General features: G+C 50.4%; 1 protein-coding gene and 1 pseudogene across 1 annotated transcript; both read left to right on the top strand.

Moving 5' to 3' along the window:
• The first annotated feature begins 29,346 nt into the window (after positions 1-29,346).
• On the top strand, positions 29,347-29,446 carry LOC123835025 (U6 spliceosomal RNA; annotated as a pseudogene).
• A 10,334-nt stretch (positions 29,447-39,780) lies between these two features.
• On the top strand, positions 39,781-103,062 carry WNT7A (Wnt family member 7A). Its single transcript, XM_045863769.3, has 4 exons — positions 39,781-40,017; positions 44,915-45,141; positions 64,058-64,329; positions 101,728-103,062. Exons 1-4 carry the CDS (start codon positions 39,947-39,949, stop codon positions 102,205-102,207), a joined length of 1,050 nt encoding a protein of 349 aa, XP_045719725.1. The 5' UTR covers positions 39,781-39,946; the 3' UTR covers positions 102,208-103,062.
• Positions 103,063-143,635: the final 40,573 nt, after the last annotated feature.

Genomic DNA, 143,635 nt, shown 5'->3' with positions numbered 1-143,635 from the left:
GTCAAGCAAAATGAGGAAACAGAGAAATTTGTTCCAAATGAAAGAATAAGAAAAAAACTCAGAAAAAGATCTTAATGATATGAAGATAGGAGGTCTACCTGATAAATTTAAAGTAATGGTCATAAAGATGCTCACCTAACTTGGGAGAAGAATGGATGAACACAGTGAAAACTTCAACAAAGAGATAGAAAATATAAGAAAGTATCAAACAGAAGATACAATAACTGAAATGAAAAATATATTATAGGGGTTCAACAGAAAACTGGTTTAAGCATAAGAATGGATTAGTGAGCTGGAAAGCAAAGCAATGGAACTCACCACAAAAGAGCAGCAAACAAACAAACAAATAAAAAGAAATTTAAAAATTGACGATAACTTGAGGGACCTCTGGAACAATATCAAGCAGAATAACATTCACATTGTAAAAGTACTGAAAAGAAAAAAGAGATAGGAAGAGGCAGAAAACTTATTTGAAGAAATAATGGTTGAAAACTTCCCTAACCTAGAGAAGGAAATAGATATCCAGGTCCAAGAAGCCCAGAGAGTTCCAAGTAAGATGAACCCCCCAAAAGCCACACCAAGACATTAATTTAATTTAATTTAATTATAATTAAAATGTCAGAAGTTAAAGAGAGAATTTTAAAAGCAGAAAGAAAACATCAAATTGTTACACACAAGGGAAAACCCATAAGGCAGTCAGCTGATTTTCAGCAGAAACTTTGTAGGCCAGCAGACAGTGGAATAGCCTATGCTGAAAGGAAAAAAAATCTTCCTACCAAGAATATTCTACCTGGCAAGGTTATCATTCAGGATATAAAGAGAGAGAAAGGGTTTTCCAGACAAGCAAAAGCTAAAAGAGCTTATCACTACTAAACCAGCCTTACAAGAAATGTATTGGAATGTGTTCAAATTTAAGTTGTTATCAACTTACAGTCATACAGGATGATATCTGTGAACCTCACAGTAACCACAAACAAAAACTTATAGTAAATACACAAACGAAAATGAGAAAGGAATCTAAATGTAACATTAAAGAAAGTCATCAAACCACAACGGAAGAGAAAGAGGAGGAGAATAGAGAGGAACTACAAAAACAGCCAGAAAACAACAAAATGGCAATAAATAAATACCTATCAATAATTTCTTTACATGTAAATGGATTAAATTCTGCAATCAAAAGACATAGAGTGGTTAAAAGGATAAGAAAACAAGACATTGTATATACTGCCTACAAGAGACTCACTTCAGAAGTAAGGACACACACCAACTGAAAGTGAAGGAATGAAAGAAGATATTCCATGCAAATAGAAATGAAAAGAAAGCTGGTGTAGCTATACTCATATGAGGCAAAACGACTTTAAAACAAAGACTGTAATTTTAAAAAAAGGGGATTTTGACGGATTCCTCTCTCACATTGAGGTCTTTCATCCATTTTGAGTTTATCTTTGTGTATGGTGTTAGAGAATGGTCGAGTTTCATTCTTCTGCATGTGGCTGTCCAATTTTCCCAGCACCATTTATTGAAGAGACTGTCTTTTCCATTGGATATTCTTTCCTGCTTTGTCAAAGATTAGTTGACCATAGAGTTGAGGGTCCATTTCTGGACTCTCTATTCTGTTCCACTGATCTATGTGTCTGTTTTTGTGCCAGTACCATGCTGTCTTGGTGATCACAGCTTTGTAATATAGCTTGAAATCGGGCAACGTGATGCCCCCAGCTTTGTTTTTCTTTTTCAACATCTCCTTGGCGATTCGGGGTCTTTTCTGGTTCCATACAAATTTTAGGATTGTTTGTTCCAGCACTTTGAAAAATGCTATTGGTATTTTGATTGGGATGGCATTGAAGGTATAGATTGCTCTGGGTAGCATAGACATTTTAACAATGTTTATTCTTCTGATCCATGAGCATGGAATATTTTTCCATCTTTTTGTGTCTTCTTCAATTTCTTTCATAAGTGTTCTGCAGTTTCTAGAGTATAGTTCCTTCACCTCTTTGGTTAGGTTTATTCCAAGGTATCTTATGGTTTTTGGTGCTATTGTAAATGGAATCGATTCCCTAATTTCTCTTTCTACAGTTACATAGTTAGTGTTTAGGAAAGCAACTGATTTCTGTGCATTGATTTTGTATCCTGCCACATTATTGAATTTCTGTATGAGTTCTAGTAATTTAGGGGTGGAGTCTTGGCAGTAACCTCTTCTACACTGGCCACAGCAACTTCTTTCAAGACTCATCTCCAAAGCAAGGGAAACAAAAGCGAAAATGAACTTTTGGGACTTCTTCAAGATAAAAAGCTTCTGCACAGCAAAGCAAACAGTCAACAAAACAAAGAGGTAACCCACAGAATGGGAGAAGATATTTGCAAATGACACTACAGATAAAGGGCTGATATCCAAGATCTATAAAGAACTTCTCAAAATCAACATCCCAAAACCAAATAATCAAGTCAAAAAATGGACAGAAGACACGAACAGACACTTCTTCAAAGAAGACATACAAACGACTAACAGACACATGAAAAAATGTTCATCATCATTAGCCATCAGGGAAATTCAAATCAAAACCACACTGAGATACCACTTTACACCAGTGAGATTGGCAAAAATTGACAAGGCAAGAAACAACAAATGTTGGAGAGGTTGTGGAGAAAGGGGAACGCTCTTACACTATTGGTAGGGATGCAAGTTGATACAGCCACTTTGGAAAACAGTGTGGAGGTTCCTCAAAAAGTTAAAAATAGAGCTACCCTATGACCCAGCAATTGCACTACTGGGCATTTACCCCAACACAGATGTAGTGAAAAGAAAGGGCACATGCACCCCAATGTTCATAGCAGCAATGTCCACAATAGCCAAACTGTGGAAAGAGCTGAGATTCCCTTCAACAGATGAATGGATAAAGAAGATGTGGTCCATATATACAATGGAATATTACTCAGCCATCAGAAAGGATGAATACTCAGCTTTTGCATCAACATGGATGGAACTGGAGGAGATTATGTTAAGTGATATAAGTTAAGCAGAGAAAGTCAATTATCATATGGTTTCACTTATGGAATAGCATGGAGGACATTAGGAGAAGGAAGGGAAAAATGAACGGGGGGAATCAGAGGGGGAGATGAACCATGAGAGACTATGGACTCCTGGAAACAAACTAAGGGTTTTGGTGGGGGGGGGGGGATGGGTTAGCCTGGTGATGGGTATTAAGGAGGGCATGTATTGCATGGAGCACTGGGTGTTATACACAAACAGTGAATCATGGAACACTACATCAGGAACTAATGATGTACTGTATGGTGACTAATATAACATAATAAAAAAAACAAAGAAGAGCACTACATAATGATAAAGGGGTCAATCCATCAAAAAAACAGAAGATTTATAAATATATATACACCCAACATAGGAGCACCAAAATATATAAAGCAAATATTAACAGACCTAAAGGGGAAAATGGACAACAACACAATAATAGCAGAGGACCTTAATATTCCACATACAATGGACAGATCATCCAGACAGAAAATCAGTACGGAAACACTGGCTTTAAATGACACACTAGACCAGAAGGACTTAACATATATATATAGAACATTCCATCCAAAAACAGCAGAATATTTCTCAAGTGCACACGGAATATTCTCCAGGATGTTATGTTAGGCTATAAAACAAGTCTCAATAAATTCAGGTTATGTTATGTTAGGCTATAAAACAAGTCTCAATAAATTCAGGAAGATTGAAATCCTATCAAGCATCTTTTCTGATCACAATGGTATGAAAGTAGAAATCAATTACAAGAAGAAAACTGGAAAACTATAAATATGTGAAGTTTAGACAGCATGTTACTAAACAACTATTAGGTCATAAAAGAAATCAAATGAAAAATAAAAAAATAGAGACAAATGAAAACAGAAATACAACATACCAAAATCTATGAGATACAGCAAAAGCAATTCTAAGAGGGAAGTTCATAGCAATCCAGGCTTATTTCAAGAAACAAAATAAATATCAAATAAACAACTTAACTTATACCTAAAGAAACTAGAAAAAGAAGAACAAACAAAAATTACAGGCCAATATTCCTGATGAACATAGATGCCAAAATCCTCAACAAAATATCAGTAAACAAAATTCAACAATACATTAAAAGGATCATACACAATGATCAACTGGGATTTATTCCAGGGAGGCAAGGATGGTACAACACCTGCAAATCAATCAATGTGATACGCTACATTAATAAAATGAAAGATAAAAATCATATGATCATCTCAGTAGATGCAGAAAAAGCATGACAAAATTCAATATCCATTTATGATAAAAACTCTCAGTGAAGTGGCCTCAACATAATAAAGGCCATAAAATACAAGCCCACAGCTAACATCATATTCAACAGTGAAAAATGGAAAGCTTTTCCTCTATGATCAAGGAATAAGAAAAGAATGCCAACACTAGCCACTTTTATTCAACATAATATTGGAAGTCTTGGACAACCAATTAGGCAAGGAAAAGAAATAAAGGGCATGAAAATTGGAAAGGAAGAAGCAAAACTGTCACTATTTGCAGATGACATACAGAAAACCCTAAAGACTACACCAAAAAGCCTGTTAGAACTAATAAGTGAATTCAGTGAAGTTGCAGGATACTAAATTAATATACAAAAATCAGTTGCATTTCTATACACTAATAATGAAGTATGAGAGAAATAAAGAAAACAATCCCATTTACAGTCATATCAAAAAGAATAAAGTGCCAATACCTGTTGTTTCTTGTAAAGGGGAACCCTCTTGCACTGTTGGTGAGAATGCAAACTGGTACATCCACTGTGGAAAACAGTATGGAGGCTCTTCAAAAAGTTAAAAAGCCAGTGATATGACCTTACCATTCTTCACTAATTGGTGACCCACTTGATGATATTATCATATGATTATCCATGATTTGGATAAATGCAGAATTTCTATAGTGATTGATTTTTTTGATCAGGGTGTTACAGAGTCTTAACTGCCATATATTTCTGATAGCTTCACTATCAGCTCTAAGAGCTCTTGGTGGTAACTTTTCAAAATGAATGCTCAGATTTCTTTTTCTTTTTTAAAGATTTTATTTAAAGATATGAATTAATTGTCATCATGTTGCCTGTGAAGACGTTGTTTTTATAGATTGTCCCTGTAAATTTCTGTTGTAGATCACTCTTGGGGTCTTTCTCCTTTTATAAAACCCCCTTAATATTTCTTGCAGGACCGGCTTAGTGGTCACATATTCTTTCAGTTTCTGCCGGTCGTGGAAGCTCTGCATCTCTCCATCCATTCTAAATGACAGCTTTGCCGGATAAAGTATTCTTGGCTGCATGTTCTTCTCATTTAGTACCCTGAAAATGTCTTGCCAGGCCTTTCTGGCTTGCCAGGTCTCTGTGGATAGGTCTCAACGTGAATGGCCTAAACGCTCCCATAAAACGGCACAGGGTTGCAGATTGGATAAAAAGACAGGACCCGTCCATATGCTGTCTACAAGAGACTCATTTTGAACCTAAATATACATCCAGACTGAAAGTGAAGGGATGGAGATCCATCTTCCATGCCAGCAGACCTCAAAAGAAAGCTGGGGTGGCAATTCTTAATTCAGACAAATTAGATTTAGATTTTAAACTAAAGTCTGTAATTAGAGACACAGAAGGACACTATATCATTCTTAAAGGGTCTATCCAACAAGAAGATCTAACAATTGTAAATATCTCTGCCCCCAACATGGGGGCAGCCAAATATATAAACCAGCCAACACTGGACCAGATGGACCTCATATATATATACAGAACATTCCACCCTAAAACAACAGAATACTCATTCTTCTTGAGCGCACATGGAACTTTCTCCAGAATAGACCACATACTGGGTCACAAATCAGGTCTCAACCGATACCAAAAGATTGAGTTTATTTCCTGCATATTCTCAGACCACAATGCTTTAAAACTGGAACTCAATCATAAGAAAAAATTTGGCAGAAATTCAAACACTTGGAAGCTAAAGACCACTCTGCTCAAGAATGTTTGGGTCAACCAGGAAATCAAAGAAGACTTTAAACAATTCATGGAAATGAATGTGAATGAAAACACATTGGTCCAAAACCTATGGGATACTGCAAAGGCGGTCCTAAGGGGGAAATACATAGCCATCCAAGCCTCACTCAAAAAAATAGAAAAATCCCGAATTCACCAACTAACTCTACACCTTAAATAACTAGAGAAAAAGCAAAAAACGATGCCTAAGCCATGCATTAGAAGAGAAATAATTAAAATTAGAGCAGAAATCAATGAATTAGAAACCAGAAACACAGTAGATCAGATCAACGAAACTAGAAGTTAGTGCTTTGAAAGAATTAATAAGATTGATAAACCACTGGCCAGACTTATCCAAAAGAAAAGAGAAAGGACCCAAATTAATAAAATTATGAATGAAAGGGGAGAGATCACGACTAACACCAAGGAAATAGAAACAATTATTAGAAATTATTATCAACAACTATATGCCAATAAACTGAGCAATCTGGAGGAAATGGAGGCCTTCCTGGAAACCTATAAGGCTGCCAAGACTGAAACAGGAAGAAATTGACAACATGAATAGGCCAATAACCAGTAACGAGATTGAAGCAGTGATCAAAAACCTCCCAAAAAACAAGAGTCCAGGGCCTGATGGATTCCCTGGGGAATTCTAGCAAACATTCAAAGAAGAAATAATACCTACTCTACTGAAGCTGTTTCAAAAAATAGAAACAGAAGGAAAACTTCCAAACTCATTCTATGAGGCCAGCATTACCTTAATCCCCAAACCAGGCAAAGACCCCATCAAAAAGGAGAATTTCAGACCGATATCCCTGATGAATATGGATTCCAAAATCCTCAACAAAATCCTAGCTAATAGGATCCAACAATACATTAAAAGGATCATCCACCACGACCAAGTGGGATTTATCCCCGGGATGCAAGGTGGTTCAACATTCGCAAATCAATCAATGTGATAGAACACACTAATAAGAGGAGGGAGAAGAACCATACGGTCCTCTCAATTGATGCAGAAAAAGCATTTGACAAAATACAACATCCTTTCCTGATTAAAACTCTCCAGAGTATAGGGATAGAGGGAACATTCCTCAAGTTCATAAAATCCATCTATGGAAAACCCCCATAGCGAATATCATCCTCAATGGGGAAAAGCTGAGAGCCTTTCGCTTAAGATCAGGAACACGTCAAGGGTGCCCACTCTCGCCACTATTGTTCAACACAGTACTAGAAGTCCTAGCAACAGCAATCAGACAACAAAAAGAAATAAAAGGTATTCAAACTGGCAAAGAAGAAGTCAAATTCTCACTCTTTGCAGACGACATAATACTTTATGTGGAAAACCCAAAAGACTCCACCCCCAAATTACTAGAACTCATACAGCAATTCAGTAATGTGGCAGGATACAAAATTAATGCACAGAAATCAGTTGCTTTCTTATACACTAACAACACAACTGTAGAAAGAGAAATTAAAGAAACGATTCCATTTACAATAGCACCAAAACCCATAAGATACCTCGGAATAAACCTAACCAAAGAGGTGAAGGATCTATACTCTAGGAACTAAAGAACACTCATGAAAGAAATTGAAGAAGACACAAAAAGATGGAAAAATATTCCATGCTCATGGATTGGAAAAATAAACATTGTTAAAATGTCTATGCTACCCAGAGCAATCTATACCTTCAATGCCATCCTGATCAAAATTCCAATGACAATTTTCAAAGTGCTGGAACAAACAATCCTAAAATTTGTATGGAATCAGAAAAGACCCCGAATCACCAAGGAGATGTTGAAAAAGAAAAACAAAGCTGGGGGCATCACGTTGCCCGATTTCAAGCTATATTACAAAGCTGTGATCACCAAGACAGCATGGTACTGGCACAAAAACAGACATATAGACCAATGGAACAGAATAGGGAACCCAGATCTGGACCCTCAACTCTATGGTCAACTAATCTTTGACAAAGCAGGAAAAAACATGCAATGGAAAAAAGACAGTCTCTTCAATAAATGGTGCTGGGAAAATTGGACAGCCACATGCAGAAGAATGAAACTCGACCATTCTCTAACACCATACACAAAGATAAACTCAAAATGGATGAAAGACCTCAATGTGAGAGAAGAATCCATCAAAATCCTAGAGGAGAACATAGGCAGTACCTCTTTGACATCGCTCACAGCAACTTCTTTCAAGATACATCTCCAAAAGCTAGTGAAACAAAAGCAAAAATGAACTTTTGGGACTTCATCAAGATAAAAAGCTTCTGCACAGCAAAGGAAACAGTCAACAAAACAAAGAGGCAACCCAGAGAATGGGAGAAGATATTTGCAAATGACACTACAGATAAAGGGCTGCTATCCAAGATCTATAAAGAACTTCTCAAACTCAACACCCAAAAAACAAATAATCAAGTCAAAAAATGGGCAGAAGATATGAAAAGACACTTCTCTGAAGAAGACATACAAATGGCTAACAGACACATGAAAAAATGTTCATCATCATTAGCCATCAGGGAAATTCAAATCAAACCCCATTGAGATACCACCTTACACCAGTTAGAATGGCAAAAATGGACAGGGAAAGAAACAACAAATGTTGGAGAGGTTGTGGAGAAAGGGGAACCTTCTTACACTGTTGGTGGGAATGCAAGTTGGTACAGCCACTTTGGAAAACAGTGTGGAGTTTCCTCAAAAAATTAAAAACAGAGCTACCCTGTGACCCAGCAATTGCACTACTGGGTATTTACCCCAAAGACACAGATGTAGTGAAAAGAAGGGCCCTATGCACCCCAATGTTCATAGCAGCAATGTCTGCAATAGCCAAACTGTGGAAAGAGCCAAGATGCCCTTCAACAGATGAATGGATAAAGAAGATGTGGTCCATATATACAATGGAATATTACTCAGCCATCAGAAAAGATGAATACTTAACTTTTACATCAACATGGATGGGACTGGAGGAGATTATGCTAAGTGAAGTAAGTCAAGCAGAGAAAGTCAATTATCATACAGTTTCACTTATTTGTGGAGCATAAGGAATAGCATGGAGGACATTAGGAGAAGGAAGGGAAAAATGAAGGGAGGGAAATCGGAGGGAGAGATTAACCATGAGAGACTATGGACTCTGAGAAACAAACAGGGTTTTAGAAGGGAGAGGGGTGGGGGAATAGGGTTAGCCCAGTGGTGGGTATTAAGGAGGGCACGTATTGCATGGAGCACTGGGTGTTATACGAAAACAATGGATCGTGGATCACTACATCAAAAACTAATGATGTATTGTATGATGACTAACATAACATAATAAAATTTAAAAAAATTGTTTAAGATAAATTAAAAAAAATAAAAATTTTATTGATTGATTGATTGATTTAAGAGAGCACAAGGGGGTGAGTAGAGGGAGAGAGAATCTGAAGCAGACTCCCTGCTGAGCACAGAACCTGATGCGGGGCTCGACCTCATGACCTGGGCCAAACCAAGAGTCAGACGCTTAACTGACTGAGCCACCCAAGCGCCCCTGAATGCTCAGATTTCTATTTGGCATTTCTTACTCAATTGTGTTTTGTTTTATTTTGTTTTCCCCTAATCTGCTAATAGCCTCTCCCTCATTTTTCACAAAATGACCTCTCCAGATGTAGCCTATTTCAGAATTTTCTTCCATTTTATATTCTCTGTGGTATTATGTCATTTCAAGTATCTCTGAGGGCAGCTAGTTTTCTCCACTAATGTAAAATGGGATTTTTTGGTGCCCGGTACATAAGTAAGTCAGGTGCCATCTCAACATCAGCTATTCCTAAGAGCCTTATTTGAGGAAGGTCTCCTAGATCATTCTGATAATGGGGAAAAGATTATTTTCTGGCACCCTGATCTCCTAAACAGTAGTGTGAATTCAGGTAATGAATCATGGCTACAAGAGGACACGCTAATGGAATTTCTTTTAGTTTGTTTTTATGAAATGTTCATACCTACTAGAATGCTTTATAATAAAAATAATAGAGTAGCACAGAAATAGCTATACATACTTAAAATATTTACAAACAAACACAAACTGTGTGTGTGGGATGTGTGCTTCATTGATATAGTTTTGTGTGATCCACCAAGTTTGGAGACAGCTGGATGATTAGAGTAATATTTTCTGTTGTCTCTCCTACACTTCATGGAGGAAATATAAGTGGATGCCCATGCATGCATCAAATTATGTCACTTAATCGATACTGAGCAAAAGGAGATTAACTTTTCTTGTGCTTCCTATGGGATTTCTCCTACAGAAAAACAAGAGTTTCTAGTGGTCTTTTTTTTCTTTTTTAAGCAATCATGTCCTTTACTCAGAGGAAAGGATCTCTTTCAATGTACCAAGCAGTAAAGGAAAAGAGATGGGTAAACTGGAGAGGTCAACAAGGATGGAGACAAATCTGGAAACCCTGTCTTATATGGAACAGTGGGGAAAACTGGGTTCTTTTGCCTGGAGAAAAAAGCTTTAGTAGGCACATGAAAGTCATCCTCTGCTAATTTAAGATGTTTTAAGAAGAGGGAATAGATTTGCTCTGTTTGGTTTCAATGAGCAGATACTAAGACCATAGGTTACTAGGATATCATTGTGTTTCAGAATAAGAAACTTCTAGTAGGAGCAATTGCCCACATATGGGATCAGGCTGATTCATGAGGAGGAATGAAAACTAGTTTATCTTTAGACCCCCTTATTACAGGTTGGCCTCCTGGGAGGCAGACTCAGAGAAAGAGATTAGCTGCAGGATCCAATAGTTCTAAAGCAATGACCATCTGAACCATGATTTCCTGAATATTAGTGCAAGTTCATGGCAACTACATGCTCCTGCCTTTCCTTAATCATTTCTATTTGTAAGACTGCAGTCCCCTTAGTAACACTGAAAATAACGGGAGTCCTATGCCCTAACAGAAATGATTGAAATATGCTACTTGACCACTTTTACAATGTTACATATTTATAAAACTTTTTAAACTATTTATAAATTTTCAAACTAAATTAAAGCAAAGCTTGTATTCACAGAAATTACACATGAGAATTTTATAATTTTCATTTTAATTTATTTTATACCATTCTTTTAAAATGTTATCCTTTAAATATTATTATATATCTAATTAGTTATCAGTTAGTTATATATTTAGTATATATCTAAAATGTTATCAGTATATATTTCAATACAGGAAACAATTTATAGGAAATATGTATATTTCACAAGTACATAAAAGACACTGAAGACCACTTAGGACTGTGTGCTTAATGATATCATCATCACCCGGAAAACCCAGAGACAGCTTATTATAATATTTTTCTGTTATTTCTTCTAGGCATATCATAGGAGTAAACTTTAATTTGCTGAATGTGTGATTGGAGAAAATTGTATCACTTTACTTGTTCAATACTTTGGAGAAAGACTGGTATATATATATGTGTGTGTATATATATATATATACACACACACACAATGGAATATTAGTCATCAAAAAAATGAAATCTTACCATTTGTTACGATGTGTATGGAACTAGAGGGTATTATGCTAAGCGAAATAAGTCAATCAGAGAAAGACAATTATCGTATGATTTCACTCACATGTGGAATTTAAGAAACAAAACAGAGGCTCATAGGAGAAGGAGGGGAAAAATAAAATAAGACAAAATCAGAGAGGGAGACAAACCATAAGAGACTCTAAACTATAGGAAACAAACTGAAGTTTGTGGGGGGGAGGTGGGTGGGGTGGTGGGGTAACTCGGTGATGGACATTAAGGAGGGCATGTGATGTAACGAGCAGTGGGTGTTATATGCACCTGATGAATCACTAAACTCTACTTCTGCAACTAATAATACACTCTGTTAATTAATTGAATTAAAAAATAAATAGACGGATGTGGAGGGGATAGAACAGAAAAAAGAGAGAAAGATTAACTTTTTTAAATGATATTAATTAATTTCTGTTTTAGAAAATCAAAAATTCCCAACGGCTTTAGAACAAGTGCCCACCTCGGATGTGACTTCTTAAATGCTATCTTATGTTGATAGCAACTAAACATAATAGAAGTACTTGTCAGGTACCTGTGAAAATATTTGAGCCTTACATTCTTGATTTATAGATGACAAATCTGTGAAAATATGTGTCTGGACCCATTTTACAATGTTACGTACCTCATATTTCTAAGGCTTGAATTAAAGTAAATACTTGCATTGTACAGGGAAAATATTCCTTGAGTAGGGCCATCACCTAGCTCTCTAGTGTAAATTTTACATTTGATCCTCATGAGATATCAGTAATTACTTGAAAGAGACTTGCATGCCTGAACTTCTATGGAGAAACAGCTTTCAGGGTGGGGTGGACCCCAGTCTTCTCGTTAAAACCTTTCAAGAAAATAACCCGGAATCTCTTTAAATTGCTGTTATGTTTACTACCCTAGTACCATGTGCCAAAGAATAGAGAGAAAAGAAATTTGTGGATGTGTTCCTGCAAATGATTGATAACTTGATTCTGTTCACTTAAAAGTGTTCCCCCCCACCTCTGGATAAGATGTGAAATTGTCTTGGGGGATTCTGAGAAAAGAGTAAAATTCCACCAGTGCCCTATGAACATAATTTATTAAAGTGATCTATTATTTTGGTAATTGTTTCTCCTCTCTCTAGGCAGGGACAGAGGTAGGGAATTATTAGAGAATTGCATCAATTCTCCTAAGTCATATGTATGAAGAACTAAATAATAATAAAAATAATAGCTAACATTTCTATGACAATTCGTATGCATCAGGTACTTGTCCATGTTTGGTATATTGACTTAATCTGTTTATTTTCATAATATCTTTAGGATATAGGTATTATAGTTATCCTTGTTTTACATGCAAGGTAACCAAAGCTCAGATGTGTGGAAGTGGCTGCTCAGGGTCACGTTTGTACCAAATGTCAGATCACATTCAATTCACTAAAGGGTAGGAAGCAGTACATTGAGATTACTCCACCTATTTTGAGGATGGCAATAGTGCTGGTTGAACTGATGGTGTTGTTCATATTTGTGATAGTTTTTCTTGAGCTTCTCCTCAGGCATTTACTACATGCTCATTTTCCACCATAAAGATGAATAAAAATAACAAACTTTCCAGTTTTATTGACATAAGGAATGCCTTTTTCTCTGAAGTTGGAATTGGGATCACAGTCAATACCATCCTTCTTGTCTTCCACTTCAACACCCTGTTTCTTGAGCACAGGCCTAAGCCAACCGACCTGATCATTGGTCACTTGGCCCTAATCCATGTAGTCGTGCTACTAAACATGGGGTTCATGGCTACAGACATCTTTGGGTCCCAAAAAAGTTGGGGATGACATAAAATGTAAATCAGTTATCTATTTGTACAGATTGATGAAGGGCCTATTTTTTTGTACCACCTGCCTGCTGAGTGTCACCCAGGCCGTCACCCTGAGTCCCAGAAGCTCCTATTTAGCAGAGTTCATACATAAATCATCACATCAAAACATATACTGCATTCTCTTCCTATGAGTCTTTAATATGGCCATTAGTGGTCATTTCTTAATGTCCACTATTGCCACCCCCCAATGTGACCTTGGCCCATCTTCTCTTTGTCACTGAATCCTCACTTTATCCCATGAGTTACTTCCTTAGGTACATATATTTTGCACTGGTGACATTCCAAGAAGTCTCCCTGATGGGGCTCATGGCCCTCTCAAGTGGGTACATGGTGATTCTTTTGTATCAGCTTAAGAGTCAGACCCAGCATCTTCACAGCACCAGTCTTTCTCCAAAAGCCTCCTCAGAAAAAAAAGCCATCAAGACCATTCTGTGACTCATGAGTTTCTTTGTGGTCATGTACTTTTTGGACTGCATTGTCTCCTCTTCTTCAGGAATGTTGTGGAACAATGACCCTGTGTGTTTGTGTGTCCAAATGCTTGTGGAGTATTACTCAGCTGTTAGAAAGGATGAATACCTACCATTTGCAAAGTGAAATAAGTCAATCAGAGAAAGACAATTATCATATGGTTTCACTCATATGTGGAATATAAGAAATAGCACAGAGGACCATAGGAGAAGGGACGGAAAACTGAAGGGGAAGAAATCAGAAAGGGAGACAAACCATGAGAGACTCTGGACTCCGGGAAACAAACAGGGTTACAGAGGGAGGGGGGTGGGGTTGTGGGGTAACTGGGTGATTGGTATTAAGGAGGGCATGTGATGTGATGAGCACTGGGTGTTATATGCAACCAAGGAATTGTTGAATACTACATCAAAAACTAATGTTGTACTATATGTTGACTAATTGAACATAATAAAATATATATATATAAAGTTGCAGAGCATTCCAAAACCTAATTCAATAGAAATTGAAGAGCAAAGAACTAGGTCTCCAATACTGAAGATATTGACAAACATTAAAGAAATTTAAAAAGGGACTTAACCAGATTTCCAGACCTGGGAAGACCTCCTGCACTCCCCCCACCCCTGCCAGAGTTCCCCTTCATCCCAGTCTGACCCTTTTCCTCTTTGCCTTAAAATATAAAAAAGTTTTCCTCTTATCCAAAAAAACCTTCTCTTGAGCAAACAGTTCATCTAGCTATCCTACATCTCCTTTCCATTTATCTGCCAAATTTCTTCAATATAAGGTTTTTTAAAAAGGGATTTAAAAACATGAGCAAAGATAAAAGGACAATAAAAGTAAAAACGAAGTAAAAGCAAGTCTCATAAAAGTAAATATACAAATTCTAGATATAAAATGAAAATATTTAAAATTGAAATTAAAACTCATGCATGTGTTCTACTTTTGCCATGGTGGAACCCTTCACTGACTATAGTTAATATATTTGGACAAAATATTTTTTAAAAAACCATCTGAGGACCCAAAAGTAAACAAAAACAAGTCAGTCGTGGAGGGAGCCAAAAGCTGGAGATAGAGCCTACAAAGAGGATAGTTTCCAATTTCTTTTTTATAATGCATTTTTTCTTTCTCATGAAATGGCATGAAGAAGGTAATAAAAGTCATGTCATTCTGGCCAAAAGAAACACAGAAAGGAGCCCTTGGGGGATAGAGGGTATGAGAGGGAAAGCTAGAGATGAGACAACCAGAGAAGGGGTTCTCCAGTTCTGTACCTGTCCCAGCAAGGGTCTCATCCGAACCCCTGAACATGTTTGGGGAAGACTCAAACCAAGAGAGCAGAGATTTAGCCATGGGGCACAGAAGATGAAACAGAATTTACAGATGGAAACTGACCAGGTTGTCTTCTAAAACAAAAACATCACCATTCTCCATAGTGGGTCTGAGAACACAGCAGAATATTCAGAAAATCCAAGACACAGTGCAAAATTACCCACCACACAAAGAATGAGGAATATGTGAGCAACTCTAAGGGATAGGTACATTCAACAGAGGCCAAACCCATTGATTACACGGATGTTGAAATTACTGGAGACTTTCAGGAAGCTTTTATGACCATGCTCTATAAAGTAAAGGAAAATAACTAAAAAGGAACAGAAGATAGGATTTCTCAGTAGAGAAAACAAAATTACAAAAATAAGCAAATGGAAATTTTAGAACTAGAAAATACTATATACCTGAAATAAGACCTCTCTCCCCACCTAATAGCAGAATGGAGATGATAGGAGACAGTCAGCGTCCTTGACAACACCCTGACTGAGGAATATGAGAAATGAGAGTGAGTAACATGGACAGAGCTTCAATGACCTGTCACACAATATCAAAAGGTCTAAAATATATGTAATTGGTTATCATGATAAGAGAGGGGAAAGGGATGGGGGAAATAATTTTTTAAAATAATGATCATAAAACTACCCAATTGTGATTTAAATACATGGAATTTTAGCAAACAGAAGCAGGAAAAATTCAAAGAAAACCATGCCTAGACAGATCATAATAAAACTGCTGAAACCTGAATATAAAAGCATCTTGAAAGAAGCTAGAGTTGAAAGGTACATTCCATATTCGGAACCTATGATTTGAATGACAATGGATTTCTCATCAGAAAGAACAGATGTCAAAAAACAGTGGAAAAAATATCTTTAAGTACTACAAGAGAAAAAAAAAGCGCCCCCCCCCCAAAAAACCCTCCCAAACCTATTCTATATCCAGAAAAAAATATCCTTCAGGAATAAGGGTAAAAGGAATTAATTCTTAATTAAAGTAAAACTCAAAGAATTATTTGCCAGCCAATGTGCTCAATGAGAAATGCTGAAGTAGTTCATCCTGAAGGGAAGTGATCCAGAGGGAAAGTTGGTACGTCAGAAATTAAAGGAGAGCCCAGAAATGGCAAATAGCTGGGTAAGTAAGAAATATTACTTTTTATTTCTTCTGAGATTTTCATTAAAATGCATAGTTTAAAGCAAAATTTATAACACGAATTAGTGGCAGTTTCACTATGTGTATGTGTAACACATAAGGCAGCAATGGTGTCATGATGAAGTTATACAGTGTTAAAATTTTGAGGATTTACATAAAATGGTACTTTATTAATTCTAAGTATATTGTGAGAAGTTAGATATGTATATTATAATCCTCAGGGCAACAACACATAAAAATGTTCAAAGACATATTGCCAAAATGCCACATGATAAATTAAATTAGAATATTAACATTATTAAGATAATTCAAAAGAAAGCAGCAGGAGAGGAGAAGCATAAAAATCAGAAGAGACAAATAGAAAATACAGAAGGAAATGACAGATCTTAATCCAACTGTGTGTTGGATTAAAAATGTTAATAATCTCAACAATCCAAATAAAGGCAAAGATTGAGAGTGATTTAAGAAAAACAAGTCCCTACTGTATGTTTTCTAAAATAGGAATACTTTAAATAGGTAGAGAGAGATACACCACATAAAAAGTAAGCAGAGGATGTCTCAGGTGGCTGTTCTAATGTCAGATAAAATACATATGAAGACAAAGCAAGTTTTTACCTTTTTAAAAATCGGTATAAAATACGTAACACATAAAATGTAACACCTTAACCATGGTTAAGTACATAGCTCAGTGGCATTAGCTCATTCACACTGCTGTGTAACCATCCCCACCGTCCATCTCCAGAACTCTTTTCATCTTGTGTAGGTGACACCCTGTCCCCATGAAACATAACTCCCCACTGTCCCTCCCCCCAGCCCCTGGCGACCACCAGCTTACTTTCCATCTCTCAATCTGACAACTCCAGGGACCTCAGATAAGTGGAATCATTCAGTATTTGTCCTTTTGTGACTGGCTTATTTCACTGAGCACCATGTCCTCAAGGTTCATCCAAGTTGTAGCCTGTATCACAGTTTCCTTCTGACCCTCAAAGTCCCCTTCCCATGTTTCCTCTGGCTAGAACGACGTGGTTTCTATTAGTACTTCATGAGAGAAAAGAAATGGGGAGCTCACCCTCAAGCAGAATGCATCTCCCAAGTTTTGGCTCACTCCATAATTGGCCTGCTTTCGTTCACTTTTGAGAGTTCCCGGATAGATTTTAGCTGTAATTAGCAAGAGCAACAGGTTTCACCAGAGCAGAACTGGAACTTTTCCACCAAATTTCAATTTAAAATGTTTTCACTTTATTTTTGTAGTTTTCATATAGATCTGATGGTAATAGAAGTTTTCCTTCATATTAGTTTGGACTTCAAATTTTACAAATGTGTGTGATTCAGAATATACATTCTCTAGTTATTCCTCAAGAACAAGAAGGAAGCAAATAATAATTCATTCATAAAAGAGTTCCAAGAGTAAGATCAGCTATGTATGAGTGAAAAAAATCTAAATTTTCAGAACATTCATAAACCTAATTTCTGTTGAAATTAAGACTCCCGGTGTTGTAATAACCAACAGTGCAGATATTATAATAACCACGTATGTCATATAAGCATGAAAATATTAAAGACATGAATATAAGACTTATACCATGAGCAAAGATCAAAAATACTTGAAAAAGAAACCAGATATATATGCATGGGGGTGAGTTTCCCATTTCTTGGCTCTCATGGATTTTTTTCTCCTGAGTTGGCCTGGCAGTAGCAATAGAAACCATATCCCTCTGGCTAGTGGACACAGGAAAAGAGCCTTTGAGGGCCAGAGAGTGTGGGAGGGAATTCCAGAGGAGAGAAAAGGGGTCCTAATTCTGTGTGGATCTCTGCAGGTGTCCCAGCCTAATTCCTGAGCACGTATGGCACACATATAAAACAATAGAGCTACTTGATCTAATACACAGAATCTCAACTAGTCGTATAGGCTGACTGACCCAAACCAGGTCGATTGCCTCCTACAGCACAGCAACATCTCAAGAGGCATATACCAGGACTGAGAACACAACATAACATTCACAATGTCTAAATATAATACAAAATGACTCAATATACAAAGTATCAGGAAAATGTGACCAATTCTAAGGGATGAACACAAGCAACAGATGCCAAACTTATATTCTACAGATGTTGAAAATATATTGCTAGGTAGTCACTCGGTTTGTGGTCATTTGTTATGGCAACCCTAGAAATCTACTAGGGTTTTCTTCTGATGTGTAATAAAGTGTGACTCACTGAAGAAAGCTTTACCACATTCATTGCATTTATAAGGATTATCATCTCTGCAGAATTTTGGTGGCAAAGGAGTTTTAACTCCTGGCACTCTAGCTTCTCGCTTTCATTAAAATCAGAGGAATTCTTTACAGTATGACTTGTCTGCTCTCTTCCCTAGTGACGGCCTTCCTACATTTATTACACTTATGGGAATCTCTCCACTATTAATCCCTTGAGATCTTATGAGGTTTGTTATGACTGAAGGTTTTCCCATACTGATTACATTTTAAAAGTTTTATCCTGCCTGGGTTGTGCTATTACAGAATAATTTCCCACATTCGTTACGTTCATAAGAATTCATGCTAGCAGCTTCTCTTGTTTTTGTCTACACTACATTTGAAATGCCCTCAAATAATGATGGGATATTTTTCTTAGAGGAATAAGCTCTGAGTTCAGATGAAATTGGTTTTTCACTTTTACCATATTCGTGTCCTTCCTCCACAGTCAATGCTTTCTTGTAAATGACCACAACTGGCTTGAAATCTCCTTTTCCATAAATTGTATAAATAACTATTCTTTGTGAATATTTTTATAATCTACTTAGGCATATTCTTTCTTGGTCAGAAGTGTCCTGTTGTGTGTCTGATACTCTGGTTTCAGGTCTACTCTTCAAGAACTAAAAAGAGCTCAAGTGCAAATAATCCCCTCCCTATCTGAAAAAGTCCCTGTCATAAGCCAGTTGGTACAAAAATGGACAATGTGAGGAAGAGGACATGGGAATTATTTCAGATATGATCTTATATAATGCAGAAAACCCATAAGGCACACACAAGGAGTAAGCAGAGGAGAGGAGAATGAAAGATAAAGTACACAGACTGGAGAGTTACTAGAAACTAAGGAGCTTAGAGAGATGTCAGGGAGAGTAACAGAATAAGGACTTCCAATACCCTGCTTCACAAAAGCAATGAGGACACTGGCAAAAATAGTCAAAACCAACCCTTTCAGACTTTTGAAATTAACCAAAGGTTTGTAGTAAAAGAGCATTTATTCAAGAAATGTGGCTGAATGTGGGTAAGCCCAGCAAGTTCTGTGGCATTGAAATTGCTCTATCCGTACCCTCTTTTCCTTTTCTGTGGGTATCTTCGAAAATCAAGAGCCAGCAGTCATGGTGAAAATCTACAGCCCAGCAGCCAATGGAGGAGAAAGAACTGGGTTGGAACCCTCCAAGAGAACTGTCACTATTTTACCTGTCTGGAAGTTCTGGAGATAACCCCACTCAAAGGCCTTCTCTTCATTTTCCCTTACTCAGAATTTACCCACTGTGAAAAGCCTTGTCAACAGGCCATCCATCAAAACCTATCAGTAGCAGTTGAGCAACCTGAGGTGGTGATAATAGGTGGGGTAAAAATCAAGTTAACCAAAAGCTTTTAGAAAGTAAAATCTGGAGAACAAGCTTGTCAATGGGGGGGTGGGGTGGAAGAGCTCTGAATTCCAGGGAGTCTAAAAACCATAAGCACACAAAGGTATTGTGCACAGTCAGGGCTTCAGGTGTGCTAGGAAAGATGTGACAAGGCCCTGAGCCTTGTCACCTGGGGCTGATCATGATGCTTTGTGCAAGCAGGGAGCCAAGGCTAAGACAGGGTTATTTAGTGCCTTACAGTGTCAAAGTCATGCCCTAACACACCCAATGCCCCTCAGTTCCAAGATGAGCAATGTTAACACCCTGGGCAGGTATCCTTTTATCTCATTTTCATCAGTCAGAGAAATACTACCTATGGTTGTGACCTCTACTGCCTCCACTCCCATTCTCCCATCAACTCACCCAACTGGCTTCTGTTTGTACCACCTGACAGACACCAAGAGCATCAGTAACCCCCATGTGCCAAATCTAATCATCCCCTCTGGGTCTCTCTGTTCACTGTCTCAGTGGGTTTTCAGCACAGGGTGGCTTCGCCTTTCTTGAAGTCATCTCTTCTCTGAAATCCATGTCACTGCATTTATCTGCTTTGCCATCTGCCTGATTGTATACCCTTTCCTCTGTCTCCTTCAGTTGTTTCTCTTCTCTCTAAATGTTAGTGGGCCCAAGACTCAGGGTGAGGTCTCTATGCTTCTGTCTGCACCCTCAGTGCCATGGTATTAAATATGATCCATTTCCCATGACTTCCTGTCTCCCTCCTACCTAGAGTGCTCTCCACATGGATATCTAATAGTATCTCACACTTAACAATGCAAACACAGAAGTCCCCCCTGCCCCCTGTCCCGCCCTGGGAAAAAAAACTGTCCCTATTTTTCCTGCCCCAAGTCTCCTTTCCTCTCTGTCCAGTATCAGGCAACATGAACCCTCTGTGTTGCTGTCATGAGCGTGTTATGAAGGCGCACACATGAGGTGTATCTTTCTACAATGTCAGCTTTATTCAGTCACAAAGCAAGGTTAACATCATTATAAAGCAGGTTCAGGATTCCAAACTCAATGACATTTCACCCCGTGATTAACTTGGCTTCTTACATGGCACACAAAGCAGAACATAAGACAAGCCACGCGACGAACAAGATAACACGGAGGGCAGGAAGCGAACGAACCGAACGCCAGGTCAGTCTGTGGACACGCAGGGGAGATAAGGCCTCGGTCTGGTCCGGGTCAGCCTTGGCACTTGCTGCTTCTGATGTTCAGTGAAGGAGCTCAGTTCTGTGTGGAGATCAGTCAGGCAGAGAGCCTTCAGCCGCAGCTACCTTTTTGAAGTGGTCAGACGGAGGGGTCCATGTCTGAGGAGTCTGACAGTTGGCTGCAAAAATCCCCTCGTTCTAAAGGGATTTAATCAGTCTCGGGCCCCTGCAGACCTCCTCCACTTCTGCTTGCTGTCAGTCCTGGGGTGTCGTCAGCTGGTGCTGGTCTCAGCAATAATCTGGTAGCTGCAGTCCACTTAGCTGCTCGTGTCATTGCTTGACGCAGGCCCCTGCGTGACATGAGTGACTCCATCTTGCTTTCTATGGCTGCCCAAGCCAAAAGCTCAGGAATCAGCTTTAGTTTTCTTTTCTCCCGTATCCATCACACCTATCCCATCAGCAAGCCCTGCCTTCTCTAGAGCCAAAATAATATATACCCCAAATCCAACCGCTTTTATTCTATCACCTAGTCACATGACGTGATATAATACAATATATGTTCTACTGATACCCATCTCTGTGGTGGCAAGATCTGCTAGGTGCTCACAAATCCTCTTCACACAAGACTCATTTCCCAGTCTCCCTGCAGTTACTTCAGACCAGATGACTGAGTTCGTGCTGCTGGAATATGGAAACAAGTAGCATATGCCGCCTCAAGCCTAAAATGTCCCCCTCAATCGGCCTCTCAGAGGCTAGAAGCAGGGGTCGAGGAGTTGGCAGTCACAAGTCCTTCCAGCCCAAACCCCAAAACACCTTCTGGGGTTGCCGCCCAGAGGTGCCTCTCAACCACATCACACTATGCAGTATGAGAAAGAAACTTTTCTATGGTAAAGCACCTGAGATTTGGGAGCTGTTTTTGGCACCGCAGCCAGCACATGCCCTAAAGGACACATACGAAAAGCACACGTAGAGATGGACCCACTTGGACCAGCAGGTATCTCTGTGACAGTGCTTGAACTGGGTGCGTCAGACAAGGAGAACCTCTGCCTAAGTTACAATGTTTTTATTTTCATAAGGATAACGAATATATAGATTTTAGGTGTGGGTAACAAGTTTAAAAGACAATCCCCGCATTCCCCTCCTTTTGCTTCTAGAAAACTCTATCCCCCAACTGTCCTTGCCTAGCTCACCTCCATGGTTCCCTGGGCTCCATGGCCCTGGCTCAGGGCTAGGGAAGAAAAGGAACTGTGAGACACAGTCGGTGAATCAGTCAACAGACACTTACTGGCACCAATTCCCCTGGGCCGCTGCTGCAAACCGGGCACTAGGAGATAAATGAGTCACGTTCCTCAATCCCGGGAAGCTCCCACAGTCTGGCAATTTCTCCTCAGAGTGACCACTCCGTGTCAAGTTAACCAGCTCACATTCTGAAGATGGGACTTCTCCAGGATACAAGGGAGCCCACTCTCTGGGTCTGTCTCTTCATCATTGTCCAAAGCTAGGAGAGAGGCGGAACAGAAGAGATCACTGCATCAGGGCTAGGATAGTGGTGTGTGCTCAGATCAAGGGGAAAGGCCACAAAGGTAGAAGTGATCAAATCAGGAGCACCTAAAGAAGACCTGTCTAAGGTGGGTCTTCATGGCTGAGCAGGAGCTCAATGAGACAGCAAGAGTAAGGGAAGGAGCATGCCAGGCTGCAGGAACCACATGTACAAGGCAGAGAGGGGTGGAATGATCCTTTACTCTCAAGGCACTGATGGCCTCAGTTTGGTAGAAACACAGGGGGCACTCTGGGCAGAATTTGGACTTCACCCACAGGGCTGCCACAACCATTGAATAGACTGTGTCCTTGGGTGCCTGGCTACAAGGGCAAATAGGGCTGAATTCCAATCAAGCTCAACCCACCAAGCCGTGCACCCTGGCACAGGTTTGGGTCTACCAGGAGAAAGCAAAGCGATGCCTTTTTCTCACCTTCCCAAATGTGCTGTGTAGTCTAACAGCAGCCTTGTTTATCCTGCCCCCAACACCACAGCTCTCAAAGCCTTTGAAAAGGTTTGTAGGATCTTACTGAATTTTCACAGCTCTGTGGAATAGGGATTATAGGCACAATTTCATAGATGAAAAAATGAGGCTGAGAGGTGGAGAAAGACAAAACTCTCCAAGAGGCGGTTCTCAAGTTCCAGGGATCCCACCCGGGGCCAAAAGATCTTGAGACAAACCAATGAGACTCTTGGCCATTTGCCCTCTGCAAAACACAGGCTTGATGAATACAACTAAGATTTCTTATACACATTATATAACATGACCAGAAATAGAAATATGAACAAGGCAAGATAAAATCATAGCTCTTAAAATCATCCTAATATTTCCTTCCACTTTATCGGACTGTCTTTGGTAAAAATTCATCTATAAAAGGATGGCATATCCCCTCATGACCTGGCAACAGAGACCAGGTCACGACCGCTTTTTGATAAAAACCCATTTTGTGGCCCCTCCTAAGATGGGGGTGTCTACAATTTCACACATTTGAAATGTTAGAGAGTTCACTGAGAAACCAGTGCAAGTAATACTATCTGATTTTTACCTAATACTACTTGGGTGGAAAATAAATGAGATTTTGGGGGGAAAGTCCTGCTGATTGAATTCTGTTTCCTGGCTTGTGAAAAACAGAACCTGACAAAGAGAAGAGGATGTCCCCCTAACCCTGGCCCAGGTCCCTGAAGCATCCAGGCAACAAAGATTGCAGGAAGAAGCTGTGTGTGAATTCAGACCCTGAACTAGCTTCTGAGTGCAACTATGTGGCTTGCTATCCAAGAATGGATGATGGTATTGAAACACTGGATAGATAAGTTTCATTACTCCCATTCCTGTGTATATCTGGAACATTAATTAGATACATAAAATTCATCAAGAGTTGTACTAAAAATACGTAAGCTGTTTCTAAAACGAGTTGTTAGGGGGCTTTCTGAAAGTTCCAATAACCAAGCCAGTTTACAGGTAGCCAGTACTCAGTGGCTACTAGGGAAAGCTTTGAGTACAGTTTCGGCGCCATCTCGTGTCTAGTATTGAGATCAGCACGTCCAAACAAGGAAACAAATACAGAGAGCAGAGGTATGAAGGAGTTGATCTACTCTGGGAGGGGTGAGTAGCCAGGTGTTCCTGAAAATTTAGAGAGGGAAGGGAGATGCAACTGGAGGAGTAGGCTGGGGTCAGCTCCTGAAGGAAGGCTTTATCTCATGGGCACTGAAGGGGGGTGAACACCTCAGTGATGTCATCAGATGTGTGTTTTAGAACAATTCAGCTGTAGGCATATAGGCGTGGGCTTCAGGTGCTTATGGGGTCAGCACGTGCAAGACTATGCTTACTGTCTCAACTCTTGGGCCAGATCATAGGAAGAACTGCCTTCTACCAGAATATAAGCAGGGATTATTGGCTGATTTGTTCACATCTCTATCCACACTGCCTGGTACATGATAGTTTTTATCAAAAAATAAAAGGGGCATATTTTACAATATAAAGATGACATGATAATACTGTCAAAATGCAGATCCCCTAGCCCATCCATCCCTAAAGCGCCTTTTTAGAGAATAAGGGATACACTCTGACTCCTCACCAGCCCGATGGGCAGACATCACTCTCCTAACCGTACAGATGAAAACAAGGAGGCTCAGTGAGGTGGCCCTGCTAAGGGCCAAGGACCTCTCCCCATCTGTGACTCTTTCACTACTCAGACCCTAGAAAGCTCCTTCCTGCCTGGTTCGTGTACTTTGGGACCAGGCGAGGCTTAGCGGTGTGTCAGCGGTGTCAGACACGTACCCGCTGGACTGCACGTTGCAGCATCCACCGCACGCCAGGGAAGTGTTCTCTGAACAGCGTGAGGGACATTTACGGCTCCAGAAAAAGTCTTTCAAGTGACCTTCCCAGGACGAACCCCAACGACAAGGCAACATTCAGTCCCACCAGGAAATACGGAAAATCTGTATCATCCCCTGAAGGGGAGGGCTCAAGAAAGGCTGCACACACCAGCGTCTTCTGCCTCCTTCCATTGCCCTAATTTTACAAATGGGGAAAGAGGCCACCAAAGGAAGAGAGTCTCTCTGAAAGTCACTTCGCAGGCTCAGGAGACCGGAGCGCGCGGCCTTCCGCTGGTCCTAGAAAGGAGGGGTCCAGAGGCGATGCGCCACAGGACTTCCGGAGCAGCCTCACCTCTGCACAGCCTCACCGCCTCCACTAGCCGCGACCCACTGCGCCTCGGTCCTGTCACCCACCCGCTCGGCTCCTGGGCATCCGCTCTGCTCCGCCCGGCCCCGCTCGGCGCCACCTGACCGGCTCGGTCCACCAGCTCGGCTCCGCTCAGCCCCGCTCGGGCCAGTTCGGCTCACTCGGCTCTGTTCGACTGGCTCCGTCCACAAGCTCGGCTCCGCTCGGCCCTGCTCGGTCCAGTTCGGCTCACTCGGCCCCACTCGGCCCCACTCGGCCCCACTCGGCCCCACTCGGCCCCACTCGGCCCCACTCGGCCCCACTCGGCCCCACTCGGCCCCACTCGGCCCACGTGCTTGGCCTCTTTCAGCCAGGAGAACACAGTATCTTCTCACTTCTGCCCCCTCCGGCCCCAGGGCCACGTGCTGGGCACAGCTGGGCTCCACCGCGCGCACCTCGTCCCCTTTTGCAGTCACATGCAAAGCCCCCCGTACACCTGCCAACTCCTCTCCTACCAGGCATTCTGGGGGAGCTAGTGCAACATGACCCCGCAGGGGTGTCCCAGGGTTTGCGTCATTGCGGAGGCCGGGCGGACTGAGGGACGGTCCTAGGTTCTGGCATTTGGTGGACTTGGCGTGGCGTCCAGGTCCTCCACCTCGCAACTGGAGGACCTTGGGGGCCCTTCTCCCCTCGGAGTCTCAGTTTCTATTTGCAAAATGAAGCTGTCGATAATTCCGCTTTCCTGGGGCTACTGGGAGGACCAGGGAGCCCGTGAGCACGTGTTGAGCGCCACTTGTGTGCTGAGCGAGTGTGGACGCAGAGAAGATCCTGGCCCAGCATCCTCCAGGGGCACACAAGACTAAACAGGGTGTGTTTTAGAAGACCAGGCCCTCTGCTTTGCTCTAGCTGTGTGACTTTGAGCACGTCACTTAGACGCACTGAACCCTACGTTTCCGCTCCCTAAGGCGGTCATAGCTCCTTTCGCAAGCAGCAACCATCTGCGCTTGCCCTCCCCCGCCAGCCCAAGACATCTCAGAATGAGGCTGCCCGGGTGTCAGTCCCATTCTCCGTCGTTCAGAAGGTTGGGCTGGGTCGGGTCAAGGATAGCCTCTCGTCACAACCCTCCGTGTAACTAAGATTCATTCCAGAAACATTTAATAGCTTTGAACTCAGCAATACTCGTGTCTGGTATTGAGATCAGCACGTCCAAACAAGGAAACAAATACATAGAGCAGAGGTATGAAGGAGTTGATCTACTCTGGGAGGGGTGAGTAGCCAGGTGTTCCTGAAAATTTAGAGAGGGAAGGGGAGAGAGGGCAATGGTTGGGTACTTGAGTTGCAGGCTGCAGAAACGGAATTTACTAATTTAAATAAAAAAAATTGTTGGAAGGATACTGGGCAGATAGTGGAATAAGGGAAGCCTGAAGACAAGGGTCAGTAAAGCAGGAAGGAGCTGGGCTGTCCCAGGTGGTTTTGCACCCAAAACTTCTGAACAGTCAGTCTTGGATACTACTGCTATATGAAGGCACCCCAACCCTTTCTGCTGTCTGACTGGGCTCTCACTGCTAATGGGGCATAGGTGTCCAGGCATTCTTCACATTGACCTGAGCAGGTTTTGAAGGATGAATAGAAAGCTGCCAAAGGAAAAGGGAAGGGGACCTTCCGGGTAGGAGCTGCATGTCCAGGGCATGTCCAGCATAGGGCAGGAATCTTGGGGCAACTCAGAATTCTGCTTGCCACACTGTGCCAGGTGCTTTCCTGGTCATCTTACTCAATGTTCACAAAAACCCTACAAAAATAGGTATTACTAATTTTTTGGAAAATTTTCGTATAAAAATATTAAATGCTTTTATAAAGAATTCAAGCTATAGAGCAAAATGGTGCAAAAATGAGGGGGTAGGGTTCACACATATTCTAGTAACCCAGGTATCCAGGGTTAATATTAGGCCACATCATTCCAGATATCTTTCTAGGCATGTATATTGCAGGAGGCAAGAAGGAGAGAAGGAAGGAGGAAGTTTGGGTGGAAGGAAGGTGGGGAGGGTAGAAGGAAGGAAGGAAAAGAAAGAACTATAAATTTGGATAACACTCGGCATGCTAATTTTTGTTTATTTCCATTCGGAATGTTTATTTTAATAATTATTAAATATAATTATTTAAGTTTAAGTCCTGAATTTTCATTTAACACTGTATCATGAAAAATTTCCAAGACTTTAAATATGCTTTGGAAGCAGCATTATAATGGCTGTATAATATTCTATCAAATTCATGAATTATAAATCATAATTTATTTTACTATTTATCTCTAGTGGGACATTTTAATTATTGCTAATTTTCCCTATTATAAATAACACTGCAGTAAACATCTTTGTATATATGTCTGTGAACCTATCTCTGATTATTTCTTTAGAAGTAGCATTACTGATTTAAAGACTATGAATATTTTTGAAATAATTCTCAGTTTGCTTTCCTAAAGTTAGTATTAATTTATAACCTCACAAATAGTGCATGAGTACCTGTTTTAGTGAGTATTGAGAATTAACATTTAAAGTATATTTTGTCAGTTGTACAGATTATAAATAGCATTTTATTGTGGCTCTATTGCATATTTCTCTAGCAATGAGTTTGGTAATTTTTTATATATTTTTGTAATTAATGTTTTTTCAATCCATAATTGTCTATTCATATTCTTCTTTACTAGAGTAATAGTGATTTTTAGAGCCTCTTATTATGTCTTAAGGATAGCTACCTCTTGTCAAAATTATTTTTACCCAACTAAATATTTATTTTTATATTGGTGTATAGCTTTGTGCTTGTTTTTTATGATGTACAGAAATTTTAACTTTATTACATCATTTTTTCCTTTGTGATCTCTTTCATTGCCTTTGTCTTAGAAAATTCCTTTTTACCTTCATACCAGTTAAAAAGACACATCTGTTTTCATCTGGTATTTTAGAGTTTCATTACTTACACTAAAATCTTTAATAAACCCTTTAGTATGTTGTAAGTTAATTGCTTAGTTATGCTTCGATAGGTACATTTCCAAAAGTCTTTGCTGAATAAATCATCCATCTTGTTTGCATTTGTTTATGATGTTTCTTCACAATACACCTGTTTCTTAGTGTGCTAAATTTTAAAAATAAAATATGGAGCTGATTTATACTCAAATTTAATGAAAGAAAAAGAATTTAATTGAAATAAAAACAGTTGCTAACTTTACTCATTGTTTTATTACTGTATCAGATATTATTCCCTACAAGACCCCCTAAGATTATAAAGAACATTAAGAAGTTGGGGGTCATGTGTTTGTTTAAATTACATGTTTCACTCTCAGCTCTATTTTTCCCTACCTTGAAGGATGAGAAACGTTAAGTCCCTCACACTCTCTTCCCTGCCCACACCCAACATTCTGCTGCTGGGCTATTGTTTTTATAATGCCAAGGTCTGTGATAATCACATTTATTCTGCCACCTCCCTTCCCTTGGATGTTTAGACCTAGTTCTGGGTTTATTTGGAAGCATTGCTTACTTCTGGTCCTGTTACTCTGCCTTTTCCCTCTCCGAGTTCCCTGTCTAAATTTATCTCTTGGTTGGCACAGTCCCACTTATAAATGTGAAATCAGGCTTGTTCAAAGACACTTTGCCCATGGCCAATGAGTGCAGGAGCCGAAGATTCTCATCTATATTCGCCAGACTCCAGAGACAGTGCTCAGAAGAGCAATGGGAGCCATGAGCTTTTAGTCTTGGGGCGAAGGAGTACGCTACTCTCTCTTCTGGAACCTTCTAGGGAGGCCAGAGGAGCCTGGATAGGATCGCAGCTAACTCTGATCCGGGGGTCAGATTCGGGGCTGGGCAGGCTTTCTGTGGTGCTTCCGAGAGGGCTGAGGAAGGAATTGATGACACAGGTTGCTGGTCCTCTTGGCATAGATTTATCTGGAGTCTGACAACTATGGACAGAAGGTGGAACAATGAGTGTACTCGCTTTGGGGGCGCGTATACGAAGATTGGAACAATACAGAAATTAGTGTGGACCCTGTGCAAGCGTGATACACAAATTTGTGAAGCATTCCGTATTAAAAGAAAAAAAAAGACAGTAGAACAATGGGGAAGCCCAAAGCATCTGTTTCCCTTCTATTAGAAACAAGAATTCCCCAACCAGGAGCCTAAACAAAGAGAAGTCTATTTTCCTTTCACTTGGGAGAAAAAATGAAAGCCCAGAGGTGCAGTCCGGGCTACAATGGCAGCTCATCCACGCTGGCAAGCCCCAGAGTCCTTCTTGCTTTCCATTCTGCCCTTCTTCTCAAGATGGCAGCCAGAGGACCACCAAGAAGGGGAAATTCAATGGACTAAGAACCTAGGACTTCCACCTACATCTCTGGCCACGACACAGTCCTGGCCACTCCTAGCAGCCCCAGATGCTGGGATATGTCATCTTGTAAGTCTGTCAAAAGACAGAAGCTTTGTCTCATGATAACAGACATTTCTTCGTTGTTTTTTAAGCTATGGTAGTAACAGCTACACCTACTCATTTACGGATATTTGTTGGAAGTGCCAAATGTGGGTCAGGCACAGGGCTCACTGTTGTGTGTATGGTGGTGAAGTGACAAGGATCTGATCACATGCGTCGCTTGGGGTGCTCACTATGTGCAAAGCACATAATATGTATTACTCCTTTTATTTCTCATAACAGCACTGGGAAGTTAAGAACTATTATCTTCATCTTATGGACAAGTAAACAGAGGCTGTGAGAGGCTAATAATCTATTCAAAGGTCCATAATTATATAACAGAGCCAGAATCCAAACCCATGTTGGCTTCCTCCAAAGCTTTGGCTCTTAATAATTTTTTCACACCAGTGGTTTCCATCCCTGGCTGCATCCAATGTCTGGGACCTATCCTTCAGATTCTAATTTAATTGGTTGGAGGTGAAGCCCAGGCATCCCTAAGCTTGTATTATCTTATTTAATCCTCACAACAACTGGAGATGGAGGTATTTTTCTCTCTATTTAAAATTAGGTAAACTACAATCCAGAGAGGTAGACTCACTTGCCCAAAGTCACACAGCAAGTCCACAATGGAGCTGGGATGTGTGTCCACATCTCTTTACCTTCTCCAAAGAGCTGTCCTTGGCTGCAGAAAAAAGGTGACTTCCATTAAGTTGTGGGGTACACTGGCCAACCCCTCTGCTCCAGTCAGCCCAGAAGCCTCCCTGGGAATGTGTGTGCCTGAGGGGCAGGGCACCACGTGGAAGCTGGGTGATAAACGGGTCGGGTTATGCCAGGATGTGCGGCGGAAGCCCAGCCTGCTGAAGGCAGAGGTGCGGCTGGGCCAGGGTGGGGGCCGGACATGGGGATGCACTTTTTCCCCAGCACAACAAGCTGTGGGCTTCCTCCTCCCTAGCTGAGCCCTGCCTGATATGTCAGGCCCAGAATAGGCCACTAGCCAGGGACTGGAGGGCTGGCAGGCAGGCAGGGGCCCAGGGCCAGTCCCCAGAGGAAGTCACATGGTGGGGGTCACAGGCCTGACCCAGGAATGGTGAAGGGAGGGAGATATTTCAGGCCTGAGAGGAAGAGCCCGGCCCACGAGATGAATCACCCGGGACAGATTATCCTGAGGAAGACCTTGGGGGTGGAATTGTGATAAGCACCGTCCTCCCAAGGTGACCAGGATCCCGCGGTCAGCTGGCCACTGATCAGCCAGGCCACATGTGATGGGAGCACTCAGATGTATCTAAGAAGGCCCACGAGCTCCAGATGCATTGCCCAAGTGACTTCTCAGAGACCTTATACCATGAGGATGAGCATTTCCACTTTTCCAGACGAGAAAACGGCGCTCTGGATCTAAGTCACTCGCTCAAGGTCACATGGCTGAGGTGGGATTTGAAATGGGAGCCTGCCTTTCGGCCAGCTGGCCTCCTCAAAGCAGGAAGCTAAGACTGGGACTGCCCTCCCTCTCCACTTGCTCCCTGTGTGGACCCCGAGTCTCACAGACAAAATGACCAGGCTCGACTCATAATGGCAAGCCCGGCCTCAGGTCTCATGCTTGCTTCTGGATGAGGCACTAGACTTTTCCAAACTCCTCAAGGTATGAATGGGAAGGATGGATCTCAGAGAGGACAAAGGGCTTACCCAGGATTCCAGAGTAAGTCAGTCAGAGGCCAGCTCTATCTGGCTCCTGCCTCCCAGCCCACAGGTCTGTGCACTGCACTAGTATTTGGATCCTCAACAGCCTCTCCTCCAATGAAGCCAGACATTGCTGGCACCTGGAGAGCTGCTTGGAGGCAGAAAAGCGACTCCCCGCTCTGCCAGGAAGCCCTGCTTGATCTGGAGGGGACCTGGGCATCTGTATTTGTAACCAAGTCATTCTGATGGACTAAGAAGTTTGAGAAACCCTGGCAGAGATGATCTTTAAGATGCCTTCTGGTCCTAAAGGCTGGGTTCCAATATATGTCATTACCACCACCACCACCACCATCATCGTCAAATACCAACTTATGCTGAGTGACTGATATATGCCAGACACTCTGCTAGATGCTTTACATATATGACCGTGTGTAACTCAGAGGTAGCATTATTATCATCCCCATTTTACAGAGGAGGAAACTGAGGCTGAGGGGGGTTAATCATTTTCCTAAGATAGCACAGCCAGTGGCTGAGCCTGGATCTGCTGCTCTGGTGGGCTCAGCACCCTTTCATATGTGACTCTTCCCCAAGCCAGCCATGTTTTGAGAGCCTCTAGTACCTGCTTTGGGATTCAGTCTCCCCATCTAGGGGAGGGACAGTCTCCTTGCACCCTTCATACTCTGCCCCAAATTTGCAAACAGGCCTTTGGGTTTGCTGCTCAGCTGAGCAGTTAACAGGACTTTGGCAGCAGGAGGAGTGAGACGCTGCTTTTCCAGCCTTGATGCCCAAGTTCCAACTCCTCCCAGTCAGGGTGCTTTGGCCCTGCTCATCCTGGCCCCACTGTGTTAAGCGCTGAATCACTGACCGGAGTGAGCGGACCTCACGCAGAGCAGAGGGAGGGCTGGGATGGAGTTGAAACCAGCGTAGAGGCCCCTGTTGTTGGCAGGGGTGGAGAGATGTGGGGGAAGACAGAAAGGGAATTGATACTTTTATTAAGCATTCACTGTGTGCTGGACACTCAGCTAGTTGCCAGGCAAGCACCTGAACCTCTCAACGTCTCAGTTTTCTCTTCTGGAAAATGAAGTGGTTACGAGGAGTAAATGAGGCCCATTCAATGACTCAGTTACCCAACAATCATCCATTGAGGGCTGATTATGTGCCATGCTAGCTGTCATTCTAGGAAATGCAGCAGCGAGGCGACGAGTATCTGTCCCTCATAGGGCTAACAGTGCAGCCGGGAAAACAGACTTAGAAAAATAAGTCAACAAAGAAACACATTCGTGTCAAGTTGGAGAGAGTGGCAGCAAATGCTAGGAATTGAAAGAAAGCCAGGGTAAGATGTGTATAGTGTCGTGAAGGGACAGGATGGATGGTCGGGGCTGCTTGAACCAAGTAAGGAACCGCCGATAAAACTACCTGGGAGAAGAGCGTTTCCAGGGAGCAAAGAACTAAGAGTCCATCAGGGAGCCTGGCACACAGTGGATGCTCAATAAATGGTAAATGCTATCATAGTTCAGAGGGAGGGGCCAGTTCCTTATTTTACTGGGGGGGGGGGGCGTGTCTCTGTGTTGTTGCTGCTTCCTAGCTGTGGGGATGTGGCCCTCAGGCACCTCCTTCTCGTCCCCCTTGCCCTCACCCCAGGAGAAAGGGCCCGGAGGTCGACAGCCCCAAGCAGGAGGAGGAGGCCGAGCTTCTGTGGGAAAGGCTGCATGCACACCGCCCACCAGCCTGACACACGGTGGGAGCTTTCCCAAGTGGAGACTGCGGTGCCAGTCACACGGGGGGCTGGACCCTGGACAGCCACAAGATAATAGAGGCTCCCTCTCTCGTGAAAACCTCCACAGGACTGGGTCACGTCCACAGAATGAAGTCTACAGGCCTTTCCTTTCAACTCCTGAGCAGCTTCGGCAACCTTATTTCCAGCCCGCCCCCGCCCCCGTCTCCTCCCAACTCGTGGCTCTCTGTGGGCTGGATACCCTGGGTCCTGGGAACATCGCCCGAGCATGGCATCTGTGAACCCTCTTCTGGAAGTGCTCACGTGAGGTGACAGGGGCCGACCAGCACACAAATCAAGGTGATGCAGCGAGCTCTCTGCTGTGACCGGGCCAGCGCAGGGAGGAGTCTGCCAAGGATGGCTTCTGCAGGAGGGGAACTGCATCTCAAAGCGTGTTTTTGGTCATTTGGTTTTCATTGAAGAGGTCTTCTCTGGCCACACTGGCCGAGAGGCCCCATCAAGCCACTCTCTTTCACGCTCCTTATTAAGACTGCACTGTGATGGTGAGCAGGACCCTGTGCTGGCCCCTGACCTCATGGAGAACCCCTTCCAGCACAGGGAGACAGACAAGAAAGAGACAAGGCACAGGAAGAAAAGCAGGGTCCCCGCAGTAGCCAGTGCTGTGAAGGGAAGGTGGCTGGAGATGCAGCTACTGTGGACTAAGTGGCCTGGGAAGGTGTCTCGGAGGGGTGACATTTCAGGGACTTTCTCAAAGCCCACACAGGGTAGTCACAAAGCGGAGGGGAGAACCTCATTCTCTTGGCTTCCTTAGAAGAGCTTCCGCTCCATGCCCTGTGGTCCCAGAGCTCCCCCTTGCTGAAAAACCCACACTTTTCCAACAGCCTTCCCCAGACACCCATCACCGGGGGGCCTGGTTCACGGGAATCTCTGCTCCTCCCAGTTGCTCCCAGCAGCTCTAAATACTTGAGTTATAGGAACTCTTTCTCTGGCTTGTGTTGCTACAGTTTTCTTATAAGCACAAATGAAGAAACAAAAGAAGCAAATACACATGGGAAGATTCTATAACCCAAACCCCGGGAATCTGACGATGGAGACTGTCTTAAACATGGGCATCCTATCCTGATCGGTGGTGGCACCAAGTGGTGGCCGTGGCCTTTCCATCAATTTAATGCTATAGTCACGTACACAGCACACTGTGAGCACTTTACATGTGGCATCTCAAACCTCACAACAACCCTAGGAGGTTGAAACTCTTATAATCCCAAGTTTACAGATGAGGGAACTGAAGGGAGGAGAATTTAAGTAACTTTCCCAAGGTCACAGAGATAACAGAATGAAGCCAGAATTTGAACCACTCTAGAGCCTTCATTTACAATAGGGTCTGGTAACTAGCAGAACTCAGGGCATATTCCCAGCAATGCTGTCCTTGGGACCCATGCAGCTGCTCCTTCTGTATCCAGCAGGGGGAGCCAAAGGCCAGGGTCCTCTGTGCCCCTGCCCCAGGCATGCTTCCTATGGTTGCAGCACCTGCTGAAGAGACACCCTTCTCCCTTGATCCAGGCAGAAAGAGCCAAATGGTGAGGAAAGTCTCTTGATTAGCATAGCTCTGCCAAAGAAGAACTTTCTGCAGTAGGTCTCACTGAGTCATGAAACAGTTAGTCACAGCTGGTTCGGGGTCTTGCAATGAATCAGGCACAGTTCCTGCTGAGGGAGCTCTCAGTCGAGTGAAAACTTTTTAGCCCCAGAGAAAGCCCAACAACTATTAAAAGAAAAAAACTGACCTGGATTTTGCAGCTATTAAGTGGCAGAGTTGGTATTCAGACCCAAGCCTTTCTGACGCCAAAGTCTATGGTCTTTTTCTCAAGCCATGGTGGTCCTCAGTCATGCTGGGTGCTGGGGATACAGAGACGCAGGAGAGAGGGTCCTGTCTGCAAGGATCTCAACTTCTAATGTAAAAGGGAGGCACGTGAGCCCAGACATCCTTCCCATGGGAAGGGCTCTGCCAGGATCAGCTAAAGGGCCATGGAGCACAAAGGGAAAAAATGCATTAAAATGTGCTCTCTTCAAAGGAGGGGGTCATGTCTGTTGTGTTTACTGCTGGATCCCATACCCAGCACACTTTAATCTTCAGTGAATGTTTGATGGATGGTTGAATGAAAGAGGAAGAGACAAAGTGCCTAGGACAGAGGCAAAGTTAATCAGGGAAGGCTTTTCAGGTGAGTTCACATTTGGGAGGACTGTGAAGGATGAGAGGCGTTGGCCAGGTGGAAAAGAGGAGAAAGGCGGAAAAGGAATAACAGGATGGAGTAACAGTCTCAAGTTTGTTTGTTTTTATTACAACCCACAGTATACACACACAATTAGAGCCTTATTATGTATAATGCCCTCTGTTATTTTCTTGTCTATTTCCATTTTGTAAATATTAGTGGCCACCCACTAATTTTTTGTGTAATGGACACGGGATTTGGGAAAAGTAGAAGCTGAAAAGGTGACTTGGAGCCAGACTGTAAAGATCTTTGGATGCTTGAGTTGATGAGTTTGGATCCTTTTCAGTTCTTGCTTCCCCTGTGAGGTCTGATCCTGCAAACTCTTTGCTCCTACTCTAGCTCTTTGAGAAACTTCCTGCTCACTCCTACCTTCTTCCTCCCCAGTTGGTTCTTTCAATCGTGCTGAGCTGGGGCTCTGTGCTGGGCTGTCCACACTCAGCCTTCTCGGCCTCCCCGAATCTCAGCCATGCCTTGGTTTGAAGGACTGCGCACTTCTCACTTTGGACACCGTCCCCTTGAAAGCCCATATCTGCCCACCTGAGTGCCAGCACACTCATTCAATTGCCCCTTCAATGACCACAGACACATCACCCTCAGACCTGCTTCTCCTTGTCCCATCTCTGCATTGTCCTCACCAGCCACAGTGCCTCCAGGACAGAATCTTGTCCTTGGGGACGTATCATGCTGTCTATTCTGCTTTCAAGGCAGCGCTCCAATCCGTCCACTTTTCTCCTTGCCACCTGTCACCACCCTGGTGTGGGCTGGGCCTTCCCGCCCTGCATATCTGTTGACACCTCCTGCCTCCGTGTGCTGCCCCCTTCTCTCAATTCCCTGTAACAGCTGCCATGAGCCTTCTGAAGCATGAATCTGATCGTGTGACACCCTGCTTCCCTTTATGATAAAGCCCAAACCTAGTAATATGCCCTGTGTCCCCAGACTCCCCTGTTGAGTCTCATCTCTGCAACCCTCCCTACCCCCATTCCCTCTGATGCTCCATTCACCAGGCCCCTCAGACCTCCATGGGCCCTGCTTCCTCTGGCTTTGAAAAAACTGCCTGGTGAACCCCAGCTCATTCCTTCTGGATCCCAGTTTAGGAACACCTCCTCCAGGAAGCCTTCAGTGACCCACCCATTTGGAGTCCTCTTCTCTGTGTCCCCACAGTCCTCTGTGCATCTCCCACCTTGATGCCTAATACCTTCTTCTCTATTGTAGTGGCCCTGCCTCTCTTTTCCATTAGATGGGAGGCATAATTGAAGGATTAAGAGCAGATGCTGAAGTCAAAACTGCGTAGGTTCAAATCCCAATTCTGCCACGTACAGCTGTGGGAGTTTGGGATTTTATTTAATCCCTCCATGATTCGCCTTCTCCATTCTATAAGATGATGATAATTATGCTAATAATAAAAACATTAACAAAAAAGAATGGCACCTGCCTCACGGTATTGTTAGAGGATTAAATGAATCAGGGTGCTGATGACAGGGCCTGGCACATAGTAAGTGCCACCTATGTGACTGATCACCAAATCAGCCCTCAGAACAGTTGCTCCAGGAGGGCAGACACTGGATTTATTTGACCCACTATTACATCCCAGCACTTTGCCCCAATGTCCTGGTCATGAGCATCCCCCAACATTTGTGAGGTGAATGAATCCTGGGTCGAAAAGAGTGACAATGCATACAGGAAAGAGAGGACACATTTGGGTGATGCCTTGGAGGAAAACTGCTCAGAGCTAGGTGCTGACTCCATCTGAAGGTGGGAGAGGAGGAGGAGGAATACAGGAGGAAGAGCACGGCTAGGACAGACTTTGTGACTGTTCCTCCCAAGCCCTTGGCTGTTGCAGTCTCTCCCCACCACTGTCATTCATTGCTACCTCCATCCACGGGAGTGCTCCAGCCAGCCTAGGGATTACTGTTCATTCCCTTCTTCTCTCTCTCTCTTTCCTTCCCCCCTCTCAGTTGGGACCTTCCAAGTCCTGTCAGAGCTGCTTGTGACCCAGGCCTATCGTCCTCTCTTCTCCCCGCACCCCACTTCCACCTTAGTTGTTCTAGTTACAATTGCTGTGTAACAAGCACCGTCCCAAAAATAGTGGCATAAAACAATCATTTCATTACACTCACAAGTTATGGGGCTTGGGAATTTAGACAGGGCACACTGGGGATGACTACGGAAGCCCCTGTCCACAGTGCCTCAGCTGAGAAGACTGAAAGGGAGGGATGATGTGGAGGTGGGGGGTTGAAATCATCTGGAGACTCCTTCACCCACATGTCTGGCACCTGGGCCAGGATAACTCCAATGCTGAACTGGGACTGTGGACTGGGCTTCCTCACATCATGGCAGCCTCCAGACTCCTTCCTTCAGGGCTCCAGCAGGAGTGTTCCAGAAAACAAGGCAGAAGCTGCATTGCCTCTTATGACCTAGCCTGAAAGCCTTGTAGCATCACTCCTGCCACACAGAAGCCCACCCAGATTCAAGCAAGGAGAGCATGGGAGCCCACCTCTCAATGGGAGGCATGTGTGGCTGTGTTTTAAAACCACCAACGTCTTGTACCTGAACCCATGGGGTATTCTCCTCTCTGGTCTGCCTGGCTCCACTTTGCCCAGCCCTACCCTTCACCCCCCACCTCCCTAGATTCTCCATGGGGCAGCCAAGGGGGAGCTTTGGAACACACACATCAGATGAGTCACTCTTCTTCCTATCCCTCCAATGTCTTCCCACTGAACTTCCCCCGTGAAATCTAAGCTCCCTGACATGCCTACATAGCTCTGTGGGATCTGTGAACCCCCATCTCCTCCCATCCATCCCACTGGCTTTCTTTCTCGTTCTTGAGCACAGCCCCGCATTCCCTCCTGGGGCTCATGCCCACCTCCAGTCTTCTGCATTGCTGTCCTCCCTCTTGACATGCTGGGACCCAGGATCCTGTGTCCTTCAGGTCTCAACTCGAATGCCACCTACTCAGATCTCAAATAATCCCCGGGCACCCAATGTTGTCTCTCTCACTACTCTGTTTTATTATCTTCACCTCTCCCTGAGATGTCTGAAATTACATAATTGTTTACCTCTGGTTTGTCTCCCTCACTAGCTCCAAGAGAGAAGGTCCTGGATCCTTCTTTCCTTATATCCTTTGTGCTCACTATGATCCCTGGCACAGACATTTGTGTGATGTGAATGAAGGCATGAACAGCGGTTTTCAAGGACGATTCAAAAAAATTCTGAAGGATAGGCAGGCCTGGCGAGGTGGTGGTTAATGCGTGTGTGTGGGTGGGGCTGTTTGTAATCTGGCTCTCCCACTTTCTAGCTGGTGATTTTGGGAAAACACCTTCGCGTCTCGGAGCCTCAATTTCTTCAGCTGAGACGTGAGTCCAACAGCCGCTAGCTCACTGGACTGGGGTGTACATCATAGGAAGGGATCTGCCCCTCTGGTCAGCTAGAACGCTCAGAGCACCGTGTTTCGGGGAGCTAGGCGACGCTACAGCACCCGCCGCGCCCACCAGGGGTCGCCGCGAGCGCGCGCTGAACTGCCAGTCGCGCCAGGCGCCCTCGGGCGGCTCGCGAGGCCCACGTCTGGGTCCCGTGCGGGGCATCCTGGCCTCAGCCCGACTCCGACTGTCCGCTAGAAGGGGCATTCCAAAAGAGGCTGCCCTACCTGGGCACCCACCTGCCGCATCCCCTCGAATAGACCGCGGTGGGGGAGGAATATACTGAGCCAGTTATCCCCGCTCCGCGGAAGGGGGCGCCCTCCTCTGAAGCTGGGCTCGGAAGCCTGGGGAAAGGGGGAACTCGGGTGTCACCTAACACACACACACACACCCCAGCTCTGAGCGCTCGGCCGGGCAGGGAGGACGAGGAGGCAAGCCAGGGCGCGGGGGTTCTCGGCTGAGCCTTGATCCTCTCAACCCCGCAGGCAGTCGCAGGGCGCCAGCTCAACCGCAACTTGCGAGTTAGCGACCCGTGGGGGTCGAGCGGACTCCCACAGCCCCCTGCCCCGCTCCGCGCCCGGGAGCCGGGAGGGGGCGCCGCGGGAGCGCGTGGGGCAAGGCGTGAGCGCGCGCTTGGAGCTGGCGGCCCTGTCCCGCGGGCGCTGGGGTGCGGGGCGGGCGCTCCGGGGAGGCGGGCGGGGGAGGGGGCGGGAGAAAGGAGGGAGGGAGGGAGGGAGGGGCGGGGGCGGGAGGCAGCAGCGCCCCCGCACTCCCCGCGCCTCACACACTTGCACCGGCCGCTCGCGCGCAGCCCGGCGTCGCCCCGCGCCGCGCTCGCTCCTCCCTCCCTCCTCCCGCTCCGTGGCTCCCGCGCTCCCGGCGAGGTTCAGGCGCCGAGCGAGCGGACGGGCGCACGGACAGACGGCCCCCGGGACGCCTCGGCCCGCGCCTCCCGGGCGGGCTATGTGGATAGCCCCGCCGGGGCCGGCCCGCGGGATCAGCACAGCCCGGCCCGCGGCCCCGGCGGCCAGCGGGGACTATGAACCGGAAAGCGCGGCGCTGCCTGGGCCACCTCTTTCTCAGCCTGGGCATGGTCTACCTCCGGATCGGGTAAGGGCCGCTCGCATCCCCTGCACGCGTGTCCCGGCAAAGTTGGCGTGGCCCGGGGAGGGGGTCGGCCGCCGGCCACCAACTTCTTCGGCCCCTCAGAGAGGCTGGGTGGGAGCGGTGCTGGAGCTGTGGGCGCACAAAGACCCCCCGCAGGCGGGCGCCCCAGGGGCGCGCACAGCTCTAGACACTGGGCAGAGGTCCGGCCATCCTGAGGATGTCTGAGTCTGGAAGCCCCCAGAACCAGAGACAACCAGTAGGGACGGTCCGGCTTGGGGGACTCAGGAGAACTAGCTGCTGCGAAGGTCAGCCTCTCCTAGGGACACTTCTGACCCGAGCATAGGGCATAGGAACAGCAGGTCCCACAAGAACACCGGAGCCGGGAGTCAGGACGACAGCCGCTCCCAAGGAGCTCAGCCCCAAGAGCCCGAGAGGAACTCTGTACACAGAGGCGCGGGCACAGCCACTCCTGGAGACAGGGCAGTCCCCGGGTGGCAGGCGGGGCCGTTCCTTGCAACGGGGAACAGGTACCTAGAGGGAGGGACCTTCGCTGGCAAAAACACAAACCGCTGCTCAGATCCCTGACACCACCCGATTTCCAAGAACCCTCAATACTCCCAGAGCCCTTTCCCGGGCCGAGGGGACAGCGCCTCCCATTCCCAACGAACACACACAAAGGTAGGACGAGAGATGGCCCTAGACACCCAGAGAGACAAGCTCGAAGAGCCAGCGCCAGAGAGAGGCGGGCCACCCCGCCCCCTAAAACTGGGCACCGGAGTCGGCCGGCGCGCCTGCGGAGCAGCCCTCCCTGCTGCACTCCAGCATTTCCACGGAGGTGGGGCCTGGGGCGGCGCTCCGGCTGGAAAGTGGGAGGGGGCGGCTCAGGACGCGTCTTGGAGCTGCGTTTGCAGGGCCAGTCACCCTTTGTACTTAGGAGATAATGCGTGTGAAGCACGGAGGGGTGGGGGTGGGGGGCTTGAGGGATTGATAGAGGTTCTGGCGCTAAAGGGCCACCTTGGCAGGTTTCACACAACCTGCTTTCCTACTCCAGGGGGGGGAACCTCCCCACAGCTCGGCTTTGGGGAGGGGGCAGACTGCGGGGCCTGCGGCGAGGGGGTGTGTGTGGCAGAGCCTTTGTGTTTTGCCACTGCCACTCCTCCCCTTTCCCCACCCCGCGTCTCCGTAGCGGGCATTTCGCAAGTTGAACGGCCGCGGCTGCAAGCAGGTGCGCGCAGAGCGGACCAGGCGGCCGCCGGCCGCGACCGCGGACCGAGGGGCGACCGCAGGCGGAGAGGCGGCTGCGGGGCTCGCGCGCTGTCTGCCTGCGGGTGTGTTTTAAGTGTTATTGATTCATCCGCGTCTGGGTGGCTTTTCTCTTTCTCCCTGCTTTAATCTTCATCTTGGCCCGCGCCCCGCCGCCCCGCGCGCATCCAGCATTCAGGAAGCTGGTCGGGCTGATTGGCGCTGGCCGCGTGAGGCTTTATCTTCTTTTTAATTAGAATCGGGGCGGAGGGACTGGGGAAGGGAGAGAGAAAGGGAAAACAACAGAAAATAACCTCCCCTGGCTGCCCCGCCTGCCGGACCTCCCGCCGGCGCGCGGAGACCTCATTGGCCCCGCCGGGGCCCAGCTGCCCTGGAGGGAGGGAGGGAGCTACAGAGGGCGCTGGCCTTCAGCACCGCAGTCGCCCTTTGGGGCGGGGAGAGGTCCAGGTCAGGAAAAGGAATTGAACGGTGAATTTGGCCCGAGCCCTGCTGCTCCCTGAGCCTCGGGCTATCCATCTGTAAAATGGGCATGAGGGGTAAAGTTCCAAGGTCCTTAAGAAGCCTTCCAGCTCTCCGGATGTGCCTGGTTCCTCCCTGCTCAGGGCTGATGGCAGGGCATCTGCGCGGTATTATTTAATGTGGATAGTTCCAGTGACTCAAGCACCACCCCCCATAACAATCAAATCCAATAATAATAAAAACCACAACAGCAGCACAATTATTGAGTACATACTAGGTGCCTGGCACCTTTTAAACACTTTCCATGTTTTAACACATTTAATTTTCACAGCAACACTGTGAAATGAGGGCTAATGATCAATATCCTCATTTTAGTGATGGAAAAGCTGAAGTACAGAGAGGGGATGGAACTTGCTCAAGGCCACACAGCTAGTATGTGAAGGAAGCTTCGCTGGTACCCTAGGCCTGACCTTTTAGCTGCTAGATTATTGTTCCTCTGAATTTTTGACTCTAATATATCAATTATACTCTGTTGGGGTAGAAATTCCCTGGTGGTAAGCTAGGCATTCACAGGTTCCCCCTGACTTGTGGCCACAACATCTCTGCTTGACAATCTTTCAACATTTCAAACATTTCAAACATTCTAGCTCTAGCCGTGTTAGACTCTCTTTCAGTGGCTGAGATGAATGAACGAGAGCTCTAGAGAGCTTTCTGTTTCAGATCAGTGACCCACTAGCCTCTAGATCTCAATCCCTGTGAGCCTCAATTTTCAGATATGTGAAAAGGGTGATTCCTGCCCACCAGGGCTGTTTAGAAAGGTCACATGTATCTCATGTTTGCAGCAACACCTGCCATACTGCCTTGGCATGGTAGGGATGCTGCGAAAGTTCACTGATGCATTCAGGGCATATTTGGGGAGGGGCACCTGCTGTGTCATATAGGTACTTACCTTGAGTGATATTTTGGAAACTCCATAGTTCATCGGTTCATTCATTCATTCATTCATTCATTCAGTAGCCATTTAGTGAACCGACAGACATCATTCCTGCCCCCAAAGAGCTCATAGTCTAATGAGAAGGACAAGTGACAAAGTGGGCACACAGAACCAGACATGTACATTAAAACGTTTCAGAAGACTATAAGTAATCCAGAGAATTACATAAACAAAACAGAGACTGTGATGCAAAGTTATGAGGGGTGTGATGGGGAGGCAGGTTCCCTTAGCTGGGGTGGTCAAGGAAGATGCCCCATGAAGTCACAGGAATAATGGCAAGAAGCCAAGCCTGTGAAGCTCATGGGAGGAGAGAGATTGCAGGGAAGGGGACCAGTAAGGACAAAGGGCCGGAGGCAGGAAGAGGGCTGGTGTGAGGCAGGAGTAGAGGGAAAGAGAGTAGGACTGGTCAGTAATGTGCTTGGAGAGAAGTGGGGTCACCTCATCTCCTGCACTGTTGGTACACAGAGCCTTGCTTTAAGAAATTCCAATTCCAGAACAACTTCCTGTAGCTGAGTCCCAGGATGGAAAATGTGAGGCACTTTGCCCAGGGCTGGTTGTGACCTTCAGTAAATGGAAGCTCTTATTATTATAACCAGAGTGAGGCATCAGGGGTGAGGTCTTCTCTTTAAAAGCTCCAGATGTGTGGACCATCTTTGTGTAAAGGGAGGGCTACCTGAAGCATCAGGGTTGCCATTGGAGCTTGTCTGGGGTTATCTTGATATTAGGAAATGGCCCCACCCTCGGCCAGATACCCAGGAGTCACACTGACGCCTGTCTTTCCCTCATACCCTTCCCCATCCCTCCCCTCAGCTCCACCCTTCTATCAGTCCATCAGCAAGTTGGGTCAGCTCCATCCGCAGCCACCCCTGCTGCTGCCAAGGCCAAGCCACCACCCCCTCTTGCCTGTCCCTTCTCCCTGCTCCTGCTCTGGTGCCCCGCGTTCCTCTCTCCCATGGGGCTGGAGGGATGGGATGCCGTCAGTTTCCTGCTTACAGCCTTTCAGTGCTCCCTGATGCACTTGAGAAAATTCTAGCCCTCTACAAGGTTCTCTCCTCAGACTCTCTCCTTCCCTGAGCCCTGCACCAGCTTCTGTGGGATCTTTCTGTTCCTTGGTGATCCCAGGTTGCTGCTCCCCCCCACCCCCGAGAACTTGGCATCTGCTGTTCCCTCTGCCCAAATTACTCTCCCCCAGACCTGCCCACGACTGGCTCCTAGCCATTCAGCTGCACAGCACCTCCCATCCTTGACCACCGCAGCTAAAGTGGCCCCTCTCTCTTCCCTCCCAAGCCCACCCTCTTCATTTATGGCCTCTTCACTTACTTTCCTCATAGTGCCCACCACTGTCTGAAATGGTCTATTATTCATTTGTGAAATGGGTGTAGTCTCCCTCCAGAGCTCCTGGAGGGCAGGCCCTGGCCTCTCTCCCAGCATGGTGCCTGGCACCTGATAGGTGTCCAGTATGTATCTGCACAGAGAATGAGTTAGGAAGATAGGAACCGTATGAAGAGTCAGGGGCATCCTCTGGACTGGTCATGCCTGGCGTGGGGTACACATACTCCATTGGCACGCAGAAAGAAAATACTAGACCTTCTATTTACAATTACTTCTCAAAGATATTGTTTGTAAAACAACGTATACGTACATACCAGAAAGTATATATAACGTGTATAGGCAGTTGCGGTTTTTTGGTTTTTTTTTTAACGTGTACCCACAACCTTTCAGGGCAACTGCTGCAGGAAACTTTGGAGTTATCATCCCCTTGCTTGCCTTTGCAGAGTTATCACATAGACACGATTCCTAAAAAATATTGGGTTTTAGTTTGCATGATTTAAAATTTCATCTCAATTGAACTCTACCATAAATCCGAAGGCAACTTGCTTTGTGCAAAATGTTGTATTTGTGATATATGTCATCTTTTTTTGTGTGCATCTTAAAAGAAAATCAAGGCTCACTAATATTGAATATATATACTACACAAGTACTGATATGGAACACAAAATGAATAAATGTGGGTTTGGGGTACAGTATCAAAAAAGTTGGGAGACCTCTGCTGGGAGCAGCGGGGGGGGGTAGGGGTATAGGGGGAGTAGGGACAAGAGCATCAGACACCCTGGGAGCGCCTGTAAGCCATGCCCCCCCCCCTTGCTGGACTAACACTCCATTTCTCTGTGTCCCCTGCTCCAGTGGCTTCTCCTCGGTGGTAGCTCTGGGCGCGAGCATCATCTGTAACAAGATCCCGGGCCTGGCTCCCAGACAGCGGGCGATCTGCCAGAGCCGACCCGACGCCATCATCATCATAGGAGAAGGCTCACAAATGGGCCTCGACGAGTGTCAGTTTCAGTTCCGCAATGGCCGCTGGAACTGCTCAGCACTGGGGGAGCGCACCGTCTTCGGGAAGGAGCTCAAAGTGGGTATGTGCTCACCCAGACAACTTATGCAAGGTCTTAGAGGCTATGGGAGACCAGAATACCCTCAGGATCCCTCTGTGACCCTCTCACCTGCCCCATGCTGGAATGCTACCCTGTATGGGATCTGCGGGTGTCATGACTTGAATCAGTTCTCCTGGGGAAGGTCAGATCTCTAATTTGAATCCAGACCACTCCAACCATTTATGGCAAAGTTGAAAATCAGCAACCAGTGGCCTAAATGCTAATTGACTGATATAGCACTGATGTTTCTTAAATTGAAGTCCAATTAAAAAAATAACATTTCTACCTAAAAGTATGAATTTTTGGCTTCTTTTTAAAAATACGCAGATCTACTGATAACTTACATATGTGCCTCCATAGTTATAGTGGGATCAAGCTGAGAATGAAGCTTCCTTTAAGATGGAGCCACTGCCACAGTCCCTACCACTCCCTATTATCGCCCAGTCCCCATTTATGACTCACCAGGCCACTGTGGGCATTTGAATTTGCAACCCCTGTCTTGTGGGAATTGTGTGTTGCTCGGACATGCATACATGGGCGTGCGTCCATGTGTGTTTGTGTGTGTGTGTGTGTGCTCACACACACCCAGAGATACACACACAAACATGCACAAAGTATCAGGTCACACTTTTGGTTTTTAAAGCAACTGTGAGGAAAACCTGGTGGAAAGGGGGTTGGTCATTGGGAGGCCTCAATATTTATGGAAAAGGCCATGATAATGTGTCCTGCTTGTGTGTGTCTGGACTGGGGGGCCGGGAAGTCTGCATGCTTGCTGCCAAGCTGTGAACTTCCCTGAAAATAAGTCTGCCTCAGTCTCTTTGGGCTGGAGTGGTTCACCCGGCCTGCTGAACTGCTCTAAAAGCACCCCTGAGTTCTCTCTCTCCCTCAGCCCCAGCATTAGTAAATTCAGTGGATATTGAAAAGATCCACCCCAAATCTAGCCATTTCTCCGTGTCTCCGTACTTCCTCCCCCTCAGGTCACACAGATGGCGCCTCTGGGCTCCCTGGCGCCCCCATCATCCTGCTGCCCCCTGGCTATTCTGCAAACCGTCCTGCAGGCAGGGTCCTCCTTTGTAAATGAAAATCAGATCATGTCATTTCCCTGCTTAAAACTCCGTGGAGGCTTCCTCTCATTTTTAAAGTGCTGCTGACCTCTGCCCCCATCTGCTCCCATCTTCCCCCTCCCCCCTGCCCACCCAGGCTTGTCTTTTTTCCCAAACACACCACACTGGGTCCTGCCCTGGGGCCCCAGCACTACACATTCCTTCTGCCTCAGATCCTTTCTCACAGTTAGCACCCCAGAGTCCCCTGTTCTCTGTGCACATCTCTCCCTCACGGCCTTCGGGTCTCTGGGCCTCCCTTGATCACCGGGGTCTAAAGCCCCCTCCTATCACGAAGCTCCAGCCCATCAGCCAAGCACTTGGCACTGTGACTCATTCTTCACCCCTTGGGAATGCCAGCTCCATGAGAGTTGGGGCTCCCCATCACACTCACCACTGGATGTTTCCTTCCTCCTTCTTGGTCATCTCGGTCCTGAGCAGGTCTTGTTTGATCACCATCTTCTGTAGGCATCTGCTTACTCACGCCTGAGGGAGACAGACCCCAGCTTCATGGTGAGGTTGGCAGGGGGCGTGGCAGCCTCCTCTTATAGAACTCCTCTTTACATGCGTGCCCTTTCTGACATCTTCGTGGTTAGAATTTTGCCTTGTACCACCTGCCCTTCCTTCTCCCTCTTCCAGCCTCGGGGCTGACTTTTCAGGTGGAGAATTGGGGCCCAGAGAGAGGGCGGGGCTGCCCTGGCTCACACGGGAAGGTGGCATCAACGCTGAGTCCAATTTAGGTCCTGAAATTGCCATCCTGTGAGCCTTCTGGTGGCACCCATGGTTTTTCAGCCTTCTCTTGCTCACATCCCCAGTCCCCTGTCCCTGGGACCCAGGTCTGGGCTCTGGCATTACTTTAAACTTGTACGTTGCTGACATATGAGATGTTACAGATGAGGAAACAGGCTCAGAAGGGACTGGTTTGAGGTCAATGAAAGTGAGTGACAGGGTGTCCTAGGACTGGGTTGATGCAGCCTTGGAACAGCCTGCAGCCTTGGAGAACCAGACCATAGCCTGGCATTATAATAGTGCATGCTGGGGTGCAGTGGAGGGCTATGGGGCCAGGAGCCCCTGCTGTCCAGCAGCCCTCCCAGCTGACCAGAGTTGTAGAATTGAGGGAACCTATCGCACGTCAAGTGGCCTCAGGGAATCGAAGCAAAGAGAGGAGCCTAAGAAAACCTGGGGCATAGCAAGGCTAGGGCAATAGGTCTACAGGCCTGGAAGTGAGTGGGAGCCAGGGCCAGGAGGTGTATGGCATCAATCTGAGCAGTTTGAACTCAAACTAGGTGGTGGGAGCAATTGGAGGATTTTGAGCAAAGGCCTAGCTGCCAAAGTAAGGTCATACTGTATGAAACAGCCACTATTTAATGATTTTTGACCTGCAAAAATGACAACATCATATGATCCAGCCTAATAGTAATTTTGGATGTCTCATTAAGGGGTGGCTATAAAATTCATTCGTTTATTTATGTCATTCATTAACTATACATTCACCAAATATTTACTGAGTGCCCACCATGGCTGGAAGCTGCTGTTGCAGCCTGTTTGGTCAAGAAAGGCCTCTGGATTCATAAGGGAGGTGAGCCACGGGCATGTCTGGGGAAGGGCATGTTGGGCAAAGAGGGTGGATGTGCAAAGGCCCCCAGGCAGGAACATGTTTGGCAGTTTGAGGACCAGTGAGAGGGCTGGTGTAGCTGAAGTACAGCAAGCAGGGGGAAGAGGAAGTCTCAGAGGTCAGAGAAGAAGCCAGGAGCTGGACGGTGTGACGTCTGTCAGGCCAAGTCAGGGATTTGGGTTTTCCTCCAGTGAATGGAGAGCGAGGGAATGAAGGATCTGACTTTGGATCTAGCAGCCTTGCTCTAGCTCCCAGGAATAGAATGAACTATGGAGGGGTCAGGGGCCAGTCTTCTGGGCAGGGGGTGATACTGGCTATGGCCTGAGAGATAGCAGTGCAGATCTGCTTTGGCAGTGATGCTGAGGATGAAGGGGGACTGATGACCTGAAGGCCAGTTAGGAAGGAGGTACCCTGGCCTGGAACCTGAAAGGTGGTGGCGATGGAGCTGAGGACAAGGAGGTGCAGATGAGACCCCCAAGGGTCTGAGAAGTCACTTTCCCTCTGAGCCTTGGTTTCCTCATGTGTAAACATATCCTCTTGAGGACACCAAGAAGCAAGCCTCAGATTTCGACTCCCGGGCTCTTCCTCAGTGCCCTCAGTGCTCTTGCCCTTATAGGATTGCCTCTTCCTGGCAATGACCAACCAGCAAGGCTACCTTGTAGGTGAGGCATCAAGAGTGTAGTCTTTGAGTTTGGGAGGAGCTTTGACCATCAAGGCCACACTCTGGATGGCAGGAAACATCGCCCCCCCCCACCCCAACCCCATACTTCTACTTACATTTCATTGGCCAGAATTCAGTCACATAACCTCGCCTAGCTACAAGGGAAGCTGGGAAGTGTAGTCTTTTATTCAGAGTAGCTCTGAGACCAGCTCAGAGTCTGTGACTGAGGAGGAAGGGGAAAGTTGACATTGGGGTGGTGGGCAGCTGCCCTTGGCATAGTTATCCATCTCATGCTGAGACCCGAAGGCTCATCTTCTCCTGCCTCCTCAGCCTCCGCTCTGGTCTCTGGTTCTGTGTTTCATGGCTCTGTCTCCCCTCCTGAATGTTCTAGATTTTACTGTCTAGATCTCAGGAGAAGGCCATGGACATGTACCAGACAAAGGCCTCTTGGATGCTAGAAACTGAAACCCAGTCCAAGCCCTCTCAGGCAAAAAGGGGAATTTATGTCTGCTTAAGTCATTGCAAAGTCAGGGATGGTGCTGACTTTTGGAATGGCTTCTGCCAACCCCAGACCTGCTTCTTGGGGTGGCGGGATGGCTCTGAAAGTGCCAGAACCACAACTTCCAGGTTCTAAATTTGCAAGAAAGAGCATTAGCCTTTCTCTGGGGGCCCCTACAGAAGTCCTAAGGTTCATCCCAACTGGATCAGCTGACAGAGCTTGACTTTGGGTCATGTGTCCATCCCAAACCAATCACAGTGGTCAAGGACAGCAGTGCTTTTGTTGGCCAGACCTGGGAGCCCCACCTAGACCATGTCTCAGGGGAGAGGGCCTGCTCACAAGTCCATTAGCCAGCTTGGGCTTCTGTAACAAAGAACCACAGGCTGGGCAGCTTAGACAAAATGCTTCTTTTCTCACAGTTCTGGAGGCCAGAACTCCAAGATCAAGGTGTCAGCAGGTTTGATTTTTTCCGAGGCCTCTCTCCTTGGCCTGCAGATGGCCACCTTCTCCCTGTGTCCTTACATGGTCTTTCCCCTGTGCATGCCCTTGTTGTCTCTGTGTCCTAATCTCCTCTGCTTACAAAGACACCAGTCAGATTGGATTAGGACCCACCGTAATGGCCTCATTTCAACTTAATCACTGCTTTACAGGTCATACCTCCAAATACATAATGTCCCTTGTCACAGTCTGAAACACTGGGGGTTAGGGTTGCAACATATGAAGGGGGGGGTAATGAGCAATCAGAGAGCAGAATGGCTCTGTGCTTCAGGGAAAGGCATACAAGATGTGGTGGGTGCTCAGAGGTGAAACTCCAAGGTGCAAGAAGTGGGCTAGACAATAGAGATGGCCCTTGATCCAGGTCTTAAAGGGTAGGAAGAATGGGGCAACGACATGGATGTTGGATTGCTAAGAGGATCTTGAACAGCTGTCTGCAGCCTCAGGAGGCAGGGGGTCAGTAGTCTCAGATGAGATTGCAGGCCAGCTTTTCAGGTGTCTTAAATGCCAGGGATTATTAGAATGTGGTGTATGGCTCCACATCAGCTTTATCACCTGCTACCCATTGTGGCCCTTGGAGGCTTGAGAATGCATTCAGCCCCCTTCAGCCTTTTCCTTTTCTTAAATAACACAATGAACTGCCCTTGAATCCACCACCCAACACAACAACTAGAAAAAGAATGGGTAATTTACACCTGCTCCTGTGACCATCCCTTATGCACCCCCTGCCTCTCCCTCCCGAGCCACGCTTTCTCTATCCTGAATCTTGGGTTTCCCATTCCTTGCTTATGTCTGTTTTATCATATTGATATAGTCCCCAGAAGTAAATTATTTGGTTCAGTTGTATTTAATTTTATAAAGAAAAGACATCACCCTATATGCAATCTTTTGGATTTACTTTTGTCACTCGCTAGTGATAAAAGCCATTTACGTTGTTCCTTCAGCATAGACTGAAGTCTATGCTCCCACGCTTTTGGTTGTGGGGCATCTGGGACGCCTCTAAACGTTTGCTGTCACACTGACAGCACAGGCCTCTTTGTGCACGTTTCCTGGCGCCTATGTGTGCGCATTTCTCTTCGGTGTATACGGAGGAATGGAATTCATGGTCACAGGGTATGAATGTCAACCTGATTTCCACAGTGACTGTGCCGAGTGCCACTCCTGCCAGCCAGCAGCGTTGATCCGTAGCTTCTCCGACACTTGGCATTATTCAGACTTCATTTTTGCCTAGGGAACAGGTATAAAATGCTTTCTCACCGCTGTCTTGATTTGCATTCCCCTGAGAAGTGATTCAGGTGAACTCTCTTCCTATATTTACTGGCTGTACATGTTTACTCTTCTGTGAGTTGCCTGTTCATGCTTTTTGCCCATTTTTCCATCCAGTTGTGTGTTCTTCCCTCAGGTTTGGCCATCGTGGTTGTAGTACTGAGTCATGGTGCAGGGAAGGGAGCCTGGATCAGGAAGCACCCCAGGGGTGGTGGCTCATGTGGGGTTTCACTCTCCTGCCTTTTGTCTTTTCATTGAGGATCCATAGGGGCCGGGCACTGTGACAGCCCTTCCTCACATATAACCTCATCTGTCCCCACAAAAGGAGGTCTGTCTACCTCCATCTTGGGCTCTGAGCAAGGCAGAGTCTGACCAAATTCACATGGCTGTTTTGTGGCAGAGCTGAGATGGGTAGTGAGTTCCCTGCTGCTGGAAGATTCTTCTGTTTTTGTGAGCCTGCCAGATTTCAGATTCTCCAAGCTGACAAATATTTGAGAACCTTGTCTCGTTGTTGGGCCATGTGGCAGCCAAGTGAGCATTGGTATCAAAGTCACACGGCCAGGTTTCCATCCCAGTCCCACCACTAGGACTCTGAGAGAGTACCTCACCTTTCCTATCTCAGTCTGCCCATCTGCAGAATGGGGGAGTCACATAACCCACCTTGCCAGGTGCCAGCATTGTGCGGGATTTAAGACCCTGGCACCTGTAGATTAGGGCCATCAGAAAGCATCCCTTCACCCCTCCCAGGAGGCTCACATGCCCATCTTAGATGAAGATGAGCTCAAGGAATTGGGGATGTATGCACTAGATTTTATTCTTGGTGCAGTAGAGTGGGGAGATGTAGAGAAAAATGGGGAGATGCTATAGGTGAAATTGCTAATCCGAGCTCACCATTTTGACTCTACCTATGAAATGTGTCTGCCAGTCTGTCCACTTCTCACCACCTCCACCAGCACCTCCTGTTCAAAACCTCCATCTTTAGAGAATTGTTGCCCAGACAGCTACATCAGCATCCTCATGTACCCCCGCTTCCCCAACCACACAGCCATCCAGCATAGCATCTTCCTAGCATTGTTCTGATCATGGCAGCCCCCTGTGTAAAATCCTGTTGTGGTTTCCTATTCGTCTGGGAATAAAATATGGACAGGTCCCCTGGTCCCTTACAGACCTCAGTGATCTGCACCCAGACCCCATATTACTCCATCTCCATTCCATCTCTACCCCAAACCCTCTGCCTTTCTCTTGACCCCTCAAGCATGCCAAAGCCCTTTCCACCTCCGGGCCTTTGCCCTGGCTTGTCGCCTCTGCCTGGATGCTCTCCTGTCCTTCCATTTCTGGCTCACGTGTCACCTCCCCAGAGAAGCCTTCAGGACACCCCTGTGTAGCATAGACCGCCCATCCCTATCTGCCCCTTACCTTGCCGGATTTTTCATATCACTTCACTACCCCAGGGCATATTCTCTATTTGTTCATTTGTGCAGCACTGTGTGACAATTCAGCCCTGAGGCCACCTTCTTGGTTCTTTTCCTAGCTTCCCCATTTTCTAGCTCCGGACCTTGACCAAACAGCAATGATGATAGTGTCTGTTCCATAGGCTGTGTCCCATAGGTTGAGATCATTTATTCCCCACGAAGCATTCAGAACTGTGCCTGGCACACAGGGTGTGTTCCGGAAATCATAGTTGTGGGTGTTGCTGTCATCTATCTCTTGGACCGGAAGGCAGCTCTGTGAGGAAGCAGAGGCCTCTGACACAGCACCTGGCACGTGGAGGGCATGGTGACCACAGATGGGCACAGAGGCTGTGGGGTCTTCCCTGGGTACTGGGTACCTGCCCCTAACTCCCTCTGGAGCAGGACATGGAGAAGAAGGGTGAGAGGGAGAAGCTTCCAAGACATAGCAGGTAACCTGCCTATGCCAGCATTATGCAGGTCTTCACTCAGATGCCACCTCCTCTAGGAGGTCTTCCTTGACCATCAAGGTTGGTCACCCCATGCTGATGTCTTTACAGCACTTACCATTCTCAGAAGTGACATTGCTCCCTTTTGCAAGGATGTGTCCAATATCAGTCTTCTCCCTGACCATGGGGGTGTCCATGGAACCCAGGCCTGTCAATCGTCTTCTCCCGGGGCAACCCCAGGGCCTGGCACACAGTAGGTGCTCAGGAAACACATGAAGCAATGCACCACCCTGAAGCTCCTCTCTACCCCGTGTGCCAGCAGTAGCTCTGAGCCCCTGAGGACAAGGCCTGGGTCTTATTTCTCTTCTGACTCCCAGGTCTGGGTTGTACCACGCTCACGGGAAGCACTCTGTTCCCTCTGATGTGGGAGTGAATGCTTTTCATTCTGATCCCGATACAAGACTGAGCATTCATTCCTGCACATTTTTGATTTTAACCCATTTTAGCCTGGCATTCTGTTGGTTCTCCTTTCCACCTTTGCATTGGCTTCAAATGGGATACAAAAGCTGATTAGGTCAAGGCCTAGGGAAGACCCCTTCCTCACAGCATGATTTGAGAGGACTTGTTCCCAGGGTCTGTTCGGCAGAACGGTAGGGTCCACTCCCTCCCTCCCTCTCTCCCTCCCTCTTCTCTCCCTCCCTCCCTCCTGCAGCAGCTTCTCTGGAGAAACATAGTGGGGTTCGTTGGATGATAAATTGGGGAACTCAGAATGCTATGCTCCCTGCTCAAGATCAGCCAGAATGCCCACCCGCATATTAAAGGCTCTGAAAAGTCTTATAGACAGGAGAGCAGCTTGACTAGGCTTCCCCTGGAGGGTCCATTCATTTCTGACCTTGGACTCAGTGACCGTCTGGTGGAGCCGCTCTTCAGAGGCCCCCACACCAAAACACACCACCACTCTGGAGACTCTCACAGATTGACCATGCTCCTAACGTGGGTTTGGAACGAACCAGGAATTGACCTAGGTGTATTCACTCACCACATCCTCCATCTTTCCAGCAGAGACACGTCCTAGTTCTGACATTGGCATGCACAGTGAAACATATTCGAGTCAGCATTACCCTTGAAAGTCCCTTAAATCAGCCACAAAATTCAGAATACCTGGTTTTCTACCGTAAAACATTCATATGAATATATAATGTATAGGTAGTAATGCACAGTATAGAAGGAAGAGTATGCGTCTAAATTATAAGTATACATGTTATAGTTCTTTTGTTTTTTGATTCCACATATAAGTGAGATCATACACAGTCTTTCTCTGTCTGACTTAGTTCACTGAGCAAGTGTCTTCAAAGTCCATCTGTGTTGTCACAAATGGCAAGAGTTCCTTCTTTTTTATGGCTGGATAATATCCCATTATCTATCACATTTTCTTTATCCATTAATATACACTTAATGTACAATGTATCCATTGATGTACACTTAAGTTGTTTTCACATCTTGGCTTTTGTAAATAATGCTGCAGTGAACACAAGAGTGCAGGTCTCTTTCCAAGAGAATGATTTCGTTTTCTTTGGGTATGTATCCAGAAGTGGGATTGCTGGATCATATGGTCATTCTATTTTTAACTTTTTGAGGAAGCTCCATACTCTCTTCCATAGTGGCTACACAAATTTACATTCCCACGCATACAGTATTTTCACTTATTTTCCTCTAGGGGCTTTTGGTTGAATTCATATAATTTAAATGCTCATGGGATCACAGACCACAAGCGCCCCCTACCCCACCGTGTGTCCACCCATTCATTCATTTATCTGTCCTGCAGATATTTCCTAGAATCTTCTGGGTGGTAGACTGATGAATCAGCCACAGGTTCTGCCCTCAGGGTGCTCACAGTTTGGTGGGGACAGGCAGTGAGGCCGGGGCTGAAATGTGCTCTGGCATCTGATAGGAGAGGAGACGGCAGTGGGCAGAGGAGCAGGCAGGCTGTAGGTGGGCTGGTCCACAACCGAGGGAGGGAAGGCTGTGGCAGGGGAGAAGCCACAAAGAGAGGCTTGCAGGTGTGACCCAGCCCAGAGCCAGGGTATCCGGAGTGGCCCAGGCTCCCTGGGCTCTAGGATGTGGGGTAGGGAGTGCAGAAAGGGGCTGCAGAGAGAGGTGGACATGTATCAGTCCGGCAGGGCTTTGCCTGGGAGGGGAGCTGTCGGAAGAATTTCTTTCCCCTGTGTCAGGGGAGAGACAGGATGTGGGAAGATAATCACATTCTTAGCACATATAGAAATTTGCAATGTCCCCAGCATCATTGTCAACAAAGAAATGGTGATTTCCCACCGTGTGCTCCTGGGGATGGCTGCATTCTTTTCCAGATACTCACGACCTCCTGTTTGGTACTCCCCCGCCGGAATTTTTCCAGGGATGGGCACAGATGACCTAGGATTCGGGCCCAGGGAGGGGAGTACCACCCTCCTATGTCTGCAAACCGGCTGACTTGGAAGCATTGCTGGACTTCCGCTCCAGTGGCATTTGTCACCACTTCTTGAGAGCTTGGTCGCTTGAGCAGCTCCCCCTCTCTCCCTGGGGTGACCTGCTGGGCCTTGGATCCCTCCTCTGGGAATCCGCGCCTCACACAAATGGCTCCGTCTTTTTACCTGTTTCAGGCAGTGGAAGAGACTGGAGCGCATGTGTGGTGAGCTAATGACTGCTTGGAGGGATGGATTCGAAGGCTTTCCAGGGAGTGAGAGAGACCGAAGCAAGGGGCGGGCCAGCCCCACTTTCTCTCTGCCCTTTCTTAACAATACACCATCTTGCCCTAGCGAAAGACCTATTCTTTCCTGAGACTTGGTTAGGACGCAGCCAACAAAGGACTTTTTGTCTCGTTTGCATTTTTTCTGCAAGCCTCCGTTCATCCTGGGTTTTAGCTCTCCTGACGCTATTCTTTGAGATGAGTCTTTTGTTCTCTTTCCAGCTTTCATATGGTGGACAGACAGACACACACTCACACGCTTTTACATGCACTGTCATTCATTCGTCAATTGTGGAGGCTTCGCAGAGAAACAATCCAGCTCCCCACAACCTAGTGGGAAGAGACAGAATTCAGTTCAGCACGAAGTAAGGAAAGTGAAGGCACCGGGCCACAAGCAGAGGGAAGGGACATCAAGAAGGTCCCTCAGAGAGGGGACACTGGAGCTGCGCCCTGAAGGATAGGGTTAACCAAGCATGCATCTCGGAAGAGCTACGGTTTATTGATCCCTTACCTGGTGTGGACCGAGTCTGTCGTGTGCTTTGGTTTTTCCACCAACCAAACAACCTTAGAAGGTCATCGTATTCCCAGTTTGCAAAGGAAGAAACTAAGGTCTAGGGAGGTCAATTAACTCACCCGAGGTCCTGCCACTGGCCAGTGGGGCCAGGATTCAAACCCAGGGCCTTCAGAGCCCTGCTTCTGACCACTGGGCTACATTGCCCGTCAGCAGGCAGGTAGGAAGAAGGGCACGTCCAGGCTGAGGGAACAGCACACACAAAGGCATGGAAGCAGGAGGGACGGATGCTGACCCTTTGTGGATGGTCAGTGGTGTGTGTGGCTTTGCCCAGTTGGAAGAGAGACCCGTGGTTGGAACCGAGACAGGGGAGAACCATGGGCCTATTACCTTAACCAGCCTGAGCCCAGACAGGTACTCCCTATACCCCCAATTCTTCCGATTGTTCCTCGAGAGGCTCTCTGTTTCCTCTGGGTGGAGATAGCCAGCTGTGGCATTCTGAGCCTAGAAGGGCTGTGAGCCGCCATGCCACGGGACTGGCAAAAGCAACCTTTTTCCATCTGTATATTTTCCAAATCATCATATATTTCAGCTCGTGTCACTGCAGATTGCTCACTCTCTGACCCACTGGCTTTAAATAGCAAAAGAAAAAAAAAAATACAATGCACTTTGTGGTTTCCAGTAAGATACCGTAAATACACCCAGATAATATTCCGGTGCAAGCCATTTACAGCGATTGCACAGGGCGGTGGAATGGAATCTTTCGGGCAGGCTTGCTCATCAGTTTATTTCCTCTGTACCCGCTGGAATCGTTATGGAGCTGGGCTGTGTGGAGGGCATTAGCCAGGCTCCCCATTTTCTCCTTGGTGATAACACGGTTCTTTACTGAGCACCTTCTCGGGGTCTGGGCTCTTTACCCAGAGGTTGCACTGACTCCTCACAGCAACTTGGCAGTGTCCTCCTCGTGGTTCCCATTTCACAGATGGGCAAGCTGAGGCTCAGGGAAGCAGAGTCCTTGCTCAGGGTCACCCAGCTGAATGAGGAGTAGAGAGGAGGGACAGACAAGTTCCATCTTTTCCAAGTTCTGAGCTGAAGCCAGCCACCTGGGCTTCTGGAAGGAAAATTTACCTGCACTGAGAATTAAGGAGGATGGGGTGGAGGTGAGAGTGGGGACCCCATGCTGGGAGCCAGGAGAGCCTAGTTCTAGTCCCGCTGGTCTCACTGAGTCACTGATGACCTTGGGCAAGTCTCCTGGTCTCCATGAACCTATCATTCCAAGAGGAACCCATAGGCTTTATGTCTGTGGCTCTGGGGGTCTATTCTCTGATTCTGGGGACATGTGAGGCCTCTGTGCAGGGCAGGATGGTGGAGCCAGCTTCAGCTCCCCTGTGCCCCTGACTCACCTGCTTCTGCCACTGGCTAGACCACGGCGGGGTCATCACATGGGCCACCCCTGGGCCTGGAACCCTCTCTCCCCACAGAGAGAGCTGCATGGCTGCTCTCTGAGCTCTAAAGTCACCACCCCAGGTGCCCCCTGCTCCCAGCACTGCCCTGTTCGATGTTTTTCAGAGTCCTCAGCTGCCACTGAGTGATGTGATCTTGCTGTCTGTCCCCCTACAAAGGCAAGGTCATGTCTGAATCTCTCCTCTCGGTGGCCCAGCCCCCAGTACAGTGCCTGGCCCCTAGTAGGTGCTCAAGAAATATCTGTGGAGTGAAGACAGGGCACATGGCCTGGTCAAGGAGGTTTGATGGAGGTTCTTCCTCTGCTCATGGGTAGGAGGGACAGATGGGCGGTCCAGGCAGAGAGGGGGTAGGTCTGTTCTTGGAGGGCACATGGTCAGCAATGGCCAAGCCCAGTGTGGGCTGCTCACTGGCTTCCTGTGGAGACCCAAGAAAGAGCCTGGGCTGGAGTCAGTAGGCCTGAATGGGCATCATGACCTTGGGGAAGGAGAGTGGGTTAGACTCTGGAGCGGAGCAATTTGGGTTTAAATCCTAGCAGTTTGCATCACCTCTCTGGCCTTAGTTTCCCCATATGTAAAATGGAGATGGTAATGGTCCACACTTCATAGGGCAGTTGCCAGGATTGAGTTGATCTATATATTGAGTGCTTAGGGAAGAACCTCGAAAATAGTAAGCATTTTATGACTTTGCTTATTATGAACTGTGCCATTGGGCATGGTCTCTGCAGCAATAAAACAGACATCCTAGACACACTCTTGCAGATGTCTCATAAGAGACAAGCAAGGTGGCATTCGGGAAATTACCCAACTGGAGGGGCTTCCTCAGGCAACTGAGACAGGGGCTGTGCTGGGAGTCCCGAGCATGGTCAGGGTCTAGAGCAGTCCCCCAGAGTGGCTGGAGACAGCAGGTGACTTCCAAGTTTGCATCCTGGTTCTGCCTGGGCAAGTCCCTTTTCTGAGCCTCAAAATAAGGAGTTGTTACTCATCTGGGATGGGCGCAGAAGGCACGAATGGATGGATTGTAACATAGCCTCTAAACCTGAGAGTCTGAGGTTTTAAGATTTGGGGACCCTTGGGGCACCTGGGTGGCTCATTCAGTTAAGTGTCTGCCTTCTGCTCAGGTCATGTTCCTGGGATCCTGGGATTGAGCTCCACTTCGGACTCCCTGCTCACTGGGGAGTCTGCTTCTCCCTCTTCCTCTGCCCCCCACTCGTTCTTGTTCTCTCTCTCTAGTGCTCTCTCTCTCTCGAATAATTTTTTTTTAATTAAAAAAAAAAAAGATTTGGGGGTCCTTTTCTACCTTCTTCCTGCCATCAAAACCTATTCTTGGCTTAGCAAGCCATCTGATTTCAATGGTCTTATAAATTATTTGTTGATATGTTTTAACTGATAAGTGAATGGCATCTCTTGACAGAAATAAAGGCATTTTGATAAGCATCCATGCCTTAAGCCAAAGGAATCTCTGTTACCCGTGGGCTTTCAGATGCCGCGAGGAGCCAGGAAGGGAGGTGGGTGGGACTGAGAAAGGACACTTGGGCCTGGAGTCCCAGTTCTGGCCAGTTTGGAGGTGGGTGGCCTCAGTGAATCATGTCTACCTCTCAGAGTCTTGGTCTCCTCATCTGTCATACTGTGGAGAATGGTGCCTACCAATGGGGCTCTTGGGAGATACCACAGATAGCCAAGTGTGGGTCTGGCCCATAGTAGGTGCTCAGCATCCTTCTCCCCCCACCTCAAACCCCCCACAACCCCCACCCCTCAGCCTCTGGCTAACTCTGCGGATACCCAGGGGGAAGTAGGCTGAAAGGACCGAGTTCACCACTGCTCCCCTCTGCCTGTCAGACCCTCTCTGAACCTCACCTGGGGTGGTTTTCCTAAGGAATAGGTGAACATATTTTTCCGAAGTGCCTTGCAGGGAGCCTGGCAAATAAGCCCTAAATAAAGGTCATGTGGTTCTTGGCCACTCTTTGGAGCCTTCATTGATTCATCCATTTATCCATCCATCCATCCATCCATCCATTCATGCAACAGAATTTACCAAGTACCTACTATGTGTCGGGCTCCAGGGACCCAGTGGGGAACATGACAGAGTGCTTGCCTTCAAGGAAATGATATTCCAGCCGGAGTGGTAGGTGTGTGAGGAACAGACGACCAACAGATAAATCTAAAATGGCAGGAGGGCTATGGAGAAAACTAGATCAAGGGGTGGAGAGAGTTTCTGTACCTCTCGATGGTGTGCCTGTAAGTTCCTCAATTATAATCACTGTAACACTCACTAGCGTTATTTAAGCACCAGCTAAGTGCTAGGTGGTATATATTTCTTCCTACAGAGCAGGTGATACTAACAGACATGGACATGGAGGGGCAGAGAGGTTAAGTGACTTGCCCAAGGTCATCCAGCTTCCGGCAGGGTTGCAGCTGGAATGCAGGCCTGCTCATTCATTCATCCCTCACACCTTGTGGTGGGAGCTGTAAAAAAAGTAAGCAAGACAGACATTGGTCCCTGTCCTCTTGTGACCCTGAAGCGTGGCTGAGCAGACAGACAGACTGGGCTGGATCAGCCCCTTGCACTTACCTCTGTGGGAGGCTGTCTTGTCCTCCAGGGCATCATGGAGCACCATGAGGCAAAATGGGACTCGGAAGTAATAATAACAAAAACAACCACGATGGTTGGCATTTCCTGAACCCTTACTGCGTGCTGGGCTCTGTGCTTCGCACCTTCCCCTCGTTCAGTGATTCAGTCTACTTGCGTAGCCCATGATGCATAGATGCTGTCATTGTGCCCATTTCACAGAGGAAGCAGCAGAGGCTTTAAGAGGTTAACAGACCTGAAGTGAGCTATGCAGCCAGCCTGATGCCCAGGCCAGTTTCCTCAGTGGTCAGGTGGGTGGTGGGGGAGAAAGGGAGGTGGGACTGGGTAGGGCCAGTCTAATGTTGGTGGGCAAGCCCAATGTCAAGGTCAATGGCAGGGGTTCACAGTGACCCTTTAGCATCCAGAGGCATTGGACTTGAGCAGCCAGTACCTGGGTTCCTGGGAGCTCTGAAGCCACAGGCTTTGCTTCTCTGGGGCAGTGGGTGCTGACGTGAGGGCCAGCTTGGCAGGGAGCGGAAGGCATGCATAGCCCATGGTGGGACTTCACTCTGGTGTGGGGGGTCCAGCTTGAACTCAGGGGAGTTACATGTGTCGGGGTACAGCTGCCCTTCCCCAACCGAAGGGGGTGTGCCTGGGAACAGAAGCCATGTTTAGTTAGCTGTCTGCCCCTCACCGCGTGCATCATCTGCATCCTGTGCGCTGCTCAGGGGGCTTGGAGAGACCAGGGCACCAACACCCACGGGAGGGTGTTATTGCAAAGTGTGCTGGTCCTGCCCCTCCTCACCCTGCCTCTGGCCCCACCCCCGGGAGGAGTCTGGAAGAAGGGCAGGGCTCAGATGACAGGCCTGGCTGCCCGCCCCCTCCTCAATTTGCATACTCCATTCTTGGTCTGATAAAGGGGACACAGTCACCTTTCAGCTTCGGAACCTGCCAGTGGTGCCCGCTGCATCTCAAGTCATTTAATCCCGGGAATCGTTCTTGATCTGTATGGGGTGTCTAGAGGCCGAGTCTGCAGCTCGGCTCTGCTGCCTACTGGTTGGGTGGCCTGGACAAGCCGGACCTTTCTCTTGGCCTCGGTTCCTTCAACCATAAATGAAGATCAATGTAGCTTCCTACTCTTTACCTTCCCAACCTCTATAAAGAACCAATACTACCGTCATCAATAGAAATTGTAATAAATCTAATATTTATTTGGGCCTCTTCTTCATACCAGGCCCTGTACTAAATGCTTTCCCTGTTAGTTTTTCTAATCCTCCCAGCTCCCCTAATAGAGTGGATGGTTGCCATCCCTATTTTATAGCGGAGGAACTGGAGCACAGACGATTTAGGTGACTCACCTGAGGTCACACAGCTGGAAAGTGGTAGGACAGGGATGACCCTGGGCCCCTCATCCTGTTCTCTGTATACCCTCTATCTGATGATTCTTTTCTTTGATGTCACCGAGGGTCTAATCTCACTGTTGGCTGTCTCCAGTATATTACTTTCTTGTGTGTTTGATTGTCTGTGCTGTGAGCTGGTATCTGGGGGCTTTGTCTTTGCTTCTCCAGGGGTCTTAGGGAATCACCAGCCTGGGGCCAGTCTTCCCCCTTGACTTGGGAGCCCCTGAGCATGCAGAGGGACAAGTCAGAGCCAAATCGCAAAGGCAGGGACAAGGCTCCCAGTTCCCAGAAGATTCTGGTTTCCTCACCCCTCACCCTCCCACCTTCTGTTCTGGCCATATCAGACCTGCTTGCTTGTTGTCTAGCTTTGCTGGGTGTGTGTGTGGGGGGGAGTGGTGATTTTCCCAATCTACCCTCTTTCTGGGAGTCTAACCATCAAGTCCTAGCTCCTTTCCAATGTCTTGCCTCAGTGGGATTCAAGGCCCAATCACGGGTCCTTGAGGCCTTAATTCGTCAGCTCCCTTTTCTGCAGAGCCCAGCAACACGAGATGACCACCTTCCGTTCCTTCTTGCCCTGCTGGTGATCAGTTCTGTCTCCAACACGTGGCCCTTATGGGTTCCCTTGCCTTCCCATGAGCCCAGCCATGCACTGGAAGATCTTATGTAGCATTTCTTCATTGCGTTGTCACATATCCAGCCTGCCCGGAGGTGGAGTCTGTGCATGTGTCCACCCTGTGGCTGCCTCCTATCAAGGCTGCTTTGTGCCCAGCCCTCTGCAGGGCACGTGTGACACACATCTGGTTCCTAATACCAATACGATCGATAATGTGTGCAGAGTCAGGAACCTGGTAGGTGCGCAAATCATGCCCTTCTCCACGCCCCAGAGGTTGAGATGCAGTTAAAAAGAGAGAGTGCCCAGGGTAGGGATGTTTGTTGAGCTGGGTACTGGGCTAAGCATGTCACACACACTCCTGTAACTTCTCGGCAGCTCCTATCAGGTAGACACTGGTATCATCTGCATTTCCCAAACAGGGAGACTGAGGCTCAGAGAGGAGGAGGAACTTGCCTAAGCCACGGGCAGGAAATGGTGGAGTTGGGACTGGAAGCCCTATGTGAACAGGGGTGCCAGGGATGGGCTGGCACGGAGTGTCAAAGCAAAGGGCCTGGTATAGTAAAGCCATCTGACAGGTGGAGAGGCCTGCACGTCTGCAGAGAGGGAGAGCGGTGGTTGGGAGGGGGGGCAGATTGTTTGTGTCTTAGCCACCTGGGTGAGGGAGGCCTGGAGGTGGATGAGGGGTAGATGGGGAAATCATCTACCTGAGTGTGGGTCAGCGTGACCTGAGGCCTGAAGCAGCTTGGAGGCTGCCCCACCCACTCCTCACCCACTGATGAGGTCATCTGCATCACAACACCCTGGAACCCTTTTCCCTGCCCCTTCCTGAATGGTCAGCCCTGCCTCATCTGCCTGCTCTCGGGCATGTGGGGCCTCTTCCTCCAGGGAGCCCTCCCTGAACCTCCACCCTACCCCACTGTGAGAGCGAACTTGCTGAGGGCTCACTTGGGGCTTCCCATGCCTGGGTTCATCTTCCTCCTGTATAGCAGACACTGCTCTCGAACCCATTTTGCGGATGGAGAGACTGAGGCTCAGAGAGGCTAAGAGGCAGGGTAGCAGCGCCACTGTGCCCAGCTACTCAGGACCCTCCCACTCCCATTTAAAGCCCTGGCACCATCCTGCAGAGCCTTTGTAAATCCTTATTGGCAGCTCCCAGCCTCCCGGCAGGACCATCTCCAAACACCTGGGAAGACCTGTGGGAAAGCACAGCCTCAGTGCTCCCCTAACCCCCTCCCCCCATTGAACCTTCCTGTCCAGGTTCCTTCCTGCCCCTTTCCACCCTGACTGGGCAGTCCCTCTCCCCTTCCCCAGCCCTTGCCTTCTGTATCAGACTGATGCCTGAGGACACAGACGTGAGTGGGGGCCAGGTCCCAGCCTTCTCTGGAGAGGCTCACGGTCTATTGAGTGGGCCATGGAGAAGAGGAGGGGCTGGACCTATAAACAGCAGGTGACTCACAACAATAATAATAGGGGCCGTGAGCATACGACCTGCTGTGTCAGGCAGGTGCCATGAGCCAGGCACGGAGCTGACAGCTTGATACACACAAACTCTTAATGCTCTCTGTCATTGCTCTGAGCAAAGTATGATCGCTCTGTCCCCATTTTACAGCTAAAGAGACTGAGGCACAGGGAGGGGTCATGGCTGGCTGAAAGTCACAGAGCCAGGGATGGATGTTCCTGGGATTTAAGTCCAGGCCCCTGGCCCCAGAGCCTGTGCACACCGTAGGTGTTTAAGAAATGCTGCTTTGCGCTGTGTCGCCAGATGCTGTGAGCGTGTGCGTGCACTCAGTTTACACGGCCACGTCAAGTGTGGTGGGGCATGGGTGGGAATCGACAGAGGGGTGCCCTCATCCGACCTTCCAGAGGCCGGACGACTGGATTCGGTGACGGGATTAGGTGGGTGTGTGTCTGCAGGGGCGTGTCGGGCAGTGTCATCAGCCCATGATGGAGCTCTCCGGGGGGGTCGGGAATGGTGCTCAGTGAGCCCAGCTCCCCCTTCGTAGTCAGGCCTGGCCTTCTCCTGGGGTGCCCTGGACCTGACCCCCGTCTTCCCACTCTCGTCCTCACAGGGAGCCGGGAGGCTGCCTTCACGTACGCTATCATCGCTGCCGGCGTGGCCCACGCCATCACAGCCGCCTGCACCCAAGGCAACCTGAGTGACTGTGGCTGCGACAAGGAGAAGCAAGGCCAGTACCACCGGGACGAGGGCTGGAAGTGGGGTGGCTGCTCTGCCGACATCCGCTACGGCATCGGCTTCGCCAAGGTCTTTGTGGATGCCCGGGAGATCAAGCAGAATGCCCGGACTCTCATGAACTTACACAATAACGAGGCAGGCCGAAAGGTAGGCAGCCAGGGAGGGGAGCCGGGCAGCTCTTACAGATGTGCTGGAAAACAGCTTTTCCCTAATGGCTGGTGTTGGGTATCTGGTGGCGAGCCACAGCCTCATTCTGCTTGACTCTGTTGTGCATTTGCTGCTGGTCAGGATCCGCGTATGGCATGAAGCATGTCGGTTACTGGAGACATTGAATAACTGAATCTCGGTTAAAATCAATTGGATGTAACTCAGCAAGATGGAAAGAGGGAGGGATGGATATGAAGTCTTATCCTTGAGTCCACAAAATCAGCCATACAAAACTCTGACCATGGGGACGGGTTGAGGTGAGTTCAGTAGGAATCATCCCTGTGGAACAGCTGCCAAGGCCGCTGAAATGTCCTTGGTCATCTTAATCAAGATCTGGAGCTTAAAATAAGGGAGGTGACTGTTGCATCTTTGTTGCCTCCTCAGATTTTCCTGGATTCTGGGCTCAGCTTAGAAGAAAGTCAGGGATGTTTTGGGATATTTCTAGTGGAGGTGGCTGGAATAGAAAGGAGGCTGGACACTGTCCCATGAGGAGCTGGCTGTCTCAAGGCAAGGGAGCACAAGGGTCTGCAGGCCCAGAGTACAGAGTGAGGGCCCGTGGCGATTGAGGTCACAGAGAGGCAGGTCCTGCCAGTGTGAGGACAAGCTATAGCCACTGAGAAACAGATGGAGTTATCAAGAAAGTGAGCACCCCATCCCAGGCGGTATTCAAGTACAGGCAGCTTGACCAGATGTCTCGGGGCACCCAGGTTAGTGCTGCTTGGTGTGGGCAGTGTCCCGGGACAGAGGCCTGAGCTTGGGAATGGGTTCCGGAAGTGCCTATGAAGGTCAAGGTACTAGGAGCCCACCCTGGAGCCTGCAGGCCCCTGGGGTTCTGGGAGAGGAAAGTCTCTGGGGACTGGTTGGAGCTCCATGGCAAAGCGCCTGTGAGCCAGGGCAGACAGGGAGGGGGGCTCCATGCCACCTGGGTGGGGGACGGACCACTGCAGGGACAGGACACATGTGAGCACCACCGGAGGCCACAGGGGCCGCGGGCAGGAGCAGGAGTGACAAGAGCAAGGGAGACCACGCACAGGGCTATGGTGAAGCAAGGATCCCGGGCCCCACTTATGAGACTCCTGCTGTGGCGTGCAGGAACGCCAGCTCGCCGTGGCCAGACTCAGAGTTTACGTGTAATCTCTTCAGTTTTAAGTGTTGGCATTGAGAACTGGTAGTCACTGCCAAACGCTTAAAAACTACAGAAAAGATGAAAAGAAAGACCACCAGAGGCTCAGCCACCTCCAGCTCCTGCAGAGTGTGGGCCTCGAGCTGCTCATTCCGGGGACAGATGATGATGTGGCACGGATCTTGTTCCGTGAGAGCACGTCCGTAGAACGGCCATCTTCTGGCTCTGGATGTATCAGCTCACTTAGTTCTCAAGGCGTCCCTGTCAATGGTCTTGTCATTGTCCCTGTTTCACTGGTGAGGACGTGGAGGACAGAGCCGTGAAGCAACACACAGCAGTTCCCACAGCTAAGAAGCAAAGTCAGAATTCGAACCCAGCGCGTGTGGCTCCCCGGCTGGCCTTCTTTGCTTCGCCGCGTGCGGCTGCAGCCTGGTGGTCGGAGCGCGGGCCGCCTGGGTTCACATTCTGGCTCTGTCACTCCTTCCTTCACGGGAAAGAAGCAGAGCTGTCAGGAGTGTCCTCAGGGCTGGGGTGGAGAGCACTTACCCCAGGGCCTGGCACATAGTTCATACTTGGCACAGGTTGGGAGTGATGACAAGTTGTGCAAACGTGTGTCATGTTCGAGGGAGTCTGTCTGGCAAGTGGTGTTGGGGGTAGCCCACACACCTGCAGGGGAGCAAGCCCCCCCTGGGGTGCAGAGGAATGAGACAGGCCAGCCGGCCCTTCCTGCTGCCTCCAGGCCCCCCACCCTCCTCCTCCTCCTCCTCCTCCTCCTCTCCAGCCTCCTGCCACATCCCGTGTGTCAGAGCTGCCCAGGCAGCCTCGGTGAGTCACACGGGCAGAGCTGCTCACCTGGCCTGCCCCAGGATGGTGTCCTGGGGTAAAGTGTAAGGCCCTGCTTATTCAGTCCCGTGGCGGGGCGCTCCTGCCTGGGGCCAGCACCCCCCCCCCGCCCCCAGGGTTCTCAGCTGTTCATTCCTTCCTGTTTCTGTGGTCAGATCACTCCTTGGGGCTGAGGTCACAGCTCTCAGGCTCCCTCCTGCCCTAGCAGCTCTCACTCCCTGGAGGCGGACGGAAGGAAGGCAAGTGGCTTCCCTCTCCTGGCCTGTGCCTGCCTGGCTGGGCCCCTGGGAGAACTAAAGGAGAGAATTCTTCATCTGGGGTAAGAAAGGCTCTGTGTATATCACACAGGAGAAGGGTTTAGAAGCCACACCACTGCAGCAGGTATACGGCCGTGGTTGCTGTTCCAGGCAGCTCTCGGGTGATGCAGATGCTGGGAGTTGTCAGGGGTCATAAAACCAACCTCAGTGGGCTTCCTGGAAGAGGTGGGCCTCCCAAATGAGTGAGGTTTGGCTAGACAGAGAAGAGAGGTAAAGATAACCCAGGTCTGGTGTGGGGCCGCAGTGGCCAAAGGCCCAGAGGTGGAGACTTAGGGTGAGTCGAGGGGCCCAGAGCGGCTGGTCTGTGGGTCCCAGAGGGGGTAACAGCAGCTGAGGAGCCTGCAAGGTCACTTGCCAGGCTAAAGAGTGAGGGCCTTGCGTTCTGCCCTCAGATTTTCCTGTGGCTGCCTTCTTCTTACTGTTCAAGTTTCAGCTCAGATATCCTCTTCCCAGAGAAACTTCCCTTTCAATTCCTTCCTAGCCTATCTCAGATGTTGCCTTGTTCTGGGGCTTCCTCCTCTCTCTAGACCATAAGCTTGATGAGGACAGAGACCCTGTGTGTCTCATGCATGGCTACACACCAGAGCCTGGCATACAGAGGCATTCTATATACACACGGAGCGAATAGTTGAGTACCGGATGGTCACTGGGGAGCCACTGATGGTTCTGGAGCAGAGGAGGTGCAGAAGTCATAGAAACTGACTCCGGGGAGGCCGAGTGAGGCCTTGGATAGGGTCAGGAACAGGGTCTGGGAAGAGAGCAGGCTGGGTCCATCTTGATGATTCTGAGCAGGAACGACTCTCCTCGTTCAGGGAAACGCAGCTGAAGGGATGCCCACCACACCTACCAACCCCACTCTGGTTTGGGAGGACCCGTGAGGCTGCCTTCCTGGGATGGCCATTCACCCAGGCACTGTATATTTTCCAGAGCCCAGAGGTGGAATTCGGGACTTCCCAGTGTACACAGGGAAAGACCGGAGCAACCACCAGTCCGGCCCCTTTGTGGGGTGCAAACGGAGGCCACCCAGGGCAGTGGCCACCCTACTCAAGCAGAGCACAGTAGGAAGTCAGCTTCCCACCTCACCCTGTGCTGACCAGACTCACACCCTGCTACAGGGCACCCTGAGGGTCCAGGCGCATATCCAAGCAGTCAGAAGCAAGGACAGCCACTTAGCCTGGGGTTAGTAAGGCTCAGTATATATCAGCTCTGGGTCCCATCCCTATTTGAGGCCTCCATTTGGCCACCTGATCCCCGGTGCTGGTCAGGGCCACGTGAAGGCCTGAGGGGGAGATGCCCACAGGGTCCTGCAATGTGCTATTTATAATTCAAAGGCAAGGGGTCTCACCGCAGGGCCTCCCCCACAATAGGCTTCCATGGGCCCCACGCACAGCAGAGGTGGGGAGCTGACAGGAGAGAGGGGGCCAGCCCACAGCCGCTCCTGGCTGAGCATCTTGGAAAGGATCACAGATGTGTTTATCGCTGCTCCCTCGCTCTTGCTGTGAGAAGACAAGACTCAACCCGACCGCAGGCTCTGGGCTTGTTGGCAATGGTGAGAGAGGAAAGGAGGAGGAAGTCGGGGAAGGGGTACATGTCCTAAGGGGCAGAGGTGGTGGCAGGCCCATGAGGGGAGACCCAGAGCAGCCCACCGCCTCACCTGGCAGATGAGGGAGAATAAAAGCCGTGGGGCACCCTGCCCTTACAGGTCTCCAGCTTGGGCGTGAGCCTAGGCAGAGCCAGGCGCTCACCTGCAGATGTGGGGCTTGGGCCTGGGGAGGTGGGGGCACCGCTGCAGGCCAGCAGGGCTTTCCCTCCCCACACCGTCTCATGCAGTTGTGTGGTCCGCAAGGTCGATTTAGAGTGGTCAGGTGAGAAGAAAGAGGTGGGGGTGCCGACAGCTCTTTTGGGGAGGTGATTTTACAATTACAGTCTCTGCCTACTGGCATTTTAGGGCCATAATATTTATGGATTGAAATCCCAGACCGTTCAGGTGGGGATTGTAGAATGTTGGTTCACATCCTCACACGGGGAGTTTGGAATCATAGGATCTTTGGTTGGGAGGGAGAGAGGTGTTGGAAGCGCTGGGCTGAAATCTTTGGATGGCGGAATATGTGGTTTTGCATGATCTCTTTCCAGGCTTTTGGGGAGATGAACTAGTCTGGAGACCTCTAGGAAGGAGGGACTCCTTAGCAGGGCTTTGAAGGATAAGTAAGAGTCCTACTCACAAGGCAGGTGGGAAGGAGGAGGGTAGTTCAGGCAGTGCGGGTGGCTGGTGTGGTGCTCTGTGTGTCCGGGAGAGAGGGGTAATAGGTGATGAGGCTGTACAGGGAGCTGGGACCAAATGCAGGGCCTTGAATGCCAGTTCAAGGAGTAAGACGTTCCCCTTCTGTAGGACGTTCCTGAAGGGGCTTTGATCGGGGAGTGTGTGGGCAGGGTTCTGGCCCTCTCTGGGGGCGGAGTGGAGAACAGAGTGAAGGGGCAGGGCAGCAGCCCAAACCTAGTGGGGGCCTCAGGGGAGTGCGGAGGGACAGCCATTTAGGAAGCAGAATAGACAAGACCCATCTTGAGTTGTGCTTGGGATGGATGGGGGGTGCCACTTCTCACTGGGGTCAGGACCTGGGGCAGGGGGAGACCAGTCTCGGGGGAAATGATTAGGGTGCTTTTGGGACTGGGAGACCCTGTGGGCTGCAAGTGGGGGCCCTCAGGGACATCCTGGACTCTTGGATCTTAATTGGAGAAAGGTCTTGGCTGGAGCCACTTCCCGGCAGCCACCAGCAGGAGGCAGTAACAGAAGCCCAGGCTTGGTAGGCTTGTCCAGAGGGAGGATTCAAGTGGGAAAGCAGGAAAGCTGGGCACAGCCCTGGGGAAATGAGCACTGGGCAGGAGGGGAGCAAAAGAGCAGTCATGGGGGTGGAAGGAGAGCCAGGGGTGGGCCTTTCTAGATGCATTCCCCTGCATGGGTAGCATGCCCCCAACGAGGGTGCAGAGAAGCCCAGCCTCTGCCAGGTCCCAGCTCTGGAACCCCAGCCAGGTGGCTAGGGGCCCCGCCACTCAGAGCCTCCACAAAGATACTGCACCTGGCAGGGCAGGCTGTCGGAGGTCTTGCTGTGCAAAAGGAAGTGTGCCGTAGCTCTGGGGGCCTTGAGGGAGGGAGGGGCCCCCAGCAATCCCTTCCTGGGGGTGTGGTGACTGAGCCCCAGAGAGGCAGCCCTGGGGATGGGGGCCCAGCTGGGACGGGGCTGGCCCTGCTGGAATGTGCTGCTTGCTCCAAGGGAGGTGAGCTCAGGGGGATGGAATTCCAGCGGAGTGAGAAGTCACCTTCCAGTCCCTGCCCAGCCTCTTGCTCACGGGAGGGAGGGGGGTTGGTCTTGTCCCTTCCTGCCCTGCCCTGTCTGGTCTGGGTGCTCCTGGGAGCTGGATTCCCACCATGCCCTAGCTGTAGGTGGGCCTGTGAATCAGGGGACACCGGGGACTTGGCCCCTGGCAGCTGGGGCGGGGCCCAGATAAGGTTTACTCAGCTATGCTCCTCTCCACCGTCCCAAAGGCCACTTGCATATTTGACCAGATATAGAGGTCCGTGGTGGCACGTTGAGGGCCAAAGGAGCCAAGCCCTGCCTGGTCTGAAGCCAGCTGATGAGGCAAGGCTGTGAGGAGTTCCCCTCAGGCCTCTGTGCCCTCCATTTCTGCCCCAGATCCAGGCGCAGATGTGGGTTCTCACCTTCTCTGATGGAAAGGCTTCTAGCCCAAATTGAGGGACATGGGCCAGTGGCAACCTTGGGCGGGCTTCAGTTTCTTCCAAGGTCTTCCAGATCTGCCATGTGGGGAAGGGGAAGACACAGGGTTCTTAGGACCAGTGGACACCAACTTTGTCTGAAGCTACACACTCCTGGAGTTTGCCAGTCTTGTTCCTGACTCAGGGCCTTTGCACATGTTCTTTCCTCTGTCTGGAATGTTTTTCCCTCAATCTTTGCATAACTAGCTCCTTCTTTTCCTTCAGGTCTCTGCTCAGATGTTGCCTTCTCAGGGAGCCCCTCTCCCTGACTTTCCTCCCCTACATCCACCTCAGTTCTCTTTGTACACTACCCTGCTTTATTTTCTATGTAACACCGCCATGTGAAATGATCTTATTTACACAGCTCATTATGTGTTTATTGCCTGTCTTCTTCCACTACAATGTCAGCACCACCGGGTAGGGGTGATGTAAGTTCACAGATGTGTTCCCGTGCCTAGAACAGTGCCTGGCATATAGTAAGTGCTCAAGAAGTGTTTGTTGAGGAAATGAATGAAATGACAAGTATCTGCTCCTATCTTGGGGAATTTCCCAGGAGTAAGATTGCCAAATAAAATACAGGACTCCCACTTAAATTTGAATTTGAGATGACAAATTGTTTTTTAGTATGAGTATGTCCCAAATATTATGTGGGACATACTTACACTAAAAAACTATTTGTTGTTTAACTCAAATCCGAATCTTTCTGGGTTTCTTGTATTTTTAAATTAAATTTTATATGTCAACATATTATAAGTACCCATGCAGTGGTCAGAACACAAAAGGGTCCTGTGTACCTTTGCCCCGCTTTCTCCAACAGCTTGTAAAACTATAGTACAATATCACAGCCAGGATATTGATATTGGTACAGTCAGGACATATAACATTTTTGCCGCAGGGATTCCCATGCTACACCTTTTGAGCTATATCTACTTCCCTTCTTCCCGTAACCCTGTCTTCATTCCTGGCAACCGCTCATCTGTTCTCTGTTCCTACAATTTTATCATTTCAAGAATGTCGTATAAATGGAATCCTATGGTATCTAACCTATTGGAATTGGCTTTTTTTGTTCAGCATTATTCCCTCCAGTTCTATCCAAGGTGTTGTGTTTATCCATAGTCCATTACTTTCTATTACTGATTCCATGGTGTTCCTGTGCCACAGTCTTTTTATAACCATTCACCTATTGAAAGATGTCTGGGTGGCTTCCGGTGTGGGTCTGTTTCAAGCAAAACTGTGTTGAACATTTGTGTATAGGTTTTGGGGTGAACACAAAGTTCCATTCCTCTGAGATAAATGCCCCAGAGTGAAACTGCTGGGATGTAGGGTAGTCATATTCTGAGCTTTATAAGAAAGTGCACTCCCACCAGCAATGTACGAGGGATCCCGTTTCCTCGCATCCTCACCAGCACTGGGTGTTGTGACTTATTTTTGCTTTTGCCATCCTGGTAGGTGTGTGCAATATCCCACTGCAGTCTTCATGAGCATTTCCCTAACAATGGATGATGTGGAAAAGCTTTCTGTGAGCTTATTTGCCATTTGTAGATCCCCTTTGGTGGGATGGCTGTCCATGGCTTCTGCCTATTTTCTAATTGCATTGTTTATGTTTCTACTGTTGGGTTTTGAGATTTCTTTATATTCTAGATGCTAGTCTTTTGTCAGACACCTGGTTTGCAAATCTTTTTTCCTCAGCGTATAGCTTGTCTATTCGTCCTCATCACAGGGTCTTTTCCAGAGCAGTGTGTTTTAAAGTTTGATCAGGCTCAATTGATCAATTTTCCCTTTTGTGGATACTGCTTTTGGTAGTGGCCAAGAACTTGCTGACTCCTGGCCCCAAAGATTTTCCCCAATGTTTTTTTCTAAAAGCTTTTGTAGTTTTCCATTTTACATTGAAGTCTGTGATTCATTTTTTAATTAACTAGTTATTTTTAAATCAACAAAGGCTGATTTCTTTTTTCAATTTCTTATTTAAAAAATTATTTATTATTTATTTGTTTGTTTGTTTTTAAAGATTGATTGATTGATTGATTGATTGATTGATTTACTTGAGAGAACCCAAGCAGGGGAAGGGGCAGAGGGAGAGGGAGAGAAGCAGGCTCTGCACTGAACGCGGAGCCTGACACGTGGCTCGATCTCAGGACCCTGAGATCATGACCTGAGCCGAAACCAAGAGTCGGCTGCTCAACTGACTGAGCCACCCAGGCACCCCATAAAATTTATTTATTTTTAATTGCAGTAAAATATACATAACACTTACCATCATAATCATTCTGAGATGTACAGCTTGGTGGTATAAGTGCATTTACCTTGTTGCACAACCATCACCACCACCCGTCTCCAGAACTTTCTCATCTCCCCAAACTGAAACTCTGTCCCAGTTAAACACTAACTCCCCATTCCTCCTCCCCTACAACCGCCATCTTACTTTCTGTCTCTATGCATTTGACCGCATGCGTGGAATCGTGCAGTATTTGTCCTTTTGCGACTGACTTATTTCACTGAGCAAAGTGTCCTCAAGGTTCTCTGATCCATTTTGGGTTAACTTTTGTTTAAGGTGTGTGTTTGAGGTCAAGGCTCATTTTGTTGGCGTATCGATGTGCTCAACCTGACAACCTGGCAATCCTACCCAGCCCCTACCGCTCCCTGGAGGACAGTGGCCTCAGGACAGTGGAGGAGAATTCTAGAATCATTTTAGAACTGAGACTATCCCTTCCTTGGGCCCATTTAATAGGAGAGAGACTGACACCAGATGTAGCGAGCCCTTGCCAAGACCACACACACGCCAGGAGAATGGAGGTGTAGAATGTTACCTGGGACCTGACTCCCAGCTCTGCCTCACTCCTGGTCCCCATGGCTGGCCCAGGTGGGAGATGGGCTAGCTGAGGTGCTGATGTGGGGGCCGGGAGGTCCATCGGGGACAACTCCCTGGGATGACCAGGCTGGGGTGTGTGGGCCCAGAGGAAGGAGCCTGGACAGGTCTGGAGTGGAAGCTGCTGAGGAGGGGTCAGAGGAAAACCAGCCCAGGCTTGGGTGGAGGATGTCCCTGAGGCCTGAGGTTTTTCCAGTTTTCTCTGATGACACAGCAAGGGCAGGGCCCAGCCAGGTCTAGTCACTGATGCGTTGGTGATAGCTGTGGATGGTGCTGGGGAAGGGAGGTGGTGAGATAAGGAGGCCACAGGGATGGGGAGCAGGGAAAGAGCACATGGAAGACAAACATCTCTGGGTCCCCAGCTCCGTGGAGCCTGGTGCTCAGCAGCCCCCTTTGCTCTGGGTGAGCTGCAAAGACCACCTCCCAGCCCTGACCTGGGAATAGACACAGGTAGGCCCAGAGGAGGTGGCTGGACACCCTGGCCTGGGAAGAGCTCAGGCTCAGCCTGGAGTGGGCAGCCTCACGGAGCTGTCACTGACCGCCCCCTCCCCCGTCACAAAGGATGGGCTAGGGGTATGGTGGTAGGGTAGCATACAGGACCAGGACTCATGAAATGGAAGAATATGGGAAGATATAAGTTTCAGCTCTGGTGAGAAAGAACTGGCTACCAGAAAGTGAGATCGGCTGGTGGGCAGGTGTGTGTTTGCGGGGAGAATAAAGACATGATTCTAATATTAGCTTTTGAAATGCATGTACTCATTTAATCCCACAACAGTTTTATGAGGTTAGGATTCTCTGTTGTTGTCTCCATTTTACAAATGGAAAAACTGAGAAACAGAGAGGTTAAGAAACTTGCCCAGGGCCACACAGCTGGCGGGTGCCACCCTCAGATCTGAACCCAAGCCATGTGGCTCCAGACTCGGTTCCGAACCATTGAACTGTCTTACCAGCCTCAGAGGTTCTTGGGCTTGGATGCATTTATTCTCACTCCCAGTTCTGACACACTGTGATTCTAAGATTCTCAGATCCCCTGTTTTGGGGAACTTGGAGACTCTGCAGTCCTCAGCCCCCTCAGGCACTGTGAATCCTCTCCCACTCTGGCACCATGGCCCTGGGCCAGTCCTGGGCTACCGTCCTCTGCCTGGGAGAGGACACTTCAGGCCAGATGGGAGTTGGCTGTGTGAAGAGAATTCTGCACATTGCCCCCCCCCAGTGCGGAGGGGGTCTGGGCTGTCATGGGGGGCGCTCAGGATGCCACTGCATGAGGAGATGCCCAGACTCGGCCATGCCCAGGAATGCCCACACCTGTGCAGGGACCTGGGGCACCTTCTGTTTTAACGGGGTTTCTGGGCTTGCTCAGCTTGTGAGGGCAGCCTGAGGGCCACATCCTCTCCCCCTGCCAAATTCTCCTCGTCCGTCCAGACAGTTGTGAGAGTCGCCTTGGCATCTCCCAGAGCCCAGTGTGGGGCCTGGCATACAGTAGGTGCTCTCAGTGACATGGAGTGCTTGTAAGGTCCGTCTGATACAGTTGCCACGGCCCTGTGTGACTAGTTACATTCAAACTAATTGCAAACAAGTAAGAGACCTTCAGCTCCGCAGTCCGCACATCACAGGCCGGGAGCCACGTGTGTCTGTGAGGCCGTACCGACGGTTTCATCATTGCAGGGGGGCCTTTTGGACAGCAGCCGCCAGCGTAGGGTGGCAGTGGGCGCGGACACTGGTGGTGTTGGGGGCCTGGGGAAGGGCTTGGCAGTAGTGGTGGCAGCAAATCCTTTCACCTCCTGGCCCCTCGCCAGCCCAAGGGGTCTCGCACAGTGGTCGTCTGATTTCTCTTGGAAGGCTTTCCCAGTGTGGCTGCTGGCCCTTCGGCCAGGGGGCTCATTTGAAACCGACCTGAGGTGAGGAGGGGGCCCTGCGGGGCCTCCCAAGTGAGGTGAAGTCGCGGGGGCTCGATTTCACCGTGGTGAGACCGAGTCAAAAGGCGCCCACCGGGGACAATTGCTGCCTTTGTCCTCAGGAGGGGGACTGGGACTCCTGGGTGTTATCAAATCGGCTGGGATGAGAGGAGGGGGAGCCGAGTGGTTGGGGGAAGACAGGGAGGGGAGGGGCGGGGCAGGAATGGTCCTGGAGGGAAGGAGGGAAGAGTTGGGAGGGGCCCAGGGATGTGGGGGAGCACACGGGTCATTTTCCCTAATTCTGAACACTTGCATGTCCTTTGAGGAAAAATCCATATGCTCGTGTGTCCTGAAAAGGGGCTCCTTGCCTGACAGAGGGTCTTCTTTAAATCTGGGCCTTGCAGTGTGTCTTTGAGATGCAGATAATAAACACTGCTCACAGTAGTGAGGGCTCACTGTGTCCCAGCACTCAGTCTATCCGTTACACTGGCCCAACAACCCCCCGGGAATGGGGTGGGGGGTGGAAATCCTTGTGAACTCCATTCCACAGATGGACAGCTGAGGTCCAGGCAGCGACCTGGGCAGCGTCTCAGGCTCCTGGGCAGTCCCAGCGGTAGCGGAATGAGTGACCTCATCTCAGGACCTCCCCAGGCCATGGGGGTGGGCAGGCCCTGGGCCAGGAGGGTGCAGGCAGTGGGAAAGCAGCACTCAGCTGCTCTGTGCACCTCTCACAAGGCCGGACACAACATGTGCTGGCCCATTCCAAGTGCTCTCCACAAATGACCTCGCAGGGTAGGGCCTATGTGATCACTCCCATTTTACAGATGAGGAAAACTGAGGCACAGAACGGTTACGTGGTACACTGAGGTTGCTCAGGTGGAAAGCATCTGAGTCAGATTTCCTCCCAGCCATCTGCCTTTGTAGCCTGTGCTCTTTGAAGCCTCTCCTCAGCCCACAAAAGTGTACATCGTGCATATATATATTATATCTATATATGTGTGGTGATATATATATAATATATGCATGCACATATATATATTTTGGCAGGGGGGTAAACCTGGAAGGATTGGTTGTATTGTGAGATAATAATTCTAACAACATTTGGGGGTTTTTGTTTTGTTTTGTTATTAAAAGATTTTATTTATTTATTTGAGAGAGAGAGACAGCATGAGCCGGGGTAGGGAGACAGAGGGAGAAGGAACAGCAGACTCCCTGCTGAGCAGGGAGCCCGACTCGGGGCTCGATCCCAGGACCCTGAGATCATTACCTGAGCCAAAGGCAGATGCTTTCCCAGGTGCCCCTAACAATAACATTTGCAAAACCTTTCTTTAACACTTCGATGGTCAAGGCTCAGACCTTGCCTCCAAGGGAGGGGTGAAATTGTGCCCATTTTGCAGATGAGGCAACTGAGGGTCTGGCTGGATGCCACTCAGTCTGCTGGGAGGGTGATTCTGTGGGGAGTTGTTCTCTCCTGGGCTTTGAGGGTCCTGGGCAGGGAGGCCAGGCAGGGGACTCCTAGTCACACTGTGCCCTTGACTCATGAAGGGATCTTGGGCTTTGTTCCGCTCTGGGAGATAGGCTGTGGAAAGAGCTGCAATAAAATCCCAACTTTGCAACTTGTTTGTGGTGTGACCTTGGGCAGTCCTCTGCCTCTGAGCCTCAGTTTTCTCACCAGGAGAAAGGCAATGACTGGTACTTCCCAGAGCCATTGTGCAGACTGAAGGCTATCATGCCCACAGAGTGCTGAGTTCCATGCTCTCCTGCATGATGAGTGCTGGGAAAACAGTAGCTACTATTATGAATATCGTTATTATTAGTAGCAATAGTAGTCATTTTAAAGCTACAGTAAGGTTTTAATTCCTATATTCTATTCCTAAGGATCTTTCTAGCTCTCAAGTTCCATTTTTCCCACATACCAGACAAGCAGCATGCTAGAAGGACTGGGGAGGACATGTCTGGGAGGTCACTGGGATTTGTCACTTTACTGAACAGAAAGGGTTGCCAGGGGACCAAGCCATTGCAATGCCACCCTGGTCCTGAGCTCTCTGTGACAGGGGAGGTCCATCTGGGTCTGTTAGTCATGTCTGAGCAGCCACCTCCAGAGAGGGTCCTGCCCCTGTCCTTTCTGGCCCCATGACACAGGCACACAAGGACTTGCCACATTCCAGGATCTGTGGCGTTGTCCAGTACCGTCTCTTGCCCAGACTTCCCACCCCAACTCCAGCCTCACACATCCAGCTACTTACTGCTCCCCATTCCGGGATGTCTGCGGGAAACCCCACTTGTCCCAAACCTCCCTGCTCACCTTGCTCCCATAAACGGGCTCCTGCTTCCTTCATCCCAGCTTAGGAAATGGCGGCTCCATCCTTCCAGTTGCCCAAGCCAAAAAGCTTGGATTTGTCCTTGACTCTTTCTTTCACAGCTCACATCCAACATGTTGGTTCTACCTACAACATCTATCCAGAATCTTCCCCCTTGTAACAACCTGTGTCCGTGATCCTTTGGTCCAAGCTACCATCATCTCTTTCCTGAAGTAGTACAATAGCCTCCTAACTTGTCTCCCTGCTCCCACCTTGGCCCCCTGCAGTCCTTTCAAGCATAAGTGAAATCATCTTTCCTCTGCTCATAACTTCATAGTGGCTCCCAATTCACTCAGAGTAGACATCAGGTCTTCACAATGTCCGACATTGTGACCTGGGCCGCTGTGACCCTCTGACCTCATCTCCTTCTACTTCCTCTTCACTCACTCTGTTCCACCTACACTGTTCCCTAAATACACTGGGTATATCCCTACCTCAGGGCCTTTGCATTTGCTGTTTCTCCTGCCTGGAATGCTCACCCTCCAGACATTCACCCCTTCACCTTCTCAAGTCTTTGCTCAAATATTACCTTCCTAATGAGTCCTCTCCTGACCACCCTATTTGAAACTGCGGGCCCATCTGCCTCACCACTTCCTGTCCCTTTCCATGTGTTCTTTTTCTACATAGCACTTATGACCACCTGACATAATATTGGTAGTTTGCAAAATGATCCCAGTGTGGCTGGAAAAAGTTGAAGTGTTTGCTGTAGCAGGCCTCCTGTGGGAACAGTGCAAGCTCAGACAGACGCTTCTTTCCCACCTTTTAAACTCAAGACTCTGTGCTGTTGATATTTGTTCCTATGGGCCAACTTTAAATGGAGATTTCATTTTTAAACACCTCTGTAGCCTTTGTCTTACTCCAGACACTATTCTAAGTTCCTCATATCTATTAACTCATAAAAATCTCATAAGAACCCAGTGAGGTAAGGATTATTATTATCTGCCTTTTATGAATGAGGACACCGAAGCACAGTGTTCATTGTGTTCAAGTTCATTGACTCACCCAAGGTCACACAGCTAATACAGAGAGAGCCAGGATCTGAATCCAGGCAGTCTGGCTCCAGAGTCTATACTCTTGCTATCTTCCTCTCTTCTGCACATTCACTCATTCACTCATTTGTTAAATATTTACAACGTGTCTTCTTTGTGTCAAGTGTAAGGTTTTAGAGACCCCCAGATGACTGAAAAATGGTGCTTGCCATCAGGGAGCTAGTGGGCTGCTCGGGAATGCAGAATAAGTAAATAAGGGGAAAGGAAAAACTAGTCCTTCAGGAAACCTTCACTAACACCTACTAAGAGTTAGGCACTGGAAATCAGAGATAAATGAGACACACAATGTCTGCTCTTGAGGTTCTTACACTGTAGTAACAGAGGGAAATGGTGAATAACTGCATGTGTTCATGATGGCATGAACTGGATCTGGTAAAGGGGAATGTAGGACCCCAGGAAAGGAGGTCTAACCATCTGAGGGTTGGTGTGGATGGGTGGGTGGATGGTCATGTGGATGAACGGATAGATGATTAGGTGGATAGATATTAGAAGATGGTTGGATGGATGGGTATTTGGAAGGATAGATGGATGGATGGATAGTATTTGGAAGGATCGTTGGATGAATGGTTATATGGATGGACAGGTGGATGAATGGATGGATGGATGAATGGTTAGTTATTGGGAAAGATGGCTGGTTGAATGGATGGGTGAAAAGCTGAGCTCGTTGCTGGCAAGTTGGACATTTTCCCAGTGAGATCACCAGACCAGCTGAAAGAAAGGGATGGAAATCCATGCATTCATTAATTCAACAAATGTTTATTAAGCACCTATTTATGTCTCTGGTACAGTTTTAGGCTCTGGGATTAGAAGATACTTGCCTTTATGGAGCTGACATTCCAGAGGGAAAGCAGAGGACAAACAAGTCATCGAATATAGAGAGAATCTACTGGCAGAGAATAATAAATGCTATAATGAAAAAATCGAGCACAGTGAGAAGACAGGGAGGACAGGAGGGGTTATTTTATATTAGGTAGTCAGGGTAGTCTGAGAAGGTGAGTTCTGAACAGGAAGTGAGGAAGTGGGCCATGTGGGGAATAGCATTTGAGACACAGGGAATAGCACAGGCACAAGAGCCTGAGGCCAAGACCAGTGTGTCCCTCCCTGAGCGAGAGGGAGAGGAGATGAAGTCACGTGGTTGTGTCTGGGAGTGGGGCTGGGAGGAGGGAGGGCACAGCACCTCCTGGCCCCCGGTGAGGTGAGGAGTGTGGGTTTGGTTGTGTCCTGGAAAGCCAATGGTGGACTTTGAACCTGGGCTGATGTGCATTTGGAAAGGTACCACCCTCCCTGCTCCCCTCTGTGCGGGTTCCCAGTCTGCTCCCTCCCGTCCTGTTCACAGTTGGGAGGCTGTCAGCATTTTAATTACAGCTCTCAGCTCTCAATGGTTTACAACTCAACCGTAAAACAGGCCCTGGGCAACCTGTGGCACCTCTGAGTGATTTACTTGCTTACCCTTTCTATATTTAGTGCCACTTAATGCCTGTGGGCCAAGTTTTCGGAGAGAAAAAAGAGGGAGGAATTTAGGGGGAGTTGGTTACATTTTGGGTTTTTTTTTTCTTTTTAACACATAACATTTCAGTTATTTTCTGAGATATGTCCCAGCCTTTAAAAAGTTAGGATGCCAACCATTGGTGTAGTCCCCAATACTGTTCATTTCTTTTCTTTTCTTTTTTTTTTTTAAGATTTTATTTATTTATTTGACACAGAAAGAGACAGAGAAAGACACAGTGAGAGAGGGAACACATGCAGGGGCAGAGGGAGAGGGAGAAGCAGGCTTCCCGCCGAGCAGGGAACCCGACGTGGGGCTCGATCCCAGGACCCCGGGATCATGACCTGAGCCGAAGGCAGATGCTTAACCAACTGAGCCACCCAGGTGCCCTGATACTGTTCATTTTGAAGACAGACTAGTCCCTCATGAAGCTGCCCTTTTCTCTTGAAAGTATGTTTGCTTCCTGGCGTGAGAAAGCGGGGTTTAAAGGACACTATGGACCAAGTATATGACTCAGGGACAAAGGCATTAATTAATATTTCACATAATACAGGCTGGACTTCAGGTCACTGGCTCCAACTCCCTACCTGAAGGGGGGATTCTCCCAGACCTCCAAGCAAGGCATCTGCAAGGTGTCTCAAATTTAAACATGCACACAGATCACCTAGGGGGCATGTGGAAATGCAGACTCCTATTCTGTAGGTTCTGGGGTAGGGCCCAAGAATCCGTATTTCCAACAAACTCCCACGAGGCTATGCTCTTGGTCCTGGGGCCACCCTTTGAGCAGCAAGGATTCTGCCTAGCTGTCCAAAAGAAATTAATACAAGCCGTGTATGTAATTTAAATTTTCTAGTAGCCACATCAAAAAGGTTAAAAAAGTGACATGAAGTTTAATAATATATTTCACTTAATCTAATACACCTAAAATATTGTCATTTCAATATGTAATCAATCTGAAAATACTGAGATACTTTACGTTATTTTTTTCCCCATAAGACGTCTTTGAAATCTTGGCATTTGCTTTTACACTTACAGCACATCTCAGTTAAGACTAACCACAGTTTGAGCGCTCATGTGGCCGGTGGCTCCCATTTTGGACAGTACTGATCTAAATCTGGCTTGCATACCTCTGGTGAGAGGGATCCCTCTCCCTCCAAGTCCACTCCCATCCTGCAGGCTCTCAGTTGGGAGTTGCCCCTCCAAAACAACTGGGAAGAGCCAGATTTGCTCCCCACGTCCTCAGGCCCATTGGCATCCTCTGCAGAAAGCAGTCCTGCAAAAATTTGGTGGCGCCGACCTGGTCCCCTCGAAGCCCTGTCCTCTAGCTCCTTCCTGTGAGGCAGGCACCTCACCTACTCTGCCTCAGTTAACAACCCTGAGATGGTGTCTTGTTGTTCTTAACCCCCAGTTTTCTTGTTGAAGAACCAGGCTCAGAGAGGTCAAGCGATATTCCTGTGGTCACCCAGCCAGGTGGGTGGCTCCCATGCAAGGTGGCGGCCGAGTTAGGACTCCCAGTCAGGACGTTGAAAACTCCTCTCTCTGCTCTAAGATGCTCCAGTTCCTCTGGTGTGACGTGGTTTCAGAGGCTCTTCCAGGCCCACTCACAATCCTCCGAACACACAGCTCTTGGTGGCAGGGCTGGGACAGAACCCCGGGTCCCTCTGAGCCTCAGGTCTCAGCTCCTGTGGCAGTTCCTGGTAGCTTCAGAAGAGTTTATTCCTCAACCACGGCCCCCCTCCGCCCAGGGGGGAGGCCCCACCCCACCTCTCTGGAAACCGCCCTGGCACAGAGATAACCCAGGGTGTTTTTCCTAGTCGCCTGGCTGGAAAAAACCTGACTGCATCAGGGGCAGGAAAAAGCATATCTCAAGGGAGGTGTCCCTGCGCCCATGTCCTCTGGGACATGTGGGGCAACATGGAACCTCAGACCAGGCTAGCCCACCCTCCCAGATACCAGCTCTTGTGCCCGGACACCAACACCAAGGGAACCTCTGTTCTGGGATAACGGTTCAAAGGGCTTCATTGGTACCTGGTCACCCGGGCAGGGCCTCGTTGGAGTCAGGGCAGTTCATCTGCGGGGTGGCTGGGGGCACAGAAGGTGTTCGACCAGTGTGACCTCATTCCTGGGTCTTTCCTCCATGCTCCAGAGCACACATCCCTTATGTCCCCTGTCATAGAGCCCCTCTATGACACCTGGGCACCTTGCTCTTCTATGGACTAAGTCAGGGCCTCTTCTACAAGATCCCACCATGAAGGAAATGGCTGGCGAGGCTCCTGATTCAGGATGAACTCATTCCTATGCTCACGCAGTCACTCCTGCATTGCATTCAAATGCTGGCTGAGGAGATGCAAGAGGCAAGCCTCTCTAGATGCCTCCTGAACAGGGCAGATAAGGGCCATGCTTTTCTGGAGCTGACATTTAGGCAGGGAGGGGAGAGGCAAACCAGTCATCTTCAAGTGCCCCAAGGGCTTGGGAGGATGTTAACGGGGCACTATGACAGGGGGTTACCCTGGGGACAGGGCACGGGGCACCGTGGAGAGGCTTCCAGCGAGGGTCACTTTGAGGAGCAGAGCTGGAGCTGAGGAACCCGAGGAAGGGTGTCACAGGCAGAGGGAATAGCAGCTGCAAAGGCCCTGAGGTGGCATGGGTGTTGTGGGGTTCAGAAAGACCTGGCATTAAGTGCGCACAGAAGGGATTCAGAGTTGCACTACCCTCACCATAACAATTTTAGGATGTTTTCCTCACCCCCCAAAGACACCACGTACCTGTTAGCAATTAATAGTTAGTCCCCACTCCTGGTTCCCCCAGCCCCAGGCAACCATTAATCTGCTTTCTTTCTCTGTGGATTTGTCAACTCATATAACGGAATCATACATGAGGTGGTCATTCATGGCTGGCTTCTTTCACTTAGCATTGTGTTTTCAAGGACCATCCATGTGGAGCCTCTATCAGTCCTCCATTCCTTTTTATGGCTGAAAAACCATTGTACGAATATGCCCCATTTTGCGTATCCACCTATCAGCTGAGGGACGCGTGGCTTGTTTCACATTGGGGCTCCTGCACGTAGTGCTGTTGTGAACGTTCACATCCAGGTTTTGTGTGGATGCCTGTTTCTGGTCTGGCTCTTGCACCGTCCTTGTGGTTAGATACCAGGGGTCTTTGAAGTTCGCCGTCTTCAGAGTTGTCCCTGCAGGAGCCCAGTCCCGGGGTGAGGAGAGGAGGGTCTGGACAAACAGAGGCACCGGGCTGCTGGGAGCTCAGGCTCTGCATCCTCCTCGGGCTGGCCAGGGCCAGGAAGGGCAGCAGGTGCTGTGGCTGATTCACCACCAAAGCAGGTTCACAGGGGCCTTTTTCTGGAAAATGGCCAAGCGGTCCTCCAGCTTCTGTGAGCTTCCTTGCCCTTCATCTGTGGTTCCGCCTGGCTGAGCCTCCATCTTACTGCTTCCTGCACCTGCTCAGGCCTCTGGGCTGTCATCCACAGGATGACCTGAGGGGGCTTCTCAAATACCAAGCCCCCCAGCCCCTGCCCCGGCCCTCTGCCCCGGTCCCATCAGGAGGCCGGGCTGGCCCTCTCTCCGTGTCTTGACTGCTCCCTGCTTTCTTCTGCCCCGGGGCCTTTGCCTATGTTGTTCTCTCTGCCCGGCCTGTCCTTGCCTCCTTCCTGTCCAGCCTCATCCTCCTCAACGTCAGTTCTCAGCGCAGAAGGATATGTCCTCACCTCACTCTAGTCAGGCTCCACCATTACTGTTCTCAGTCATTCATTCGGCAAGTATTTTCTGAGCACCGGCTATAGTCCTGGCACTGGTCTAGGTGCTGGGGACACGGCCAGGAGCAGACAGACCAAGTCCCTGTCCTTGAGCAGTTTACATTCCAGTGGGAGACAAGAGAAACCAAACAAAGAAAATGCGTGCTATGTCAGTTACTAATGCAAGGGAACAAGATGAACCAGGAAAACAGGGGTCAGGGAAAGTGTTCTTGGAATGGAGAGATTTGAGCAAAGGTCAAGGGAGGGACAGAACCATATATAGAGAGGGTGAGGAAGAGTGTTCCTGGCAAAGGGACAGCAAGTGCAAAGGCCCTGAGGCAGGAGCATCCCTGGTGTATTGGAGAAACAGCAAGGAATGCATTATAATTGGAGTGCAGTGGACAAAGGCATAGGGTGAGGTCAGAGGTAGCAGGGGATGATGGGGGTAGATGGAGGGAGAACAGTATAATGAACTCCACATACCCAACCCTCAGCTACAACAGCCCCAACATTTGGCCAACAGCCATCAACATTGTTTTAGTGTCTACCCCAAATCCCCCAAACTGGAACAGTTTAGGGCAAGTCCCAGACATCATTTTATTTCACTAGTCAATAAGGATTTTTAAAAAACATAACAATGGTACTGCTATTACCCAGAACAACATGAACAGTTCCTCAAGGCTGTATGATACCCCACCTGATTCAGATTCCTGCATTGTCTCAAAAACCTTTTCCAGTCAGGTTGTGGGAGGAGAATGGCTGGGGTCTGGGACCACAGGAGGGGCAGGTGTGTGCTTTCCTTGAGAGCCACCATTGGTGGGGGCTGGCCTCGGCCTGTGGGACAGTTGGATGCATGGTCACCTTCCCCCCAGAGTGTAAGCTTCCAGAGAGCAGGGAGCTTGCTTCGTTCTGCCCACCTGGCCATCAACCTCAGGGCCCGGCCCAGAGCAGGGATTAAATGAACATGTGGTGGAAGGATGAATTAGTGAAAGAACGAATGCATACATGAATGAATGAATGAAAGAACGAATGCATGCCAAGACCAATTCACTGATGCTCCAGAAGTTGGGAGGAACATGTGGGTTCAGTGGTTCCAGCGCCCTCCTGCTGGCTTCCCTGCCCCTCATGCTATAGTTGGGGTCACCTGACTACCTCACTCCCGGCCACAGTCCACATCCCCCACCCAGACCCCGTCTCTCGGGCAGCCGCTGTCCCTGGGTCAACCCTGCTCCCTCTGGGTGAGTCAGCTCATGGGAAAGAAGCAGACAGAATGTGTCTGGGAGAGACGGGAGGGGGTTAGGAGGCAGCACTGTGATCAGCCATTGCCCCGCTTGGGGCTTGTCTGTTCCACCTCTAAAATGGGATTTCTACCTTAAATGCCCCCCACAGCCCTTCAAAGGGGTTGTGTGAGTCTCAGTTTATAGGTAAGCAAAGCTGAGGCCTGGCCCAGGGCCCCTGGCTAGGAAGCGCAGGGGAGCCCATTTGCTGGCCTCCACCGCCTGGGTTCGTCACATGTGAGGATGTGTGTATCCTGTGTGCGAGCGTGTGGGAGGGGAGATGTCTGTGTGTATGTGTACAAGCATGTGTGCAAGGGGTGTATGTGTGTATGGTGCCTACAAGCATGCTTGTGAGAGTTGTATGTATGTTGTATGTGTGTGAGTGTGTGTGGGGGGAGGTGTATGTGTGTTTGACGTGTGTGAGAGTGTGGGGGGTGTGTGTGTATGACATGTGTGTGTATGGGGAGGTGTATGTGTGTGTGTCCGTGTGTGAGTATGTGGGGGGCTCTATGTGTGTGTGTCTGGGTGGGTGAGGGACTATATGAGCATGTGCTAGGCAGGGGTGAGTGGTATGAGGCCGTGTATGTGAGTTTGCACACACACGTGTGTGACTGGGAGTGAGGGAGCCGGCGAGTGTGTGGTGATGATTGTCAGGGTGTGAACAGCGTGGGGGTCATTGGGGGCCATGCATATGGGGAGGATGCGTGTGCATGTGACTCATGGGCTGTGTTTGGGCGTGTGTGACTGTGTGCAGGGGCAGACAGGTGTCCTGGGGGGAGTGGGAACCTAGAAGGAGATAAGTCTAGGGATGAGGGGGTGTTTGTCCCTGAGACATGGCTTCCTTCAAGTCCCCAGAGTTGGGCAGAGGCCAAGTTCGTGGAGGCCTGGAGAGCCAGACAGAAGACTGGGCTTTAACCCCAACAACAGGGAGCCATAGATGGTGTTGGAGCAGTTGTAACCTGGCCAGCACTGAATTTCAGAAGGTCCCAGTCTAGCCAGGGAAACTTCTCTCTCTGGGTTGGGTTGACACTCTTTGTCCTGAGGCCCTGGCCGGACGTTGCACCCGCCTTGCAGTCGGGGCTAACCTGCTTGCATTCCAGGGGCTCTGTTCTATGGAACGCGGCTCTCCCCCTGCCATCCCCACCTGAGGCAGACAGGAATATTTGCTTGAAGTCAGTGCATCCAATATGACTTAAAGAATGTGGCGGAGAAGAAAATACTCCAAATGTTTACCAAAAAAAGCTACCTTTTCCTCTCTTTCATCTGAGTTGCCCAGAGGAATACAGCTGCAGCCGAGTGACATGCAGCTTTCTGCTCATGATGGATTGATACGCAAGAGGAGGGGAGCTGGGGCGGTGGAAGAGGAGCAGAGAGAGCAAGAGGGGGCGGAAGAAGAGCAAGAGAGGGAGGAGCAGGAGGAGGGATGAGGAGCAGGAGAAGGAGCAAGAGGAGCAGAAGGAGGAGCAGGAGGAGGAAGAGCAGGAGGAGGAACAGGAGGAGGAGCAGGAGGAGGAGCAGGAGGAGGAACAGGAGGAGGAGGGGCAGGCAGTGATGATTCTGGGCTGGCAGCCTGCAGCCTCTCCTGCCAGGGCAGTGCTCACACCTGTGGTGTCCGGGGGCATGGCCCAGGGCCAGCTGCCCGCTGAGTTACACGCTGCCCTAGATCAGGGCCACTGGAAAGGGTCCCTGACGTGGAAGTGCACGTGCAGGGCATTTCCAGGAAGGGCTCTGGGGAGACAGACCTGTAAGGAAGCAAGGGAGAGAAGGGGCTGTGTTGTAGCCCCCGCAGAGGCTTCAGCTGGTCCCACGAGATGCTCTGGGGCTGGGATGGCCCTTTAGAGTTGTCCCCAGCCGAGGCAGGGAGACCAGGTCTTGGTAGCCAGCATCAACCGGTCATTGGCTGGAGTTGCCCCGAGGAGGGGCATGACCTTGGGTGAGGTGTTCCGTGCTGGCAGAGCAGCTCCTAGGAGGAACTCGCCTTGGAGGATCAGCGGCCACACCCCGGGCAGCGGGGCGGTGAGTGTGGGTCCTGGAGGAGGACCCGGACGGACACCACAGTGTCCACTACGCAAACCAGCCCATGAGACGGTAGCTTAAGGGAACAAGGCCATCCTGGCCCTCCGCCTTCCTTCTGCTCAGCTGGCCCACAGAGCTCCTGAGGCAGACTGCCTGTGCTGGAAGACTGGTCCCCACGCTTCCTAACTCTGACTCCCTGGTGCCTTAGCTTCCTCACCTGTAGAATGGGGATGAGGATAATAAATCTGCCTCTGGGTGGAGCATTTAGAACAGCGGCTGAACGAAGTGAGCAGCTTTTATTGAGCCTGGAGCTCATTTCTGAGAAATTGTCCCTACTCTTAGCCAAGTCCAACACAAAAACGTCATGCAGCACTGTAAATAACTTAAAGGTCAGAGTAACAACAGCCACATCTCTGAAAGCCTCCTTCGGCCTGGCACTATACCTTTGGTCCTTCGGCCCTGGCCGTGCCACCAGGGGGTGCGTTCCACTGAACGAGGGGACAAAACCAAGGCTCACGGAGGTGGCATACCTTGCCCACCAGTGTCCCGGCCAGGGTCTGGTGGATGATACAGTTGGGGTAACAGAAGAGAGTGTAATGGAGGGATTACTTCAAGGGGTGTGGGCAGCATTTGGGGCATCCTGTGAGGGCTGTTGCAGTACCGAGTGTTGGCGACACTGGGGAGCTCTTACTACCTGGAGGCCTGAAGGGGCAGGGAAGGGAACATGTCACTGGAGAGAGTATAGCTAGAGGAGGGGGGCCACTTAGGAGCCGTGGTTATAGGTAGGGGAATGCAGTGAGAGCCACCATATGGCCCCACAGAGAGGGAGTCTGGGGACTAAGTGTCCCAGCCTCTCTTTCTTCCTGCTCTCCAGTCTTCTGTGGGGTCTCCCACTGGCTGGACCTGACCAGGGGCTGGGGGCAGGGGGCCTATGGGCATAGTGTTCACACGTGAGCCTCCGGGCTGGAGAAGGGGGCAGACAGACTGCCCAGCATATCTGGGCTCTCACGGGAGTTGAGCGATGGAGCCAGCCTTGATGCCAGCGGGGCCCCCATCTTGTCGGGCTCCTTGGGAATGTGCCCGTGAGGTAGGGAGCACCGGAAGTGGCCCATGTGTGGTAAGGGACACCCCTTATCACACACAGAGGATGAGGGGCTAGTGTTCAGCTCGGCTGGTGCAAGTGGTTTGGGTCACATGCTACTTGGGGTGGCTAGGGCATGGAGGCCTGGCAGAGGAAGCCAGCAGGACTGGGTGACCATCCTGCTCAGGTCACCTCCCTTCTGTGGAAACCAAACATCAGCCCTAGGGAGATGAGGCCTCTGCGCCCCACAGACCTGCCCCCTGCTTTCTGTGCCTTTCCTTGACCAATGGCCAGCTTCCCCAGGTGATCCAGCTCACTCAGGGTTTGTCCACAGAAGGTTCTGGAACCAGGTGTCCTGCTGGGGAGAGGTGGTTAGGATCTGAGGGTGGGAGCAAGCACCAGTGGTAACAGGGATGGGGGGAGACACTGCAGGCATGAGTGGGCGGTGTGTGGGGAGAAGAGGTGGCAGCTTGGGGGCTTCATAAAGATACCCTGGGCTCCCGTGCCAGGTGCCAGCAGTATGGACAAGCTTCTACATCGCTGCTCCCCTGCCTGTGCCCTTCTAGGGCCGTGCCCATACATCTCAGCATTCATGAATGAAACAGGAAAACTCACCGGGCTAGGGCTGTTGGATGAGATGCCCTGCACCAGGCCCCGATTGCCCTTCTCGCACTTAATCCCCGCTGTTTCTTCTGAGGAACAATTTGCTCCTACTTTACAAGAAGGAGCAAATCACTGAGGTTGCATCTGGTTACAAGTAACAAAACATCTTACTGAAGTGGTTTCAATGATAGGAGTTGGCTTTTTCTTGCAAAATAAAGTCTGGATGAAGTTTTTTTTTTCAGAGGCTCAACAATTCTCCGAGGGCCTGGGTTGTTTCTATCCTGCTGGTCCGCCATTGTCCCCTTGTCAGCCTCTGGTTCTCTTGGTCACAAGATGGCTGCCTAAGCGCCAGGAATCACACTCTCACATCACAGCATCCAAAGATAGGAAACGAGAAGTCACTCTCTCAGGCCTCTGTTTTTATCAAGTGGTGTCTTGGGTTTTTAGCCTCTGTGGTCAGAGGCAGGCTGGTTGTGATGAGGAAATGGACAGCCAGACAGGAAGCGTGCCCTGCTCCCTTTGGTCATTTTTGTCATCACTGGCATGTGGTGACCAGAGGTAAGATTTGAACCAGGGTTCTTGGGCTACCTAGGTAGCTTTAGACTGCTTTCCATCACAACATGTTGTCATGTAGAGACCGATTCTGATTGCCTGAGTCACTGCTCATTACCTGGGGTGCAAATGGTCCAGAACTGACCCCTCCTGCAGAGGAGGCAGCCTGGCCAACAGTGGAGGGGTCAAAGGAAAGGAAGCAGCAGATACCCAGCTAACCTCAGTCTCTGGCCCTCAAGGTCCTGGCCTCCCCAAGGCCCTTTCAAGCAAACCAATCTTTAGCCAGTCCATGCTGTGACTTAAAACCTATGGACTGGCTATCAGCTTTACAAAAAGCATCTCTCCTATAAATAAAGGGAGCTGTGTATCTATCCATTAGGATATTTTAAGGTACAGGAAAGCCAGCTTCAAAACAAAGGAAATTCATCAATTCATGGAACTGAATGGTCCTGGGGTAATGCATTCAAGTCCAGCTTGATCCAGGATGCAGATGATATTCCTAGGAACCAGTTGCACATACCCATCATCCTCTTTTTTTCTCAGTCCTGCTTTCCTAGTTAGCTCCATTCTCACACCCATATGATTGCAAGATGCCTATCCATAGCTCTGGCCCTTGCATTCCTTCTTCACATCTGGCGGGAAATAACCAGAAAGGTTCTTATCTTTTCTTCACACTGAATCCTCAGGACTTGTTTTGATTGGCCCTGACTGGCCTGAGTCAAGATCCTATCCTTGGCAATGACCAGTGGGATCTGGGAGCAATGAGCAGTGGGAACCATGAGCAATGAGCAGTGGGATCTGAGAACAATGAGCAATGGGACCTGGGAGTAATGACTGGTGGGAACTGAGAGGAATGGGCAATGGGAACTGGGAGGGATGAGCAGTGGGAACTGGGAGTAATGACTGGTGGGAACGGGAGGGATGAGCAGTGGGAACTGGGAGGGATGACTCGTGGGATCTGGGAGGGATGAGCAGTGGGATCTAGGAGTAATGACTGGTGGGAACTGAGAGGGATGAGCAGTGGGATCTGGGAGAGGTGAGCAGTGGGATCTGGGAGGAATGGGCAATGGGATCTGGGAGTAATGACCGGTGGGAACTGGGAGCGGTGAGCAGTGGGAACAGGGAGGGCTGAGCAGTGGGATCTGGGAGGGATGACTGGCAGGAGCTGGGAGCCATCGCTGACAGGGTGACTGCAGTCAGGGTGGCTGTGGGAAAGCCTCACTGAGGAGTCAGTGTTTGCAGAGCTCCGAAGGCCACACCAGCCTTGCCGTGCAACAAGCAGAGCACTGGAGAAGGGCACTGGGAGCGGGAGAAATCCGTGCTGGCCGAGTCCTGCCGGCGTTCAGTGCGCAGGGCGGGATGCTCTGAGAAGAGGGCCATTTTTGGCTGCCCTTGAAGCGTTGGGGGGGTTAGACCATGGAGGGAGGAATAGAGCTGCACACCTGGAGGAGGGCGTGGCAGGAGGCACGGACCGCCGTGGGGTGGGCTATCCTCCTGGACTGTGTGGGGGCTTCATGTTCTTCCCAGTGGCCTCAATGTGGGAGGGTATGTGAGAGGAAGAAGTGGAATTCAATGCTGAGAGACAGCTTTTGGTTTTTAAAAATTAGACGTCCCTCAGAACGCTTTGGAGGGTATCGGAGGCTCCCAGTCATAGGAGTGCCATGCGGCATGGACTGGGTGGGAGCCGATGTCACTGCCTGACCTCGCTCAGAACCCCTTCTGCCTCCCAGAAGTTCACCCCCCAGATCCTCTGGGCAGCCCCAAGAGTCTGCCATGGCCCAGGAGGCCACCTTCAATAGCATCTATTTGGTGTTACGAATCAAGGAATTTTCTGGAGCCAAGTTTCTCCCAAGGCCCCTCCCAGGCCCAAGAATCCCGCCCTGGGTAATTCTGGGCTCTGGGCAGTGCCTGGTACATTATTGGCACTTCCTGGGGGACATGTCAGAAAGAGATTGATTTTTCTCCCTCCAGCGGTGCAGAAAATCCTTCCTGCCCTCCAGACAGGTTTGGGGCTGGGTTGGGGGGCAGAGAAGCAGACTGAGAGTAGCCCTGCCCTGCCCTGTGCAGGAATCCGCACCACAGACCCCAGCTGCTGCTGCCCTCCCCAGAGCCCCCCATCCAGGTCTGGTCACGTGGTGGGGAGGGCTGGCCTCTCACTGAGCGGGGATCTGCTATCCTGTGACTCCTCTCCAACTGAAGTCCCCATTGTGCCCTCTGGATGGACACATAGTCCCTCCCACTCACCCTGCCCCAGGACAGACCTGCAGAGCAGATGGGGCAGTGACCAAGGACACCCAGAAACTTCCTTCTCTAGGCTGAGCAGCTCCAGCTTCTTAGGTATGGGGTCTCCAGCCCTTTCCCCTATACATACTCTATTTGTCTCTGTCCATCTGCTGGGGTGTAGTTCAATTCTGAAAATCGCATAGCAATCTCCTCCCTTACTGTGGGTCCCAGACCTCAGTTAATATGACCTCAGGTTTTTTAGCAGCTTATTAGTGTGGTCATGTAAAGCTTTCAGTCTTTCTCAGACTCTCCTATCCTGTGCTTTTGTAATCTTTTTTTTTTTTTTTTTTAAATACCAAAGATTATAGGTGTTTACCTCACTTCTGGCTGGTTTCAACCACATGTTTTAGTCTGTGAAGTGACTGAATCCTGCCTGGGGCTCTAGTCACATTATCTCCTGTGGGCACCCATGCTGACTAGGGCCAGATTTCAGTGGCACCAAAAGACTCCCCAGATGTCCTTCTTCCGGGGTATTCACTGTGCCAGAAATTTCCCCATCATGCCCTCAATGCATGCTCTTCCTCTAACCTGGTCCTTCTTTGGGTTCCTTGTTTCAGTGCATAGTCTCCTTATCCATGAGAGGCCTGTGAGCTGCCCTGGGCCCCCGACAAACTCCCCATGGATCATTCACCAAGCATTGCTGATTTTCCCCTCCTGTCCCCTCCTGCCACCATCTATGTCAGAGCCACTGTCGTCTCTGGCTTGGGTGATGGGGACGGTTTCTTTCCACATCTCCACCCTGCCACTCCGACCTTCTCTAACCTAATTTCTGTTCTGTCTGGAATGATCTCGAAAAGTGTCATTCGGACCTCGCCATTCCCCTGCCTGAAAGGCCCTCAGTGGCACTCCTTAGCTTGCGGGTGATCCAGGCTCCTCCCTGCCCTGAGGCCAGCCCCCCTGCCCCTTCCCATTTCTCTCGTGGGCAGGCCACATCCCTCCTACCTCTGGGCCTTGGCATGTGCTGTTTCCTGGTCTGAAATGCCCTTTTCCCATCCTGCTAAGTTTGGCTGATTCTATTTGATCCTTCCTGTTATTTGGCTGCCAGCTCAGCCTTTGCCTTCTTGGGGGAAGCTTCCTGAAGCTGCACACAAGAGCAGCTACTCTTGGGTCAAAAGTTTTCTCTGCATTCTGTTCCACTCCTTCATAGAATGCACCAAATTTATAGATTCAGGAGGGTTATTATGCCTGCTCCTGGCTTGGATCTGTAGGCCCAGAGAAGGCAGGGATAGCATCTCCCTGCATCACGGTCCTCCCAGGGCCCCTGCAGTGGGGGTGATACCGAAAAGCACACAGGTGGTGTTCAATGTAAAATGAGTCAGTGAATGAACATGAATAGACACACACTAGGTCCTTCTTTCTGCTTCCTACTGGTCAGTACCTTCTCCACGCCAGGCTTTCTCTGCCAGAGGCTAGGGAGGTGGAGGTGAATGGCCTGGCCCCAGCCTCTGAGGAATGTCACAGGTGGGGTTCTCCAGAAGCAGAGGCTGAGATGGAGTTGTAGGTCCAAGCTGTTGAGTAGGGCTCAGCAAAGGGAAAGGGGAGGAGCAGGACTGGGCTGAGGTGGTGCTGCGATGGTGGCCAGACAAAGCCTTGGAAGGAACTCTGGAGCAGGTACTGCCCATCCAGCTGGCCAGACCTGTTACCCCTGCCTCTCTCAGCCTCTGGCTGTTGCCCACCTGGGAAGGCTGCAGTTCTGCAGGTGGGACAGGCCCTGGAGTATCTGACAGCTGGGGGTGTATGCTGATTCCATTCCCGGTCCCATGACGTGCTGGAGCTGGCTCCTATGGACTCACAAGACCCAGTGTTAAAGATTCAGGGATTTGTGAGCCAATTGTTAAATCATTTGTAGCTTAAAATCAGCCATGATAGGAACATTTATCCCAAAGAAATTAGCAAACACTGTAAAAGGTACAAAAGGGGTTCCCCCCCCCCTGAAATTTACTAGTACATCACTAGCTGTAGCTTTGATACAAGACTTCCCTTGAAGGGGCATCTGAATGGTATATCTCCATGTCCACCACAAAGACCCGCTGGCCTGATGGGAGATGCTGACAGATGGACAGTCTCACAGGGCGAAAGTGACAGGTATCAATAGCCCAGGACAGCCATAAAGACAATGAGGGAGTCACTGACAATCAAGGAAGCCTTCCTGGATGAGGTGACTTTTTTCTGACATGATAGCATATTCAAAAGGCACAAAAGGCAATCCCATAAGTAAGGCTCCTGTCTCCCCAGATCCCTGGCACTGGGTGCCCTCCCCAGAAGTAGCTACTCTTACCAATTTCTCATGTATTCTCCAGAGATATTATTCTGTGCTCTTACTAACACTCATGCGCACATCTTTTCTTCCTCACACAAATGAGCTCACGCTCTGCGTACTTTTCTGCACCTTGCTTTGTTCTCTTCACTGTGTCTCTTGCAGATCAGCCTTCCTTAGTAAGTACAGAACTGCCCGGTTCTCTTTAACAGCTGCAGGACATTCCAGTTCACAGAAGTGTCAGAATTTATATAACCAGTCCCCACTGGCGGATCTTTTGATTCTCTCAGCCTTTTGATATTTCAGATAACACCTCCGTGAGGCACTTGGTCATTTGGCACATGCGTGAGCCTCCCCAGAGGGTACATATCCAATGGTGGAATTGTTGGGTTGAGCCTCTGAGATGGCAGTAAAGATTAACTGGGTAAGGAACAGGGGGCCAAGCCAAGAGGTGGACAAGGATGGGCATGGCAGTCAAGAGGAAGGGGCTCGTTCTCAGCTCGCCTCAGGGGAGCGGCATATGGCTGCTGGGGTCATGGCCAGTATACTGGGCGCACTCAGACAAGGAAATTAAGGAGAGTTTAGGAAGGGATGGCTGTCCAACAACTGATGAACAGGGGACAGCCTGTGGCATATCCATACGACAGACTATTATTCAGTCATGGAAAGGAAGGCCGTATTGGTACATGCTACGCCATGCTACACGGATGGACCTTGAAAACATTCTGCTGAATGAAGGAAGCTAGACCCACAAAAGGCCACCTAGTGTATGAAGCCATTTATGTGAAATGTCTAGAATGGGCAAATCATAAAGACAGAATGCTAGTTAGTGGCTGCCTGAGACTGAGGGGAAGGGAGAAATAGGGAGTGACCCCTAACAGGTATGGAGTGTCTTTCTAGGGAGATGAGAATGAGGGGCCCAGGGGGGAGCGAGCATGAGGGGTACCTTTCGGGACTTCCCTCCTGCCCTCTAATCCCCCACCAGGGCTTCCACTGGTCAGGCCCACCTAGAGGTGACAGCTGCATCCCATCGGTCCCATGACCGATATGCACCAGGCCCAACCAACCAATCACCAGCAGCAATGGTCGGGGACCGTGTAGTCTCCTTGGGGCGTGAAGCAGGAAGCAGAAGCATGGGGAGTGGTCTGGAGAGACTACGGAGGCACACTCTGATCTTGCTTATGTCCTTCCCTTTCTCTGAGCCTCCCTTTCTTCACCTGTGAAATGGGAATGATAACGTCCATCTCTCAGGGAGTGTCAGGAAAATCAGACAGGGCTCTGGAAACACCATATCAGTTAAAGAGGAGCATGGATACAAAGCCAAGACAGACAGAGTTGGAAGACAGAGAGACAGCATCAGAAGCAGCTTTGGAAATCATCTAGTTTAGACCCTTGGGTTCAAAATGGGGAAATTGAGGGCCAGCGAGGGTACCCGGCCAGTCAGCAGCAGACACAGCCCAGTCTCAGCGCTGGAGACCATCCCTGCATACAACTTCTCTTCTGAGATCGTTTCCTTAAAAATAGACTTTATTTTTCAGATCGGTTTTAGGTTCACAGCAAAACTAAGCAGAAGGGACAGAGATCTCCCATACACCCCCTGCCCCCCACACACGAAGTCTCTCTGCACCAGAGAGACACATTTGTTACAACCAATACGAGGTCCTTATAAGTCCTGACTTGTGTTCCTGGCCTCCACTGGCTTCCCTGTCCACTCATGATAAAATCCCACCTCGTAGCCGACCAGCAGCCACAGGTGGAGAAGAGAAGGGAACACGTTCCGTTCATCAGGTAAAACGTGAACCCTGTAGCAGCCACTTCTTGTCTCCCCGAAAGTCCCCCCAGTCCGCTAAGCTGAGGCCCCTTGCTGTGTTCAGACCCCCGGCCACCGGTGGGGTGGGAGGCGGGAGAACTCCGTGTTCTCCAGAGACCCTCTGAGACACCTGACCCTGGGCCTCACAGATTTATTTTCCCCTTTACTTTCCTGCTGCATCGAGGCCTCTCTGCATCACAGGATGGTAAAATGGCAGCCCCCAAGCAGTCGTATGTTGCTGCTCTGTAAGCTGGGACCCAGCAGTGCCACCAGGGCCATAAAATACTGACATGGATCCGTCCCAGCTGCACAAGCCCTCTGAATGCCCGTCCCCGCATCATCGTTGCTCCCGGGATCCTCTGGACTTCCCCTCCAGCCAGCCAGGCAGGGCCTCGCAGACCCTGAACAGTCAGGGGGCGATGCTCAGGCTCGCTGCATGCTGGTCGTGGAATAGTTTGAATGCACCCTGTTGGTGAATTTACCTTTGGGCATTTCTCGGGCACCTGCTGTGTGCCAAGCCCTGGGAAAGTGCATGGGGCTGTGTCTTCTCAGAGCCCGTAGACCCTCGGACTACACGTGTCATTGAATCACAATCCAGACTCTCCCAGTGTAAAAGGAAGCTTATCCTGAAGTCCCTCTGGACAGCTGAGAAGCTGGTAGTCAGTCAGCCTGGCCTCTGGGGGTGGGAGCGGGGCGTGCAAAGAATGTGGCTTTGTCCCACACTTGTTTCCTCTGCTGTTGTCCCCTGCCTCGGGGAGAGGGCTGGGTGCCCACCCGGATGCCCGTCTGGGTGGCCAGTTCTGGCCAGGGCAGCTGTGATTATGCCCAGCTTAGCGCGGATATAATGCAATCACTGAGGCTCGGAAAATGCAGAGTTTGCAGGGTTAACAGGCTGGACATCATCTGATTAGGGGCCCACACAAATACTACCATGGCCTCAGGCCAGCTGTGGCCTCATGGGAAGAGGGAGGCAATGTGCGGGAGGCTGCGTTCAGCGCGAGGGGCAGCTGCACCCAGCCTGACCCCGGAGCCTGACCCCCGGCACGGGGGCTCCTGGCCCGGCACCCGCCACACGAAAACAGTGGGTGTCACAGCCTCAAAAATACAACCTAAGGTTTTTTCACTAAAACCTTCCAGAGACTTTTTAGAAAACCCACTCTATTAAGGTATAATTCACACACCATCCCCAGTACACTTATGGAAAGCGTACAGTTCCGCACTCTCGAGCATAGTCTCAGGTATGTTCCACCATCATAATTTTCGAGTATTTTCATTACCTCAGAAAGGAACGTGTACCCTCAGGCGTCACTCATCTCCCCCAGCCTCTTCCCACACCGCTAGTCTACCTTCTGTCTCTATAGATTTGCCTATTCTGGACATCGCATATAAATGCAGTCGTACAATTGGTGTCTTTTGTGTCTGGCTTCTGTCCCTGAGCATAATGCTCCCAAGATCCATCCATGTTGTAGTGTATGTCAGCACTTCATTCCTTTTTATGGCTGAATAATGTTCCATTGTGTGGATGTGCCACATTTTGTTTATCCATTCATCAGTTGATGGACAGTTGGGTTGTGTCCACTTTTTGGCGATTATGAAGAATGCTGCTGTTCACATTGGTTTACAAGTTTTTATGGGCGTATGTTTTTATTTCTCCTGAGTATATACTTAGGAGCAGAATTGCTGGCTGGGTGTCTTAGTCTTTTTAGGAGGCAAAGTGCCACAGACTGGGTGACTTATAAACAACAGACATTTATGTCTTACAGTTCTGGAGGCTAGAAGTCCAAGATAAGTCACCAGCATGGTCGCCTTCTGGGAACGCCCTCTTTCTGGTTCAAAGCCAGTGCCTTCTTGCTGTGTCCTCACATGGTGGAAGGGGCTAGGGGTCTCTCTGGAGCCTCTTTTATAAAGCATTCATCCTATTCACGACAGCTCCGCCCTCATGACTTAAGAATCTCCCAAAGGCCCCACTTACTGTCTCCCCGGGGGGAGGGGGCTAGGGGGGCTGGGAGGGCAAGGGGGGGTTAGGATTTCAACACATGAATTTGGGGGGTGGGACTCAAACATTCAGGTCATAGCACTGGGCCATACGATAACCCTGTATTTCACATTTTGAGGAACTACCAGATAGTTTTCCACAGGGCTGCTCCATTTCACATTCCCACCAGTAGTGTGTGAAGGTTTCCATTTCTCCATACCCTTGCTAACACTTGCTATGTCTGTATTTCTTCTGTCAGCCATCCTAGAGGGTGTGAAGTGGCTATTTTGATTTGCATTTGCCTGATGCCTAATGATGTTGAGCATCCTTTCATGTGCTTAGCGGCTGTTGTACCCACTGCATTTTTATAAATTATAACATATAGCTTCTGTGCAAAAAAGCACACAGGACATTTATATTGATTTAAAAGAAGAATTATAGGGTGCCTGGGAGGCTCAGTCCTTAAGCGTCTGCCTTCGGCTCGGGTCATGATCCCAGGGTCCTGGGATCGAGTCCTGCATCGGGCTCCCTGCTCAGCGGGAAGCCTGCTTCTCCCTCTCCCACTCCCCCTGCTTGTGTTCCCTCTCTCGCTGTGTCTCTCTCTGGCAAATAAATAAAATCTTTAAAAAATAAAAATAAAAGAAGAATTATAAAGCATCCGTATCAAGGAGCAGACATTGCCAGCACCCCAGAAGTGCCCCAGGTGACACCTGTCAACCACAGCCCCTCACGCCCCACCCTGGAGACAGCCACCGTCTTGATATTTGTGACCCTCATTTCTTGACTTCTTATTATACTTTCCGCCTCTCTAGGTGCCCCCGAACAATACAATCCACTTTTGCCTACTTTTGAACCTGATACAGATGAACTCATTCCGTGGACGTCTTTTCCAATTGCTTTTTTCCCTCCCCACTGTATTTCTGAGCTTGACCTCTGTTGGTGTGCTTTGCCGTAGCTGTTCGTCATCACTGTCCTGTAGTGTCCCGCTAAGCGCACCCCTCAGCTTATCCATCCCACCAGGGCTGGCCATACGGAGAGTGCCCAGTGTGAAGATACCGTGAGACCACACTGGGCCCTCTCCATATGTCCTTCAATGCTGCTGCTATGAACGTCCTTGAACCTGGTTCCTGTGCACACAAGCATTTGATTCTCTCAGGTATATGCCTTGGAAGTGAAATTTCTGAGCCATAGGTCAGCGTGTCTTATCAGACACCGTGCAGTGTATGCACACCCACCGGCCGTGCTGAGGGTTCTAGGTGCCCCACATCCTCAGTATCGTCCGAATCCATTTTGAGTGTCCCCCAGCATGAAACTTCTGACTGCACTGCAATCCCAGTCAGCCGGAACCCACTGCCGAACCCTGCCCCCAAAGCGCATCGCCACACCCCCGAGCCTTTTCTTGCTTGCTCTTTTCCCATGCTTCTCAGGCCCAGGCGGGGAGGCGGGCTGGACGCTGGGGAACTATCTCCTCACTGACAACCAAAAGGGACATCTGTGTTATCTGGGGGGCTGCTCATCCCAGTAGCAGCTGCGCGTGTGTGCAGGTTGTATGAGGACGACAGCGCACGGTAGGTGCTCTGTCACACTAGGTGTCCTGGAATCAGAGCATTCAGCCAACTGAAATCTCTGTCCCAGAACATTCTGGATGCTGTGGCATTGCTGGCTCATTTGATTCCAGATACTGTGGTTGAAACAGGGTGGTGCTCCCTACCCGTTGAGTCCACTGACCCAAGCACTGGTCACCTCCTCCTGGAAGCAGAGCTCGCAGGACTGGGAGGACCCTGAACAGGAGCCCATCCTTGGAGACAGGAAACTTATCTTGTCACCTCTGTGTCCTCAGCACCCGCACCGGCCCAGGCCCAGAGGCAGAGCTAATGACTATTTTTTGAATGTCTGATTCTGTTCCAGCACCCTGGCTTTCGCCAAGAAAAGATGGAATTGACTTCATTCCATGTTTCAGTGAAGGCGGCTGAGGCCCAGAAAGGGGGTGTGACAATTCCAAGGTCACAAAGCAAGTCAGCAGAGCCACCAAGCAGTTGATTCACAACCCTCAGCAGTAAGACCCTTGCCTTTGAATGCCCCACAGACCAGCTCCAGGACTTAGCTGAGCCTCAGTTTTTACCCCTCTAAAATGGAATCATGCTAACCTCATAGAGTTAAATAATGCCACATACGAAAACATGGGCCCAGTGCGTGTACAGGTGATTAATAAATGTTCAGTCATTTACTCATTAATCCACTCTTTTTTTCACTCTATAACAGGCAAAGTTAATTTGCCAGTCCAGATGAAGACCAAGAAAATGCTCATACACTGTGACCCAGAAACTGTGCTCACTAGTACATCCCCATCCCAGTGCCTGGTACACAGTAGGAGCTTCATAAATGTCTGTTGGGATAAAATCGGGCTGAAGATGATGAGAAAGGAAGAGAAGCTTTAGTTCCAAAGATACTTCCTTCTATAATATAGTTTAAACAAAGAAAGAAGAAAGAAGGCAGGGAGAGAAAAGATTTTAAAAAGAACAAACCCCAAAGCCTGAAAACAAGCTAAATATCCAGTACCACGGGGGGTTGGTAAATGTTGCTTTCTTTGCTTGCAGGGATATTCCAAGGCAGGGGTCAGCAAAATATGGCTCACGGGCCAACTGCCCACGTACCAGCCATTAGTTTTGCCTGTCCTTGAACTTCGTTATCAGTGGGATCACACAGTTGGTTCTTTCTGGCATCCAACTTCTTTCACTCAGCATTACGTCTTAGAGATCTGTTCTTTTTGTGTGTATTAGTTCATTCTTTTCTGTTGCTGTCAGGTGCTTCGTTGTATGATTACAGTTAGTTACAATTATCATCCCCGTTTTGCATACGGGGAAACTGCAGCACAGAGGACTCAAGGAGGTTGCCCAAGGGCACACAGCAGGTTGGTGTTAGATCTGGGATTTAAACCCAGAGTCCAGCATCTGTGCTTCTCGTTCCCCGTATAGTGCTGCATCTCATTGCTATGGCGATGGGAGCCTGAGGGGAATTGGGAACTCAGAAGAAGAGGCACACCATGTAGCCTGGAGGGCAGGGAAAGCTGCCAGGGAAGGCTAAATCAGAGCCAGGGTTCCCAGCCTCGGGTGTTCACCGTGCCTGGCAGATGTCATAAGTGGTCAAAGCAGAGGACCTCTGAGGTCGGGGAGGCAATATGGAGTGGTGGGGACTGTGGCAGATTGAGGGATGCCAGCCAGGGAAGGAGGCAGCTGCTGGGACAGCTCCCGGTGTTGCTGCCACGTGACCGTGCTGGCAGAGGCTGTGGGGAGAGGACGGCCATGCTGCCCTCCCCGTAGGTCAGCCCTCAGCTGTGCCAGTTAGTAAATGATTTGACTCTCACCCTAGAGTTGCCAGATGCCCTTTCTGTTTGCCAAAACACAGAAACCAACCAACCAACCAACCCCGGAAGTCTATCTGCTGGTTTTTAAATGTTGGTTCAAAAATGATTTTAAACCTGTGCAGGCCAGGGGCACCTGGGTGGCTCAGTCGGTTAAATGTCTGCCTTCGGCTCAGGTCATGATCCTGGGGTCCTGGGATCGAGTCCCGCATGGGGCTCCCTGCTCAGCGGGGAGTCTGCTTCTCCCACTTCCTCTGCCCCTCCCCGGCTCGTGCTCTCGCTCTCCATCTCTCTCTCTTAAATAAATAAATAAAATCTTTTAAAAAATAATAAAAAATAAATAAAGCTGTGCAGGTCAAAGAGAACCCTCTGTGTGCCCTGGACTGGCCTGAACTGACCTGAGCACCAATCTAAGGACCAGATAGGAGTTGGGAGGGGCCGGGAGAGCAAGTGAGCTCCAGGTAGAAGCACAGCACAGAGGCCAGGGGTGAGAGGGATTTGAAACCAGGTCTGAGACCCCCACCACAAAGAACCTCAAAAGCCCAAGCCGGGTAGGCTGGGCGAGGCTGGGCGGGGCTGGGCGGGGGTGGGCCGGGCTGGGGGCCGCCCAGGACCGCTGCTTGCAGTGTGCAGTGACATGCGCTGTGCTCTTCCCTGCCCGCCCCTGCAGATCCTGGAGGAGAACATGAAGCTGGAATGTAAGTGCCACGGTGTGTCTGGCTCGTGCACCACCAAGACATGCTGGACCACGCTGCCGCAGTTCCGGGAGCTGGGCTACGTGCTCAAGGACAAGTACAACGAGGCTGTCCACGTGGAGCCAGTGCGCGCCAGCCGCAACAAGCGGCCCACCTTCCTGAAGATCAAGAAGCCGCTGTCGTACCGCAAGCCCATGGACACAGACCTGGTGTACATCGAGAAGTCGCCCAATTACTGCGAGGAGGACCCGGTGACGGGCAGCGTGGGCACGCAGGGCCGCGCCTGCAACAAGACGGCCCCGCAGGCCAGCGGCTGCGACCTCATGTGCTGTGGCCGCGGCTACAACACCCACCAGTACGCCCGCGTGTGGCAGTGCAACTGCAAGTTCCACTGGTGCTGTTATGTCAAGTGCAACACCTGCAGCGAGCGCACCGAGGTGTACACGTGCAAGTGAGCCCGGGACTCGGCGGCTGGGCGCCTCCAGCTGCAAGTCAGACTGCAGGGGGGACCGGACAGCTTCCGGCTGCAGTCACCCTGGCAGGTCTTGTCCGGGATCTCGGCGGGGGAATGCTGAGCTTGTCTTTTCTGCTGTGGGGACACCTCTCCTGGGTTTTCTGCAGGCGCCCGGTGGAAAGATCTCCCCAGAGCCCTGGACTGTTCTCTTCCACACCCACTGCTGCTCCGCCCCACCCCACACACTGCCTGGTGGGGCCCTCCTCGGCTGGAGCAGAGCCTTTTGCACCAGGAGCTCTGGGCCCTGGGGCCTCAACATAGCAATATTTAACAATTTATTCTGATAAAAAATAATATTAATTTATTAAATTAAAAAAGAATCCTCCCACCTCATCGGGATCCGTTTTCTGCAATCAAAGTGGACTGCTTGCTTTCCTTGCGGGATAATTTTGTTGCTAGGACAAGGAGTCAAGTAGAACTGTACATAATTATCCTTTATGCAGATATTTCTACTAGTTGATTTTGCAAGTACCGCCCCCCCTTGCAGCACTAGATGTTTAAGAGCAGACGTCCTTTATACATATATAGATATATATACACACACGTTTATATTTTTTTGCTGTTTGCTGCTACTTATCCAGAAATTTAAGCTGGTCCAGATTTGGAGTCGTCTCCCAGATTATGATTCCCATCCTTTAGTCCTCCCCAGCTCAAACTTACACCAGTAGAAGAATCCAGTTTGGAATACAGAGAGAGAGGAAAGATAATAATAAAACTCCCAGCAGTTTCCATCTTTTGGAAAGTGAGCCACTGGATAAGAGAGAATATTTTGTAAGAGACTATTTTTATATGAATATTTTATTTATATCGAGTCTGCCTGTATGATTCCATGGCCTGTGCTTCTTCTTAATTCTGGTACTTGCTTTGGGGTAAGGAGGAGCGAGGCCTGGTTCCCATGGGGACCCTCACATAGCTGGGTTCTCGAGTTCTGTTGGCCAAGCAGGCAGAAGTGGCCCCTGGATGCCTGGGTTGGGGTGGCATTGGTATTACCTGGGAAAGGAATCAGATCCCCAGCCTACGCCTTTTGAGCAAGGTCACTGTGATGAGCCATGTGGCGGGCAGGCCCGTGCCCTTGGCATTGGGTGACCATTAGAGGGCTTGATGGTTCGCCACATGGCAAAACCAGCTCAGGGAGCCCGCTGCTCACCAGGATGCCCCTCCCATTGCCGTGGGTCCTGACAGGTGAGGCACAGTCCTCAGTTACGGAGCAGAAAAACTGGGGTGAGGGATCCCATGAGTAGCAGGGCTCAACAGGGCTTCCTGGATGTCGCGGTCCTAGAGCAGACCGGCAGAGAGTTGTGGATGAGTCCTCTTTGCTCTGGGTCCACCTATATCCAGTGCCTGCCAACCTGCAAAGCTCTCCTCCAAGAGGCTGTGGGTGTTCTAATATGTGTCCGTTTGCATTTCTGTGTGCATGTGTGTGTGTTTGTGTGTGTGTGCGTGACCTTTGGGAGTCTTGGGGGTAGTCACGTGACTTTGCACCTTCGAGCACCTCTGCGGTGCTGATGTGCTTACATTGTGTGTTCTCCTGCATATACCCAGCTGTGTGTGTGTCTCTCTCCATGTGCCTGAGAGATTCAGGGGGGTGTGTGCCTGTGCATCTGCTGGTCCCCAGGTGTCTCTGCTTGCGGGTGAGGTGTGGTGTGAGGCAGACTACAGGGACCTTTGGCGATTGTGTTGAGCCACCAAGAGATGGCACCTCTAAACTCTGTGCCCACAGACACTGGTGAAACTCAGATACCTCTGAGACCACAGCCTGATGGCCCCACGCACTGGGAGCCCCTCAGTGTCTAGGCTGTGTTGGACTCCCCAATGTCAGCACTGGGCCTGGATCACAGCATGGACAAATAAAATGGCTGGATGGTTGGTTGATTTCTTCCGTTGGACCGTTTATTTCTTCTTTACTTGGGTGTCAGGATGGGTAGGGATGTGAAGGAATGAGTGGATGGATGGATAGCTGGATGGATGGGTGAGTGGATGGATGGATGGATGGATGGATGGTGGAATGGGTAGGTGGGTGGGTAAGTAGATGGGTGGATATCTGGATGGGGGAGTGGGTGGGTGGATGGGTGGATAGGTAGGTAGGTGGGTAGGTAAGGGAGGAGAAAATATACAGAAACTTCTTAGATTCCATGTTACAGTCTATCTCTGCCTTAGAAAACCAGAGTCTACCATGAGCAAAGAGAATTCCCAAGTTTGCAGTCCCTCTGTTCCTGGCCTCATGGTGTCCAAGAATTGGGAAGGTTCTGACCAGCCTCCCCAGATACCAGAAATTACCCCCATGCCCTTCCTTACTATCCAGATGAAGAGTGTGTCTGGCATGAGGGCAGCAAGACCTACAAAAAGAATGGCCAGGTTGCCTGCCAGCCTGTCACCTGGCCCCTTAGCACACTTTTAGTTCCTAACCCTAGGCCTGCTCCCTCGCTGAGGTCCCCAGCTCAGTTGAGCTCTGAGCCTCAATTTCTCCATCTGTAAAGGTAGGATAATAATATTTACGTCACGGCGTCCTCCTAGTGATGATTGTATGGCACTTTGAGTTGCAGAGCAATGGATGAATGATAAATATTACTATTATTAACTAATACTATTCTTTCCATAATGATGAGATTCTTCAAACACAATGGTAAAAAATATTGGGCACTGTGTTGGGCAAAGTTATTTCCCCCTCTTTGGTTTATTCCTAAAATAGCTTTTCAATAAAGCAGACATGAAAAAGGCCCAAATCTTAAGAGACTGAATCAAAAACTTAAGTAAAATCTCCCACCTTTTTGGTATTTTGACAAACACCATGAGGATGGTGCAGGCTGCAAGCTGAATTTGGCCTTTGGACCACCAGCGTACAGCCTCTGATTTGGACCAAAACTCTCGTTTTAGAGATGGAGAAACTGAGGCCCAGAGAGGGGCAGGGCTTTATGCAAGGGCACGCAGTAAGTCTAGCAGAAAGAAGACCAAGGGCGGGACTTGTGCCTCCTGGGAAAGGCCTCTCATCAACACGGTACACCCAGCCGCAGCAAAATAGTTTGCAGGGGGCTTGGGAAGGATAAATGTCCTATTTGTTGTTCAGACATACATATGCATGCATACATGTGTGTGCACACACATTCCCACATCCTCTGGACTTCAGTTTAAATCTAGCCCAAGGCTCCACAGGGCAGGATCTAGACCTTCCCAAGGGCCCTGAAGGGATAGGCCTGCAGGGGGTGCCCCGGCAGCTGGCCAAGGGAACCCCAAATCCTCCCATTCTCCCCTATCCCAGAGCCTCACCTTCTCCACCTCTGTCAGCTGTCTGGTCCCGGACTCAGTCTTGGGTCTTATCTTCCTCTACCCCCCATCCATCAGCAAATCCCATTAGTCTACATCAAAATATACCCAAATCTGACAGCTCTCTGTCAGCACAGCCAGCAGCCTTTGGTGGCAGAGTCTGGCTACATTCGCACCATGCTGGGGTCCTCTTGTTCCAGGTCATATTGCTGGAGCACGTTTCAGTCTCCCTTGCAGTTGAGAGTGGCCGGGGGGCTAGGCTCTGGACCACGAAGTGGGGGTGATGTGCTCCACTCCCAGCCCATCAACACTTCGCAGGCTCTTTCCCTTCTACAAGCCTGACACAGCCACCCAAGGGCCATAGAGTATAGGCAGCAGAACCATAGAAGGAAGGGCTCCGAATTGTCCCTGAATGGCCACTTTGAGGAGAGCCACCTTCTGATCAGGAACACTGACAAGCAAGAAATATACATCTTGTTGTGGAAGCCGCTGAGATTTGGCAATTCATCTGTGACAGCACAGAGCCCCTCCCTCATGAGGCTCCAGCTCGTGGCCTTCCTTCTATTCTTCCAAACGTGCCATGTTCCGTCCTGCCTCTGGGCCTTTGCATCGGCTGTTCCCTCTGACCTTTGCATGGCTGGCTATTTTTGGTTAATAAGACTCAACTCCAATGCCAACTCTTCAATAGTATAATCCCAGCGACCCTGGCTTCCAACACCTTATATCCACTATTTTTGTTTCTTTGTGGCATTTACCATTATATTAAATGGTATTCCTCATTTATTAGAGGCTGTGCAGATTAGTGGTGAAGAGCACGGGGCCAGATGCCCTGTGTTCCAACCTGCCTCTGCTGTTTTCTGCTGTGTAGTTTAGAGCCAGTAACCTAACCTGTGCCTGGACAGTAATAGAATCAGTGCAGTGATTAACTGAACTAACACACACAAACTGCAAAACGCAGTGCCTGGCACACCGTCAGGGCTGAGGAAGTGTGAGGCTTGGGTATTAATACATTTATTAAGTTTCATAAGTGTAGGACTTCATCTATCTTTGGTGCACTGGGTCTCCAGTGCCCAGCACATAGTTGGAGTTAATAAATCTTTGTTGAATCAGAATGACTGAAGATCTGGAGCCCGTTCCCAGATTCACCAGGCTCCCGCTTGGGCTCGGGCGAGCTTCTAGAGCTAAGGAGCTGGGGGACGAGAGTTGGCGGGTCCCGAGTGCTGCCTGCCTGCTCAGGGGCCGGCTGGGAGTGCAGAGACAGACCCAGCTCTCTTAATGTGATCACAGACACACCCGCTCTTCGACAAGGTGGCCACTGGTTGCCACAACGACGCTCCTGGCCCCAGAAGAATGTGCTGGAGGCAACAGCAAAACTTTGCCGCCATCTTCCAGCGTAGCCTCCAAGATGCCCAGCCACCCCTGACCCAGAGAGAGCGTCATGGCACAGGCTTGTGGATGTGCACGCGGACCCACGTAGCACATGGACACTGAGCCAGAGAGCCAAAGGGACCCGCACGGGGCAAAGGGAGGGACCAAGCCCTCACCAAGGGGAAGTGCAGGCCCACATCTGCCATGACCGGAGCCCCAGACAGACCTCACTGGCAGGCCCTGAGGGACACACACAGGCCACGCCAAGGAGTGCCAGGTCATACTCATAAGATGTACACCCAGAGGCCGCTCACAGATTGAAAAGCCTGGGTTACCTGGACGTTGGCTTGACCTTCACTGTTCACCTATAGTCCCTGGCACCTGCTTGGCGTCAGGCCCCCAGTGTGTGTGTGTGTGTGTGTATGTGTGTGTGTGTGTGCGCACGTGCGCACCTGCACATGTGTTGGGTGCAGGGGCAGGGCGGGAATCAGGGGTGTGCAGGTTGGAGGGCACCCAGGATACTCCTGGGCTCCATTCAGCTCTGCCCCCTCTGACCATGGAGGACCTGGGCCAGGAGGGCCCTTCCAGCCTCTGAGCCTCAGTGACCTCGCTGTAAAGTGCACTCTAACCACAGGTGGGCTCCTCGTGGCTCTGGGAGTGGACATCGTGGCCGAGACTGCACCAGCACTGTCTCACGCCAGCCCAAGTTCTGTCCCCGTGGCCGGGATGTGCGGGCGGCTCCGGGGCGGCTAGGGGCCTGCCTGAGATGGGCCTCAGACAGGGATTCTCAACCCGTGAGCCGCGGACCTCCCTCGGGATTAGGAGATCAGAAGGTCACAACTATTTTTATGGTAATACTAAGATACTTGCCTTTTTTACCCTCATGCACTCAGAGGTGTAAGGTGGGCTTTTCCAGAGGCCGGATGACGCACAGGAGGCCAGATGCCGTGGTGGATGTGAGAAGGCAGCCGACTTCAATGAAGCCACATGGGAGAGATGGGCAGAAATGTAAAACAAATGCCACTTTTCTCACTGTTCTATTTTATTGGTTTTACAACATAGAGCTATTTTCACTCAAAATGTGTTATTTATGTAAACAGTGGACTCATTATCATTGAAGATGAACACATAGATATTTACATTTTTTTCTCAGCTTCAATTTCTATTATTGTAACAACTGATAGATAAAACACACACACGCAGGACAGCTCGGGGCCTGCCATCACTTCTTTAAACGTTAAGGGGTCCAGATACCCCGATGTTTGAGACCGGCTGCCTTACATGCATGGCTAGCAATTGATTATAGCTCCTCTGCTCACCCCAATTCAGTCCATAATACAAAGAGGGAGCATATATTGAGCCTGGACTGTGTGCCAGGACGCAATCTAAGGGCTTTAGAAGGATCTCGTGGACTCCCCACGCCAGTCTATGAGGTTGGTACAATAAAGACAGGAGAAAACCCAGCCTGAGTTTCCAGCAATCAAATGGGGTTGTGGGGTTAGTTTAGTGGTGGGGTCAGGACCCAAACTCGGGCAGTCTGACTTGAGGGCTCCACCTTCCCCAAATCCAGCCATCTCCTGCCCCTCCTCATGCCTAGGGCTGTCAGGTGACACACGAGAGGCCCAGTTAGCTCTGGATTTCAGATAAGCAACAACAAAAAGTTTAGTGCAAGTAGGTACCAAATGTTAACACGGGGCATACTTATACTAAGAACAATTCATTGTTTATTTGAAATTCAAATTTAACTAACATCCTATATTTTTATTTGCTGAATCTGGTGACCCAAATTGTGCCCGGGGCCTCTGGAGGCTGAGGGCCCCCGTGTCCTGGACGTCTGCCCCGGGCAGCATAGCCCTACCACTTTCTGGCTGTATACCCTAAGATCATGCCTTTCCTCTCTGGTCTGCATTATGGTCCCTCCCACCAGGGCAGAGATGAGAGGTGGGGGGAGCTGGGTTGTGATGATCTTGGGTACTTTGCATTCTGGTAACATTTGCTCTCAAATTCAGAGCCTGGGGAAATTTTTTCAATACCCACCTAACTGCTCCCTTCACACGCCCCCCCACGCCACCCCCCACCCCGCACCCCTCCTCCATCATGGGTGAGCAGAGAGGACTATGTTCTCTGCAGCCTCACCCTGACCCTCTCTGGCCTCCAACAAGGCATGGCTGGGTGTTGCCACTCAGCAACAGACTCTTGAACACCCCCCCAGGTCCTGGGGCTCCCCCATCCCAGTGACACCCATTCTACAGACAAGGAAACTGAGGCTCGGCTCCCAGCGCCTGTCATTTAGCACTCAGTCAGGCGCCGGGCTGCTCCATCAGGAATGTCTTCTTCTGCCCTGAACAGCCTCCAGCCCACCTGGCAGCCCCTAAAACAGTGAGAAAAGTGGCATTTGTTTTACATTTCTGCCTATCTCTCCCATGTGGCTTCATCGAAGTCGGTTGCCTTCTCACATCCACCACAGCATCCGGCCTCCTGCACGTCATCCGGCCTCTGGAAAAGCCCACCTTACACCTGGATGGTGGCAGAGACATGACTTGCAGCAGACACACTGACACGGCTCTTGCCACTGGAAGGCAGCCAGGGCCGCATATCCATCGGGGAGGCGGCGCGGCTAAGTCAGTGATCATGCCGGTGGACGTTTTCACTTAATATATAATTACTTCCTTGAGTTAGATCCTCTCCCTGCCAGCCTGGCCCTCTTCTCTGCTGTTTCATTTTCTTCCCCTTTGACCTCTGATAGGATGATCGATGAATGTGGTTAAGCACCAACTACGGGCAAAGGAGGCACGGCGTGGCAGGAGCTCCGGCAAAGTGCACTTAGGGGAGAACTTAGATGGCAGTTCCGGCAGCCGGTTGAGTCATCAAAAGCATAGGGTTTAGGTTCGGACACCATGAGCTGTGTGATCCTGGGAAAGTTGCTTCACCTCTCTGGGCCTCAGCTTCCTCACCAACGCCTGAGTATTAGTGTGTGCCAGGCCCTTTCCCAAACACCTTACACAGACTCTCATGTAATTCTCACAAAATGAGATGGGTGTTGATATCAGCCTTGGTAGAAGAGTCCCATGGACTTGGGCAGGGCGTGGTGTTAAGCAACAGAAGCTGACCTCCCAACAGTTCTGGAGGCTTGCGGTGCAACATCAAGGCATGGGCCGGGTGGGTTCCTACTCAGGGCTGTAGGAGAGAGTCTGTTCCTTGGCTCATAGAGGGCTGCTTTCTACCTGAGCCTCTCCACATTGTCTTCCCTCCATATTCTCTGGGTCCAAATGCCCCTTTTTTATTGTTATGTTAATCACCATACACTACATCATTAGTTTTAGATGTAGTGTTCCCTGATTCATTGTTTGTGCATCACACCCAGTGCTCCATGCAGAACGTGCCCTCTTTAATACCCATCACCAGGCTAACCCATCCTCCCACCCCCCTCCCGTCTAGAACCCTCAGTTTGTTTTTCAGAGTCCATCGTCTCTCATGGTTCGTCTACCCCTCCGATTTCCCCCGCTTCATTCTTCCCCTCCCGCTACCTTCTTCTTCTTCTTTTTTTTTTCTTAACATATATTGCATTATTTGTTTCAGAGGTACAGATCTGAGATTCAACAGTCTTGCACAATTCACAGCACTTACCAGAGCACATAACCTCCCCAGTGTCTATCACCCAGTCACCCCATCCCTCCCACCCCACCCCCCACTCCAACAACACTCAGTTTCTTTCCTGCGATTAAGAATTCCTCATATCAGTGAGATCATAGGATACATGTCTTTCTCTGTTTGACTTATTTCACTCAACATAATACCCTCCAGTTCCATCCACGTCATTGCAAATGGCAAGATCGCATTCCTTTTGATGGCTGCATAATATTCCATTGTATATATATACCACCTCTTCTTTATCCATTCATCTGTCGATGGACATCTTGGCTCTTTCCACAGTTTGGCTATTGTGAACATTGCTGCTATAAACATCAGGGTGCACGTACCCCTTCGGATCCCTACTTTTGTATTTTGGGGGTAAATACCCAGTAGTGCAATTGCTGGATCATATGGTAGCTCTGTTTTCAACTTTTTGAGGAAGCTCCATACTGTTTTCCAGAGGGGCTGCACCAGCTTGCATTCCCACCAACAGTGTAGGAGGGTTCCCCTTTCTCCGCATCCCCACCAACATCTGTCGTTTCCTGACTTGTTAATTTTAGCCATTCTGACTGGTGTGAGGTGGTATCTCATTGAGGTTTTGATTTGGATTTCCCTGATGCCGAGCGATATTGAGCACTTTTTCATGTGTCTGCCAAATGCCCCTTTTTATAAGAACACCAGTCATACTGGATTAGAGCCATCCAAATAGCCTCATTTCCACTTGATCACCTCTTTTAAAAGACACTATCTCCAAATAAGGTCATGTTCTGAGGCCCTGGATATCAGGACTCCAACATATGAATTTGGGTGGGTGGGGGATACACAATTGGACCTATAACATCTGGGTATAGGTAAGGACACTGAGGCAAGGAGTTTAAGTAATGGGTTCAAGATCACACATGCTTCAAAAGCTAGAAGTGGAATTCAAACCTCTGTTCCAGAGCCCACTATTCTGAAACCTCAGCAGCACTGACCGTTAGAAACTGCGCCAGGCATTCCTGCCTGATGGGGCTGTGCCAGGGACTGCACAGCCGAGGGTGGGAAGTGTTTAGAACAGTGCCCGGCACTGAAAAAGCACCCAACAAATGTTAGCTATTAAGATCAAAGTCTGCCAGGCCTGGGTTCAAGTCCTGCTCTGACCTCTTGTGCCATGTGACCTTGGGAGGGGCTTCTCCTCTCAAGGTGGGGAGGATGACAGGCCTTCCCTAGACATCACAGCGAGCTTCCTCCGGGCTCCCGGATGTCTCCTGAGTACATGCTGCCGGGCACCTGGGCGGCACTGCAGGGCAAACCTCCCCTCCATCTCCCTGGGTTCTGGGCCCCCTCCAGGTCCGAGGCTCTCTGACCTCCGTGTGGCCTCCCTCAGGGCACGGTGAAGGGTCCGACCCAGAGCACACATCCGTCTGAGTTAGCAGAAGGAGAGGTGACGGAGGAGAGAAGAATCTAGTTTAATTCAGGTGAGGAGGGTACAGAATTATTGAGGGTGTCCACTTCTGGCCAAGATGGAGCCACAGCCACCAATTTACCCTCCTGCCTAAAACCAACAAAACAGACAGGACACATGAAGTGGTGATTATCAAAGCACAGGATTTCAGGCCACAGAGGACAATGATCCCTGCAAAATGGGGAACAAATGAAGTCAGCTCGATGGTTGCTTGGCTTGCTGCCTTGAGGGTTTCCAGGCTGGGGCACGGGGACAGGGAGCTGCATGCCTAGAATTCCCTGGGGTCCACAGAGACCGAGGCAGCCATGGCTCACAGGGCAGAGCAGCAGAGGAGAGGGTCGCCCGGATCTGCGGAGGAGCCCGAGGACCCAGCAGAGCAATCAGTTCATGCACAGGAGGACACTGCTTGAGGCCAGGGGAGGAACCGTCTGCAAGGGTTAGAGACAGGGTCACCTGGTGTCACACAAGCCTGGGAATAGTACTTGCCCCCACTAACCAGACTGAAAGTCTCACAATTCACAGGGTGGTGGGTGGAGCATTCTGGAAGGCCTTGCCTCAGTAGTGGGGAATGATTAGCTCTACACTGAGCACTGTTCCAGACCCACCTACTGGATCATAAGAGCAAGACCCGAAGGAAGCAAACTATTTCCAAGTGACATGACTGCATCTCCGAATAAAGCTCGAGAAGAGTCACAGGAACACAAAAAACAACCAGCACCCAACAAGGTGAAATTTGCAATGTCTGGCCTCTGATTAAAGATCACTCCTGCTGCCACTCCCTACTCAGGCCTCAGGACTGTGGCCCTGGCCTCCCAGCTCTTCCTGGGTTCCCCTGACCACCGTGCCTCTCTCTTCACACTAGAGAGCAGCTGCCTGTTGGGGCCTGCCTCCCCCACCAGAGAAGGACAACTCAAGGACAGAGACTGTGTCTCATCCTGCACTGAGGCCCCAGCAGGGCAGGGCACTCTGTGGGCACTGAATAAATGCTTAGTGGATGGATGGATGGATGAGGGATGGATGGAGGGATGGGTGGTTAATTCACTAATGACCAGGCCTTTCCCTTCTTCCCTGCTGGGTTCTGAAGTCTTCACAGTTAGGGATTATTTCATTCTGCTCTGTGTGCCAAGGTTTCAGCACCTGCTCAGCTTGAGTGGACCCTCATAAGTACATGTTTGTTGATTGAATAACAAAACAAGCCTTGGTGCCTGCTGCAGCTTCTGTCTGGAATGTTCTTTCCCAGACATCCCCATGGCTTACCCCTTCACCTCCTTCAAGTCCTTACTTATGTGTCACCTTCTCAATGAGGCCTGACCACCCTATTTAAGGCTGAAAGGGCCTTCTTCCTTCCAGGACTCCAACCTTTTTACCCTTGCTCTTGTTTCTACCTTTTCACTTATGCTCTTGTTCACTTATTTACTATGTTGACTGTTTCTTATCTGTGCTTCCACTACCACCAGAAAAAAAAAAGTTAAACACAGAGCTTTTTGACTCTCTTATTTTGCATAATTTCCCCAATTCCAAAGACAGTGTCCCGTACATAGCAGCTGTTCAATAAACGCTTGTTAAATAAGGGGATGGCTTTTGTTCTGCCGATGACTGCCCTGTGGTCTGGGCTGACTCCTTGATCCCATATGTAAAATAATAACGACAATAATAGTAATGAAGAAGGTTGAATGGTACGGCAGTCACTGGAACTCTGCTTGCAAAGATTCCATCTCTCCATCCTCCAGGCACGTAGTAGGGTCGTGCTCCTCACCCTTAGGGTCAGCCTCTGACTGGCGTTGGCCAGTTTGAACAGAAGGGGCAGTGATGTGTCTCACATCCAGGCGGACACTTTAAGAGCCAGGCGCACCTCCCACCTCCCTTGTCCCCTCTACCAGAGGGATGGGCAGTGCTCCCCACGGTGGTTGCTGCTCTGTTATGCCGCCGAACAAAGCCACAGCTGACCCATTTGGGACATTTTGCATGAGTGAGAAATTAACTTTTGTTGTATTAAGCCAGTGGGATTTGGGGCTTTTGTTACAGCAGCATAACTTACCCTCACCTGACTGAGGGTCCTGACAAATGGGATTTTGCAACCCGAGGGTTACCCTGAGGGCTCAGTCCCCTCTGCTCTGGGAGGGGTGGAACTTGCCAGGATAACAATGATTGTGGCTTATCAGGGTTGTGTGCTTAATGCCCCTTGATTGCCCCATTGTGTGGGCACAACAACCCAGTGAGTAGGCACTACTGTTGTCCCCAAGGGACTGGAGGTACAGAGGTGAGATAGCGTGCCCAGGTTGCTGAGAGGGGACGGGCCGGGACTTGAAGCCTCAGGTGGTTCTTGTTCTCACCTCTGTCAGCCTTCAGGCCCCAGCCACTATCATCCCGAATGCCAGCTGGCCCCACGAGGAGGGTGTGCAGCTCCATGCCTGGCCTCTCTGGTATATTTGGGTCCAGGCTAATGGTAGCGGAGGCTGGACTCCGAGTATGTTAGCTAGGACAGTTTCATGGAAGAGGGTCTGCCGATCAGAGAAGGGGTGGGGGCCTAGCAGGCACCAGCACGACGCCTCTGGCCGCTGGGAAGCCCCCCTCAACGTGACCCCGCATCAGTGTGCACATTCATCCACGCTCCTTGGGGGCCCTGCCTCTCCCCGACGCCTTTCACAAAGAGCCCCCAGAGCTCCCGGCCCCTGACCAAGTAGCAGTGCTTGGGTCAGAGTGTCTGCTCACCTGGACCAGCTGGTTTAACAATGGGGGAGGGACAGGCACTAAGCGAAGGCCACACAGCAGCAGTGAGAGCTAGGTTTGCCCGGATCTAACTTTTGCAAAGCCAGCTTCCATGATTAGACACGCCCCCTCTGAGAAGCCTTCCTTATTGAAATTTGGCATGGTGATGAGAGATTTCCCCTATGCAACTGGGCGATGGGGAGAAGGGAAGCAAACATCGGCCTGAGAAGCCTCACTAAGGTCTCTCATGTCAGTCTCACTGTACCCATTTCACAAGTGTGAAGCCTGAGGATGCCAAGCAAAGGGACGACTTGTCTGACGTCATGGGCCTTCTAAGCAGAGCCAAGACTCACATGGCAGGGCTCCTGACGGTAGCCAGAATGTGTCCTGCAAGACCAGGTCCTGCCCAGCCGGGGCCACCATCTCTGCAGGAGCTGCTCCTTTAATAGGGAGCTGAGCAAAATCACCCAGGACAGCTGACTCTGGGGGAGGCAAAGTGACACAGACCTTAGCTCCAAACTCTGTGACTCGGGCCAGGCTTCCACCTGGTGAGCCTCAGTCTCCTCAGCAGTAAGCAGGGATACAAGGGACTCTTCCTGCAATGAAATAATGAGGTCAAGTGCACCACACTGTGTCTAGCAAATAGCAGGTGCTCAGGACATGGCCACCTGCTCTTGAGTGGTGGGCATCCATACGGCAAAGCCCACTGCCCCAAATAGCACTGCAGGGCACCTCCTTACACATCAAATGTCGCCTAAGGGACCTGGATGAGCCCGTCTCGGGTAAGGATCCAGGAGCGGAATTGCTGTGTCCTGGAGGCTGGGGTAGGTGTGACTTCGTTTGCATGAGCCCTGGGAGGTGGCTGTCTTGATTGGCTACACCAGCTGCCATCCCCACGCAGGGCACCGGGGGTCCTCTCTGCCTGTGCCAGCACCAGCACTTGGCAGTACCCGGCTTTTCAATTCTTGCCAGTCTAATCGTCACAAAGTGATACCTTGGGCTTCTCTGGTTACTACTAATGAGTTTGCTCATCTCTTCATGGGCTTCTTGGCCTTTTCTGTCTTCTCGTCTGTAAATGGCCTGTTTATGTCTTTGGCCCACTACCTGGGAAGACTTTTCTGAGCTTGCTACCTGGCCAGCCCCTCCTGCTCCACAGGTATCTTGTCCTGAGGAAGCCTGCACAGCCATACATCCACGGGACACCGGAGACACCTGCAGTTCCCCGCACTTGGCCTGTCCGTGCTGCATTCTCCCCACCTGTGACTTTCTGGCTTCATTCATTCACCCATCGTTTCCCAGCACAGCTGGAATAAGATTCAAACACCATGGCCAGCCCGAGGGTCCACACCATCTGCTTGCACCAACCTCTGCTGATGTCCTGGCTGGCTCACTGGCTCAAGCGAAGACTTCCTGGCCGGGTCTGAACTGCCATGCTCATCCACAACCTCGGGGATGCCGCATGGCTCCCTCCCTGCAGGAGTCCCCTCCACACAGAGGCCGCCCGACAGACGGCCCCGCCTGAGACACCAGCGCACCACTATGTATTGCCCTGTCACCCTGGACCCGGATTTCGTTTTCTTCTCAGCACTTATCCACACTGGCCACTACGCTGCATGTCTTTTTATTGTTTGTTTTTGTTAAGATTTTATTTATTTATTTGAGAGAGAGAGAGAGCGCGCATGAGCAGGGGGAGTGGCAGGCAGAAGGAGAGGGAGAAGCAGGCTCCCCACGGAGCAGAGAGCTCGACCCCCGGGATCATGACCTGAGCTGAAGGCAGACACTTAACCGACTGTGCCCCCCTGGGTGCCCCCAGGTTTTTGTTCAGTGGTGTTTAGAGGTGAAGAAGCTGGCTCATGCCAAGTCCATAGCAAGCACAGGGTAGCCCCTGGCAGGAACCTCCAAACAGACCCGGTGCACCTTCCTCAGCACCACTCAGACATAGCTCCTGGGGCAGCTTTAACTCAGATCCACCTGGATATTCAGGTGAACCCACTTAATTTCTCTCCTGAGTCGCACTGCCTGCTTCGAAGTCAAGGCACTGATTCCGCACAAGAAGAGCTATTGGTGGTGGAGGCAGAGCGGTCCGGAGCATTTGCGCTCACTGCCTCAGAGCAGAGCCACGTCCTGGGGGTCCCAGCCCCCCTGTGTCTAGGAGACGGCTCTGCAGGACCGCTTGCCCCCAGTGAACCAGGAGCAGCAGTGGATATGCATCCTATCCAGGCCTACGTGGGGAAGAAGCCGGTGGGTTCTGACAGAGAAGTCATAAGGTGGCAGGAGCCTGGGCTGTCTCCTGCCACACGCCCACTCCAGACTGCTGAAATGCAAGGGGTCACCTCGATTGCATTAAGCCACCGAGATCCCCAGGTTTTGCTAGAGCAACTGGAATTACCAACTAGAACAGTAAGATTGGAGCCGTGTCCATCTGTAGCTAGAGGCAGGTGTCCAGCCCAAAGTCTCAGCAAATGAGCTGATCGATGGGAGTCGGTGAGCCCGTCCTTCCTGCTCAGAGCTCTCTCCAGGCATGCTGCCTTGGGATAAGGAAGGACATCTTCTTCCTTTATAGCTTTGAGTAACAAAAGCATTACACCTTCCCTGATTTTAAAATATACTGAAGTGTCTATAGTAAAAGATAAAAATATGTTCCAAAATCCTGCTCCCCAGAGGGAACCGCTAGGATCACACTTGGTGTATGTGAATGCAAACATACACATATATGTCCCAGAGACATGCTTCTTCCCCAAGGTATTTTTCTCAACTCCACATTACACATAAGTAGACCTGCCTCAGTGTTTTTAACAGTCATAGAGGATTTCATAACATGGAGGTACCCAAATTTTCTTCCTCAACCTCCTGTAGATGGATCTGGACAAGGATTCCGTTGGTTTTTCCACCATCACCAACAACATGGTAACAAAGGTCCTTGAACATTTATCTTTCAGCACTGGTGTGAGTCTTGCTGCAAAGTCTTCTTGTCTCCTAGAAGTGGGGGTTCTGGGTCAAACAGTGTTGGCTTTTACATGTTGAGGGATTCCCCCGAGAAGGGGGTTGATCATCCTGCAGGATGACCCTGGATAAACTGTGGAAAGCCTAGGAGATAGGGAGCTTTCCTTTGCTGGAGGAATCCCAGGGGCTTTAGACAAGCACCCACGAGGGTGCTGCAGAGGGGGTTCCTCCATCAAGTTCTGGGTTGTCCTGGACAACCCTTGTTTGTTCCCACTAGCATGTTTTATTTCCGTACAAACGTTCTGGGGCTGATCCTGGCTGAGAATCGTATGAGGTTCCTTCATGGCCACAGTCTTAAGTTCCCTCTCCTGGGGGCCTGCTGGGGGAGCTAGAGCAGCCTCCGGCCAACCCCCAGCTTGAGGATGCAACTCCCCCGTCCTCCCCTGGGACAGTCCTGTGAAATCTGCACAAGAAACGCACAGCCTTGTAATCAGTGCCACTGTTTGTCACCAGATGTTCAGAGGCAGGGGTGCTAATTGATGCAGATAAGGAGGAGGGAGAGGAGGGGGGATGGAAGCTGCTGGGAGGATGGGTGGGCTCGGGGAGGCAGGAGAGCCCCACACTGGGGGTGTGCAAGAAAATGCATCTTAGGAGGGACGAGCAGAAGGAGGGGCATAGGACATTTAGGGTCTCCTGGCAATGAGAGGTAATGAGCCTGAGAATAAGGATCTCTGATTTTATTACAAGATCCTGTAATACTGATGAGAATTTCTGTGATCTGGTGCCTGCATTCTACGACTCTGTTTTGAAATGCTCTGATGTCGTGATTCCGAGCCTCTGATTCTGTGTTAAAGCTCCAAGCGGTGCACAGGGCAGGTGGTTTTGGAGCGGGGCTCCTGGAGACCCAACTCTTATGAGTGTTGAGAACTTGGGCGCACTGCCTGCCAGCTCCATGCCTCAGTTTGCTGGCTGGTAGATGCAAATAGCAAGGTATTGGCCCATAGTGTCTCAGCGAGGGTTCAAGGAGCTGATACACGTGGATACTGAGGCTGAGAAGGGGGCCTGGCACACAGTGAGTGCTCAGCGAATGCTGGCTTTCATTGTTCTTCCATTAGTTTTGAGGGCCAGCAGTCCAAGTGTTGATTATGGGAGCCGAGGCCAGGGATTGGGCTATTGTTCTAAGCTGCTTCTCCGGGTCTGGAAGTGTCTGGGGCTCCAGGACCGGGGTCCACTGGGCAACCAGCCCTCCACAGCAGGCAGCTGCTGGAAAGCAAAGCAAACACGCAGAAGGAAGGAAGCTCCTGGGGCCGCAGGAAAGCAAACAAGGGCCACTTCCTCCAGCCGCACGCTGCGGATGGCCAACCTTTCCCAGAGCTGTTCCTTGGGAGTCCTCCTCAGGCGCCCGGCCCGTGTTTGGACAGCTTGAGGGGCGTGGGGGGCAGAGAAAGTGGAGCAACAGAGAACCAGGCCTGGCCTGGCCAGTCGCAGGCCCCTTCTGCCTGTCCCCCCTGTAGGGCATTTGCCATGCAGCCTACCTGACTGCATCCTGGGCTCTGGCCTACAGGCATGGCTGTTGGGGGGCCAGGCCTAGGGGGTGGTCCTCAGGATGGGGCATCCCGGCTGCGATTACAATAACATTGATAATAATAATTAGTGCTGATTAAAAGCTTACCGGGAGCCAGCCCTATTCTCAGTGCCGTATGCAGAGTATTTCTCGTCATCTTTGTAACACCCCCCCATTATTATTGTAATTTTACAGGTGAAAAAAACGGAGGCAGGATTGAGTAATTTTACAGCCCAGATGGTCTGCCTCTGGTCATTACACTCTCAGTAAACCACACATTGCCTTTGAAGAGGTCATGATAATGATACCAGCAGAGAGCACTTTCTGAATAATCTGCTTTCATGATTTCTCTCAAGTCCTTTAGTGACCCTATTGGGTGGGTCTCATGAGCCCCACTTATGAGGGAAGGTAAACTGAGGCACAGTGCAATGGAGCTACTTCCCCAAGATTATCCAGTTAGAAAAGGTAGCAGCTGGGATTCAGACCTGTTTCAGTCCAGTCCTAAAACCCATGCTGTTAACCCCAAAGCTAGTATATTCGTTTCCTCTGGCTGCCGTAACAAATCACCACAAACTTGGTGGCTTAAAACAACGCTGGGGCGCCTGGGTGGCTCAGTCGTTGAGCGCCTGCCTTCGGCTCAGGTCATGATCCCAGGGTCCTGGGATCGAGCCCCACATCGGGCTCCCTGCTCGGCGGGAAGCCTGCCTCTCCCTCTCCCACTCCCCCTGCTTGTGTTCCGTCTCTCGCTGTGTCTCTCTCTGTCAAATAAATAAAATCTTTAAAAAAAACCAAAAAAACAAAAAACAACGCAGATTTATTCCCTTACAGTTCTGGGAGTCAGAAGTCTGAAATCAGTCTCGTTGTGCTAACATTGAGGCGGTGGCAGGGCTGGATCTTTCAGGAACCTCTGAGAGGTGAACCCCTTTCCTTGACTTTTCAGCTTCTAGTGCCCCCTGTATTTCTTGGCTCACGGCCCCCTTCCTCTGTCTTCAGAGCACATCGCTCCACATCACCCCAATCTCTGCTGCTGTCATCACATCTGCCCCCCTCCCACCTTCCTCATGTAAGACCATTACAATTACATCAGGTCCTTCTGCATAATCCAGGATAATCTCCCCTTCTCAAAATCCTTCATTTATTCGCACACTCACCATCCTTTTTGCCATATCGACAGGTTCTAGGCATTAGGACATGACCATATTTGGGGGGCATTATCCTGCCTACCACCAGTAGGTTAGGCTAAATTTTGCTAAAGTGGAGATAATGAGCTCCCCACCCCTGGATGTATGGTAGCACATCTTAGGCCCACTCAAAACCTTGGCAGTGGGAGTCATGGGTGCTTAACTCAGAATCTGAAGACCTAGAAGCTTCTTCTCAGACACTCTGGCATGCTTCCAGATGGCAAAATGGAAGCATCCTTTGTTTTAGTGGGGGTGACTTCCCCACCAGGGCCCTCCCTCAGCACGGCTCTCAGGGGACTTCTCACACCCAGGTTTGTGTCACTGGGATGTGCATCCAAGCTTTCCCTCCCTGCCCGCTGCGAGCTTGCCAAGGGCAGAGCGCGATGCCCTTCCCTCTGGTGCCAGCCCACGGTCCACGCCCAATTAATGTGTGTGGGAAGATCAAGCAGCGAAAGCTCAGAGGGCGCCTGTGACTGGTAGGTTGTGGATGGCCCCGGGTGGGGCCTGGCACACTGTAGGGGCTCAGCAAGTGTGTGCTGAATTAAGTCACCCACCAGGCGCTACATTAGTGCCCTCCAAGAGAACGTTCGGCAGTGCTGGAAATGCTCTAAAGCTGCCCTGCCCAGCTCGGGGGCCACTGGCCACGCGTGGCTACGGAGTCCTTCCAGTATGGCTGGTGTGACTTCACTTAGGCTGAATTCTCTCTCAAGAACCCCACACTGGGGGTGTGCAAGAAAATGAACCCCAAGACCTGGCCTGAACCTGAAACTCCCCTCCCCACCCCTCTGTGCGGGTTCCATTGTAATGGTCTCTAGCCCAGTGTCGGCTGGCCAGCCGGGTCCTTCTCCTGGCCCCCGGCCTTGTCGCAGCTCTCACAGGCCTGCCGCCTCCATGCCAGCCAGCATCCCGGAAGGCCCACGCGCACTGTGGACATTCGGTCCTCGCAACAACACAGGGAGGTGGGTCTCGTTATTCCCGCCTTGGAGATGAGGAAGAGAGGGGCTCTGTGAGCGCCAGAGGCTTCCCCACTCCATGCAGGAAAGCAGGGCCGAACTAGACCCCTCGGCCAGGCCTCTGTGCCCTGCTGCAGAGCAAGCTGGCGAGCAAGGAGCCCGGCAGCCTGAGGCAGGGAAGAGACGAAAGCAGGACCCCGGCCCCGCCCACACCCCCGGCCTGGGGCTCGCAGCGGCTCAGGGCCCCCGGGGCTGCCCACGGGCAGATGGCTAGGCTGGCAGAGGTAGGGCAGCCCCTCGCCGGGCCAGACCCAGTTTCGACCAGGGCGGAGGAACAAAGGGCTTTCACGGGGTGTAACCCAGGCCGAGGGGAGAAGAATGGTCAGGTGTATGGAGAGGCAGGTTCACATGGAGGGAAAGGGCAAGCCGTGCAGGCCCGGCTGGCACGGGGGCCCGGGTTCCGGCCCACACTCCCAGGGCGGCAGACGGTCGCTGGCAGCGAGTGAAGGCCCTGTTTGTGCGATATGTCGGCGGGGAGGGCAGGCCTTTTAAGGGGTGAGATCGTGTGGCCCGATAGCACACCGGGGCCTCTCCCTGGGGGGGCCGGGCCCCCTGTGAGGACTGTCGGCCATTGTTACCTGCGCCTCGAGCGAAGGAAAACGGGACACGGGCGGTCAGCCGATACCTGTGCGATCTGGCGGCCGGGGGCAGCTCCGCCGCCCACGGCTCCAGTTACAGAGCCGGAGAGGGGGGGCGCCGGGCCGGGAAGGGCCCGCGGAGCTGCTGGCCCGGCTGCAGGCCCCCCGGCATGTCCACGGCACACGGGCTGGAGTGATCCGCCCAGGGTGAGGGCCGTGAGGCTGTGGGGGTGTGTGCCGGGTGTCAGGGATCATGGGGCGCCCCCCCCGACTCTGTCGGGAGAGGCCACGAACACGCTGTGCAGGACTGCTTGACCACATGGGTCCAACGGTCAACACGGAAGACGGAGTCCAGGAAAATGTGGGAAAATTAAGCGGCACGGGGAGCGGAGGTGACGGCCATCTGTAGTGTTTGCCAGTGGCCCGTGTAAATGCTGGTAGCAGCCTGCCGGCGCCCACCGCTAACATTTACCTCCTAGCCAGCACACGTGGGGATTCTGTGGCCACTGGGCAGCGGCAGTCACAGCCCTTGCTCTTGGAGTATTCCGTGCCGTTAATGTGTTCAGCCCTCGTGTGATAGATAGTAACATTTTACAGAGGAGGCACAGAGAGGCCGAGTAACTTGCCCAAGGTCACACAGCTGTGATGGGGTAGAGCTGGGATCTGAACCCAGACCATCTGACTGCAGGGTCCGTGCGACTAAGCACCACTCTACCCTGCTCCCAGCCCCTGCCCCACCCCCCGCCCCACTTAGCATGGTGAAATAACAGCCATTTCCTGTGCCCTAGCAATGAGCTGGCCATGCTCCCAGGTGAGCTCTCTCATTTAACCTGTTCAACCACCCTATCTGGAGGCTGCTCCCATTTGACAGAAGCCAAGACTCAACTCTGGAAGTGACATGCCTGGAAAATGAGGCAGGGTCATAGCAGGGAACAGACAGCAGTCAAATGGGTAATTAATGAAGGGGCCGGTTGCAGAGACGTGGGCAGCGTCAGAGAAACCAGCCAGGGACGGTGAAGCACACTGCCAGCAGCGGGGAGCTGCTCCTTCCTGGGGCCTGGGGCACAGAACAGCCCTTCCCAGAACCTGCTGCGGGCAGCTGCAGCTGGACGGGTGGCTGCCGGACACGAGCCACAGACATTGGGGGACGCAGCCACCGCCACCTGCCACCCAGCAGGAGGGCTAGGGGGCCCCCTCACCCTCTGATCCCTTTCAGTCCAGGTGGAGCTGGGAGGCCATGGACGCAGACTCAAGGTCAGCCCCCAGGGCACAGAGCAGGGCCCTGAGTGGATCTGGAGGGACTTATGGAGAATAGGCAGGCTGCTGTCTCCCCAAAGCGGGTGAATGCCAGAGCCCGGGCTCCCGCAGAGTGCACGCACTACCCAGGCTTCCCATTGATCCACTAGCTCGCCGCACTGCCTGAGGACCACTCATGCCTGGCATGGCCACAGAAATGACACAAAGTCCCAAGGACTTCCTGCCTCCATCTAGCAAGGGCCTATTCGTCCATTTACCAACCATTTCTTCATGCTGAGTGTGCAGGAGGCCCTACGCTAGATGCTCTGCTGGACAGAGGAAACCACGGAAGCTGTGGAGGCTGCAGAAAGTGTTCTACCCCCTAGGCATCCAGTTGGCATCTGCAGGGTGCGGAGTTGCCAGAGTCTGGCACTTACATGGCATTTTTAAATGGTTTTACAAATTGAAGATGTCCTTGATGACATCTTATATACATACATACATATGTATCTATATGTGTGTGTGTATGTGAATGTGTATTATGTGTTTGTGTGTGAACATGCATGTATATGCGGACATGTATATATGCACTAGATACGTGTGTCTATATATATATGTATCACACACATACTCACATACACATACATGTATCTGTCTTTGCTTGCAGACTTTGTGGGTATTCTGTATTACTTCATTTTCTCAGCCATTGAACGAAATGTACTGGGGTCACCTGCGTGCCCGGCCCCGGGATAAAGGAGATAGGGAAAGAACTGGACGTAGAGCCATGTCTCTAGAAGCCCCTGAGCGGGGTCAAGGACCCTGTCACTGAGCGATAATGAGCTGTAGGCCTTGAGTGAGGCCAGGACCCAGGGAAGAGGCCAAGACGCAGAGGAACTGACAACAGTAAGAGGAAGCAGAATGTGCAGCAAAGCAGATGTAGAGGAGAAGGCTGCAGGGCCGGGGAGAGCGAGATGGGGCTGCCACGGCTGGACTGCAGCAGGAGTCAGAGCGAGCCAGAGCCAGGGGGCCAGCTGAGCTCCGGGCTGTGGAGGAGCCCCAGGTAGATTCACGCAGGTCCGGGCTGGACACAGATGTCCCCTCAGCAGGGTGCCTGAAGAGCCCCGGATGGAGGCCCGACTTACAGGGCTTGGGCAGGACTCAGGGAGCCCCCGGGGTCAGAGCAGCGCCCACGGCTGGGCACAGGGGAGTGCCATCACCACCCTGGACCTGGGGGCGGGGCAGGGAGTGGTTCCCGGGAAAGGCCTGGAGCCACAGGTGGGGGCCTCATGCCCGGAGCTGCAGCTATAGAGAAAGGCAGCCACGGTGACCCTGGACAGAGAAAGATGGGGACGAGGTGCACCCACTTTCCACTGGCCAAGCCCAGCCGGGAGCAGGCGGGCAACAGAGCCTGGATGATGGGTCCCCAGAGGTCAGCCTCTGGGAGCCGAGCAGGGTAGAGAAGGGCAGGGAGTGAATGGGGTAGGGTAAAAAGAACAGCCAGCCTAGTGGGCAACAGTCAGGGTGTTTAAGACCAAGATCTCTGGAGCCATTTGGACTGAGTCTGGGTGGCAGCCCCTGCTGGGGTGGGCTGTGGCCCTCCTGCTCCCTCCCTATCCTACAGACCTGTGGCATCAGAAACGCTGGACCAGGCACGCTTACAGACCAGGCTGTTGTACAAGCTGCAATGGGGCTACGCTGGTGTGGGGCCAGGTCACCTCTGTGTAACCTGTGGACAGAATGGCAGGTGGCACCTGAATGTCAGATCCACCTGGATGGAGTGGTGATGCCAGAGTTTCAGGGCGATGAGCTGACAAAGGGGTAAGGCTTGGTGATGAACCCCTCAGGGCTTACCACGACCTGACACCCTGGACGCCTGGACAGCCTCTGGCCATTGCCAGCAACCTGAACGCCCGCCACGAGAAGCTGCGCCACCCGCCCGTCCAGCTGCGAAGCCTCCCGGCCTCTGCCTCAATCACCATGCCTGTCGGCTGGATTTCCTCGAGCCTCTCATGGAGACTGGGGGGCTCCACCACCACCACCCGAGCCGTGTGCCCTCAGACACGGGGCTCCTTCTCCAGGCCTCTTGTTTCTCCCCCCGTCACGTAGGAATACTAAATAGGAAAATGAACAGAATGTCACGGGGTTCTGTCAGGATGAGATGAGTCACCGAGCTCCGTCACAGCAGCTGCCATTGTCTTCGAGACTCCACATTCACAAATGGCCGCTTAATGTCGTTTCCGATAGAAATAGAACGCGAGCCACGTAGGTCATTACAAGCTTTTCTAAAAAAGCAAAAATAAACTGGTGCAATTCATTTTAATGTCATTTAACCCAATACATCTGAAATGTTTGCGCGCATGAAACATAAGCAGCCATATGTCAAGGGCTCGGTAGTCCCTTGTGGCCAGTGGCGACAGCACTGGCCGGTGCAGGCTGCTGAATGCGTGCCACGCACGCAAACATGCTTCAGGCGGGGGAAAGCAAGCGTCCTCCTGCCAGAGGTAATATTAGCACTGGACATCCACAGGTGAGCTGGATTTGCAAATGTGGGGATGCGTAGGGTCATCCAGGCTTATGTCCTTCCTGTTCCGACAGTGGGGAAACCAAGGCCCAGAGAAGTTGTGAGCGAGAAGCCTGGGCATGAGTTGCAAGAAGAAGGCACATTACTTAGAAAGTGAGTAGGGAACAGGTATGATCCCTAATGCCAAGCACAGGGTGTGCTTGGTGTGAAGAAGACAGGAGGGCAAGGGGAAGGGGAGGATGAGGAAGTGAAGAAAGAGAACCCTGAAGGGAAATCATCTATGGCTTTAAAAGAGCTGGCTGCATCCTGCTACTGCTTAAGATGCTCAGCCTGCCGTCGCCCTGGTAACGAGAGAAAAATCACAGAGCAATTTGTAATCAGTAGTGGTTTCTGCTGCTCCCTGGGAACATTGTTCCCCTTTGGAGGCCGCATCGCTGAGTAGGAGCGGTCTTACCCCCTCCCAATGCGAGAGACCATCTGCATCACCCTCCTTGTGAGGCTATCCATCCCCAGCTCACATAGCTCCCCGAACGCAGAGCTCCCTCCTTGTTGGTCAGCCTGCCCCATGTCTGTGGAACCTGTCTGGGAGGAAACTCTAGCTCACACCACACTGGAGCCTGCCTCTCTATGCTCTGGCCACTGGAGCCATAAGCCCCACCTCCTCCCCCTGCCTGGGGCAGCCTGCAGAGGCTCAAGATGAAGCGTGGCATCTCCCCAGTCCCACTTACCAAATAGTGTCTGCAGACTCCTCCCAATCCTGGTTGGTTCCTCTCAACCAGTCCCAGGCACAGGATCCAGGAAGAGTCTGAGCAGCATAAAGCACAAATGTCACCTCCCTCATTCTAGGTGTAGGCCTTGATTAATAGGACCTAAGGTCAAGTTGGCCTGGCCATGGGCCCAACCTCCCTGCTTTCTCTGTGTCTGTCTCCAGGTGAACATCCATTGGTATGAAACATCCACTCCAGCAAAATCAGGCATCCCACCACCTGTGTCCTATCCATTCTAAGGTCTCACAGGCAATTCCATGAGGCCAATATAGAACTCCTGATTATCCCCCACCCAGATCTTCCTGCTCAGACCATAAACTTCAGCATCATTCCTCACCTGTCTTTCTTCTTCACCTTCCATGCCTGATCCTTGAGCTTACCGTTCCCACTCCTAAATAGCTCTGGCATCCATCTACTGCTCCCCTCCTCCTCCACTGCCCCCCCCCCCGCCGACCTGCCACCATCAGCTCTTGTCTGGGTGGCTGCAAGAGCCTCCTGGCCAGTCTCCTGGCTTCTCTTCCCACCGAGAAATCAGAGATGTCATTACCTGGCTTGGAACAGCCCAGTGTTCCCCGCCCCAGTGGCTCCTCACCTGGGCCTCACTGAGTCCCCAGAGTCACCCCTGCCCTTCCTGTCACTCCTGCACTGCAACCACACAGGACCTTCCTATTCCCGGGCTCCCTAAAGCTTCTTCCTGCTTCGGGACCCTGGCCCTTGCTGTTCGCCCTGCCTGGAATAGGCTTCTCCCAGCTATGCCGCCCTGAGTCAGCTCTAGTCTCCTCTCAGAGGGGTCTCCTTAAGCCCCTCCGGGTGAGTCCCCTGTGCCCCACTGCCCCCCCCCCCACAAGCTCAGTGATTTTTCTACCCCTGCATGGTTTTCAATTCCTCTATCGCTGATGCAGGTTTTCCCCAGCTTTTGTTCCTTTATCCCTAGGTGCTCGATGAAGTTCCCAGTGGGCTGGGTGTTCCTGGGAGCAGGCCTGGGACTGCTTTGCTGGGTGTACCCTAACACCTGGTGCTCAATACACAGCAAGTGCTCAATAAATGCTCTAAGAATGCGTGTGTGGCTCCCACATCCTCCCTACGTGTTGCAGACAGGTGTCAAACCAGCAGCATCAGGGCCAGGGGATGCGCTCGCACTCTGCCTGGGCCGTTCACCGGCCTTCTGCCCCTCTTGGGATCAGTTCCCCGCTCCTCTCTGAGGCTCCCTTCACAGCCTGGTGATGAAGAGGAGCAAAGTGATTCCTAGAGCCTTGCCTCATGGCTGCTCAGGTGGAGGCACCCCGGCAGGGCCTCTCTTGGGACCACTGGCTCATCGTGCAACCCTCACCAGGGGCCTCTCCCCCATGCTGTGGCTGGGGCAGCTTTTCTTCCCTTCAGGCACAGCAGAGCCCACAAAGTTTCTGTGGTCAGAGGCAGTCTGTGGTCGGGGCCTCAGAAGCTCTGGAGGTCAGGGGAGGGGATGCAGGCTCATCCTTCTCGGGGCTAGCCCAGGGCTCCTCAGGACCCCTAGTCTGAGTGTGGGCTCCAGGATGCAGGAGGCCCCAGTGTCAAGGCTCAGACAAGCATGTCCTGAAGGGCCAAGGCCCTGATAATTATTCTCACATTGTTCCCAACTGCTCTGGGAGCAGGTGCAAAAGCCCTGCTCCTCATTTTGTGGATGAGGAAATTGAGACTCAATGAGAAGTGGCCTGGCCAAAGTCACATGGCACATAAGGTGGGAAGCAACCAGCATCCTGAATCGGGCAGACCCAATCCAAGGCCAGAGAGTGAGCAGACTTGGGAGCCTCAGGGCCGGACCCCGAAGGACCAGAGCAGATGGGGAGGATTCATGCCACAGGCTGCTGGGAGGGTCCCTAGGCACCTCTGGACCAGCAGAAGAAGGTTCTGGGACTCTAGAGTTCACTTATTGTGTCACCGAGGGCAAGCCCCTTCTCTTCTCCAGGCCTCAGTCTCCAGTTCTGGAAAATGGAGCTGCCGCGCCAACCAGGGAGGGCTGGAGGGAGGCTCAGAGGAGGATGGGACGTGGGGGAGGAGCCGAGTGGGGGAAGGGGAGGACGGGAGGCACACCGCTCCTGAGCTGCATGGAGGCCCACAGGGCCCTGTCCTCTGCCACCCCAGCCCCCATTTCCTCCCAGTCTGCTCCCGGGGCTCCATCACTCACTCTGTGGTCCATTACTGCCTGTCCCAACTCCGGCCCTGGAAGTTGTCCAGTCGCAAATGGAAAGGAGCCGGGGGTTGGCAGAGCTGGCCGGCCTGCGGTTCTGAGGACAGGAGCCTCCTCTGATCAATGGGGTCTGGAGGAGGTGGTGTAGGCGGAGAGAAAGAAGCTGTCTCTACGTCCGCTCCCTTTGCCCTTCCACCCCTGACCTGGAACCGTTTGCACGGGCCCACCTTCCTGTCCTTGATGCAGAGACCCTGGCCTCGCCCATGAGCAAATCCAGTGGAGAGGGTAAGTGATTTATCACAAGTCGCTCATCACACAGAGCCAGCCGGAACTAAGTTTGGGCAGACCCAGTTCCTGACCACAGGCTCTTCCCAGCTGCCTCTCCCTGGGTTTCATTCTGGGGAGTGGCATTTTCATTTGTAAGTGAAGGGTCTCATAGATCTTTGAAGAAATTGGAGTGGGGAGGACTCTCCTAGCTAAACTTCTACAAGAGGCCGGTGAACATGCAGTTCAGCCACTGCTTCCCTGTCTGCTTCCCTGTCCTCCCCATCTGCTCTGGTACTTCGGGGTCCGGCCCTGAGGCTCCCAAGTCTGCTCACTCTCTGGCCTTGAATTGGGTCTGCCCGATTCAGGATGCTGGTTGCTTCCCACCTGTGTCTTTGGGTAAGTGGGCCTTTGTCTCCACTTCTGCAAAATGGGTTAAGCATAGGGAGGTTGAGTAAAGGCAACTGGTCTTGGGACTCCCCCTGACTTAGTGCACCCCCCACCAGCCATACCCCACGGCCCCCATCCCAGTACTCCGGGGGGGGGTGATGCACAGAAGCTGCGTGGGCTCTGCTGGGCCTGAAAGGAGGCGGGGCTGCCCCAGCCAGGGTCTGGGAGGGGGGCCCTGCCGGGGAGCTGCCCAGTGATCCAGGGTCCCAAAGAGGCCTTGCTAGAGTGCCGACACCCAAGTAACCGTGAGCCAGGGAGGGCTCTGGGCATCACTTTGTTCCTTTCCATCATCCAGGTTGTGAAGGGAGCTTCAGAGAAGGAAACTGATCCCCAGGGAGGTGGAGCGCCCTGCCTGGGGTCTCAGAGCAGGTGAGCAGCCCAGGCTGAGTAGGAGCACTCGGCCGGTCGTTCCCCTGCAGAGCTGCGCTGTCCAGCACGACAGCCACCAGCCGTATGTGGCCCCCGAGCACTTGAGACGTGACAAAGTCTGGATTGAGGTGTGCTGTGAGTGTCCACTATTCACCCAATTCCAGAGGCTTAGTTCGAAGAAAAGTACTATAAAATGTCTTATTAATAGTATTTTAAATATAGATTATAGGCTGAAATGATAGTATTTTGGGTAGAGGCACATAAATTATATTATTAAAATTCATTTCACTTGTTTCTTTTTACATTGTCTAACATGGCGACCAGAAAACTTGAGGTTTTATTTTTTATTTATTTATTTATTTTTAAAAACTTGAGGTTTTAACGCACGTGGCTGTCTTTCTGCTGGGTGGCACCGTGTCACCCTCGCGTTGCTGAGTCCTGTGGTCCCCCCGCCAAACCGTGCTGCGCTTCCCCCCCCGGGCCGGTTACCTCTCTCGGGGTGCCTCGGGGTGTATGCTAGGGGTGGTCCAAGCTCCGTCCCAAGGTTACTGTAAGAATTAGTAGAGAGAATGCCTGTCAAGTGCTTACAGCCAACACGCAGAAATGTCCAGCGTTGTGGGTGATTGTCACTGTTGTCACCGCTATTGTTACCCGCTGAGGCCCAGAGAGGGAAGCACCTGTCCTGGGGTCACGCCAGAGGGCAGTGGGACCAGCAGCCTCCCCAAGGCGGGGTCTGGGAGCCCCTCCACCCACACCCCAGACGTCCAGGCCTCGGTGGCGGGAGGTAGAGGGAGGAAGGCAGCTGGGGGGATGCTTTGAATTGCTCAGGTCCAAGCGCCTGACACAATGAAATTACTGACCAGGCCAAGGCCGGGTGGCCCAAGGCGGGCCTGGCCTCTGTCTGCTTAGCATACTAGGCGGGGGCCCCTGCCCCTTCCCGGAGAGGGCTCAAGGAGCAACCATAATGTCCCGATTGTCGGACAATGCCATGATGGAGGGCCCTGTCACATTTTTGTCCCCGTTACTGGGGTCCCCATTCACGGCCACTGTCACCACACTCAGAACAAGCCAGGCCTGGCAGCCTCCTTTGCATTAAAATGGGATGAGAAATAAGCCTCCTCCACTGTTCAGCTGGGCAGAAAACGGGATTAGGCCAAGGGACAGGGCTGAAGGCCTCCGATGGGGGTCGCCCGGGAAAGGTGGGTGTCGGCTGCTGCCTGCCCCAGCCAGGGCAGGGCCTCACACGCACAAAGCACCTCTCCTGGGGCCTCAGTTTCCCTGAATCTCAACATGGAGGGGGAAGGGGACCCCTGACTAAATAAATGCCTTTGGACATGGTTTTGTAGCTGAGAAACTCACATTCACAATAGAAAATCCATAGAAAATCGGGCAAAGAAGAGCTGTCAGAGTTGGTTGGTGGGTGATGAGGGGCGGAGAATGGCCAGGGAGGGGTGCCTGTCTATCTGTCTTCTCACTCTCGATACTGTTTCCCAGCAAAACCTTGGAGCTCCTGAACAGGGGCAGGAAGCCATCAAGATAAGGCTATTTCTAAAGCAGTCTAGAATTAGCACTCAGCACCCAAAAGACGAGTCAAATGCCAAAGAACTGGAAGCAACCAAAATGCCCCATGGTGGGGGGGTCTGGCCTAGTTAGTTCAGGGGAGCTCGTCACCACTGGACACGTCACCACTCTCAGATACAAACATATGCCAAGGTGTGTGCACAAACATGTTTGTGCAGGCTGGCTTGCACTAGCAAAAAATCACAAACCACCCAAATGCCTCTAAATAGGGGACAGCTATGTAAATCACCAGGCATTCACACCTTGGAACACCATGCACCACTAAAACGGATGGGGCGGTCTGCGAAATTTGAAATAGAAGAATGTTCGAGAAATAGTAGCAAGTGAAAAAAGAGATGCAGACAAAGGGGTCCATTTGGAGATAAATATATACTGTGTGTAGATGCATAGAATATGCCCGCAGTGCAGTATGGGAAACTATACACATTGGCTACCTCGAGAAAATTCAAGAGGCTGAAAAGGAAAAATTTTATTTTTACCCTAGGTACTTTTTTATTGTTATATATTTATTTTCCCCATGAAAATAAATATATTTTCTTCTGGGGGTCCTCCTTGTTTGCTGATTCAGTAGGATCAGTTTAACCAACATTAGGAAGTTCTTCTGAGTGCCGTGCCCGGGGTGGTTATGATGCCAGCCTCCCGAACACCCCCAGCTCAGAGACAGAGACAAGCCAAGAGCAGCTAGCATCTACCAGATATTGCCCCAGACAAGGAGAAGCCAGCTGGGTTTTGAAGGATGAATAAGAGTTCTTCAGACAGATCAGCAAGGGAGAGTTTTCAAGGCGAGGGAGAGGAGAGAGAGTATGGCGTGCATTGTGCGCATGTATGTGCGTGTGTGTGTGCGTGTGCGTGCGTGCGTGTGTGTGTGCGTACGTGTGCAGGAACTTGGGCTACATTGCCCTCCACTCTATCCACAGTTTCCTCAGCACGTGGGATGTTCTCATGGCTACCACTTCTTGAGTGCTCACTCTGTGCTAGGCACTGTTCTCAGCACTTCATATTCATGAACTCTAGGAGGTAGGTGGCACTCTACAATTATGTCCATTTTACAGCTGGAGAAGCAAGGACTTTAAGTGGTAAAGTAGTGTAGGCAAGTTCAGGAAGCTCACAGGTCCCAGGGCTGGGTTGGGTACTTGTGCAGTCGGTACCAGAGCCCACTCTCTTCACCAGGACATTATATTGCCTCCTGCAGCTGGAAAATGTGTGGACCAGACCCTGCAAGCTGGGCATTTTTATATATGTGCGTAGTCTCTCTGGCCCATGGAGAGGCTCAGAGAGATCCCTTCCCTTGCCCAAGGCCACACAGCTGGCAAAGGGACAAAGTGCAGATAGCAACCGTTGGGTGTCCGGCTCCAAAGCGCACGTTGCTCTTACCACGGGCACCTGCTTCTGGAAAGGGGCAGGCAACACAGGGCCAACAGCGCCCAGGTGGTAAAGGTACAAGGGAAGGTGAAAGCAAGTGGGCTTCAGGGGAGGTGATGGGGACAGCAGGGAATGTGGGTACAGGAGAGTGTGGGCCCCATCTGAGGCTCTCAGTTGCCTTCTTCCAGAGCCCTGTGCGGCCCAGAGAAAACACAGCAGGGGCCATCGGTATCTGACCCCTAATTGGGTCTAATCCCTGCTGGTAGAGAGGAAGCCAGAGCAGCCATGCCCCCTCTCTGGGCTCCCCACCTGCCCCAAGCCAACCAGGAGGCCGACCTTCCCCTTCCAGATTCAGGAACCTCAATTCCTCTTGCTGCAGTTCAAACTGGGGTTTATGAGGAAGCCACCATTCATGGGCAGGGTGGGCGGTGGGTAGAAACTCATTTGCAGCCCAGCATCACGCGATTCACCTCGTTGTGGCATTTCAAGCCAAAGGGAGGACGTCCCCAGCACCCTGCCCTTGCCTGAGCCCTGGAGACACTGGCTGGGGAGCTCCATGTTAGATTAAATGGCATTTACAGCAGTTGTAAGCACGTTTGAGTTGATTACCCTATAATTTGTATGCTGTTGCAGGTCATTACCTAAATGACAATTAAACACTGGCACCCTGTAATTAGATGTTTTTATGAATTAGGTCCTGAGGTATTAATGTCAAATTTCTAAGTTTGGCCCCTCCCCCAACTCTGATGCCCTTCTCCTGCCAGCCTTGGGCCCAAGGCCCACTTGGGCTTTTCTGAGGCCCTGGGCTGGCTTCAGCCAGAGGCTCTACCACTTCCCGGATGGTGGTCACCAGCGTGGGTATCTGCCATCACCCACAAGAATGTCAGGTCCTTGAGAACAAAGATGGCTTCCTCTAGATCTACTCCAAGCACACAGTGTGTCTCCGTTCCAAACGTGTTTATTGAGAACCTTCTATGTGCAAGGCACTCACTAGGTGCTGAGCTTACAGTAGTGAACATATCAGACAAAAATCCCCATTCTGGCGGAGCTGATAGTCAAAGAACGATAACCACAAAAGTGAGTAATGTATGTGGTGTCTTAGGGCACCATAAAGGTTAAAGAGAGATAACGGAGCTGGGATGGAAGACACGACACGTTGTGTGGAAGAGGGTGTTGAAATTTTAGACATGGTAGTCAGAGGTCTCCCTGAGAAATGAAAGGTCTTTGGAAATGAGGCAGTGAGCCAAGGGAGCATCTGGGGAAAGAGCTTCCCAGGAGCAAGAGCAGCTGATGCAAATACCCTGGGGCACCACTGTGCCAGCTAAAGCCAAGGAGTAGCCAGGCAGACTCTGTGGCCTTAGTGCAGGGGATGAGGTGAGACAAGTCGCAGTTTCCAGATCATGGGAGCTTAGAGGCCCCAGGGAGACTTTGGCAGGCATTTGAAAAATATTGGTTGAAGGAATGAATGGATGAACTAGAAGGAACCTGGGAGGCAGTCTAACTCCAAAAAGGCTTTTAAAATTTCTTTTCTTTTTCTTTCATTGTAAACTCTCTATCCCTGAGTGCTGGGCTCTGCACTGAGAGGTCAGCCAACACCATGTGGATATTGTCCCACATCCCATGGGAAAGATACTGTTATCCCCAAATCACAGCGAAGAAAGCGTGCCTTGAGGGGGCCAGCCTGACCCAACAGCATTTTTGGAGCCAAAACTTGTGCCTTACAGTCGGGCTCCCTGCTCAGCAGGGAGCCTGCTTCTCCCTCTCCCTCTGCCTGCCCCCCACCACCCACTTGTGCTCTCTTGCTCTCTCTCAAATAAATAAATAAAATCTTTTTTAAAAAGTGTGAGTTAGGGCACCTGGGTGGTTCAGTTGGTTAAGCGACTGCCTTCGGCTCAGGTCATGATCCTGGAGTCCCGGGATCGAGTCCCGCATCGGGCTCCCTGCTCGGCAGGGAGTCTGCTTCTCCCTCTGACCCTCCCCCCTTTCATGTGCTCTCTCTCATTCTCTCTCTCTCAAATAAATAAATAAAATCTTAAAAAAAAAAAGTGTGAGTTAGCTTTACCATTAGCTCTGCCCCTCTCTGGCCATGTGACCGACCTTGGGGAGTCCCTCCATGTCTCTGAGCCTACACAGTTTCCCAGTGTAGTGGTTGTGGGGTGTTCAGGAGATACCAGTGGGAAAAGCAGGTGTTGGTGTTGGTTATCACTGTGGTGAAGTCATTAGAGCCAGCCCCCACCCCCAAGATGCCCTCCTGATGCCCTTGGGCATGATGGGGCTGAAAAGAGGCAAAAGGAAAATTCTCAAAACCTGGAAGTCATAGTTATGTCAAGTGAAAAGTATTTTAAGGCCTCCTTGAGAACTAATTGAAATCACCAAGGGGACCGTGCCTGTAAAGAAGGAAGTACCTGGTTGAGGTCATATTAACAAAGACCTATACCCAGCATAAGGGAGGTGATCATTCAATTCTGTTCTGTACTATGCAGAGTCTTCCCGGAAGGAACTGAGTCCCACTGTGAAGGTGAAGCAGGAATATTCTAAAGTATGTTCAGAAGAGGAGAGGATATGGGCTGGAGACCCCAGCCTGGGAGGAGCCAGGGCTATAAGGGAGGTCACGGGGAGTCAGACTCCAGCTCCTTGCAAGAAAGCACATCCTTAGCGTTAGAGCTATGTAGGGATTAAATGGGGTGCCTAAGGTATGTGGGTCAGTGGTGGCAGGGAATGCAAGCAGGAGTAGAGGGAAGCCTGCAGGGCTGCTGGGGAGCAAATTCCAGCCCGGGATTGGAGTTCAGGCCCTTGATCCATGAGTATTCACTTCTCCATGAGATCCAGGTTTATGGAGGCAGCACAGCAAGTGGGTCAGGCTTGTGGATTTCAGAGTCTGACTTCAAGGTTTTGAGTCCTGGCTTCTCTGGGCCTCAGTTTCCCCCATTTCTAACAGTTCCCAGGTCACAGGGTTGTTGTGAAGTTTCAGTGGCTAAGCGCAGGTAAGATGTTGAGAGTAGTGCCTGGCACTGTTGTTCGGGGCAGGGGCTTAGGCTGCGGGCTCTGGGTGTGACAGTCTTGAAGGGGAGGTCCAATGAGTCTCACCCCACCCAAGATGTCATGCCACACCGGCACGGAGCTGTCTCCTGGGAACTGGCTTCCCCACAGCCCCAGGCTGCTGAGGGATTCCCCTGCGAGTCGCCACTGCCCTGGGAGACAGTGAATGGGCGCTTTGTATCTCCACCACAGCCTGTTGCTGCATGCCCGGGCCCTGCACTGCTTGCAGGCTGCCCTCGCACCCTGGCTCCTTCCCGACCCCATGCACATGCCTCCTGCGGGCCCTGCCGGGCTGCCCTCCCCACACACTCCAGCCCCAGAATTGGCCCCGCTTCCTGAGTGGCACTCGGGCAGGGCTCAGGGGTAGGGTGGGATAAAAGAGGCTCAACTGAGTCCCCAGAGACCCCTGTCCACCCCCCTCCAGCCCCTGGAGCAGTGGGGCTCCAACCTGGCACCGATGGGGTCTGCTGGGCTGCTGTTCAGCACCCACCAGAAAATGCCCCATCTTCTGCTCCCCTCTGACCCCTTCCAGGTCAGGCTGGTCCCTGCCCCTTGGGCCAAGTGGGACGGCACCTTGGGATCTCTAAAGCAGAGGTTTCTGAGGGCCTCCTGGCGTGTTGACAGCAGAATCACAGTGCATGCCCCTGGAGATCAGGGGTTCTCTGGGCTCCCCGCCGGGTACCCCGTGTCCTGTGGGAACAGAAGACTGTAGCAGCGCATATAGGCAGAACCACTAATGGCATCGCCCCTTTGGGAATGCAGCCCCCAGGTCAGGAACCAAGCTCAGGTGAGGACCAAGGGGAAATGGGCTCAGGAGGGGAAGAAGGAATTATAAATGCAGTCGAGGCCACGTGACTAATTGCAGACTGTAGAATTTGTGTATTTTCTTCTGCTTTCATATGAATATACTTGTACATAGTAAGTCATTATTTTTCTCCTCCTCTCCCATCTCCATCCTGTCAAGACGTAAGGTACACTGATGGTGGTAACCCCGTATCTCAGCATCAAAGAGGCATGTGGCCCCGCTGCAAGGGACCCGGTGACATCAGAGATATTGCTTCCCCCTTGGGGGACAGGCAGAGCATGCCTTCAGAGGGCCGAAGGGCAGTTGCCCTGGGTTAGGTATAAATGCAGTGCTGTTGTGGTCTTATTCCAAAGGTAGTATGGTCAAACTGCGTCCCTAGGATGTGGACTGGACACAACATAGCTGTGTTAGGTTGCCCCTTGCTCACCTTAGCACACCACAAAGTCTGGGAACTTCCCAGGATCCCTTCCCTGCCCGGTGCGGTGAAGAGCTTCCAGCCAGTGGTATTCCTATAGGATGAGGAGCAGAGTAGATGTGGCCAGGGCGTGGCAGGGGCAGGTGCAGTGACCTGTGCTGACATGGTGGCTCCCAGGTTGCAGTTTACTTTGGGGAGCCAGACCCCATAACTTCCCAGACTTCTGCGCTTTTCCTATATGGAGGCTCATGTATCAGCTGAGAAGTGATAAATACGTCTGCAGGACGCCAGAGAGACAGGACTACTTCAGTATGGCTGGGGGTCTTGTCCATGCGTGCGGGACCCGATAAAGTGGCAGAGTCCGGGGTCTCAACCCAAAGGTACTAAATAGGCTAAGACTTCTTGGTGCCAAGAAATCTGCAGGGTTTTTTTTTTTTTTTTTTTTTAAAGATTTCATTTACTTATTTGAGAGAGAGAGAGCGCGCGTGCATGAGCATGAGTGGGAGGAGCAGAGAGAGAAGCAGACTCCCCGCTGAGCAGGGACCCCCCCCCCCACGCGGGGCTCGATCCCAGGACCCTGGGATCATGACTTGAGCCGAAGGCAGACGCTTAACCGACAGAGCCACCCAGGGGCCCCAAGAAATCTGCAGTTTTAACAAGCCACAGCCCCCCAGGCAATCGGGGAGCTGAGGAAGCCAGGTTGGAATGCAGAGAGGTAGGACTTGGGCCTTATCTTCCAAAAATTCTCGATGGACTGGATCAACAGGCAAAGAGTTCTGATGGTTCTGATGACTCTTTGAGGACAATAATAATAAAATAAACCAAACCAGCATTGCACGGCCCCAAAGATCCTACACAATCTAAAGCAACATTTGTCAAAAGTGGTGCACAAAGTCCTGGAGGTCATTGAGATTATTTTAGGTGATTTTCCATTTTAATAACTATAGTGTCAAACCTATCACAACCGGGGGGATATGATTTTTTATGGTTGGATAAAATCAGGTAGCGCACTAAAAAAAGGGGATCTGTTTAAATAAAAACACAGACGATAGCAGAGGCAGAGAGTAAAAAGACACCTGTGTACCCCCTGATATGATGCCCCGAGGAGTACTCCTGTGGCATTCTGGCCCCAAATGTATAACCTCCTTCCAGTCATTAGAGAACAAATGCCAGACAGACCCAAACTGAAGGGTATTCGACAAAATAACTGCTCAGCATTGTTTCAAAGCCTGAAACAAACCAGAAATGAGACAACAAGACTGAAGAGCTGTCCCAAATTGGTAGAGAGGAAGGAGGCATGACCACTAAAAGCAATAAGGGATTCTCAATCGGATTCCGGACCAGACAAGGGACATGGGGTGAAAATAGCAAAAATTCCCTTAAGGTCCTCAGAATGGTAAATGGCATTTTTATCTGTGTTCATTTCCTGGTTTTAACAATTGCACTCATGCTCAAGATTGTCAACATCAGGGGAAGCTGGGTGAAGGCTCCATAGGAGCTCTTTGTAAGTCTAAGTTACTCCAAAATAATTTTTTTTAAAAAAAAAGAAGATAAGGGGCGCCTGGGTGGCTCAGTTGGTTAAGCGACTGCCTTCAGCTCAGGTCATGATCCTGGAGTCCCAGGATCGAGTCCCGCATCGGGCTCCCTGCTCAGCAAGGAGCCTGCTTCTCCCTCTAACCCTCCCCTCTCTCATGTACTCTCTCTCTCTCATTCTCGCTCTCTCAAATAAATAAATAAATCTTTAAAAAAAAAAAAGAAGATAAATGGTAACTGACTGAACAAAAAAGAAGAAAAACATAGGCGTGATGTGGGGAAGGCAGAAGTTTTGAAGAGGTATAGGAGTATTTGACATTTGCAAAACCCTGCTCTAAGGCATCTGAACATTCTAGACTTTGAATGGTTCTTCAAAACTGAAAACACCTGGAAGTTGTAACAATTCTAAGCATCCTCCCTTCTCCCTAAGATCAGAATATTCCAGACTTCTGAAGATTTTAACAGCCCAAAGAATCTGACCATTGTAAAGTTCCCAAACTGCTGAAGATTCTACAATGCTAGAATCAGGCAGTGATTTTCAAAATTCAAAATGTATACGAGTCATTGGGTCACTTCTATTAGTAAGTTAAAAATTAGGATTGCCAAAGATGAAGATTCATGAACTTTGTCCTCCGGGGCTTTGGATTGGATCTGTCAGGGATGGGTGGGGCCCAGGAATCTGCATTGTGATTTTGCTGTCAGCCCCCCAAGAAATGCTATACCTCCTCCGAGACACACTCAGATATATGCACACACACACACGTGCACACACGCACTCTCCCAGCAGCAGTATAGGGTCTCCTTTGCCTTCAGCCGGGCTCCTGCCTTCCCCAGGTGAGCTGCAGGCCCCAGAGCGGCTGGACATCCTCTTGCAATGGCCAGGCGAGCCTCAGGGCCCTGTGACAGTGAGGGCGGTAACCTCCTGGTAGCCCAGCAGCTCCCTGCTGCCCCTTTCCTAGGCTTTGCTGGTCCCTCTCTCATTTTATTTGGAACCAAATAAAAGATTAAGATAAAAATAATTCCCAGAAGGCGGATCATTTGGTAATTATATGCAGGTGTTAAATCATTCCTGGCTCCTCACCTGCCCCCTCTTCTACCTCCCTGCCCACCCCCCCTCAAAGCAGGGGTGTGATCATTCCAGAGCCAGCCAGCCCTAACCACTACCCCCCACCCCTGCCATGGGCCAGGCCTGCCTGCCTGCCTGCCTGCCTACCCGTCTGGCAGCTCACCCTCAGAACCCAGCTCCCTGGGAAAGAGGGGCGCCCAGTGAGTCACCGCTGGGGCCAGGCCTCTCCATTACCCTTCGAGGCAAGCTCTGGGATCCATACCCGCTTTCCAGAGGCAAAAAGGCTAGAGAGAGGAGAGAGTGGACAGAGGCTGAGAGAAGGGTCATCATGTGCTCAAGGTCACAGACAAGTCAGGGGGAGAGGCACCCTCTGGCCCTGCAGGGCAGGCTGGAGATGGGGTTGTGAGGCGCTGCAGAGAATTCAGGCGGTCCAGCCTGGAGAGAGCAGCCTCCACGCAGGGCCCGGTCACCATGCCCAGGCTCTGCAGGGCTCTCCGGAACACTCAGAGCAGGAGCGTTTGTGTCCCTGAGCCCAGACCTGGGTGGGGTGGGGGTGGTCACAGGAGGGGCAAACGCAGCTCCGTCCCAGGAGAACGTTGATGGGTCCTGAGCTGCATGGAAGGAGCGGGGGCCTCATGCAGGGAGATGGGGCCACGGTGGCTGCCCTGCCATACAGGGTACCAGGCACTGACTGACTTCTCAGCATCCTTTCAGCAGGCACGCCCCAGGTCCTCTGGCCCCATTCTGAGCAGACCTGAGCAGCGGCCACCACCCCACCATGAGTGCAGAGCCCCAGGGCAGGCCAGGGTCTGACAGCCCCCTGGCCCAGTTCCCACTACCACCAGGGGCTCCATCGCTCCAGCCTCACCGTCCCCTGGCCCACCCCATACCTCCCAGGCCTTTGCACAGCTTTGCACAGGCCCTACTCAGCCTTCCCTTCCCAGGCCAGATGCCACTTCCTCTGGGAATCCTTCCCACCCACGCTCGCCTCTGCCTCTGGAATCCCACGCCCCTCTCTGACCAACTCTGCCATTTTACCTCGCTTCCTTGGAATTCTCTGAGATCCCTATCAAGGACACAGACCATGCCATGTCCCTCTGTGCATCCCCAGGTCCCACTGGCTCCTGTCCCCTCCCCAGAAGGCACTTCAACCTCCTGTCCAAGCCAGGCCCAGCTCCTCCATTTCCACTGCCTCCCATGGGGCCATGGGAGATGTGGTGGTCCCCCACTAGGGTACGGTTCTTTCATTGTCCAGCAGCTTCCGCAGCCTCTCCTACCTGCTGTGGCTCACGGGACAACCTCCAGGAGCCCATCAGAACCTCTGGGCGGAGACTGAGATCCTCATAGGACAGGCAGTAAAACGTACAGGGACAAAGTGAGCCAGGCGCAGTGTTTGCACCCAAATCCAAACCTCACTTATCCCGTAGTGCACTGCCCCCCACTGCCATGGACCCCAACACTCCTCCCCTGACTCCCCACCCCCATTCCAAGTTCAGATGCTCAGGAACAAAGCCCAGTTTCAACTGTGGACACAGAGCAGACACTTGGTTCACTCGACAGCTACCACTGTGTGTGCTGGGTAGAGCGGTGGGAACAGGGATCCCTGTCCTGCTGGGGAGACCCAGGTGATAGACACACAGACAAGCAAATCTGTAACGTGCCAGGTGGGGTGAGTGCCGGGAAGAAAGAGATTGGGGAGAAGGGGTCATCCATGTAATTCTAAATTTTCTCCTCATCGCTTTGAAAAAAGGAAAAAGATAAAATAAATATTAAGAATATGTTTCATCCAATAGATCCAAAATATTATCTTGGCAACATGTAATCAATGCAAAAAATTATTAATGAGATGTTTTACATTTTTTTTTAATACTGGGTCTTGGAGATCCAGTGCGTATTTCACACTCAGCACATCTCAATTCTGACCTGCCACATTGCAAGTACTCAGGAGTCACACGTGGCTGGTGGCTGCTGTACTAGCCAGAGCCGTCTAGAGGGTACAGGTCATACAAAGGTGGTCAGGGAAGTCTTCTTGGAGGAGGTGATTTCTGAGCAGGGACCTGGAGGCCAGGGAGTGAGCCAAGAATCTAAATAGGGGGAAAGCATCCCAGGCAGTGGGATCAGCAAGTGCAAAGGCCCTGAGGCAAACATGAGTTTACCCCTGGAGCTGAGTGAGCAAGGCAAGAGAGGCACTGGCTCAGTTGACACTGTGGCCACCGTGAGGACTTTGGCTTTTCCTCTGAGTAGGTAGGAGCCATGCAGGGTGCTGGGCAGACAGCAGGACCCCGCCTGGCTTGGGTGCTAACAGGAGCACTCTACATCAGTGTGCAAGCTCTAGCCCCAGACTGCTGGGTGTGAATCATGGCTCTGCCTGTCCCCAGCGGCGTGACCCTGGGGACTGTAACAGCATCTACTACTGTGAGGGTCACGACAGTGCCCGGCATGCAGTGGGCCCTCCCTAAAAGCCAACATTATCCAATGTTCTGTGAGTGAGGGTCTTCAGGAGACACTCACGCCTTCCCAGATGCCAAGGGGTCTGGGTTCTCTGCTTCCTGGAGAAAGGTGGGATGACGCCCGCCCTCCCCACCCCAAGGTACCTCCCTCTGACTTTGGCCCCTCTATCTCCGCATTCCTGGAATTGCTACAGGTGATAAATGGCTGCAAAGCAAGGCTGCCCTCAGGGTTGGGACATGGCAGCCTCCACTTCCTGTGCCCCAGCGGTGGGCGGGTGGCTGGGCGGGGCCTCCTGACCCTGCCAGGAAGCCCCTCCACCCTATCCTGGCCCCAGGGCTCTCCCCTCCCCCTGACCCCTGGGACAGCCCAGCCTCTGATGGTCAAGCCTTGGAGGGTGCGCAAGGCCTTCTTCTCTCTGGTCTGTGCCACCTCCCCACCTCTGCACATGGCACTTACTCCCTCGGTCATTCCACAAGCATGCGCACCTGCTCTGGGCCAGGCGCTGTGTAGGTCATGGAGATACAGGAGTGGACAAGACAGACAGAGGCACCTGCCCTGTGGAGCTGGACTTCCAGGTTGCTGGGGCTACTTAGGGACCCCCTAGTCCTTGTTTGATGGAGCGCCCAGAACCTCTGACCAGATTCCAGTGAAGACCCTCTTTCTCACCCACCTCTGCAACCCAGGATGGCAGTCTTTTAGGGGTCCATTGCTTTGGGGGGCCTGACCTGTGATGAACCCCGTGAGAGGCATTTAGGCTACATGCAGGAGGACTTACTGACCCCCCTGGGGAACAGAGCCTGAAATATGAAAGGAAAACGTGGCACTTCCCGATTTAAATAAATGCTTTGAAATTGCGCATAAAGAGAAAAGCCTGCTGGCAGGACCCATAGGCATTGATAACAGCTATCTCTTGGAGGAGGGGGCTGGGGTGCAGGATTCTAAGAGCCTTTGTTTGCCTTCTGCTTTTCTATCTTCCAGACTTTCTGTAGTACATACATCTCTACTGTACACTCAGGGGTTTAAAAAGAAAAAACAAAAATGTGACAACAATCATGGTATTAAAGTCCAGCACTTCTTAGAAACTCCTGGAGCAAGTGTGTCTGGTTGGGAGGCCCAGGACCTCGCCAGCCTGGGGTAGGACAGGAGTGACTGTTCCCTCCAGCCCAGGGAGCCAAGGCAGCATGGGAGCTGGAGGCCAGGAGCCGGACTTGTGGAAAGGGAGAAAAGGGTAGGGCAGAGAGCAGGGTGGGCAATGGGGCAAAAAAAGATGTTCAGGAAGATGAGGCCAACCAGGGAGTGGCCAGTAGATGACATGGGCGGTGGAGAGTAAGGAGGACACGGGGGTTAGGGAACCCAGGGCCCTACATCAGTCCTGCAGGCACTGGGGAGCCCCAGATGATATGTGAGCAGAAGACAGCTGTAGCTTTGGAAGACCAACGGGGCATCTTCCAGATTCCTCTCCCCTTCTCCTTTCTGACATTGATCCTATGCTTGTTTGTAAAGACCCTCAGCATTCTTGGGAAGGCAGCACGATTCCACAGTCAAAAGTAGTGGCTTTCCAGCCTGATAGCCTGGGGGTTCAGACTGTTGGTCAGCCACTTCCCAGCTGTGTGCCGTGTCCTCAGGCCATGCCCCGACCCCTCTGTGCT

This window comes from Mirounga angustirostris, unplaced genomic scaffold (genome assembly GCF_029215605.1).
Source record: "Mirounga angustirostris isolate CCGP_5_RB_7025 unplaced genomic scaffold, mMirAng1.0.hap1 SCAF_1, whole genome shotgun sequence".
Lineage (NCBI taxonomy): Eukaryota > Metazoa > Chordata > Mammalia > Carnivora > Phocidae > Mirounga > Mirounga angustirostris.
The sequence above is the reverse complement of the archived record's forward strand: the minus strand, read 5'-3'. Positions and strand labels throughout refer to the sequence as shown.

Coding starts and splice junctions, on each gene's coding strand:
- WNT7A (XM_045863769.3), top strand. CDS start 39,947: ATGAACCGGAAAGCGCGGCGCTGCCTGGGCCACCTCTTTCTCAGCCTG. Junction 45,142..64,057: donor CGGGAAGGAGCTCAAAGTGG/GTATGTGCTCAC, acceptor TCGTCCTCACAG/GGAGCCGGGAGGCTGCCTTC. Junction 64,330..101,727: donor ATAACGAGGCAGGCCGAAAG/GTAGGCAGCCAG, acceptor CCGCCCCTGCAG/ATCCTGGAGGAGAACATGAA.